Raw genomic sequence first — 144179 nt, forward strand, 5'->3', positions numbered from 1 at the left:
ATTGAATAAAGTTAGGTTTTTTTTCACCAGTAGCAGTCAGTTTGTATCTCGGCCTCAGACCCCTGCTGGAGAAGAATGCAGCTGTACAGAGCTTTCTGGAGTCCAGGATCCTGCCGATAGGTGTACCTCTTTTGGTACAAGATGGGGGCATAAATAAATATGTTCATAAATATGGTAGCCACTGCTTTTTGCAAATGTGTGCATTTGATGTTAATTTTCTATAATCACCCCAGCAATTATTTAATACCAATGAAGAATCTGAGACTGCTTATAAACAGTGCTAAATTGCTTTAGTTATGTCCAACTTTTGCAACCCTATTGACTGTATAGCCTGCCAGGCTCCTCTGTCCAAGAGTAAGTGAGAAAGTTATAATTCAACCATTGGAGTCTGCCAGGATCCAAACCAGGTATTCACCAAGAGGGTTCAACATTCCTCAGGTCAACCCAAGGCAGGTTTTAATTTTTTACCCTCATTTCAAGAGAATCTCCCCTTGGGGCTGAACTGTATAAAAGATGCTCTGCCTTCCCAGTTAACTGTTGCAGGGAGTCCTGGTCCAATCCTTAGTCTCTAGATCCAGGGAAGTTCTCTCTTGGACTCTGCAAATCTGATCTTCAGCACGTGGTGCTTTGGACTGAGCCTTGGACAGGCTGCTTCTCCTACATGATGTCCTCAGTGCTGTGAGTCAGCTCTGGGAATTCACTCAGCCTCTTCTAAACCCGTAGCCTGATCAACCCTCTACAGCTTTTCCACCTGGTCTGGTGATAATGGATCCCTTTGTACCTTTACCATGGTGAACATGGACCTAGATGGCCCTCATGGATCTTCTGATACTTAATGCCAGACACTGTTCTGAATTCTCGTATGTATAATGCTTAGTTTCCATTGGAACTCTTTAAGAAATATGGTGCACAGAGACACAAAGAGGTTAAGTAACATGCATGAGATTGCACCCTTAGTGAATGATGAAGAGAGATTAACCCAGAGCCCTCTTGACTTCTGTGATCTGCCCCACCTCAAAATATGTTACGTGCTATGGAAATGAATGAACAGAAGGACAGTGGTCAGGTTTGGGCTCTCTGAAGAGCTGACAGTTTCTATTTGAAGCCTAGCATGTGACAATTTAGGGAAGTGTGGACCAGCGAAGGAAGACAGTGAGTAGAATGTTTTGGACCTTTATTTTAGATCAAATGGGTCAACAGAGAGCAGAGTTTCCTTTTTCTGAAAGTATAAACTGCACTGAGAGTCCTAAAGAAGTTTCTCATTAAAGTCCTGAGTATAGGTCAATGGCCAACACCAAAGCATGACTCACTAAGGGTAAAATCTTACAGGGTGAGGGAGGTTGGTATGAGACAGTCCAAACAAAGGTTTTCAGACCAAGACTAGGGAAAAGCATAGTCCAGCAGGCACGGTGCTAGAAGTTTGAACATAATTAGGGTTTAAAGGTGAGCCAATGTGTAAATTTTTGTGGTCATTCTTGCCTCCTCATCTGCATTTCTTGACTTGCTTTTTCCTCCCTTGATGCTTATAGGAATCAATCCTTGGAATGATTTGTTTCCATGAGAAGTTTAGTTATTGATTGGTCATTCTTTTTCCTTGGTAGATGGTGAGCATTTTAGTGTGCTGCTTCAAGTTTGTCTTTGGCTCAGACATATTTTCTTCTAGTATATCATCAGTAGTGTTTCTTTCCTATGTCTTCAGATTGCACCTTCATGGACACCAGTTATCAGCACTTGGGATCTCCGTTGCCTGCCCTTAATTTCCATTATCTCACTCAGAGTATGTTCCTCTAGTGAAAACTCTCCTTAGAGCCCCCTTCATGTCCCTGTTCCTCAGACTATAGATGAAGGGGTTCAGCATGGGGGTGACTACTGTGTATATCACCGAGGCTATTGAACCCTTTCTGGAGGGATGGGCTGTTCCTGAAGTGAGGTAGACCCCAAGGCCTGCACCATAGAACAAGGAGACAACTGAGAGGTGAGACCCACAGGTGGAAAAGGCTTTATACTTCCCCCCAGAAGATGAAATGCCCATTATGGAGAAGATAATTCTAGAATAAGATAAAAGGATCCCAATCAGGGGAATAATACCCAGCAAGCCAGTTACAAAATACAGCACAATGTCATTGACAAGAGTGTCAGAGCAGGCAAGCTTGAGAATTTGAGTAAGTTCACAGAAGAAGTGGGGGATATTTGTCTCTTTGCAGAAAGTTACCCTCAAAACCATCAAACTTTGCAACAAAGAATATGTCAGGCAGATCAGCCAAGAAAGCAGAAGCAGGAGACCACAAAGGTGAGGGTTCATGATGACTGTGTAGTGCAGGGGGTGACAGATGGCCACGAACCGGTCATAGGCCATCACTGTCAGTAGCAAATTATCTAGCCCAGCAAAGATCATGAAAAAATACATCTGGGTAAGGCATCCTTCAAACGTGATGCCTTTGTTCTGCTTCTGGATATTCACCAACATCTTGGGGACTATGGTGGAGGTGAAACAGATGTCAGTGAAGGACAGGTTGGAGAGGAAGAAGTACATGGGGGTGTGGAGGTTGGACTCAGAGATGATGGCCAGGATGATGAGCAGGTTCCCTGTAACACAGACCAGGTACATGGACAGGAACAGTCCAGTGAGGAGGGGCTGAAGGTCCACATCATCTGAGAGCCCCAGAAGGATGAATTTTGAAATAACTGTCTGGTTCTCTGTTTCCATATAAGTTATGGAAATTGCCTTATGGAAAGAGGCAAGAATAGTGTTCAAACAATGACAAAACAGGAATGTGCCATATACTTGAAACTCATTCACTCAAGTCTTATGTCTTATCTATGAATTTTCTTTAGTTGACCAAGATCTCAATAATACCTTCCTTGTTTTGACCTCTACTCCTTGGAACACCTCTTTAAAAATTGAACGCTCCAGGACTTCCCTGGGGGTCCAGTGGTTTAGAATCTGCCTGCCAATCCAGGGGACATGGGTTTGACCCCTGGTCCAGGAGGGGTCAATCCACGTGCCATGGATCAACTAGGTCCTTGAGCCACAACTAATGAAGCCCATGCACACTAGAGGCCCTGCTCTGCAACAAGAGAAGTCACTGCAACGAGAAGCCTACACACTGCAACTAGAGAGGAACCTCAGCCTGCTGCAATTACAGAGAGCCTGCATGTGGCAGCAAAGACTCAGTGTAGCCAAGAATAAATTAATAAATTTTAAAAAATGAATGTTCTAGGAATTCACTGGTGGTCCAGTGGTTCAGAGTCTGCCTTCCAATGTGGGGGATGCAGGTTTGATCCCAGGTCGGGGAACTAAGGTCCCACATGGCATGGAGCATGGACTATAGAGCCCACATGCCACAACGCAACAGCCCGTGTGCCACAAGAGCCCAGGTGTTGCAACAAAAGATCCAGCGTGCCACAACCAAGACCAAACACAGCCAATAAATAAATACATACATATTTAAAAACATGAATGTTCTACACCATGCAGGGCTTTCTTTCATCTTCCCTGACTCACGACTGTTCCTTTGCTCCCGAATTTCTGTGAAAGTACCAGCCTCATGACCATCTCCTTCCTGCCTTGCAGTGGTGGTCTCTTCAAGTCCCAGGGAAAGGTGTAGAGGTGATCATTGGGAATTACAAAATTAAATGATATTTTCTTATCCTCATGTCATTTGCTTGAAACAGGATCTTTAAGCAGACCATTCTCTGTCTCAAGTTTGACTTGGAAAAGGATATCATGAAAAAGCTTTATAGATAATTCCTCCATTTATCATATAGTAGTTTATCTATTACTTTCCCAATTGATCCCTCTATTGTCATAATGATCAGTGTAGCATAATGCACCCTAATTCCAAAGGCAAAATCAGAGCCCCCACCATAATTGTTCCCAGCAGGTTTGTGTTCTTTACATTTCTTCAGGTTGAGAGGACTGTGCCTTTTCTGTTGTATTGCCATTTCATAACCTAAGCACTTAGTATAGTACTTGGTATATAATATGTGTGTGTGCTTAATAGCTGCATGTCTGACTCTTTTCAACCCTGTGTACTGAAGCCCACCATGCTCCTCTTCCATGGGATTCTCCAGGCAAGAATATTGGAGTGGTTTGCCTCCATGCCCTCCTCCAGGGGATCTTTCCAGCCCAGGGGTCAAACTCTGCGTCTCCTGCATTGCAGGTGGATTCTTTCCCCACTGAGCCATCTGGGATATAATAGGTGCTCTATAAATATTTGTTGAATGAATAACAGAAATTGTCAGCGTAGAGTAGAGGCAATTCCCTATCATAAAATCTTTTGACTAAGAACAAAGAGACTATTTATTATGAACTTTATTCAATTGAAAATAAAGAGAATGAGAGACTTCTGTCTTTTATTGCATTCCTTAAAATTAAAAAAAAAGAAAAAAGCCTTGGTTTCTCTTTGAATGTTGCACCCCTGCCACAGGAGGGAATGTCTAAACTGAGAACAGTTGTCCTCAATTTTATATGCATTTAAGCAATGGTTACTTACTTCCTTTGAGCTGAAATGTGTGTTTATAACTTACATGGTTTTAGTTCCCCTCTCTGAAGATCATTTCTTTTTGCCATGATAACTTTAGATGTTTGCAGACATTTAAATGATTCTCTGAGTCTCCTCGTCTTTCATTGATTTCACATTTATTTGAGTGCCTACTGTATGCCAGGCACTGGGTTAGAGCCAAGTATGAAAGGTAAGAGACATGGGCTCTGCTATTCTGTAGCACTGAGTGTTACAGAAATGTTACTGCCTTTGACTGCTCTGAGGTCATTATTCTGATTAAGACTCTGATGATCCAGCCACTCAGAGAAAGTGATTAGTAGGAGTATTAACAGGTCAAATGTAAGGAACTTAGTTGAAAACCCAAGAAAGTTTGTGAAAGAAGATGAATGAGGACAGGCAACTTTTAAAACAGTGAGATGACATAAATACAGAAATATCAATGGGACAGACTAGACAGTCAGGAAACAGTTATTAGCCAATGTGAGAATTTAGTTTGTAATATAGATAATATTGGGCTTCCCTGGTGGTGGTTAAAGAATCTGCCTGCCAATGCAGGAGATCTGGGTTCGATCCCTGGACCTGGAAGATCCTCTGGAGAAGGGCCTGGCTATTCTTGTCCCCAAAATTCCAGGGACAGAGGACCTTGGGAGGGGGGCCGGGGGCTGCGGTCCATGGGGTCACAAAGTTTGACATGACTGAGCAAGTGAGCATAAGCAACACTATATATATGAGAGTCACACTTTTATTTATTGGAAAATAATGCTTTGATATTAGATACTCAACTAACTCAACATTTTATAATTGTAGGAACATCCTGTACAATTTCATAGCTTTGGACCTTTGCCCCTCTCATTGGGAGTCCCCTCTCACCTGGAAAAGTCGTATCCCCGCTCCCATACTCTGTCCTGAAATCTTCATTGGCATTGCCAGGCAGCAACGGGCATACTCTCTTTGGACCTTCTCTGTACCTTGTTGAAACTGGACCGCACTGAAGCAAGCTATCACATTGCATCCATGTGTTCATTTCTGGGTTTTTACATCTTACCTGGAGAGCAACACATTATAGTTACCTCTTTATGTGCAGTACCCAGCTCAGTGTTAGGCATAGAGGAGAAGCTCTGTAGGTGTAAAAATGTCCTTTTGAATGAAAAAATGGTGAAAAATTATTCAGGTGGGTACAGAGTAGTCTTCCCTGGTGGTTCAGATGGCAAAGAATCCACCTGCTGTGCAAGAGACCCAGGTTCAATCCTGGTTTGGGAAGATCCCCTGGAGAAAGGAATGGCTGCCCACTCCAGTATTCTTGCCTGGGGAATTCCATGGAAAGAGGAGCCTGGCAGTCTATGGCTGACTCATGGGGTTGAAAAGAGTTGAACACAACCAAGGGACTAACACATACACACATAGAGTGGGTTATGAGGGGGTGGGCCAAAACTGAGGGACACTTAAAGGAGAGTTGATCTAGAAATAGAGGTAAGAGAACACAGAGTGTAGTGGGGCTTGGAGAGCTCTGTCCAGCACCAGGGACATTTCCTTGATTTTGGTAGGCTTTTCTTCCCCTGGTGGCTCAGTCGGGGGGAAAAAAAAAATCTGCCTGCAACGCAGGAGACCTGGGTTTGATCCCTAGGTGGTGAAGATCCCCTGGAGAAGGGAATGGCAACCCACTGCAGTATTCTTGCCTGGAGAATCGCATGGACAGAGGAGGCTGGCGGGCTACAGTCCATGGGGTCGCAAAGAGACACAGCTGAGCGACTAACACCTCTTCCCCATACATACCTACCTGTGTGCCAGGAAAATGTGCAAGGAAAATATTTGGCTCCTTCTTACCTCTTTACCACAGCTGTCTCTGAGCAACATAAGGCATCACAGTACAATTTCTAAAGGTCTGGGCTCTATGATCTTTGCCTCTCTCAGTGGAGGACAAACAAGGACAGAGATCAGAGACAAAGAGCTGAGTCTGGGACTCAGGGCTAGACTGAGACCTGGCGTGGCACAGGGCGTTTCCTCCTGCCGTGGGATAGGTGAGCCAGAGGAGAAGAGCACAGGAGGATTACATGGGGCTGAATCCCCTCACTTCCTACTGAATGATTGGCTGCTTTTGTGGTCTGTTTCTGGAGAGTTCCCCCCTCGAGGGTCCAGGCAGTAACCTGCTCTGCCACATCCACCCACTGGGAGCAGAACTGGAGCCACACGTGGGGTCTGCTATCCCCCCATCCCCAAGTCCTACAACCCCATACCTCAGCCCTCATTAGCCCCTTTTCTTCCTGAAGCAGTTTTTCTCCTCGGGTATGGCCTCTAGGGTACCCAGCTTCCCTTAGGGAGCATCTTACTCCACCTCCAGTTCAATTACAAGTCTAAAGATTAAGAAACATCTTGGGTGAAGTCTTCTTCAAGATCCTGGGGACACCTGCGGACCGCTCTTTGGGACAGATATGAAAGCAGTAGAGGGATTTCCCTGGTGGTCCAGTGGCAAGACTCCATGCTCCCAATGCGGGGTGCCTGAGTTCAATCTCTGGTCAGGGAGCTAGAGCCCACATGCTGCAAACTGAGTTCACACGACCAACTAAAAGATCTCATGTGCTGCAACTGAGAGTTTGCATGTTGCAGCTACAGATTCCACGTGCTTCAGCAAAGATCAAAGATCCCATGTGCTGCAACTAAGATTCAGTTCAGTTCAGTTCATTTCAGTTCAGTTCAGTCACTCAGCCGTGTCCTACTCTTTGCGACCCCATGAATCACAGCACGCCAGCCCATCACCAACTGCCGGAGTTCACCCAAACTCATGTCCATGGAGTTGGTGATGCCATCCAGTCATCTCATCCTCTGTTGTCCCCTTCTCCTCCTGCCCCCAATCCCTCCCAGCATCAGGGTCTTTTCCAATGAGTCAACTCTTCACATGAGGTGGCCAAAGTACCAGAGTTTCAGCTTTAGCATCAGTCCTTCCAAAGAACACCCTTTAGAATGGACTGGTTGGATCTCCTTGCAGTCCAAGGGACTCTCAAGGGTATTCTCCAACACCACAGTTCAAAAGCATCAATTCTTCGGTGCTCAGCTTTCTTCACAGTCCAACTCTCACATCCATACATGACCACTAGAAAAACCATAGCCTTAACTAGGCGGACCTTTGTTGGCAAAGTAGCGTCTCTGCTTTTGAATATGCTGTCTAGGTTGGTCATAATTTTCCAAGGAGTGCTGGGGTCCAGCCCCGGTGGATCCAGGGAATTCGAAGGTGGGGACGGCATCAGCGTCTTTGGAAATAACTTATTTAATTACAGATAGAGAGGGATTAGAAGATTAGCAGACAAAAAGAGGCTGAATTGCCGGGGTCCAGCCCCGGTGGATCCAGGGTGATTCGAAGGTGGGGACAGAGTCGGTGTCTTTGGAAAAATACATATTTAATCACAGATATAGAGAGATTAGAAATGGATAGTGTAGTAGGAAAATTAGTGGAGAAAAAGAGGCTGAATAACTTGGATTACGTGGAATAGCATCCATGCTCCAGATGGGAATTCAGCCAGAAAAACGGGAGCAAGAAAGAAGCGACATGGGGGAATCAGTCTTTCCAGAAACTGATCCGATTTCTTTATTTTGGGGTTTGCTTATATACCTTTTGTTACACATAGGGATGAATACAGAGTCACGCGGGAGTCAGCAGTCCTGACCTTTATCAAAATCAGGTGCTTCACATAAATGTATAAAAAAGGTACATCATCTTCTGGCCATGAGTGAGACCTGCTGACATTTTATGATCCTTTCTTTCTGATAACCAAAAAACTTATTTCTTCCAAGGGTGTTTTTTCTTAAACCAGGCACCACCCTCCAAATAAAGTTACATTCCTATAGGATGAGGGTGTAGTGAGTTACAATCAAGAAAGGAATTTATTTAACCCAAGGTTAACATGATTAGTCTTAAAGGTTAATACTTATTTCTCCTATATGCTTAAAGGTTAATACTTATTTCTCCTATATGTTAGTTATATTCATTATGAGGGTAGGGAACATGGAGATTTAGCAGCAAATGTCAGCCCAACAAATGAAAATCCTTTCACCAATGCTCCCCTTAAGATCTATTTAGTCTTAAGATACGATAAAGTTACATTTTTACATAGCAAGGACACAGTGATTTATAACAAAGTACAGTGATCTATTACAAAAGAGAAAATCCATTAACTCAAAAAGTCTAGTATTGCTAACATCAAAAACTACTGTATTTCCTTTTCTATATTCCAAATACATTGATTAATATATTCCCAGGTGCCTAAGGATATGGAGGCCTGGCGGCAATCATTGACTCAACAAGAAGAAAAAGCCCTATGCTAATTAAGACTCTCAAAATACTCCAAAACTCTCTGTGCTGTTTATGGTTGAGGGGTAGTAAACAATCATGTGGTAGTGGCAGGAGTATGGATAATCCTGTCACACAAGCTAGTCTGTCAGCAGAGAGGTTTGACCTGAGACATCCTTGTCCCACCCAGAGCAGGGAATTAGCAGCAATTATTGACACAACAAATGAAGAACCCTTCACCGATATAATTCCTAACCAACCCACTATACTAATAATTTCTAACTCCCCAAAAGAATTTGCCTTTAGTAAGTCTAAAACATCTCGTGCCTCTCAGGTTGGGAGGCTGTAAACAATCACATGTGGCCGGACGAACCTATACAGGTGGGCTAGATAACCTTCAGAGGAGTCTGTAAGCTGAAACACTCGTGTCACGCCCAAGAATTTTTATCGCCTTGGAGCTGCACGTTTACTCCTTCTCCGAGAGAAACAGTTATGGGGGAGAGCCCCCCTGCAAAGTCAGAGGTGTAGGTGAGAGCATAAAACAGACTCTGGTTTTGGGGTTAGATGCTTGGGAACAGGGGATCTCCTGAGGCTTGATCACGCCTTTGCGTATGCCAAGCCTCCTTCCTCATGACCTTTGCCATGGGCGGAGTTCCTCACGCTGGCCCCCAGCAAAGGAGTAAGCGTCTTTTAATTTCATGGCTGCAATAATCATTTTCAGTGATTTTGGAGCCCCCCAAAATAAAGTCTGACACTGTTTCTACTGTTTCTCCATCTATTTCCCATGAAGTGATGGGACCAGATGCCATGATCTTAGTTTTCTGAATGTTGAGCTTTATGCCAACTTTTTCACTCTCCTCTTTCACTTTCATCAAGAGGCGTTTTAGTTCCTTTTCACTTTCTGCCATAAGGGTGATGTCACCTGCATATCTGAGTTTATTGATATTTCTCCTGGCAATCTTGATTCCAGCTTGTGCTTCTTCCAGCCCAGCGTTTCTCATGATACACTCTGCATATAAGTTAAATAAGCAGGTGACAATATACAGCCTTGATGTACTCCTTTTCCTATTTGGAACCAGTCTGTTGTTCCATGTCCAGTTCTCACTGTTGCTTCCTGACCTGCATACAGATTTCTTAAGAGGCAGGTCAGGTGGTCTGGTATTCCCATCTCTTTCAGAATTTTCCACAGTTTATTGTGATCCACACAGTCAAAGGCTTTGGCATAGGCAATAAAGCAGAAATAGATGTTTTTCTGGAACTCTCTTGCTTTTTTCATGACCCAGCGGATGTTGGCAATTTGATCTCTGGTTCCTCTGCCTTTTTTTAAAGCCAGCTTGAACATCTGGAAGTTCACGGTTCATGTATTGCTGCAGCCTGGCTTGGAGAATTTTGAGCATTACTTTACTGGCATGTGAGATGAATGCAATTGTGCAGTAGATTGAGCATTCTTTGGCATTGCCTTTCTTTGGGATTGAAATGAAAACTGACCTTTTCCAGTCCTGTGGCCACTGCTGAGTTTTCCAAATTTGCTGGCATATTGAGTGCAGCACTTTTCACAGCATCATCTTTCAGGATTTGAAGTAGCTCAACTGGAATTCCATCACCTCCACTAGCTTTGTTCATAGTGATGCTTTCTAAGGCCCACTTGACTTCACATTCCAGGATGTCTGGCTCTAGGTGAGTGATCACATCATCATGATTATCCGGGTTGTGAAGATCTTTTTTGTACAGTTCTTCTGTGTATTCTTGCCACCTCTTCTTAATATCTTCTGCTTCTCTTAGGTCCAGACCATTTCTGTCCTTTATGGAGCCCATCTTTGCATGAAATGTTCCCTTGGTATCTCTAATTTTCTTGAAGAGATCTCTAGTCTTTCCCATTCTGTTATTTTCCTCTATTTCTTTGCATTGATCACCGGGGAAAGCTTTCTTATTTCTCTTCCTTATTCTTTGGAACTCTGCATTCAAATGGGAATATCTTTCCTTTTCTCCTTTGCTTCGCTTCTCTTCTTTTCACAGCTATTTGGGTGCAGCCAAAAAGTAAAAAAATAAAAGCAGTAGACAGGAGCACAAACTTTCAAGAGTCACCACAGTAACAGGACAATGACATAGGGCATTCCCAGGCCCAAACAGGCATGAGGCAACTTGATACTGTGTGTCTGGAGAGTTAAGTTGGAAGTCAGGGGTAACTGAGTGATGGGGATGTCAGGACCTTCACAGAACCCTGTGGTCTGCTTTGTAGTCAGCCTAGTTGATGCCCTCTGTTCATTCAACTTATAAAGTCTTTTAAAGCCCCTTCCTTTTTAAATTTTATATTGGAGTATAGCTTATTAACAATGTAGTGATACTTTCAAGTGGACAGTGAAGGGATTCAGCCATACATATACAGGTATCCATCCTCCTCCAAACTGCCCTCCCATCTAGGCTGCCACATAGCACTGAGAGGAGTTCCCTGGAGCACCTTCCAGTTTTGATGATGTGATAAACGAGTCAGAGTAAGTCTCATGGGATTTTCTTGTGCTTGTACAATCCATTGAGGTTATCCAAGGAGACAAAGGATAAATAAACAGGTAAATAGAAAATTATATATATAGACAATGATGTAATTATGTAAATAGATTATGATTTATATGATTTAAAATATTAATGAAGTAGGGGCTATGGGCTAGAGAGAGCCTGAGGCTTCTCAGAGGAGGTGACATTTGGAACTAAGATGGAAATATTCAGAAAAGACCTGGAGCCAGGCAAAAGGCAAGGGGGAAAAAGCATACTCGGCACTCTCGGGAGAGGAAAGCACATATGCAAAAGCCCCGAGACAGCAACTGGTTTGATATTTTTGTCACAGGCCAGTGTTTCAGAAGCCAACATGGAAAATATGTGAGATGGGTATGGCCAAATGTTAGGGCCCTGGTCATTCAGAGCTTTATAGACCCATTTGAGAAGTTAGGGTTTTAATCTTAGAGAGATGGGAAGACACTGCAATGCTTTGTAGCAAAAATGATGTGATATGATGTCCTTTTTTGATTTCTAAATTTTCTCTGGCTGCTGTGTAGAGACTGGGCTGTAGCTGGGCCGGACTGGAATTAGGGAGACCAATGAAGAGACGTGGAGACCATCTGGGGGAGTGATGGCAACAATTATCATTACTCTTTAGGATATTTTTATTCTGATCAGTCTATCTGTCTTATATATTTTCAGTTAGTTTAATTCTCACCTGATCATCCCAAAGGGAGCACAAAAAATTTTCCAAGATTATGAAATACCTTGTTGTTGTTTAATCACTCAGTCATGCCCAACTCTTTTGTGACTCCAGAGACTGTAGCATGCCAGGCTCTACTTTCCTCCACTATCTCTCAGAGTTTGCTCAAATTCATGTCCATTGAGTCAGTGACACTGTCCAACCATCTCATGCTCTACTGCCTTCTCCTTTTGCCTTTAATTTTTTGCATCAGGGTCTGTTCCAATGAGTCGGCTCTTCACGTCATCTGGCCAAAGTATTGGAGCTTCAACTTCAGTAACAGAGGAGGAAATGGCAACCCACTCCAGTGTTCTTGCCTAGAGAACTTATGAACAGTATGAAATGTCTAGGCCACAGGAAAATGCCAACCACTTAAAGAAAAAGATGGAAGTGCCAACTGGCCAGCCTGTCACCCCATAGTAAACTTTCTCTTCTTCTAGGTCTGATATCAGGTTTTCATGATGGGAAACGATGCACCTTTTAAATTATTTATTATTTTTGGCTGTACTGGGTTTTTTTTTTTTTGCTGTGTGCGGACTTTCTCTAGTTGCAGCGAGCAGGGGCTCCTCTCTAGTTGCAGTGTGCAGGCTTCTCATTTCAGTGGCTTCTCTTATTGTAAATCACAGACTCTGTGACACACAGGCTTCAGTAGCTGCAGCACGTGAGCTCAGTAGTTGTGGCTTTTGAGCTCAGTAGTGTGGTGCATGGCCTTACTTGCCCCTTGGCATGTGGAATCTTCCCAGATCAAGTGTTGAACCCGTGTCCCCTGCATTGGCAGATGGATTCTTAACCATTGGACCATGAGGGAAGTCCACAATGCATCTTTAAAGAGGTCCATTGGATTTGTGTGGGTCTGGAGGTCCATGGGGTGAATGGGAAGGACTGCTGGGAGCAGTATTTCCTCATTGTCAAGACAAACAGGACAGCTGGGACAGACAGATGCTAGGGTAACAATATGCAAGATTTCTGCTCCAAGGACTGCAGTTTGTGTTCTTTGTTTTGACAGGGGTCCCAGGAGTCTCCCTCAGAGTTTTGCTTTTCTCCCACACCTATTTGAGCTCCCATAGGTATCTCAGCTATGAGCAGCAAATGGGTGCCTCTCAAGTGTCCTCTAACTGTTCCAAAAAGATGGTGAAGGTGATAATTAGAATGAAGACAAGAAGGACAGCAACTGTGTTATGAACCTTTGTGGAGGGCATCCTGTGTCCCAAGTCAGAGCTTATATAGCTTGTTTCATTTCATCTGCATAATCACCCTCAAAATCTAGGTGCATGCTCTGTTATTGTTATTGTTAAAGTTTTTATTGGAGTATCGTTATTTACAATGTTGTGTTGATTTCTGCTGTGCAGCAAAATGATTCAACTATACATATACATATATCCACTCTTTTAGATTTCTTTCTCATTTAGGTCCACAGAGCACTGAGTAGAGTTCCCTGTGCTTTGCAGTAGGTTCTCTATTTTAAACAGAATATCAGTAGTATGTATCAATACCAATCTCCCAATTCATCCTACCCCTTCTCCCCTTGATATCCATAAGTTTGTTCTGTGATTATCTCTGCTCTGAAAATAACTTCACTTTTTTAAAGATTCCATGTATAAGTGATATTATGATCCTATTTTTCTGCTTTATTATTATTCTATAGAAGAGAGAAGGAGCTAAGAATTTTTATGTAATTTGTACCAGTCATGAAGTAGAAAGGTGTGAAGCCAAGTTTAAATCATGCCGTCTGACTCCCAGCACAGGGCAATACTGAATGGTATTCTCCCTGTGTCAACTAGACATTTCACTTCCTGGAAACTCCAGGAAGAGATTGCCTGCTCACTCTGCTTTACCTTTGGGGGTTCCTGGGAGACCACAGTGGGGAGCAGTGGATGGCGCCTGATGCATCAACTAAAGAGGAATTGCTGTGATCACAGGCAGAGAGCATAGGAAGAGTTGTTGTTCAGTTGACTAAAATTGAGTTTATCATGGATGCGAAAATGTTCTTGTTTATTTTGTGAGCAAGAATCCTAGTCATTTTATAGCTGACAAAAGTTATAAATGTATATCTGTTTTTTAAAAAAAAGTTTTAAAACTTCTGTAGGTGGTAAACCCATGTTCATAGCAGCATTATTCAGAGTAGCCAAAAGATGGAAGGAACACAACTGTCCATAAACATATGAATGGACAAAGAAAATGTGTAACATACATGCCATAGATATTCATTGGAAGGACTGATGCTGAAACGTCAATACTTCGGCCACCAGATGCAGAGCCAGTTCATTGGAAAAGACCTCGATGCTGGGAAAGATTGAAGGCAGGAGGAGAAAGGGGCGACAGAGAATGGGATAGTTGGATGGTATCATTGACTCAATGGAGTCAATGAGCAAATTCTGGGAGACAGTGAAGGACAGGGAAGCCTGGCATGCTGCAGTCCATGGGGTCACAAGGACTCGGACATGACTGAGTAACTGAACAACAACAACACACACACACATACACACACACAACTTTATTTTCTTGTTGAGATTCCATTTCACTTTCATAATATTGAAACGGTTGTATTGCAGTGTCTGTGTCTTGAATGTCATCTAGTTGGTACAACTGTTTGGTGTTTGTGTATATCCCATTGTGTGTGTGTGTGTGTGTGTGTGTGTGTGTGTATGTGTTTTGTTGGCTGTTAGAATATCAACTGTCTCACCTTTAAAATGGGAATAGATTCATTCCTATTGGGAAGATTACATGAGATAACAGAGAGCAGTTAGCATAGGCTTACCGTAAAATAAGCACTCAAACATCAATTATATTTTCATATGTATTCAATCATACTTTATCCAATTTAAAAAACACTGATGGTGGTACAAACATATACACAACACAAATCCACAATCAAACACATAGAAATAAAGTGAACAATCAGGAGTTTAAACATGCTATGCCAACATTGGAGATAACAAAGCTATAGTAAATTTCAAATCGAAGTTTTGAACTCACCAGTGTGGAAGTAAGAAGACCAAAGACATAATTTTTTGGATAGCAGATGGGGCAGAAATTACTAGGAAGTTGTTTGAATGTGGTTTAAAACCTAGAAGAGGGAATTCCCTGGTGGTCCAGTGGTTGGGACTCAGCACTTTCACTGCCATGGCTCAGGTTCAATCCCTGGTCAGGAAACTAAGATCCTGCAGGCCATGAGACACCACCAAAAATAAATAAATAAATAAAAACTAGGAGAGGAAAAAGAAAATCACAAATCTTACAGGATTGGGTGAAAAAAAAACAAGATGATTTGAGACATGCAAGAGTAATTCTTTCCTTTTTTGCTGGCTGTGCTGGGTCTTTTTTGCTGCATGTGAGCTTTTCTCTAGTTGCAGCAAGCGGAGGCTACTCTCTAGTTGCAGTGCTCAGGATTCTTTTGTTTTGGAGCACAGGCTCAAGGGCATCTGGGCTTGAAAGTAGTTATGATGCGTGGGCTTAGTTGCCCCATGGCATGTGTGATTTTAGTTCCTGGGCCAGGAATTAAACCCATGTCCCCTGCATTGCAAGGTGGATTCTTAACCACTGGTCCACCAGGGAAGTTCCAAGAGTAAGAACGTCATCACCGACTCAATGAACATGAGTTTGAGCAAACTCTGGGAGATAGTGGAGGACAGGGAAGTCTGGTGTGCTGCAGTTCATGAGGCTGCAGAGTCGGATGGGACTTAACGACTGAACAACAACAACCCGCAGAACCTGTTAGTCTTGAAGCCATCGGAATTATCACAGACAAGAGGTTGTTCTGTTGAGGAGCCTTCTGAGGGTTCCCTTCACATCCTTGTTCCTCAGGCTGTAGATGAAGGGGTTCAACATGGGGGTCACCACGCTGTACATCACAGAGGCCACTGAGACTTTCTGGGGGGAGTGAGTCACTGCAGAAGTGAAATGGACCCCCACCCCTGTCCCATAAAATAAAGAAACAACTGAGAGGTGAGACCCACAGGTGGAAAATGCTTTTTGCTTTCCCCCAGATGAGGACATCTTCCTTATGGATAAAGCAATTCGTGAGTAGGAGAAAAGAATCCCAATGAGGGGGAAAACACCCAGCACACCAGTCATAAAATATATCAAAGTCCAGTTCAGGAAGGTATCAGAGCAGGCCAATTCAAGAATGTGTGTCAGTTCACAGAAGAAATGTGGAATTTCAAGATCTCTACAGAAGGTCAGGTGCTTCATCAGACAAATGTGAAGGAGGGATGTCAGGACACCAATGAGCCAGGTAATAAAAACCAGCCAACCACAGAGGTGTGGGTTCATGATGACCGTGTAGTGCAGGGGGTGACAGATGGCCACAAACCGGTCATAGGCCATGGCAGTCAGGAGCAGAGTGTCCAGGATCGGAAAAAGCATGGAAAAATACACCTGAGTGAGGCAGTCCATGTAGGAGATGGCTTTGTTCTCTGTGTGGATGCTCAGTAGCATCTTGGGGACTATGCTGGTGCTGAAACAGATGTCAACCAAGGACAGGTTTGAGAGGAAGAAGTACATGGGGGTGTGGAGGTGGGAGTCGAAAATGATGGCCAAGACGATGAGCAGGTTGCCAAGCACAGTGACCAAGTACATGGACAGGAACAGCCCAAATATGAGAGGCTGCAGTTCTGGGTCCTCAGAGAACCCAAGGAGGATAAACTCTGAAACTCCTGTTCTGTTTCCTGCTTCCATGTAGCTGATATATCTATGAAGGAAGAGACAAGAGCAGCAGGAATTAGCAGCAAACTGGCATCCTCCACATATTAGAAATATTGACCATGCCTTTCACTCAAGTTTTAATGTTTATGAAGTGTGCCATTTTGTCTAAGCATTGGAGCTTTGTTCACTCAAAAGTAAAAACCTGTTTTTATCTTATATCTTATCCTAATTTCTTGTATTAAGTATCCGTTTTATGACAACAAAATGAAAATAGAATCCTATAAAATGGAATCTGGCATTCCTGACCGCTTATCTGAAGGATCTGTTTTATAACAACCCTGTCAGACGGTTATGGATCTTCACAATGGGGACAAATCAACAAGATGCAAATAATGTTGCTTCTGTGGGATTGAAATCCTGCACATTTGGGATCCTGCCAAAAGTGCAGGACTTCAGTCTAAAGACTAGGGGCTTCCCTGTGGCTCAGTGGTAAAGAATCCGCCTGCCAATACAGGAGACGTGGATTTGATTCCTGGTCTGGGAAGATCCCACATGCTGCAGAGCAACTAAGCTCCAGCACCACAACTACTGAGCCTGTGCTCTAGAGCCCAGGAGCTGCAACTACTGAAACCTGGGTATCCTAGAACCCATGCTCTGCAACAAGAGAAGCCACTGCAAGGAGAAGCCCGTGCACTGCAACTAGAGAGTAGCCCCAGCTCACCCTAACAGAAAAGCCTGCACATAGCAACAAAGCCCCAGCACAACCAGAAATAAAAAATACAAAGACTAGGGAACATCAGACAAACTCAAGTTGAAGGACATTTTACACCATGTCTGACCTGCCCCTTTCAAAAATGTAGATGCCAACAAATTCAAATAAATTCTAGCAATTGTTCTGGATTAAAGGAGATTAAAGAGACATGTCAGCTGAATGTAATCTTCGATGTTCTTTTGCTGCAGATGAAATTATTAGGACAACTGTCGACATAGACATGAGTTCTGTAAATTTAATAATAGTATATAAATGTTAATTTCATTATTTTGATAATTGGGCTATGGCTGTGTGAGGCAATGCCCTTGTTTCTAGTGAATTTTGAAGACTTAGAGATAAAGAGATCCCATATGTACAGTTCTATTTTCTCTTAAGTGCTTCTGAAAAATTTCACCAAGAGACACAGGCACACACACACCCTTACAAAAGGAAGAAGGAAAAGTGGATTAAAAAAAAGTAAAGATGGTCAAGTGTTAAAATTGGGGAGATCCAATAGAAGATATACATAAGAACTATTTGTTCTTTTAACTTTTCTCTAAATCTGAAATGAGGTTAAAATCAAAAGTTAAAAAGTATCCCCTTCACATTATGCCCAGTAGTACAGGGCAGAAAAACAAGAAGAAAACCCTTTGTGAGATGCTGTCAGAAGAGTTAGACTGTCAGAAGAGTTAGACTCCCTCGTAGCTCAGATGGTAAAGAATCTACCCGCAATGCAGGAGACTAGGGATCAGTCTCAGTGGGGAAGATCCCCTAGAGAAGAGAATGGAATGGCAACCCACTCCAGTATTCTTGCCTGGAGAATTCCATGGACAGAGGAACCTGTCAGGCTACAGTCCAAGGGGTTGCAAACAGTCAGACACAACTGAGCAACTAACACTTTCACTTTTCAAAGAGCACTGCAGCTGGAGTCACCACTCACAGATTTTGGAGCCCACAGTCACACTCTCCTAGAAACCTCAGCCTGAGGAACTTAATCTAAAATGGTCCCCGATGAACAGTACCCTAGGTCCCAAGCAGAAGCAAACACATCTGCTCTGGAAAGTGCTTTCATCCCAGGACCTTCTCCTCAATGTCAAGAAGGAAGATGGTTTTGCAGTCTCCAGAAGGGAGAAGGTCTGCAGTTTTTCTTTCTTTTAACACTCTTTCCAGGTTTTCCTGTACACGTTGCTCCTCTCAACCTCCCAGTCTTATTTAGCATCATGCCAGCCTTTCACTCTCAAAGCCCCAACATGTTTGCCTTTAGGAGTCTTAAAAATGCTAGAATTCTTCCCCCAGCCATGCCTGTGGAAGTCCTGCCCTCTCTGATGAGATCCTCCTCCCTGCTTTAGTCATCTTGTGGTGACTCCTGTCCTCATCTCTCAGATGAATCCTCCCTGCTCACCAACTGCAGTTCACTAGTCCATGCCTTTAAAACCCTTTCTATTTTTCTCCATTAAACAAATCATAGTTGTGTTTTTGCATTTACTTATGGAATTAATTGAGCTTTTCCTCTTACTGAATCATAAATCACACAAGTTCAGATAACACATTACTCACCTTTGTATCCTCAGTGCTGTGTTATCAAAGAATATGGAAAACTGAATGAATGTTGAAAACAAATATCATTATATGTAACAGAAATGAGAAATCTACAAGTTAACCTCACATTGACTGTAGATGCACCAAGGTAAAAAAGGAGTAGTATGAAGTTATCTGATAAAACCCACCACAATATTGTAAAGTAATTATCCTCCAATTAAAATAAATACATCAAAAATTAATCTGAAAAATCCAACATAGCCCATTATGAATTAATATTCATCTGATGAGTGCAGAAAATATTTAATATTAGTAAGTCAGATAACAACGTATTTATGTCAATAGATCAATGCATAAAATAATGATAAGTTTCAAACCAAGTTTCATTTAACAAAATTTAAGTCATTGATGGGGAGGGAACAGAGCAAAACGTCAGTCACCTAAGAACAGAAGAGTACTGCCCGCAGATGATAAAGTACAACTATGTTAATTGAGTGTGCAAGAAACTGAAAGTGTTAGTCACTCAGTCATGTCTAACTCTTTGAGACCCCATGGACCATAGCCCACCAAGCTCCTCTGTCCTTGGAATTCTCCAGGCAGGAATACTGGAGTGGGTTGCCGTCCCTTCTCCAGAGGATCTTCCTGACCCAGGGATCGAAACTGGGTCTCCTATATTGCAGGCAGATTCTTTACTGTTTGAGCCACCATGGAAGTCTGAGAGTCATTAAAACTTAAAAAAAACAAAACTAACCAATAAAATGCAGGAAGGGGAAATTGTGCCAACTGTTATAACTATTTAACATTGTTTCTATTAATTCAGAAGAAACACCATAAAAAAGTAAACGATATAATATTAGGGAATCAAAACAAAATTGGTCACTATCAGTTGCTGATATGATTGCCTACTTGAGACACCAAAGAAGGTCAATTTAAGTAAAATTTGAACTAATCCGTGTCATCAGCTTTCTTGGATTTGCAAATAATCATTACAAAAGATAAGAGAAAAAGAGTGACTGTTCATAATTGCAGTGACATATAGGCACACCTGGCACAGAAAGGGGGTTTGATGCATGTTTGTTAAACCAAAGAGTGTATGCTGCTGCTGCTATTTAGTCGCTCAGTCATGTCCGACTCTTTGAGACCCCTTGGGCAGTAACCTGTCAGACTCCTCTGCCCATGGGATTTCCCAGGCAAGAATACTGGAGTGGGTTACCATTCCCTTCTCCAGGGGATCTTCCCAACCCAGGGATTGAATGCAGGTCTCCTGTGTCTCCTACATTGGGATTCTTTACCACTGAGCTATGTGGGAAGCCCTAAAGAGTATACACAACCTAGTAGAAAGCAAGTGACCATGGGGGTGAGGTAGAGAAGCAGTTACTTGCTGAAGCAGAGATTCTTCAATGAGAGCCTGCATCAGAATCACCTGGAGGGCTTGTTAAAATAGACTGTTGGGTCCCTTCCCATGAGTTCCTGACGTTATGATTGAGCAGGGTCTGAGAATCTGCATTTCTGTCATATTCCTGGGGATATTCTGCTCCTCCAGGAGCCCCACTTTCAGAGCTACTGTGAGTGAAAGTCACAACTCCATGGTCTATACGGTCATGGAATTCTCCAGGCCAGAATTCTGGAGTGGGTAGCCTTTTCCTTCTCCAGGGGATCTTTGTAACCCCAGGATCGAACCCAAGGATCGAACCCAGGGATCGAACCCAGGTCTCCCGCATTTAGGTGGATTCTTTACCAGCTAAGCCACAAGGGCTTCCCTGGTGGCTCAGAGGGTAAAGCATCTGCCTGCAATGCAGGAGACCCGGGTTCAATCCCTGGGTCAGGAAGATTCCCTGGAGAAGGAATTGGCAACCCACTCCAGTACTCTTGCCTGGAAAATTCCATGGATGGAGGAGCCGGGTGGGCTACAGTCCATGGGGTTGCAGAGTCGGACGGGACTGAGCGACTTCACTTCACTTTAAGCCACAAGGGAAGCCCAAGAATACTGGAATAGGTAGACTATCCCTTCTCCAGCGGATCTTCCCGACCCAAGGATCAAACCAGGGTCTTCTGCATTGCAGGCAGATTCTTTACCAACTGAGCTATCAGGGGAGCCTGAGAGCTACTGTAGAAGAGAACAATAAGAAAGGTATTAGCGGGTGGATTGAAAACACTTATTACGTCTGAGAGAGTGGCAATTCTTGATTCTGAGAAAGTCACTAGTTTCTAGAGGGGCTGAGGCAGATGGAAAACAATTGTAATGGAATCGAAAAAGACATAAACAGCCAGGAAAATAAATTCTAAAAATTTAACAGGAAACCATCTTGGGTTATCTATTTTGTTACCTCCTTCTGGGAACCACCACTGTTTTGATTCTCCTTTTTATACAGAGCATTCACTCACACAGCATGATCCCCTTGGCTGGGATTGCTCAACAAAATGCTTGTGCAGCCTCTTCTTCTCTGTCTCTTGGATGCTGAAGACAGATTCTCCCAGGGAGATGGAACCTGTCACAAAGCCATGACTGTGGGAGTTACCCGTGTGGTCTCCTCCTGGTCAGGCATCACTGAACTAGGGTGAGGCTGCTAGGGAGGTATTTACAGTTTCTCCAGCCCCAGGGGGAAGAATTCTCACCACTCATCATTAAAGAAATTGTTCCTCTGGTGCTCTGCTCTTCAAGTTATTCAGCTCCCTCTGGGTGGAGAGGAAATGGCAGAACAGAATGGTGTGTGCTCCAGGAAGGCAGCTTTGGGGCTAGATGGATCTCTCTCCCATTACCACCCTCTTCCTTCCTGGAAAATCTTTCATAATTTTTGATTTGGCTTCGAAGTAAAGAAGTTCCCCCTCAGGAATGTGTCTCTGATATAAAGACTGATCTCCCTGTAGACACACCACTTAGGGTCACAAAGTAATACAGAAGAAAACAGACATATCTGTCTCAGTGAATTCCTCATGACACTGGATATTTGTTATGTAGACAAGAGTCAGGTTTCAAGACAGGGTCATCAACTGTGTTAAATGATGCTATGGAGGTCAAGGAACAAAGGCTGAATGATAGCCTGTAGATTTAGTGACATGGAAACAGTGGAAAGAGCAACTTTGGTAGAGTGCTGGGGAGGGGTCTATTTGCAGAGCTTGGGAGTGATGTGGCAATGAGGAATTTGACCCTATGAGTTTAAAACATTCTGCCAAGAATTTTGGTGGTAAAGGGAAAGAAAGAGACAATTGTTTCATATAGTGGGTTTTTTTTTTCCATTTAAGACTTGAGAAAGTATTTAGATGGCAAAAGAAATGCTTCACTTGACTGTAGCAAATTAAATTGGTACTGTGTCATTTAATGAAAATGATATCCGATATATTTCTAAGTGAATGAATCATTTATTTTATAAATTATTCTTAGTTTTAAGTAATCAGTTCAGTTCAGTTCAGTTCAGTCGCTCAGAGTCGTGTCCAACTCTTTGCAACCCCATGAATCGCAGCACACCAGGCACCAACTCTCGGAGTTCCCTAAGTAATCAGTCATCTTTAATTAGTTGATAATAAAACTAGAACAGTGAAATTAAAGATGTGGTGTTATCACAAGTTTCATGGGTTAAAGTAACCTCCCATCACCAAGAATAACATCATTGAATTATCAGTTTTCTACTATGTATTGGGTTTTAAGATCTTTATTCTGTAAGATTTTAATGGAAAAACCTGAATGAACATATTGGCCAACCCAATATATATCACTTGACAAAGATATGTAAACTCAATGGTATAAACCAAGAGCCACTGGAACTATAAATACAAGATGTCAATATTCAGAATGGGAGAAAATAATAGCAAATGGAGCAACTGACAAAGAACTAATCTCAAAAATATACAAGCAACTCCTGCAGCTCAATTTCAAAAAAATAAATGACCCAATCAAAAAATGGGCCAAATAACTAAATAGACATTTCTCCAAAGAAGACATACAGATGGCTAACAAACACATGAAAAGATGCTCAACATCACTCATTAACAGAGAATACAAATCAAAACCACATTGAGGTACCATTTCATGCCAGTCAGAATGGCTGAGATCCAAAAGTCTACAAGCAATAAATTCTGGAGAGGGTGTGGAGAAAAGGGAACCCTCTTACAGTGTTGGTGGGAATGCAAACTAGGACAGCCACTATGGAGACCAGTGTGGAGATTCCTTAAAAAACTGGAAATAGAATTGCCTTATGTCCCAGCAATCCCACTGCTGGGCATACACACCAAGGAAACCAGAATTGAAAGAGACATATATACACCAATATTCATCTCAGCACTGTTTATAATAGCCAGGACATGGAAGCAACCTACATGTCCATCAGCAGATGAATGGATAAGAAAGCTGTGGTACATATACACAATGGAGTATTACTCAGCCATTCAAAAGAATACATTTGAATCAGTTCTAATGAGGTCGATGAAACTGGAGCCTATCATACAGAGTGAAGTAAGCCAGAAATAAAAACACCAATACAGTATACTAAAGCATATATATGGAATTTAGAAAGACAGTAATGATAACCCTATATGCGAGACAGCAAAAGAGACACAGATATATAGAACAGTCTTTTGGACTCTGTGGGAGAGGAGAGGGAGAAGGTGGGATGATTTGGGAGAATGGCATTGAAATATGTGTAATATCATATATGAAACGAGTTGCCAGTCTGGGTTCGATGCATGTTACTGGATGCTTGGGGCTGGTGCACTGAGATGACCCTGAGGGGTGGTATGGGGAGGGAGAAGGGAGGGGGGTTCAGGATGGGGAACACGTGTATACCTGTGGCGGATTCGTGTTGATGTATGGCAAAACCAATACAATATTGTAAAGTAATTAACCTCAAATTAAAATAAATAAATTTATGTTAAAAAATATTATGTAGGGAATTTCTTCATTCCTTTCAATAAATAGCTTTTTTTTTTAATTTTAAAATCTTTAATTCTTGACAGCAACAATTCCATTATGGCAAAAATATCTTTGCCATCACTGTATTTTTTTGTTTTGTTTTAAAATTTATTTTGGTTTTGGTTCTGCTGGGTCTTTGTTGCTTTGGTGAGCAGGCCACTCTCTAGTTCCAGTGGTGCTCAGGCTTCTCACTGATGTGGCTTCTCTTGTTGCAGAACATGGACTCCAGGGCACGTGGAGTTCAGTGGTTGCAGCATACAGGCTTTGTTGCCCCAAGGCATGTGGGATATTCCTGGACTAGAGATTGAACTAGTACCCCCCGCATTAGCAGGCAAATTCGTTTTTTTTTTTAATTATTTTATTTTATTTTTTATTTTTTTAAGCAGGCAAATTCTTAACCACTGGACCACCAGGGAAGTCCCATACTTATTTTCTAAACTAGAGAAATAAATGTACTATAATTAAAATAATAATTTCAGTGTAATTACCAACTACAGTGTACATGATATCACTGTAACTTGTACTCTATATTTATATAAAGACATTATAATGTTACATTATTGCATTAAAAAATCATTCATGGAGTGTGTAGCCCTTCACTACTAGTGAGTGAAATAACCAGCCAGAAAACACCTGTCAGGTGGTGGTTCAGTTCAGTTCAGTCGCTCAGTCGTGTCCGACTCTTTGCGACGCCATGAATTGCAGAACGCCAGGCCTCCCTGTCCATCACCAACTCCCGGAGTTCCCTCAGACTCACGTCCATCGAGTCAGTGATGCCATCCAGCCATCTCATCCTCGGTCGTCCTCTTCTCCTCCTGCCCCCAATCCCTCCCAGCATCAGAGTCTTTTCCAATGAGTGAACTCTTCGCATGAGGTGGTCAAAGTACTGGAGTTTCAGCTTTAGCATCATTCCTCCCAAAGAAATCTCAGGGTTGGTCTCCTTCAGAATGGACTGGTTGGATCTCCTTGCTGTCAAAGGGACTCTCAAGAGTCTTCTCCAACACCACAGTTCAAAGATATCAATCTTTGGCACTCAGCTTTCTTCACAGTCCAACTCTCACATCCATACATGACCACAGGAAAAACCATAGTCTTGACTAGATGAACCTTAGTCAGCAAAGTAATCTCTCTGCTTTTGAATATACTATCTAGGTTGGTCATAACTTTTCTTCCAAGGAGTAAGCGTCTTTTAATTTCATGGCTGCAGTCACCATCTGCAGTGATATTGGAGCCCAAAAAAATGAAGTCTGACACTGTTTCCACTGTTTCTCCATCTATTTGCCATGAAGTGATGGGACCGGATGCCATGATCTTCGTTTTCTGAATGTTGAGCTTTAAGCCAACTTTTTCACTCTTCTCTTTCACTTTCATCAAGAGGCTTTTTTGTTCCTCTTCACTTTCTGCCATAAGGGTAGTGTCATCTGCATATCTGAGGTTATTGATATTTCTCCCAGCAATCTTGATTCCAGCTTGTGTTTCTTCCAGCCCAGCGTTTCTCATGATGTACTCTGCATAGAAGTTAAATAAGCAGGGTGACAATATACAGCCTTGACGTACCCCTTTTCCTATTTGGAACCAGTCTGTTGTTCCATGTCCAGTTCTAACTGTTGCTTCCTGACCTGCATACAGATTTCTCAAGAGGCAGGTCAGGCGGTCTGGTATTCCCATCTCTCTCAGAATTTTCCACGGTTGAATGTGATCCACACAGTCAAAGGGTTTGACATAGTCAAAGCAGAAATAGATGTTTTTCTGGAACTCTCTTGCTTTTTCCATGATCCAGCTGGTTCCTCTTCCTTTTCTAAAACCAGCTTGAACATCAGGGAATTCACGGTTCATGTATTGCTGAAGCCTGGCTTGGAGAATTTTGAGCATTACTTTACTAGCATGTGAGATGAGTGCAATTGTGCAGTAGTTTGAGCATTCTTTTGCATTGCCTTTCTTTGGTATTGGAATGAAAACTGACCTTTTCCAGTCCTGTGGCCACTGCTGAGTTTTCCAAATTTGCTGGCATATTGAGTGCAGCACTTTCACAGCATCATCTTCCAGGATTTGAAACAGCTCAACTGGAATTCCATCACCTCCACTAGCTTTGTTCGTAGTGATGCTTTCTAAGGCCCACTTGACTTCACATTCCAAGATGTCTGGCTCTAGATTAGTGATCACATCATCATGATTATTTGGGTCATGAAGATCTTTTTTGTACAATTCTTCCATGTATTCTTGCCACCTCTTCTTCATATCTTCTGCTTCTGTTAGGTCCAGACCATTTCTGTCCTTTATCGAGCCCATCTTTGCATGAAATGTTCCCTTGGTATCTCTAATTTTCTTGAAGAGATCTCTAGTCTTTCCCATTCTGTTGTTTCCCTCTATTTCTTTGCATTGATCGCTGAAGAAGTCTTTCTTATCTTTTCTTGCTATTCTTTGGAACTCTGCATTCAGATGCTTATATGTTTCCTTTTCTCCTTTGCTTTTCACCTCTCTTCTTTTCACAGCTATTTTGCTTTTTTGCGTTTCTTTTCCGTGGGGATGGTCTTGATCTCTGTCTCCTGTGCAATGTCATGAACCTCATTCCATAGTTCATCAGGCACTCTATCTATCAGATCTAGGCCCTTAAATCTATTTCTCACTTCCACTGTATAATCATAAGGGATTTGATTTAGGTCATACCTGAATGGTCTAGCGGTTTTCCCTACTTTCTTCAATTTAAGTCTGAATTTGGCAATAAGGAGTTCCTGATCTGAGCCACAGTCAGCTCCTGGTCTTGTTTTTGTTGACTGTATAGAGCTTCTCCATCTTTGGCTGCAAAGAATATAATCAGATTTCGTTGTTAACCATCTGGTGATGTCCATGTGCAGAGTCTTCTCTTGCGTTGTTGGAAGAGGATGTTTGCTATGAACAGTGCATTTTCTTGGCAAAACTCTGTTAGTCTTTGTCCTGCTTCATTCCGCATTCCAAGGCCAAATTTGCCTGTTACTCCAGGTGTTTCTTGACTTCCTACTTTTGCATTCCATTCCCCTATAAAGAAAAGGACATCATTTTTGGGTGTTATTTCTAAGGTGCTCCCAAGAAATGTGACACGTAATACTTTTAATCAGACGCGTTGCTAATTTTGAATAACCTAAAAGGGTTATTGTTTCCAAAGGCCAGGACTTCCTTTCTTATAGATAATGTTGTATCCCTAAGGACAAAATCACTTCAAATGAAACATTATGAACAATGGAATGTATTTTAACCTATGGCTGGAAATTTTCTCCTGGCTTATTTCTTCATGCTGCTGCTGCTGCTGCTAAGTCACTTTAGTCATGTCTGACTCTGCAACCCCACAGACCTCAGCCCACCAGGCTCCCCTGTGCCTGGGATTCTCCAGGCAAGAACACTGGAGTGGGTTGCCATTGCCTTCTCCAATGCATGAAAGTGAAAAGTGAAAGTGAAGACATTCAGTTGTGTCCGATTCTCAGAGACTCCATGGACTGCAGCCTACCAGGCGCCTCCGTCCATGGGATTTTCTAGGCGAGAGTACTGGAGTGGGTTGCCATTGCCTTCTCCTGGGGATCTTCCCAACCCAGGGATAGAACCCACATCTCCTACTTGGCAGGGGATTCTTTATCATTGAGTCACCTGGGAAGCCCATATATTCACTGTTATTTTTAGTAAAACTGCTCAAGTTTTAGTACTTGTGGAACTTTGGAATATCCACTGATGGGAGGTGCAAGCCAGGTTGCTGAGCATCAGATCCCCAGTCTGTATCATACCAGGTGTGTGACATTAGAGAATTCATCTGACCTCCCTGTACCTCAATTAAAATGGAGGATAAAGTGGTTGCCTAGAGCTGTGGTAAGGATTAAATGAGGTACTGTCAGGAAAGTGAATTAGAGTGCCTGATACTATTCAATAGCCTGATATATTCAATAGCCATCGTTGTTGTCAGACAAGAAGCAAGTTGTCCATTATTTAGAGACCAGAAGTGCTGAAATGCCAAGGGTACTGTGGTAGGGGGTTGGAACAGGGGAAAAAAGCATCTTAGAGCATCCCTGAGGGGAGACAGCCAAGAGGAAGCCTCAGGAGCTGTTTCCTGGCCACATAGAAGTGGCCCTGGAAGTGCAGTCTCCAAGCTTCCCTTTTCCTTCCATCTCTCCACTCACCCGAGGGTGGTGAGGGAGGCAGAAGCACTCAGTGAGAAAGTGCTTCTCCTTTTAGGATCTATGGTCACCACTCTGCTCAGACCTGCCAAATACTCTGTATTAAGGCAGAACCTGAGAAGCAGGACTTTGAGGCATTCAACATGCTGGTGGTGATCTGGGATTTACACTGAGGAGCGCAAGAAAGCAAAGTGCCAAACTAAGAAGGTATGATATTCAACTAGTTAATAATGCAGCATAGACACAGGCTTGCCCAAGTTCTGAAGGCTGCAGGTAATAATCATCTAGTTTCTGGATCATTGGGAATACATGGGGTACATCAGGCAGCTGCTATCTGCCAGAGATATGGAAGTGTTATGGTGCATAGGGACGCTGTGCTTTTCCACACCAGATGAATGTCACTCGGGTTTGTTTGTTTCTAATCCCTTATGGCAGGAAATGCCTAGTTAGAAAGAATAATCTAGAAATAAACTCACCAAAATGTTAACACTATTTACCAAATAGAAGTGAGAGGAAAAGATGAGGTGATCACTTGACTTTTTTTTTTTTTTATGTGACTTGCAGGATCTTAGTTTCCCAAGCAGGGACTGGACTAGAGGCATGGCAGTTAACGGGCTTCCCAGGTGGCACTAGTGTTAAAGAACCCACCTCCCAATGCAGAAGACATAACAGATGCATGTTCAATCCCTGGGTCGAGAAGATCCCCTGGAGAAAGAAATGGCAACCCACTCCAGTATTCTTGCCTGGAGAATCCCATAAATGAACAGAGGAGCCTGCTGGGCTACAGTCCATAGGGCTGCAAAGAGTTGGACACGACTGAAGTGAATTAGTGCACAAGCATGCATGGCAGTTAAAGCACCAAGTCCAAGTCACTGGATTGCCAGAGAATTCCCTTGACTTTTACTTTAAAGTTTCTGTATTATTTGAAAAAAAAAAAAAAAAGATTTTACCACATAGCACGTAAGTTCAGTTCAGTCGCTCAGTCATGTCCGACTCTTTGCGACCCCATGAATCACAGCATGCCAGGCCTCGCTGTCCGTCACCAACTCCCGGAGTTCACTCAGACTCACGTCCATCGAGTCAGTGATGCCATCCAGCCATCTCATCCTCGGTCATCCCCTTCTCCTCCTGCCCCCAATCCCTCCCAGCATCAGTGTCTTCTCCAATGAGTCAACTCTTCGCATGAGGTGGCCAAAGTACTGAAGTTTCAGCTTTAGCATCATTCCCTCCAAAGAAATCCCAGACCTGATCTCCTTCAGAATGGACTGGTTGGATCTCCTTGCAGTCCAAGGGACTCTCAAGAGTCTTCTCCGACACCACAGTTCAAAAGCATCAATTCTTCAGTGCTCAGCTTTCTTCACAGTCCAACTCTCACATCCATACATGACCACTAGAAAAACCATAGCCTTGACTAGACGGACCTTTGTTGGCAAAGTGATGTCTCTGCTTTTCAATATTTAGTATTATATTGGTCAGTGACAGCAAACTAATAAAAAGAGGTGAAGAGAAAACAATAAAAGCATTTCACTATTTGAAATCATTTTGGATTTGAACAGTTCACCACCTAGAGCACATAAAAATTTGAAAGTTTGTTGAAACACATTTTTCGAACAGAGGAGGGTTTGGCTGAATAGAAATATTCTAAGCTTGGACCATTTTTTAAAAGAGGAAAAAGCATGAAGCAGTTATAAATCTGTAAATGGCTTCACTATGGTGATATGAAGTAAATGATTAAATACATGAGAAAGTAATGACTGTTAAAAACTTGTCTTAATCCATGGAGAATAGAGTATTTTGAACTACCTTTATATCCTTTCTTCATATCTTTATTAGGCCCAATGGAATTCTTGAGGCCAGAATACTGAAGTGGGTAGCCTTTCTCTTCTTTAGGGGACATTCCCAACCCAGGGATCAAACCCAGATCTCCCCCATTGCAGGCAGATTCTTTACCAGCTGAGCCACAAGGGAAGCCCAAGAATACTGGAGTGGGTAACCTATCCCTTCTCCAGTGGATCTTCCTGACCCAGGAATTGAACCGGGGTCTCCTGCAATGCAGGCAGATTCCTTACCAATTGGGCTATGAGAGAAGCCCTAATTAGGCAAAACAGTGATTTGTCTTTTTTCCTATTCCTAGCCACTTATTTTTTTTCTTTTTATTTTAATTGGAGGCTAATTACTTTACAATATTGTGGTGGTTTCTGCCATACATTCACATGAATCAGCCATGGGTGTACATGTGTTCCCTGTCCTGAACCCCCCTCCCACCTCCCTCCCCATCCCATCCCTCTGGGTCATCCCAGGCACCAGCCCTGAGCACCCTGCCTCATGCATCGAACCTGGACTGGCGATCTATTTCACATATGTTAGTATACATGTTTCAATGCTATTCTGTCCAATCATCCCACCCTCACCTTCTCCCACAGAGGCCAACAGTCTGTTCTTTACATCTGTGTCTCTTTTGCTGTCTCGCATATAGGGTAGTGCCAAAGAATGCTCAAACTACCGCACAACTGCGTTCATCTCACATGCTAGTAAAGTAAGTAATGCTTAAAATTCTCCAAGCCATGCTTCAGCAATACATGAACTGTGAACTTCCTGATGTTCAAGCTGGTTTTAGAAAAGGCAGAGGAACCAGAGATCAAATTGCCAACATCCGCTGGATCATGGAAAAAGCAAGAGAGTTCCAGAAAAACATCTATTTCTGCTTTATTGACTATGCCAAAGCCTTTGACTGTGTGGATCACAAAAAACTGGAAAATTCTTCAAGAGATGGGAATACCAGACCACCTAACCTGCCTCTTGAGAAACCTGTATGCAGGTCAGGAAGCAACAGTTCGAACTGGACATGGAACAACAGACTGGTTTCACATAGGAAAAGGAGTATGTCAAGGCTGTATATTGTCACCCTGCTTATTTAACTTCTATGCAGAGTACATCATGAGAAACTCTGGGCTGGAAGAAACACAAGCTGAAATCAAGATTGCCGGGAGAAATATCAATCACCTCAGATATGCAGATGACACCACCCTTATGGCAGAAAGTGAAGAGGAACTAAAGAGCCTCTTGATGAAAGTGAAAGAAGAGAGTGAAAAAGTTGGCTTAAAGCTCAACATTCAGAAAACGAAGATCATGCATCCGGTCCCATCACTTCATGGGAAATAGACGGTGAAACAGTGGAAACAGTGACTGATTTCATTTTTCTGGGCTCCAAAATCACTGCAGATGGTAATTACAGCCATGAATTAAAAGACCCTTACTCCTTGGGAGAAAAGTTATGACCAACTTAGATAGCATATTAAAAAGCAGAGACATTACTTTGCCAACAAAAGTCCATCTAGTCAAGGCTATGGTTTTTCCTGTGGTCATATATGAATGTGAGAGTTGGACTGTGAAGAAAGCTGAGCACTGAAGAATTGATGCTTTTGAACTGTGGTGTTGGAGAAGACTCTTGAGAGTCCCTTGGACTGCAAGGAGATCCAACCAGTCCATTCTAAAGGACATCAGTCCTGGGTGTTCATTGGAAGGACTGATGTTGAAGCTGAAACTCCAATACTTTGGCCACCTGATGAGAAGAACTGACTCATTGGAAAAGACCCTGATGTCGGGAAAGATTGAGGGCAGGAGGAGAAGGGGATGACAGAGGATGAGATGGTTGGATGGCATCACCGACTCGATGGACATGGGTTTGGGTGAACTCCGGGAGTTGGTGATGGACAGGGAGGCCTGATGTGCTGTGGTTCATGGGGTCCCAAGGAGTTGAACATGACTGAGCGACTGAACTGATATAGGGTCATCGTTACCATCTTTCTAAATTCCATATATATACATTAGTATACTGTATTGGTGTTTTTCTTTCTGACTTACTTCGCTCTGTATAATAGGCTCCAGTTTCATCCACCTCATTAGAACTGATTCAAATGTATTCTTTTTAATAGCTGAGTAATACTCCATTGTGTATATGTACCACAGCTTTCTTATCAATTCCTCTGCTGATGGACATCTAGGTTGCTTCCATGTCCTGGCTATTGTAAACAGTGCTGCGATGAACATTGGGATACTTGTGTCTCTTTCAGTTCTGGTTTCCTTTTTTTTTAAATTAAGAATCAAACTTTAATATTTCAAGGACACCCCAATTGAGTTACTGGGGGGGGGGCGGTTACAGAAGCTTCCATTCAAGCCACCACAGTGAGAATCAAGAATATTAAAGTTGAAGCAATCATCTCTTTGGATACATAAAAACTATATATTAAAGCGTGTCACAAAGTGCAAAAAGGGAGGCATTCATCAGAGCAAAAACAAGCAGCAGACTGATTGTCCTTACAAGAGGGAAGGGAAACTGGAGTTCACAGTGCCAGGAAACAGAGCTGCTTCAGGCAAAAAAAAAAAAAAAAGATTTTCATTGATTCTTATTACAGCTAGCAAAGGCAAGCTCAAAGAAAATCAAGGTTCAGATTTCTCATGACTGTAGTTGGATTTGCAACAAAGAGAGCCTTTGGTCACTTCTCATATGTAGGTTGAAAAAGAAGCAGTGAGATTTTAGCCAGTGATTCTGACCCCAGGCTGACACCTCAGTGCCCAAGCTCTGAGCTCCTCAGGGAGGACGGCCTGGAATTGCTCCTGCACCAGCATTTCCACAAGCTGCTCATTTGTGTGAATATCAGGTCACAGCCACTGTCCAGCAAGCTCCTGGAGATGTCTCAGGACATCCCTGGGCCCAGCTGCATCTTCATAGTGGAACTCCCAGAACCTCTGCCTGGAGGCTGCAGGGTTGGGAGGACTCCTTCAGGGTGCGGTCTCCAGGTCATCTTCAGAGTCTTCATCAAGGCTCTCTGGTGGAACCTGGACCTAGGGCGGTGCAATCAGGATGTCTTCTGGCTCCTCAGCCATCCTCTCATTTGGTGGTGACCTTATTTCATCATTCTGGACTTCACCAGAGAAGTTTTCATCTCTTTGCATCTCTGGACACCCTTCAGTCTCCATCCTAGAACTCTGCAAAAGAATTTTTCAGACTCCTGCGCAGGTCCCCCTCGGAAGGCCAGGTGAATGGGGGAAGGAGAGGAGCGAGACGCCAAGCCCTGCCACCAGCTCCAGGATAAACGTCAATTCTGGTTTCCTTGGTGTGTATGCCCAGCAGTGGGATTGCTGGGTCATATGGCAGTTCCATTTCCAGCTTTTTGAGGAATCTCCACACTGGTCTCCATAGTGGCTGTACTAGTTTGCATTCCCACCAACAGTGTAAGAGGGTTCCTTTTTCTCTGCACACTCTCCAGCGTTTACTGTTTGTAGACTTTTTGACAGCACCCATTCTGACCAGCATGAAATGGTACCTCATTGTGGTTTTGATTTGCATTTCTCTGATAATGAGTGATGTTGAGCATCTTTTCATGTGTTTGTTAGCCATCTGTATGTCTTCTTTGGAGAATTGTCTGTTTAGTTCTTTGGCCCATTTTTTTATTGGGTAGCTTATTTTTCTGGAATTGAGCTGCAGGAGCTGCTTGTATATTTTTGAGATTAATTCTTATTTATCTTTATACCACAGGGTCTTGACAAAATCTCTTTTTTTTTCCTGATTTTTTTTCTTTTTTAAAAAACTTTTAATTTTATATTGAGCTATTGGGCTTCCCAGGTGGCGCTAGTGGTAAAGAACCCACCTGCCAATGCAGGAGACAAAAGAGATGCAGGTTTGATTCCTGGGTCAGGAAGATCCCCTGAAGTAGGAAATGGCATCCCATGCCAGGACCCTTCCCTGGGAAATCCTATGGACAGAGGATACTGCTGGGCTACATTCTAGAGGGCTGCAAAGAGTCAGACATGACTGAAGCAACTTAACACACATAGCCAATTAACAATGCTTATAAAATTTCAGATGAACAGTGAAGGGATTCAGTTTAGTTCAGTTAAGTCGCTTAGTTGTATCTGACTGTTTGTGACCCCATGGACTGTAGCACACCAGGCTTCCCTGTCCATCACCAACTCCCAGAGCTTGCTCAAACTCATGTCCATCGGGTCGGTGATGCCATCAAATCATGTCATCCTCTGTCGTCCCCTTCTCCTCCTACCTTCAATCTTTCCCAGCATCAGGGTCTTTTCCAATGAGTCAGTTCTTCACATCAAGTGGCCAAAGCATTGGAGCTTCAGCTATAGCATCAGTCCTTCCAATGAATATTCAGGACTGATTTCCTTTAGGATTGACTGGTTTGATCTCCTTGCAGTCCAAGGGATTCTCGAGAGTCTTCTCCAATACCACAGTTCAAAAGCATCAATTCTTCGGTGTTCATCTTTCTTTATAGTCCAACTCTCACATCGATACGCGACTACTGGAAAAACCATAGCTTTGACTAGATGGACCTTTGTTGGCAAAGTAATGTCTCTGCTTTTTAATATGCTGTCTAGGTTGGTCATAGCTTTTCTTCCAAGGAGCAAGTGTCTTAATTTCATGGCTGCCGTCACCATCTCCAGTGATTTTGGAGCCCCCCCAAAATAAACTCTATCACTGTTTCCCCATCTATTTGCCAGGAACTGATGATGGGACTGGATGCCACAATCTTAGTTTTTTGAATGTTGAGTTTTACACCAATTTTTTCCTTCTCCTCTTTTACTTTCATCAAGAGACTCTTTAGTTCTTCTTTGCTTTCTGCCATGAGGGTGGAGTCATTTGCCTATTATCAAATAGGCAAATCTCCCTGCAATCTCGATTCCAGCTTGTGCTTCATCCAGCTTGGCATTTTGCATGATATACTCTGCATAGAAGTTAAATAAGCAGGGTGACAATACACAGCCTTGATGTACTCCTTTTCCAATTTGGAACCAATCTGTTGTTCCATGTCCAGTTCTAACTGTTGCTTCTTGAACTGCATACAGATTTCTCAGGAGGCGGGTCAGGTTGTATGGTATTCCCATCTCTTTCAGAATTTTCACAGTTTATTGTGATCCACACAGTCAAAGGCTTTAGCATAGTCAATGAAGAAGCAGCAGTGGATTTTCTAGAATTCTCTTGCTTTTTCTATAATCCAACAGATGTTGACAACTTGATATCTAGTTCCTCTGCCTTTTCTAAATCCAGCTTGAACATCTGGAAGTTCATGTTGAAGCCTGGCTTGGAGAATTTTGAGCATTACTTTGGTAGCATGTGAGATGAGTACAGTTCTGTAGTAGTTTGAACATTCTTTGGCATTGCCTTTCTTTGGAAAGGACCTCAGCCATACATATACATGTATCCATTCTCCCCCAAACGCCCTCCCCTCTAGGCTGCAACATAACCTTGAGCAGAGTTCCATGTGCTCTACAATAGGTACTTGCTGGTTATCCATTTTAAATATAGCTGTGTGTACATGTCCATTCCAAATTCCCTAACTATTCTTCCCCCTCAGCCTTCCACCCCGGCAACCATAAGTTCATTCTCTAGGTCTGTGAATCTCTTCCTGTTGACAAAGATCTCATTTTATTTCTGTTCATGAGGTGGAGAAACCTGAGGGAGGTTCAAAGCTTCTGGACCACTGCGAGAAGTTGTGCCAAGAGCTTGTCCATTAACAATGTTAGTTGGGTTTGAAATGTTAGTTGGGTTTGAAATATATCAGCAGTATCTTCATTAATAGAAACCTCAAGTGGAAAAACAAAGGAGGTAATGTATCCTTTCTGATCTGTAATGATCAGATCAACTGTGTTTTTCTCTAGTCCTTTTGTTTTCCTCAAAGTAAGAGGGAGATCAGGGAAGAATATTGAATCTGGAAATGAGAGATGGGCTGCTAAATTAAAAACTATGTCGTTAGAAAGTGAAGTCAAGTGAAAGTGAAGTCCCTCAGTCGTGTCCGACTCTTTGCGACGCCATGGGCTGTAGTCTGCCAGGCTCCTCTGTCCATGGGATTTTCCAGGGGAGAGTACTGGAGTGGGTTGCTAGAGAAGTACATAAATCATAATAGTAATATCTTTTATTGGACACCTACCACGTGCCAGTCTTTTTACATTCATTATGGCATTGCATCATTATAACCCTCTTGACTAAGAGCTCAGATGGATCATATAGCCCTTCAGTCACAGCTAAGAAGAGATAGATGTGCTCAGTCGCTCAGTTGTGTCCGACTCCTTGAGAGCCCATGGACGTAGCCTACCAGGCTCCTCTGTCCATGGGATTCTCTAGGCAAGAATACTGGAGCGAGTTGCCTTTTCCTTCTCCAGGGGATCTTCCCGACCCAGGGATCAAACCTGGCTCTCCTGCATTGCAAGCAGATTCTTTACTGTATGAGCTACAGGGAAGTTCCAAAAACTCAAATCTATGTCTGTCTGCCTCATAAAACAGTCGTCTTAACTGCAGTGTCAGCCTTGTCTCCCTGGAGGAGTATTTTGAAAATAACTACCAATGAGGATGCTACATCAATAGGAAGAGGCTGCATTTCGTATAGAAAACATGTGAATGTTCTCTTCAATTCAAGTTTTATAAACACAGTTAAACCAACTTCCATAGAAAAGGGAAAATTATCAGAAAATCCATGCATATTTAAACAGAATGCAGGGCAAGAAGTTAACCAGAAGTGTTGAAAGGCTGGTCTCCAACCCAGAAAGCTTCAGAATCAATGTCATCATCTCTATCTCTTTCCTTTTTTCTCTCCTTCCCTTATTCTCTCATGCCAAGTGATCTGATGTCTCATTCTAAGTACTTGCCTTACTGCCTTCACCTCTGCAGGCTATATTTCCCAACTTTTAAAGTTTATCGAGCCATGATTTCTTTAGGTTTCCATAGCGTGTCAGGAACTCTTCTTTAAACTCATTTATCCCTGTCAACAGTCCGATGGAATAAATACCATTAATAATCCCCTTTTATGCCAGTGCACTGAGACAACCCAGAGGGATAGTATGGGAAGGGAGGTGGGAGGGGGGGTTCAGGGTGGGGGACATATGTACACCCATGGCTGGTTCATGTCAATGTATGGCAAAACCCACCACAGTATTGTCAAGTAATTAACCTCCAATTAATTACGTCACACTCCCATGTACTTCTTCCTCTCCTACCTGTCCTTTCTTGACATCTGTTTTCCCTACACCACTGTCCCAAGGATGCTAGTGAATATTCAGACACAGAGCAAAGACATCTCCTACACAGGCTGCTTCACTCAGGTATATTTCTTTACGGTTTTTGCTGGAATGGACAATTTCCTCCTGACCGTGATGGCCTATCACTGGTTTGTGACCATCTGCCACCCCCTGCACTACACGGTCAGCATGAACCCCCACTTCTATGGTCTCCTGGTTCTCATGTGTTTGTCATTTTATTCAGCTCCCTGTTTCATATACTACTGATGATGTGGCTGACTTTCTTTGAATTGAAATTCCACATTTCTTTTGTGAACTGACTCAGACTCTCAAGGCAGCCTGCTCAGACACCCTCTCAATAACATCTCTTTGAATGTGGCCACTGCCCTGCTGTGTATGTTTCCTCTGACTGGGATACTCTTTTCTTAATCTCAGATTGTCTGTCCATTAATAAAGATGGCCAAGGAAATGGCAACCCACTCCACTGTTCCTGCCTGGAGAATCCCAGGGATGGGGGAGCCTGGTGGGCTGCTGTCTATGGGGCCGCACAGAGTTGGACACGACTGAAGTGACTTAGCAGCAGCAGCAGCAGCCACTGAAGGCAAGTACAAAGCACTTTCCGTCTGCTGTTCTCACTGCTCTGTGGTCTCCTTGTGCTATGGGACAGGCCTGGGGGTTACCTTACTTCTGCTGTGACCCAGTCTTCCCAGAGAAGCTCCATTGCCTCAATGATGTACACTGTGATCACTCCCATGATGAACCCCTTCATCTATAGCCTGAGGAACAAGGATGTGAAGAGGGCCCTGGCAAGGTTCCTGAGTCTAGGCACCCCTTGTCTGTGATGAGTCACTCACCTCAGACCTAAGTGGACTTTGTGAACCCCAAAGACAGATGTTGTAGATTTAAATCTCCTGGCTCCTTTCCTCCCTTAAAAGACATGCTCATTTCTTCTATTCTTAAAGCACCTGTGACTTCACTTTTTTGGGATTGTCTTTTAAGGTGTGTGTGTGTTTTTTTTTTATGTAGACCATTTTTTAAAGTCTTTATTGAATTTGTTACAACATTGCTTCTGCTTTTATGTTTCGGGTTTTTGGCCACGAGGCATGTGGGATCTTAGCTCCCCGACCAGGTAACAAAGAAGCACCCCCTGCAAGGAAGGGGAAGTCTTACCACTGGGCTGCCGATAAGTCCCCACTTCTGTTTTTGTGTTTATTAGTTTCTCTACTGTTATATTAGTTTCTCTACTGTAAATTTTTTTAAACATTTTTCTTTATAGGCTGTCCATAAAATTTCATGGTTTTACATGCTTTCTTGTAGCCATTCTAACAATTTCTAACTTCAGATTTAGAGCACTTTATCAAGTGCTGACCTGATAGTCCCCAAATTAGCCTCTCAAACATTGATGTTCTTCACATTCATTTGGTGGTGGGCTTGTTATCTCCAAAAGAATTGGGATAGAAATCATACAATAGACATAACAAAGAGTTTCTCACATCAGGATTGTGCTTGTTTCCTCACGTGTGACTTTATATCTTCTTGAAAACACTTCTTTGAGATATTTTCTTATTCACCCCACTTTTCAAAAGAAGTGACTTCCCTGGTGGTTCAGACAGTAAAGAATCAGCCTGCATTGGCAGGAGACATGGGTTCGATCCCTGGGTCTGGATGATCCCTTAGAGAAGGAAATGGCAACCCACTCCAGTATTCTTGCCTGGAGAACCCCTTGGACAGAGGAGCCTGGCAGGCTACAGGCCATGGGGTCGCAAGAGTGAGACATGACTTAGGATGAAGCAACAAAAACAACAACAACAATTTTTTGATTACAGGAAATAAGCTGCATTCAGCCTCCAAGAGCTTCCCTGAATTCCAAGGGCAGGTTCAAACAGTTGTTAATTAGGAAAGGGAGGGGATGCAGAGACAAAAGAGGAACAATCAAGAAGCAATAGTGCAATTCTTAAATCATCCAACATGTACATTACCTTTGTAAAATAGGGGCTTCCCTGGTGGCTATGGCACCCCACTCCAGTACTCCTGCCTGGAAAATCCCATGGGTGGAGGAGCCTGGTAGGTTGCAGTCCATGGGGTCGTGAAGAGTCAGACATGACTGAGCAACTTCACTTTCACTTTCTGGTGGCTCATATGGTAGAGAATATGCCTGCAATGTGAGAGACCTGGGTTTGGTCCCTGGGTTGGGAAGATCCCCTGAAGGAGGGCAGGGCAACCTGCTCCAATATTCTTGCCTGGAGAATCTCCATGGACAGAGGATCCTAGTGGACTACAATGCATGGGGTAGTAAAGAGTTGGACACACCTGAGCAACTAAGCACAGCACCGCACATGTGAAATAGATGACCAGTGTGAGTTTGATGCATGAAGCAGGGCACTCAAAGCCAGCGGTCTGAGGAGGGAAGTGGGAGCAGGGTTTAGGATGGGTGGGAAATGCATGTATACTTATGGTCAACTCATGTTGATGTTTGGCAAAAACAATCACAATATTGCGAAGTGATTATCATCCAATTAAAATACATGAATAAATTTTAAAAAAACAACTGGAAAAAAAAAGACTCAATAGTATGGTGTTGGTGCAGGGATATAGGTGAAGATGGTAAACGACTTAGGCCAGTGGTATCTGGGGAGAGAGTGCACCAGGCAGAGGTTAAGGTTAACACAAAGACCCTGAGGTAGGAGACTGCATGGGGGTGGGGGTGGGGGTTAGCTGGAGCAGAGTGACTGAGGAGGAGCACAGTAGAACAGGAGGACAGGTATCAGGGCTGATCCTATGAGCCTTTCTCTGCCACTGAAAGACTCACACTTTCATTTTCTGTGAATGAGATGGGGAGTCATTGCAGGGATTTGAACAGACATGTAACATGATCTGACAAGATTTTAAATATCATTCTGGCTCTGGGTTGAGCATGGGTTGTAGGGTATAAGGTAGCCTGTTTGGACTTACCTGCAGGCAAGCCTGGTGAGATATAGGTACCTAGGACCAAGGGCAGGATAGCAGTTAAGCACTGGGAAGCAGTCAGTTGAATTGTATTTTGAAGGCAGAACTAAAAGGATCTGCTTCCAGGAAGGATACATGTGTGAGAGAAAGAGAAAAGACAAGAATGACTCCAGGATTGGGGCCTGAACAACTGAAAAAATATAATTGAATTCATTAAGATGGGTTTCCCAGGTGGTGCAGTGATAAAGAAGGGTTTGATCCCTGGGTCAGGAAGATCCCTTGGAGAAGGAAGTGGCAACCCACTCCAGTATTCTTGCCTGGTAAATCCCATCAACAGGGGTGCTGGGCTGATTATAGACCAGTCTGCAAAGAGTCAGACACGACTGAGCTGCTGAGCACAACAGCACACATCCTTTGAGACATAGAAGTTAAGAATGGAGCAAATTTGAGAAGAAAAGAGGACACCAGAGATTCAGAAATATCTCAAAAGTGAGATATTTCAAATGGATATATATTCTATGAGTCCACATATAAGAAGTATGGAGAGTAGTCAAATTCATAGAGACAAAAATAGAATGGTGGTTTCCAGGGGATAGAAGAAGGGAGGAAATATGATTAGTGTTAACCAGGACCAGAGTTTCAAGTTGGGAAAGGTGAAAAAGATCTGGAGATGGATGATGGCAATTATTGTTCAACACTGTGGATATACTTAATGCCAAGTGTATAGAACTGTACACATAAAAATGATTATGATGGAGAGATGGATCCAAAAAAATATTGCTGTGATGTATTTCAAACAGTATTCTGCCTTTGTTTCCCTCTGGGCTTCCCTGATAGCTCAGTTGGTAAAGAATCTGTGTGCAATGCAGGAGACCCTGGTTCAATTCCTGGGTCTGGAAGATCCACTGGAGAAGGGATAGGCTAACCACTCCAGTATTCTTGGGCTTCCCTTGTGGCTCAGCTGGTACAGAATCTGCCTACAATGTGGGAGATCTGGGTTTGATGGGAAAGGCTACCCACTCCAGTATTCTGGCCTGGAGAATTTCATGGATTGTACAGTCCAGGGGATCAAAGAGTCGGACATGACTGAGTGACTTTCACTTCACTTCACTTCTATGTTTCCCTCTAAGAGTTTTATAGTATTCAATCTTACATTTAGGTCTTTAATCTATTTTGAGTTTATTTTTGTATATGGTGTTAAAGAATGTTCTACTTTCATTCTTTTACATGTATGTTATGTAAATGTAATCACAATAAAAGCATTAAGTAGCACAAAATAATGGAGAAAGATCGAGGCTGATAATATTTTCAACATCATTATAAAATAATAGAACTTAGGATTTTTTTTGGATGAAAATTTTATTTTTATTTATTTTTTGACCACACCACACAGTTTGCAAGATCTTAGTTCCCCAACAAGGGGTCAGACCCATGCCCCCTGCAGTGAAAGTGTGGCCTTAACCACTGGACAATTAGGGAAGTTCCAAGATAAAAATTTTAATATTTTTCCTCAACAACATAGACAAGGGTTTCTCAACCTCAATAATACTGACATTTTTGGTCTATATTATTAATATTTGTCATAGAGTCTATCTTGTATATTGTCTGATGTTTATCAGGATCCCTGGCCTCTACTCGTGAGATACCAGCACTGAGTTGTGATGAGCAGAAACTGTTTATTCCAGTGTTCTCAACCAGACTGATTTTGCCAGTTGTTCCAGAGAGAGCAAAATCAGTCTGGTTGAGAACACTGGAATAAAATAAAATTCTGTGGGTACCAGAATTGATGGTGTATGCTTTCAAAGAGATGGGATCATAGAAAAAGCAACATTTTGGGGAAGATAAAATGTCAGGTTATCTCGGAAAGTTTGAGTTGACGGCCTTCAGAACACCCCGCTATTATCTGAGAGGTAAGTGGTATTGGTCTGGACATCATTAATCTGCACAAGTGACAGTATAAGTTAATTAATCATACAGACAGAAGAAGTTCCTGCTGAGAGATTCAGGAGTTATTAATAGAAATAGAAGCCCATGCTTGAATGAACCCTACCCATGATGCTTCAGTTCTCATTTATAGAGCCTCATCTGGATATATGATCTCATATGACCCATTATAATATCCAATCATCCACATTCCCATTTCTTTCAAGGGAAATAAAACACTCATAGACCCATACTCCCCTTTGGGTATCGCTCCAAACTTTTAAAGAATTTGGTCAGTATTTGTTACTTCCATTTTCACAACATTCACTCTCTTCTCAACCAATTCATCAGGAGTATTTCTACCTCCATCACAACTGCCTTCCCTAAGGTCTGCAGTGGCCTCGCATGCCAAAAAAGTTTTAAGGGATATTTCCTTTTGTCAAAATGCTTGATGTCTCAGTAGCAATATCACTAATGGCTGCATTCCCTTTCATAAAACCAGAACCTTTCTAAAGCATTTTGTTTCTGTTACAATGGAATTCCCAGATTCAAGTCCACTGGGTAACTTGCAGCATTAACACATCCCTGAGGGAGAAACGTCTAACTTTGAAATCAAATCCCATAAAGGGGAAGCAAGAATTAGGGCAGAATCTTAAGGAGCCCTGGGAGACTTCTTCATGAAGAAAGCTTTTTCATCTCCAGGGGAATAATCTTGACTGTAAATGTTTGAGCATAGCCAGATAAATTAAGAATAATTGGAACAAAAAATTTGCCTCTCTTTACTACGATCTTCTGGGAAACAGCAGTGGCAGAAAGTTTCTTTTCTATTATTCTCCTTCTACCCCAAGGGAGCTTAATTGTTTAAAGAGTAGAGTGAAAACAGCCAATTTATTTAATAAGACAGCCTGAGAATTCAGCTACCAAAGTTCTGGAAACTTTTGAAATAAGCTTTCTGTGTCCCCAAGGCAAAGTATCTTGGGCTTCCCAGACATATGGTGTGAATTCCCTTCTTGGATAATCTCCCTGTATTTTCTGGAAGAAAATGTGTGCTATAGGAAAACAACCAAGACAGCTAGGGGTTTCCATGATATCATCCGAAAGAGGCAGGGTACCAAAGTAAAGGTTGGGGGTGGGATAGAGGAGGGAGATGTAAGCAATGGAGGGAAAACTTATTAGACAGAGTACTAGGGACACAAAGAAGAGTAGTGTTTCTCATAGTTTTGTCTCCAGACCAGCAGCATCAACATCAGCTGGGAGCTTGTTAGACAAGCACATTTTTGACCTTCATCCTAGATTTGTTGGTGCTAAGTCAGAAACTCCAGGTTCAGCCCTAGCTACTTGTGTTTAACAAGCCACCCAAGTGGATCCTATGGGTGGCTAAAATTTGAAAACAACTGCTTTAGGGGATTTGTTGAAATGAGTGATGAAGGACCCTCACAAGGCTGCATCTTCAGAGATCTGAAAGATCTTCACCTCCAACATCTAATCTACAAATGATAATACATTTGTCATTTTAAAATGTTTATCTCCCTTTCCTGTTTTCATTTTATGCATTTGTTTGAATTATAGCAGTTAATTTTGCATGTTTGCTAATTGCCATTTCTTAAAGCTTCCACGTGCCATTGAATGTTACCTCTCAGTTAAACATCAAAATTTATTATTTTAAAGATATATCTTTATTTTTCTAGCATGAGATCCTGCACCTTCCCCTCCACATATTATGTACACATGGCCCTTTGCAGCAATGGCTATTAAAAATGAGCAAATAAATTTTTAAAAATATAAATTTATTTATTTTAATTGGAGGCCAATTACTTAGCAATATTGTATTGGTTTTTGTCATACATCAACATGAATCCACCACGGGTGTACACATGTTCCCCATCCTGAACCCCTCTTCCTCCCCGCACCATTCCTCTGGGCCATCCCAGTGCACCAGCCCCAAGCATCCTGTATCCTGCATCAAACCTGGACTGGCGATTCATTTCTTATATGATATTATACATGTTTCAATGCCATTCTCCCAAATCATCCCACCCTCTCCCTCTCCCACAGAGTCCAAAAGACTATACATTTATGTCTCTTTTGCTGTCTCGCATACAGCGTTACGGTTACCATCTTTCTAAATTCTATATATATGCGTTAGTATACTGTATTGGTGTTTTTCCTTCTGGCTTACTTCAATCTGTATGATAGGCTCCAGTTTCATCGACCTCATTAGAACTGATTCAAATGTATTCTTTTGAATGGCTGAGTAATACTCCATTGTGTATATGCACCACAGCTTTCTTATCCATTCATCTGCTGATGGACATCTAGGTTGCTTCCATGCTATTATGCTTCCTGGCTATTATAAACAGTGCTGTGATGAACATTGGGGCACACGTGTCTCTTTCAATTCTGGTTTCCTTGGTGTGTATGCCCAGCAGTGGGATTGCTGGGACATAAGGCAGTTCTATTTCCCGTTTCTTATGGAATCTCCACACTGTTCTCCATAGTGGCTGTCCTAGTTTGCATTCCCACCAACAGTGTAAGAGGGTTCCCTTTTCTCCACACCCCTCCAGAATTTATTTCTTGTAGACTTTTGGATTGCAGCCATGGTACCCCAGAAATAGTACCTCATTGTGGTTTTGATTTGCATTTCTCTGATAATGAGTGATGTTGAGCATCTTTTCATGTGTTTGTTAGCCATCTGTATGTCTTCTTCTATTTGGTTCTTTGGCCCATTTTTTGATTGGGTCGTTTATTTTTCTGGAATTGAGCTGCAGGAGTTGCTTGTATATTTTTGAGATTAGTTGTTTGTCAGTTGCTTCATTTACTATTATTTTCTCCCATTCTGAAGGCTGTCTTTTCACCTTGCTTATAGTTTCCTTTGTTGTGCAGAAGCTTTTAATTTTAATTAGGTCCCATTTGTTTATTTTTGCTTTTATTTCCAATATTCTGGGAGGTGGGTCATAGAGGATCCTACTGTGATTTATGTCAGAGAGTGTTTTGCCTATGTTCTCCTCTAGGAGTTTTATAGTTTCTGGTCTTACATTTAGATCTTTAATCCATTTTGAGTTTATTTTCGTGTGTGGTGTTAGAAAGTGATCTTTTCATTCTTTTACAAGTGGTTGACCAGTTTTCCCAGCACCACTTGTGAAAGAGATTCTTTTCTCCATTGTATATTCTTGCCTCCTTTGTCAAAGATAAGGTATCCATAGGTTTGTGGATTTATCTGTGGGCTTTCTATTTTGTTCCATTGATCTATATTTCTGTCTTTGTGCCAGTACCATACTGTCTTGATGACTGTGGCTTTGTAGTAGAGCCTGAAGTCAGGTAGGTTGATTCCTCCAGTTCCATTCTTCTTTCTCAAGATTGCTTTGGCTGTTCAAAGTTTTTTGTATTTCCATACAAATTGTGAAATTATTTGTTCTAGCTTTGTGAAAAATACCATTGGTAGCTTGATAGGGATTGCATTGACTCTATAGGTTGCTTTGGGTAGTATACTCATTTTCACTATATTGATGCTTCCAATACATGAACATGGTATATTTCGCCATCTATTAGTGTCCTTTTTGATTTCTTTCACCAATGTTTTATAGTTTTCTATATATAGGTCTTTAGTTTCTTTACGTAAATATATTCCTAAGTATTTTATTCTTTTTGTTCCAATGGAGAATGGAATTATTCCCTTAATTTGCCTTTCTATTTTCTCATTATTAGTGTATAGGAATGCAAGGGATTTCTGTGTGTTGATTTTATATCCTGCAACGTTAGGAAGGAAAGAAATCTTAAAAATTAGGGCAGAAATAAATGCAAAAGAAACAAAAGAGACCATAGCAAAAATCAACAAAGCCAAAAGCTGGTTCTTTGAAAGGATAAATAAAATTAACTAACCATTAGCCAGACTCATCAAGAAGCAAAGAGAGAAAAATCCAATCAATAAAGTTAGAAATGAAAATGGAGAGATCACAACAGACAACACAGAAATACAAAGGATCATAAGAGACTACTATCAGCAATTATATGCCAATAAAATGGACAACGTGGAAGAAATGGACAAATTCTTAGAAAAGTACAACTTTCCAAAACTGAATCAGGAAGAAATAGAAAATCTTAACAGACCCATGACAAGTACAGAAATTTGAACTATAATCAGAAATCTTCCAGCAAACAAAAGCCCAGGTCCAGACAGCTTCACAGCTGAACTTTACCAAAAATTTAGAGAAGAGCTAACACCTATCCTACTCAAACTCTTCCATAGAATTGCAGAGGAGACTAAATTTCCAAACTCATTCTATGAGGCCACCATCACCCTAATACCAAAACCTGACAAAGATGCCACAAAAAAAGAAAACTACAGGCCAATATCACTGATGAACATAGATGCAAAAATCCTTAACAAAATTCTAGCAGTCAGAATCCAACAACACATTAAAAAGATCATATGCCATGACCAAGTGAGCTTTATCCTAGGGATGCAAGTATTCTTCAATATCCACAAATCAATCAATGTAATACACCATATTAACAAATTGAAAAATAAAAGCCATATGATTGTCTCAATAGATGCAGAGAAAGCCTTTGACAAAATTGAACATCCATTTATGATAAAAACTCTCCAGAAAGCAGGAATAGAAGGAACATACCTCAACATAATAAAACTTATATATGACAAACCCACAGCGAACATTATCCTCAATGGTGAAAAACTGAAAGCATTTCCCCTAAAGTCAGGAACAAGACAAGGGTGCCCACTTTCACCACTACTATTCAACATAGTTTTGGAAGTTTTGGCCACAGCAATCAGAGCAGAAAAAGAAATAAAAGGAAGTCAAATCAGAAAAGAAGAAGTAAAACTCTCACTGTTTGCAGATAGCATGATCCTCTACATAGAAAACCCTAAAGATTCCACCAGAAAATTACTAGAGCTAATCAATGAATATAGTAAAGTTGCAGGATATAAAATAAATGCTTTTAAAAAGTAAATTATTAAACTCTTCTCCTGGAGATTTTGAGTAGGTAAGTCTGGGATAAGATGGGAAGCTATATACTAAGAAAAACTCTAGTCAATTGGATTTTTTTCACTGTCCACAGTTCTTTTCATTTTCTACCAGTCTCTTCTCTATAGATACACAGTTTTTACATACACACACACACACACACATACATATACCCACAATTAATATAATTTTGTGCCTATGTTTGTGTAAGTTTTCTTCCTTTCCATTAGTTTTATGATAGTTTGGTTAATACTCAAATCATTTGACTGTGTGATTGCAATAAATTGTGGAAAATTCTGAGAGAGATGGGAATACCAGACCACCTAACCTGCCTCTTGAGAAATCTGTATGCGGGTCAGGAAGCAACAGTTAGAACTGGATATGGAACAACAAATTGGTTCCAAATATGAAAAGGAGTATGTCAAGGCTGTATATTGTCACCTGCTTATTTAACTTATATGCAGAGTACATCATGAGAAACTCTGGGCTGGAAGAAACACAAGCTGGAATCAAGACTGCCGGGAGAAATATCAATAAGCTCAGATATGCAGATGACACCACTCTTATGGCAGAAAGTGAAGAAGAACTAAAGAGTCTCTTGATGAAGGTGAAAGAGGAGAGTGAAAAAGTTGGCTTAAAGCTCAACATTCAGAAAACTAAGATCATGGCATCTGGTCCCATCACTTCATGGCAAATAGATGGGGAAACAGTGGAAACAGTGACTGACTTTAGTTTTGTGGGCTGCAAAATCACTGCAGATGGTGATTGCAGTCATGAAATTAAAAGATGCTTACTCCTTGGAAGGAAAGTTCTGACCAACCTAAACAGCATATTAAAGCAGAGATGTGACTTTGCCAACAAACGTCCATCTAGTCAAGGCTATGGTTTTTCCAGTAGTCATGTATGGATGTGAGAGTTGGACTATAAAGAAAGCTGAGCACAGAAGAATTGATGCTTTTGAACTGTGGTGTTGGAGAAGACTCTTGAGAGTCCCTTGGACTGCAAGGAGATCCAACAAGTCAATCCTAAAGAAGATCAGTCCTGGGTGTTCTTTGGAAGGACTGATGCTGAAGCTGAAACTCCAGTACTTTGGCCACCTCATGTGAAGAGCTGACTCATTGGAAAAGACTCTGATGCTAGGAGGTATTTGGGGGCAGAAGGAGAAGGGGACAACAGAGGATGAGATGGTTGGATGGCATAACTGACTCACTGGACATGAGTTTGGGTGAACTCTGGGAGTTGGTGATGGTCAGGGAGGCCTGGCATGCTGTGGTTCATGGGGTCACAAAGAGTTGGACACGACTGTGAGACTGAATTGAACTGAACCCCAGGACAATGGTTCTCAAAAGATTGTCATGGGGACTGGAAAAATTTGTAAACTTAAAAATATCCAAACTATTAGAGCCAAGCTCCAAACTTGCTGTTTAGTTGCTAAGTTGTGTCCAACTCTCATGTAACTCCATGGAGTTTAGCCCACCAGGCTTCTCTGTCCATGGGATTTCCCAGGAAACAGTACTGGAGTGGATTGGCATTTCCTTCTCCAGTGGATCTTCCTGACCCAGGGACTGAACTTGAGTCTCCTGTGTTGGCAGGTGGATACGTTACCACTAACCACCCAAAAAACTCAAGATCAAATTTACTGAGGCAGAAATTTGGGGTAGGACTCAGCAGTGTGTGATGTAACACATTCTCAAGATAATTTTGATGCAGGCTTAAGTTTGACAACTACCCTTGTGAATCCTGAGGCCCTCTGGTACTCTGCAATCTTTCTAATGTGGAAACTACAAATCCAAAATGCTGACACTTGTATCAAAGAGGAGATTGAAGGGAGACCAGAGTGATCCTTTCCAGAGTAAACAGACCCAAAATAGAGGAATCACAGGTAGACTCTGTAAGTCTCACAGGGACAAGGAATTAAGCAGGTCAGAGATCTTTTCCTGTGTGCTCCTTGTACTTAAGGAGTCAAACTGAACAGGGAATGGAAGATCCATTGATCAATTTTTCTAACAAGCTTCAGAGGGTATTCAGTCTCTAGGGGCACAAAAGCTGTAACACATAAACTTATAGTCACCAAAGCCTCTATGTGCAAGACCAAAGACACACAATGCCTTCTCCAGGAGACCAAAACATGACCCCAAACCATGTGTCTGGCCCTATATCCTTGTTTTTTGGTGGGACAGACCTTCTTCTTCATCATCCACACTCCATGAGAGAACAGGATTCAGGGAAGTTGGCCCCTGTGGTGATCCCATATTGGCAAGCCTGCATATCCCAGTAAGTGTTGTGGGAAGTAGAAAAAACAGGTGATTGAGTGGAAAAGGCATTGATGTATTAAGCACAAGGCACAGAAAACCCTATGATGTCTATGGAGAAATAGCTCTAGAGGATAATTGCTTGGGAAGGTGAATGGCTACACTACTTGTGTGAAGTTGACACAACAGAGTAAGATTTCACCTCAGTTATATATATGGAGTTTATATATACAGTTTATGTATATTTATATACAGTTATATATACAGCCTGCCAGGTTCCTCTGTCCATGGGATTCTCTAGGCAAGAATACTAGAGTGGATTGCATGCCCTCCTCCAGGGAATCTTCCCAACCCAGAGATCGAACTGACATCTCTTACATCTTTTTGGCAGGCAGGGTTTTTTTACCACTAGCACTACCTGGGAAAGTACTATCCTCTATGGTGTTCATAAATACTTATAAGAAGAGAAAATTTGCACCAGGATGTTTGTGAATGATTCTGAAAGGATGAGGGTCACCCATGAGGTGATGCTGAGAAGATGGAGAGAGGGGGCATTTGCCCAGTGTCTGCCTCCTCCCTGACTCTTTCCTTTCCAATTCCTTAGGCCCTATAACCAGAGGTAAAGGGATGAATGTCTTTATCCTCTTACCTGCCATTGCTCAGATGGCTCATTGGTCAAGAATCCACCTGTAATGCAGGAAACACAGGAGATGAGGGATCGATCCCTGAGTTGGCAAGATCCCCTGGAGGAGGAAATGGCAAGCCACTTCAGTATCCTTGCTGGGAAAACATCCCATTTGCAGAGAAGCCTGGAAGGCTACAGTCCACGGGGTCACAAAGAGTCAAAAGACTAAGCTCGCACACACACACCATTGTTCTGTCCTGGAAGGAGGTCTTTGAGTGTTTGAGGGGAGAGCACAAAAAAGGAAGCATCTCCTCATTCAGAGATTAAAGGTATTTAGCAAACGTGAAGGCAATGGCAACCCACTCCAGTGTTCTTGCCTGGAGAATCCCAGGAACGGTGGAGCCTGGTGGGCTGCCGTCTATGGGGTCGCACAGAGTCGGACATGACTGAAGCAACTTAGCAGTAGCAGCAGCAAAAGTGAAAGGACTCAGAATATAAATATTGAAGAAATTCCAGAAAGGGAAATCAGAAGACGATGATTATCTTTACTTATCATCACAGAAAAATAGCTGTGTGATAATTCATCCTTTGTGAAATTTCTTGCAAATGTGGAATTTCCCTATTTAGTCTCTCAGATACCTTCAGTTTGTGCCTTTAGATAATTAGGACAGGAAGTCAGAGATACATTGGATGGTTTCAGATAAAGACTGTAGAAAAGCAATTGCTGATGCTTTCCTGGCTAAAGACCCCAGGTGATAGGAATGGACAAATAACAAGGTCCTACTGTATAGCACAGAGAACTATATTCAATATCCTGCAATAAACCATAATGGAAAAGAATATAGAAAACAATGTATATGTATAAATGAATCATTTCACTCTTCAGCAGAAATGACACAACATTTTAAATCAACTCTACTTCAATAAAAAATTAAAACTGAAAAGAAGAACGATCCCAAGTGAAAGAAAAAGTAAATATCATGGCCAGAGCAAATAGGCTAAATTGTTGGAACTAGGGGTGGTTCAACATTGGGAATGAGCATGTTGCCCATTTAATTTATTTTTGGCTATGTGGGTCTTTGTTGCTGTGCAGGCTTTTTTCTCTGATTGCAAAGAGCAGCGGGTATTCTCTAGTTGTGGTGCATGGGTTTCTCAATGTGGTGGCTTCTTCTGTTGCAGAACACGAGCTCTAGGTGCTCAGTCATTGCGATTTCCAGGTTCTACGGCATGGGCTCTGTAGTTGTGGTGCATGGGCTTAGTTGCTCCACTGCATGTGGAATCTTCCCAGACCAGGGATAGAACTCTTGTCTCCTGCACTGGCAGGCAGATTGATTACAACTGAGCCAGCAGGGAAGTCTGGGCTTGGTTATTTAATGTGCAGAAAGTTTATATTCCTTTTCTGTCTCTCTATCTCTCTTCTCTTAATATTAACATCTTATTTCTTTTATCTTCTTTCCACATAGTAACTTCCTTGAGGGCAAGAGTTGCTGAAGGATTGGGAGTCATAGACACCTAGAGATTTTGATGGGCAACAATGGAGAAATACTGGTTTGTACACTCATCTACTTATTAATTCACTCGTTGTAGTCATTTGGAGGGTTTCTGGGTGCCAAGAACTCTATGATGGATCTGCGATCCCCACCCAGGGATCGAACCCTCATCTCTTACATATGCTGGAGTGGCAGGCAGGTTCTTTATCACCAGTGCCACCTGGGAAGCCCACAACAGATCAATAGGAGACAAAATTACTTTCCTCTCTTTCAAGGCAGTTGATCCATTAACTTGCACAGCACACTCCAGGGAATAACTAGAATCTCAGGCACTCTCATATACTCTCTACCACTTTGCTGAATAAAGCAAGTTGGAATGCAAGAGAACAATCTACATTTATTAAAAGTCATGGAAATCTTTTTACAAACTATCATACTTCAAATATGAGTCATGGAAATTGGACTGCCTTTCAACTGATCAGAAGCCATTATAGACAATTGCAAACTGCCCATCTCCCCCAAAGTCAGATAGAATGAAGATACTCATGTGTAGTTGAACAAGTTGCATATGATATGGTCATTTTTATCTTTCCAAAGACACTATCTGCCTTGAGTTATTTTTAATTATCGACTGACAATGGACATATAACACTATATTATTTTCAGATGTACACCAAAATGATTCAATATTTGAAGACATTCAGTACTCAATATTTCAAAATGATTGCAACAAGCCAGTTGAGACCAAGTCACAAGATCACAAACTCAAAAAAAAGATTACAAAGTTTTTTCTTGTGATGAGAACTTTTAAATTCTACTTTCTTAGCAGCTTTCAAATATGCAAATAGTCCCCATGTTATACAGTAAAACCCCATGGCTTATTTATTTCATAACTGGAAGTTTGCACATTTGGACTCCCTTCACCCATTTGACCCATCCTTCATCCTCCTAAGGAAACTTAGGGGACTTGGATTTTAATACCTAAGGAGACTGACAGTGATGACAGCCAATGGTGGTCTTTCTCCTTTGTAATTAGAGGCATTACAATATAGCAAGTGTGCAGAAAGACTTGTAAAAGGCAAACAGAACACTGACAGTCATTGTATTGTTCAGTCGCTGTTGTGTCAGACTCTTTGTGATTCCATGGACTGCAGCATGCCAGTCTTCCCTGTCCTTCAGTATCAATCATTTTATGATCTTATATTATCCTTAATTGCTGGTTATAGGATCTATTACTTTGGGTAAAGGACCCTCAGGACCAAGGGTGGTGAGAATCAGAGGGCAGGTGGCCTCTAGATGAGTATTCTCATCTTCTTAGCTCCATTCTAAGCATCACTGTAATGTGGTTGCCACATACGACTCATCCTTTCAGGTTCATATGTAAATATCCTGGTGCAATTTCTTTCCTCCCAATATTTAATGAGCACCATACTCCAGTACTCTTGCCTGGCAAATCCCATGGACAGAGGAGCCTGGTAGGCTGCAGTCCATGGAGTCACTAGGAGTCGGACACGACTGAGTGACTTCACTTTCACTTTTCACTTTCATGCATTGGAGAAGGAAATGGCAACCCACTCCAGTGTTCTTGCCTGGAGAATCCCAGGGACGAGGGAGCCTGGTGGGCTGCCGACTCTGGGGTCGCACAGAGTCAGACACGACTGAAGCGACTTAGCAGCAGCAGCAGCATAGAGAACAAAATTTTGTTTGTGACCATTCTAGTATCTAATGGTACTGAAATGGTTTAAGACTTGGTGGACACATTTTCCTTGGACATTTAAACCAGTCCCTTAACTTCCCAGGTGAAAGGTGTTTCATCATATGACAAATGTCCAGGAAGCATATAGCCCTGTTTCTATGAGATAATTATTGTCTTGGTATTTGTTGTTGTTTGGACAATCAGTCATGTCCAGCTCTTTGTGACCCCATGGACTGTAGCATGCCAGCCTTCCTTGTCCTTCACCATCTCCTGGAATTTTCTCGAACTCATGTCCATTGAGTCAATAATGTTATCTAACCATCTCATCCTCTACCATTCCTTTCTCCTCCTGCCCTCAATGTCCTTGTCATACCAGACATTAAACATTTATAGGTGAAAACTTGCTCAGTCGTGTCTGACTCTGAAACACCATGGACTATACACTCCATGGAATTCTCCAGGCCAGAAAACTGGAGTGATAGGTTTTCCCTTCTCCAAGATATTTTCCAGACCCAGGGATCGAACCTAGGTCTCCCTCACTGCAGGTGAATTCTTTACCAGCTAAGCCACAAGGGAAGCCCAAGAATACTGGAGTGGGTAGCCTATCCCTTCTCCAGCGGATCTTTCTGACCCAGGAACTGAACCAGGGTCTCCTGCATTGCAGGCAGATTCTTTACCAACTGAACTATCAGGGAAGCCCCTAAACATTTGTAAATGTGTTTTATTATTTAGTGAAAATATTTTCTTCATTTTTCCATAAGAAATAAACCTTAATTCTACTCATCCCACAATACTCTGTCCAGATAGTTGAGATATTCTCTCAAATTTTCTCACCTCTGAGGCATGGTTAACTGACTCCTTTCTGGGTCCCAGACAAGGCAAATAAACTAGAACAAGTTACTGTATTTCTTTGGGCCTCATGTTCCACTTTTGCTTTAGAGCGTGAATGAACTATTTATCTAAAAGTTTCAAAGTTGCTCTTAACTTTTAATTATTATTATTATTTTTAGAAAATGTACTCATTTATTTTCCTCTACACTAGGTATTTGGAGCTGCACGGGGCTTTCTCTAGTTGCAGTGAGTGGGCTAGTTGTGGTGGCTTCTCTGTGGCATGAGCTCTAGGGCAGGAGAGATTCAGCAGTTGTGGCACGTGGGCTTAGCTGTGCTGCAGCATGTGGGATCTTCTTGGACCAGAGATCAAACCCACATTCTCTGCATTGGCAGGTGGATTCTTATCCACTGGACCACCAGGGAAGTCCTGCGCTAACTTTGTAGATTTGATGATCCTAAGCCAGAGATAGAGGTGTCCCTGGTGACTCAGTGGTAAAGAATCTGCCTGCAATCCAGCAGATGCGGTTTTGATCCCTGCATCAGGAAGATACTCTGGAGAAGGAAATGGCCACCCATTCCAGTATTCTTGCCTGGAAAATCCCATGGGCAGAGGAGCCTGGTGGGCTGCAGTCCATGCAGTTGCAAAGAATCAGATACACCTTAGTGACTGACCAACAACAAGCCAGAGTCAAGAGGATAGGTGAGTATCCCAAAGGTCAGTGGACAGTGGTTGAAATACTGTATAGACAAATAAAAATATAGGATTCTGAAGCTTTGTTGTGTTAATGTTTTATACCCAATCCTTCACTTTAAGAAATTAAAGAAGTAGAGAGACTCTATGGGCTCCCCTGGTGGCTCAGACAGTAAAGAATCTGCTTGCAATGCAGGAAACCTGGGTTCGATCCCTGGGTTAGGAAGATCTGCTGGACCCACTCCAGTATTCTTGCCCGGAGAATTCCATGGACAGAGGAGCCTGGCGGGCTACAGTCCATAGGATCAGAAAGAGTCAGACATGACAGCAAATAACACACACACACAGAGACTCTAGAGTTGGTCCAGTGGTTATTTCATGTTTTTATCCCCTCTTCTTCAATCCTCTAGTGGATGCATCAGCAATATGAAACCGGGAAATCAAACACATGTTTTAGAATTTTCACTCCTGGGATTTTTTCAAGACTCAGAGAACCAACACATCTTATTTGAGCTGTTTCTATCTATGTTTGTGGTCACTGTACTTGGGAACCTGATCATCATCCTGGCCATCAGCTCAGACTCCCACCTCCACACCCCCATGTACTTCTTCCTCTCCAACCTGGCCTTTGCCGATGTCTGTTTCACTTCCACCACAGTTCCAAAGATGCTGGTGAACATCCAGACACAGAGCAAATCTATTAACTATGCAGGCTGCATCGCCCAGATGTATTTTTTTATGGTTTTTGGAGGTATGGACACTTTTCTCCTGACTGTGATGGCCTATGACTGCTTTGTGGCCATCTGTCACCCCCTGCACTACACAGTCATCATGAACCCTTGCCTCTGTGGTCTTCTGGTTCTTGTGTCTTGGTTCATCAGCTTGTCATACTCCCTGATCCAGAGTCTGCTGATGTTATGGCTGTCCTTCTGTACCAACTGGGTCATTCCACATTTTTATTGTGAACTTGCTCAGGTCCTCACACTTGCCTGCTCAGACACGCTCATCAATTACATCCTGCTGTATGTGGTGATTGGCTTTCTTGGCATTGTTCCCTTCTCAGGGATCCTTTTCTCCTACACCCGCATTGTCTCCTCCATTCTGAGAATCCCATCAGCTCATGGGAAATGTAAGGCATTTTCTACTTGTGCATCTCACCTGTCCGTGGTTTCTTTGTTCTATGGGACAGGCCTTGGTGTTTATCTCAGTTCTGATTCATCTTCCTGGAGAGGCATGATCGCCTCGGTGATGTACACTCTGGTCACCCCCATGCTGAACCCCTTCATCTACAGCCTGAGGAACAGGGACATCAAGAGGGCTCTACAAAAAGTCCTTGGAAGAACACTTTGTGTTCAGTGATGGGAACACTGATCCAAGGGTTTTGAGCTGACAATAATAGCAGTAGTTGCCTAAAGAAATTCTGCTTCTTTCTTGTATGTGTGATTTAAATAAACATGTATTTTATTTAAGCAGAGCATATAAATTTTAATGCAAATATCTTGCATTCAGCTCATTAAACAATTTCAGAATTGTCTTAGAAACACATTTCATGAACTTAGACTATCGACTATTATTTAATAATCTTACATAAGTAGAGAAAGTGCTTTTTAATGACCACTGATTGAATTTGAGAATGTGTAGACCTATGCTTAATTACTCAACAGATTGCATTTACTCAGTATACTATATTGACATTCAAGTATTTGAAATCCTGCCCCTTTAAAAAAATTTTTTTATTGAAGTATAGTTAATTTACAATGTTGTGTTAATTTCAGATGCACAGCAAAGTGAATCAATTATACATATACCCATATCTATTCTTTTTTCAGATTCTTTTCCTGTATAGGTTACCACAGAATATTAAAAAAAATTTATTGGAGTATAGCTGATTCACAATGTTGTGTTAGTTTCTGCTATACAGTTAAGTGAATCAGTTATATGTATATCCATACTTTCTCAGATTCTTTTCCCACATAAGTGATTACAGAATATTGAGTAGGGTTCCTAGTGCTATTCAATAGGTCCTTATTAGTTGTCTGTTTTATACACAGTAGTGTATATATGTTCATTCCAGTCTCCAAGTTTATCACTACCCCCACCCCCCACACTTCCCTTTGGTAACCATGAGGTTGATTTTGAGGTCTGTGAGTCTTTCTGTTTTGTGAGTTTGTTTGTATCATTTTTATTGGATTCCACATGTGATACTATATATTTGTCTGACATACTTCACTTAGTTTGATAATCTCTAGGTCCATCTATGTTACTGCAAATGGCATTATTTTGTTCTTTTTCATAACTGAGTAATATTCCATTGTGTATATGTACACATCTTCAATCATCCCTCTGTTGATGGACATTTAGATTGCTTCCTTGTCCTGGTTTTGGTGACTAGTGTTACAATAAACACTGAAGAGCATGTAGCTTTTTGAATTATGGGTTTCTCTCTATATATGCCAAGGAGTGGGATTGTGGGATCGTATATTCTATACAAACTTCTATAGTTAGTTTTTAAAGGAATCTTCATACTGGCTGTACCAATTTACATTCCCGTCACCAGTATAGGAGGGTACCCTTTTCTCCACACTCTCCCCAACAAGAAATTTTGCCTTTTAGTCACATTGAGCTTTGTTTCTCATCCATCCTCCGCAAGGGACTTTGGTCAAAATTGCCTAGTGAGTACTTTGTCTTCACCTCTTACAGTAGTGTCTCTATTAACCTCAGTTCTACTCTCTGCATCCCTCCTTTTACTTATCCATCACTGTAAATGGATTGGATTTCCAGTCCTGCAGGTTGATATCAGCCATTTCAAGTACAGACTTAGTATAGTTGAATGAGAGTTATGAAATAGTGCCTGTTCTTAATACCATGGCTAGTTCTTATCAAATTCATTTATTCAACAGTACTTACTGAGAGGTTCCCAGTGTGCCAGGCTGATGCAAATATCTGGAACACAGAAGTGAAGGGAGGAAAAAAAGAAAAAAATCTTTGCCCTCATAGAGCTTAAATCCTGGATTTCAGCGTTTATTAGATCATGCTCTATGTCCAAACAGAAAATACACTGACAAATAAATTATTTATTTGATTTTCAGCATGGTTGAACTTTTCTGAATATACTTAGTATGCTTCCAAAATAAGGTTTGAACATGTATCACTAGGACAGGAAAACTGCAAGGCCAAGACTATTAGAACAGGTCAGGTGCTAATAAATTGTTGGGTTTAGCTGCCTCGCTCTAGATGAATTTACTGAGGTTGAAACACAAGATCCATATGGTGACAAAATCTGGATGAAAGGGGACATATGTTAGGGTATTGTGCCAGGACAGAGTGCTGGATTAGAATTCAGAAAAGTAGGAATTGAATTACAGAATTGCCACCCTGGAGATATATGATGTTGAGCAGCTTCAGGGGGTACAGAATATGTTCAAACTACCAGGTGTCTTGATGGATGTTTATTTTCCCATCTTCTTCACCATAAAGAAATTGAATGGGACTTTCCTTGGTAGTCCAGCGACTGAGAGTCTACCTGCCAGTGCAGGGCACTGAGGTTTGATCCCTGGCCCAGTAAGATTTCACATGCTATGAGGCAAGTAAGCCTGTGTACCACAACTACTGAGCCTGTGCTCTAGAGCCCATGAGCCACAGCTACTGAAGCCCATCCATGCTAGAGCCTGTGCTCCACAGCAGGAGAAGTCACCACAAGGAGAAGCCCTCACTTATCACTACCCTCGCAACTAGAGAGTAACCCATGCTTGCCACTACTAGAGAAAGTGCACATGCAATAAGGGAGACCCAGCACAACCAAAAGGAAATATAAATAAATAAATGTTAAAAACCCAAAATTGGATGATGTGTTGTCTTTCAATGGTGTGTTTGCCAAGGCACTGCAGGCAGGAAAGGCAAACATAAACACACAAACATTAAACTTGTTAAAGAAGAATAGCTGCTCACACCAGGACTGGAGTCCAGTGGAATCAACTGGCCATCAAGTTATGTTCTTGAAGAGTGTTACCATTTTGAAGAACAAGAATGGGCTTCCATAAGGGAGGCTCATCTCCTATTTAATCCATTTAATTTCTAAGCTTTGAGATTGAAAACAGTCTTGGGTCTGGCAACTGGAAAAAGAATCATGATTTTCAATTGTGGGAACTGACCTTTTTTAAAATTTATTTATTTTTAAGTAGAGGATAATTGCTTTACAATGTTGTGTTGGTTTCTGGCATACATCAACACGAAGCAGCCATAAGTATACATATGTTCCCTCCCTCTTGAGTCTCCCTCCCACCTCCTACCCCATCTCATCCCTCTAGGCTGTCACAGAGTACCTGGTTGAGCTCTCTGTGTTATACAGCAGCTTCCCACTGGCCATCTGTTTTACATATGGTAATGTGTCTGTTTCAATGCTGCTCTCAGTTCATCCCACCCTATCCTTTCCCTTCTGTGTCCATAAATCTGTTCTCTATGTCTGAGTCTGTATTCCTGCCCTGAAAATAGGTTCACCAGTACCATTTTCCTACATGCTATATATATATATATATATATATACACACACATATATATATATATATATCTGTTATTATACAAAACTTGTTTTTCTCTTTCTGACTTACTTCACTCTGTATAACAAGTTTTAGATTCATCTACCTCATGACAACTGACTGAAATTTGTTCATCTTTATGACCGAGTAATATTCCACTCTCTGTATGTACCACAACTTCTTTATCCATTCATCTGTCAATGGATATCTAGGTTGCTTCCATGTCCTAGCTATTATAAACAGTGCTGCAATGAACATTGGGGTACATGCATCTTTTTCAATTTTGTTTTTTTAATTGGGGTATCGATGCTTTACACTCTTGTGTTAGTTTCTGCTGAACAACGAAGTGGATCAGCTTTTGTATACATATGTCTCCTTCTGCCTTTTGCTGACTTGCTCTTGATTGTTTTGGTTAGCTAAATCTAACAATGCTCCTGATGTGTGCTTATCTGTGACTGTACCATTCCAGATTTCTTGCCTTGCCTCTCACTTAACACTGACATTTGAGTTTATAATTCAAGTTACTTGTAAGCATAATTTAAAACTCCTGCTCAGTGTGGAGGTTAGCTTCCCACACCACAATCAAAACCCCAAGAATTGCAAAGTTTTAACAACAGTGGAAATATTGGATATTCATTGACTAAGACTACCTTAAGTTTCCCCCTCATCTTAAATGAGTTTCTATCAATCTGTCCTCACTCTCTTTTCTTAGAGTACATACATTAGAAAACTTTTGAATTCTTTTTCTACTCTTTTTTTTTCTTTTTGGCCACGCCATGGGCATGTGGGAATCTTAGTCCCCTGACGAGGGACTGAACCCGTGCCCCTTGCAGTGGAAGCACAGAGCCTTAACCATTGAACCACCAGGGAAGTCCAGTCTGCTTCTTTTATTAGTAAATGCAGATAAATCTCCAAGTCTCTCATCCTTTTTATAATCAAAGAATGATTTTCACAAAGCCTTCCCTTTGAAATCTAATCATAAAGAAAATTAGTTCCCTATCTCCCTGCTTCTGTGGGAGTGTAAGAGCCTAAATTCAAAAGGCAGCAACCAAAACAATAGCATTGACATATATACACTATCATGTGTAAAATAGAAAGCTAGTGGGAAGCTGATATACAACACAGGGAGCCCAGCCTGGCACTGTGTGATGACCTAGAGGTGTAGGATGGGAGGTGGAGAGGGAGGGTCAAGAAGGAGGGGATATATGTACAATTATGGTGGACTCCATTTATTGTCCAGCAGAAACCAACACAACATTGTAAAGTAATTATCCTCCAGTTAAGAACAAAAGCGTGCATGTGTGCTAAGTCACTTCAGTCATGTCCGACTCTTTGCGACCCTATGTACTCTAGCCTGCCAGGCTCCTCTGTCCATGGGGATTCTCATGGGGAATCTCTAGGCAAGAAGGGTTGCCATTTCCTCCTCCAAGGGATCTTCCTGACCCAGGGATCAGACTCCTGTTTTCTTTATTGGCAGGTGGCTTCTTTACCACCAGCACCACCTGGGAAGTCCCCAAAAGAAACGCAGCAATTAGCAAACACAAATCGCCTATCCTATCAACTCATCTCCCTTCCCTAACATCTTCCAGTACTTTTCCATTACTCCCCCCAGCTTAAAAAATCTTCCCATTTTTTGTTTCAGTGAAGATGAGACAGAGAGAAATAAATGCATGATCCAGAGGCTGAAAAGAATGTGGTCTGGTTGATGAACTAGAAGAAAACCAATATGTCTAAACAACTGTGTTCTCAAGTTTATCAACCCAACATCTGGGGAGGGAAGCTGGAAATGGAGTTCAATCATATGGACAAAAATTCAACTAATCACATTTATGGAATGAGTCTCAATAAAAATTCTAGAGACTGAAGCTCAGGTGAGCCACCTAGTTAGCAATATATATATATATAAAGTATTTTTGTCATATATTGTAGCAAGGAGGAGGTAATGGATCTGGACTCCATGGAAAGAGGAAACCAAGAAGCTTCACCTATGGGACTTTCCAGATCTCGCCCTATGTTGTATCTTTCATCTGATTTTAATTTTTCTTCTTTACTATTAAAAAAGCTATAATCATAGAGTGTTAGTCACTCAGTTGTGTCCAACTCTTTGTGACCCCATGGACTGTAGCCCACCAGCCTCCTCTGTCCATGGAACTCTCCAGGCAAGAATACTGAAGTGGGTTGCCATTCCCTTATCCAGGGGATCTTCCTTATCTAGAGATTGAACCCAGGTCTCCTACATTGCAGACAGCTTCTTTACCATCTGAGCCAAGAACTTTCCTGAGTTCTGTGAGTTTCTGGTGTACTATTAAACCTGAGGGATTCTCCTTAATTTGAACATTCTAGAAAATTACTGAATGTGAGAAAGTCCTCGAATTTGTAGCTGGCTGACCTGAAGTGAGGGTCCCCCTGGGAACCTGGGAACTTGTGCTGGTGTCTGAAATGAGGACAGGCTTGTGAGGACTGTTTCCTCAGACATCATAGTTTGGCAAACTCTTTGTAGCCACTTTCTTTCCTAAATTGAAGAAAGTAAGGAAAACCACTAGAACATTCAGGTATGACCTAAGTCAAAACCCTTAGGATTATACAGTGGAAGTGAGAAATAGATTTAAGGGTCTAGATCTGATAGACAGAGTGCCTGATGAACTATGGATGGAGGTTCGTGACATTGTATAGGAGACAGGAATCAAGACCATCCCCATGGGAAAGAAATGCGAAAAAGCAAAATGGCTGTCTGGGGAGGCCTTACAAATAGCTATGAAAAGAAGAGAAATGAAAAGCAAAGGAGAAAAGGAAAGATATACAAATTGGAATGCAGAGTTCCAAAGAATAGCAAGGAGAGATAAGAAAGCCTTCTTCAGTGACCAAGGCAAAGAAATAGAGGAAAACAATAGAATGGGAAAGACTAGAGATCTCTTCAAGAAAATTAGAGATACCAAGGGAACATTTCATGCAAAGATGGGCTCGATAAAGGACAGAAATGGTATGGACCTAAAAGAAGCAGAAGATATTAAGAAGAGGGGGCAAGAATACACAGAAGAACTGTACAAAAAAGATCTTCATGACCCAGATAATCACGATGATGTGATCACTCACATAGAGCCAGACATCCTGGAATGGGAAGTCAAGTGGGCCTTAGAAGGCATCACTATGAACAAAGCTAGTGGAGGTGATGGAATTCCAGATGAGCTATTTCAAATCCTGAAAGATGATGCTGTGAAAGTGCTGCACTCAATATGCCAGCAAATTTGGAAAACTCAGCAGTGGCCACAGGACTGGAAAAGGTCACGTTTCATTCCAATCCCTAAGAAAGGCAATGCCAAAGAATGCTCAAACTACCGCACAATCGCACTTATCTCACACGCTAGTAAGGTAATGCTCAAAATTCTCCAAGCCAGGCTTCAGCAATATGTGAACCGTGAACTCCAGATGTTCAAGCTGGTTTTAAAAAAGGTAGAGGAACCAGAGATCAAATTGCCAGCATCTGCTGGATCATGGAAAAAGCAAAAGAGTTCCAGAAAAAGATTTCTGCTTTATTGCCTATGCCAAAGCCTTTGACAGTGTGGATCACAAGAAACTGTGGAAAATTCTGAAAGAGACGGGAGTACCAGACCACCTGACCAGCCTCTTGAGAAACCTATATGCAGGTCAGGAAGCAACAGTTAGAACTGGACATGGCACAACAGATCAATTCCAAATAGGGAAAGGAGTACATCAAGGCTGTATATTGTCACCCTGCTTATTTAACTTCTATGCAGAGTACATCATGAGAAATGCTGGGCTGGAAGAAGCACAAGTTGGAATCAAGATTGCTGGGAGAAATATCGATAACTTCAGATATGCAGATGACAGCACCCTTATGGCAGAAATTGAAGAGGAACTAAAAAGCCTCTTGATGAAAATGAAAGAGGAGAGTGAAAAAGTTGGCTTAAAGCTCAACATTCAGAAAACCAAGATCATGGCAACTTGTCCCATCACTTTATGGGAAATACATGGGGAAACAGTGTCAGACTTTATTTTTTGAGCTCCAAAATCACTGCAGATGGTGATTGCAGCCATGAAATTAAAAGATACTTACACCTTGGAAGGAAAGTTATGACCAACCTAGATAACATATTGAAAAGCAGAGACATTACTTTGCCAACAAAGGTCCATCTAGTCAAGACTATGGTTTTTCCAGTGGTCATGTATGGATGTGATAGTTGGACTATAAAGAAAGCTGAGCACTGAAGAATTGATGCTTTTGAACTGTGGTGTTGGAGAAGACTCTTGAGAGTCCCTTGGACTGCAAGGAGATCCAACCAGTCCATCATAAAGGAGATCAGTCCTGGGTGTTCATTGGAAGGCCTGATGTTGAAGCTGAAACTCCAATACTTTGGCCACCTCATGGGAAGAGTTGACTCATTGGAAAAGACCCTGATGTTGGGAAGGATTGGGGGCAGGAGGAGAAGGGGATAATAGAGGATGAGATGGCTGGATGGCATCACCGACCAGATGGACATGAGTTTGAGTGAACTCCAGAAGTTGGTGATGGACAGGGAGACTTGGCATGCTGCGATTCATGCGGTCACAAAGAGTTGGACACGACTGAGCGACTGAACTGAACTGAACTTGTAGCCAGAAAAGACAGTGGAAAGAAATCAAGTCAAGTTCAAACCCATCACAGGCCTTTGAAAACCCCCAGGGAGCTCTGGAGCTAATACAGTCCCTTAGAATTGCCTGGAACTGGGGCAAAAGAGATCAATGTTTACACACCCTCACCATATAGTTATTGAATTTGGGCTGCCCAGTGATGCTCTGTAGCTGAGGCTGATCCCTCTAGGAGTTGATTGCTGAGGGCTGAGTAACACTCAACATTGGAGTAATGTGTCTCATGCCTGACAGGATAACATAACAACATAAAATTTCCTGTCTTAGCCATTTTATCTTTTTTTTAAATTGAAGGATAATTACTTTACAGAATTTTGTTTTTTATGTTAAACCTCAACATGAATCAGCCACAGGTATACATATATCCCCTCCCTTTTGAAGCTCCTTCCCATCTCCCTCCATCCCACCCCTCTAGAGTGATACAAAGTATGAGTTTCCTGAGCCATACAGCAAATTCCCATTGGCTATCTATTTTACATATAGTAATGTAAGTTTCCATGTTATTCTTTCCGTACATTTCACCCTCTCCTCCCCTCTCCCCATCTCCATAAGTCTATTCTCTATGTCTGTTTCTCCATTGCTTCCTTGTAAATAAATTTTTCAGCACAATTTTTCTAGATTCTGTATATGTGCATTAGAATATGATACGTATCTTTCTCTTTCTGACTTACTTTACTCTGTATAATAGGTTCTAGGTTCATCCACTTCATCAGAACTGACTCAAATGCTTTCCTTTTTATGGCTGAGTAATATTCCATTGTGTATATGTACCACAACTTCTTTATCCATTCATCTGCTGATGAGCATCTAGGTTGCTTCCATGTTGTAGCTATTGTAAATAGTGTTCCAATGAACAATGGGATACATGGGCCTTTTTCAATTTTGGTTTCCTCAGGTTATATGCCTAGGAGTGGGATTGCTGGGTCATATGGTGGTTTTATCCCTAGTTTTTTAAGTAATCTCCATACCATCTTCCATAGTGGCTGTATCAATTAATATTCCCACCAACAGTGCAAGAGCGTTCCTTTTTTGCCACATCCTCTCCAGCATTTATTATTTGTAGACTTTTTGATGATGGCCATTCTGATTGGTATGAGGTGATATCTCATTGTGGTTTTAATTTGCATTTCTCTAATGAGCAATGTTGAGCATCTTTTCATGTGTTTGTTAGGCATCTGTATGTCTTTGGAGAAAGTCTGTTTAGATCTTTTTCCCACTTTTTGATTGGGTTGTTTGTTTTCCTGGTATTGAGTTGTATGAGCTGCTTGTATATTTTGGAAATTAATCCTCTGTCAGTTGTTGAATTTGCTATTATTTGCTTACCCTGTTAGACATCTTAAGTGTCCAGTTCAGGAGCATTTGTGGCTCAGTGGTAAAGAATCTGCATGAAAGGCAGGAGATGCAGGAGACATGGGTTTGATCCCTGGATCAGGAAGATCCCCTGAAGGAGCAAAAGGCAACTCACTCCAATATTCTTGCCTGGGAAATCCCAGGGAGAGAGGAACCAGGTGGACTATAGTCCATGGGGTTGCAAAGAGTCAGACATGATTGAACAACTGAGCACGCATGCACACACCACTATCCATCTCCAGAAATTTTTATCTTCCTGAAGTGAAACTCTATTTCCGCTAACCTAATTCCCCATTCTTCTTTCCAAAGCCTCTGGCAACTGCCATCCTACCCACTGTCTCTATAATTTTGACTACTTTAGGTGTCAAATCATTCAATTTTTGTCTCTTTGTGTCTTGCTATTTAATATGATTGGGAAGAAGGTAGATGGAATGGGGGAGAATTATCAGCAAAATTGGGAACTGACTTTGCTTTTGTAAGTACCCTCTCATCTACTCCTTGGGAAGCATACATCCCACTTTCCCCAGGAAAAACCCAGTCGATAAGTGTTTATTAAAACTTAATATTCATAGTGTCCTATTTCAATTTCAAAACACTCCAGTTTAGAAATCAAATATCTACTCTATTTACTCAAAAATCACTAAGGAGCAAAAATATATTAGATGTCTTGGTCATTAAGGTAGAGTTTAGATCCACCTAACACATAGGGAATAATCATAGGAAAGTTATAGAAATAATGCAAAACAAGAAAAAGAGAGAGCTGTATTTATTTTGTGATGATAGAAACAAGATTGCTTGTGACCAAGAGTCTTGAGTAATACATAAGGAAAGAGAGACGGGTATACTGATGTGATATGCAAAACCCAGAAGGGTTATGACTCACATGGGGCATCCAGCTAATCTCCCAATTCCATTAAAGCTATGCTATGAAGAGGAAAAGTTGTGTAAACATAAAGTAGAGAGCCAGATAGGTACATTTACAGTAAGTGACTTCAGATTCAGAATCACTTATTGCACATTTATGATTAGGCTATTCTGCTGATAATCCTCCAGGGGGCACTCTTGATGTCCTTGTTCCTTAGACTGTAGGTGAAAGGGTTCAGCATAGGGGTGACCACAGTGTACATCACTGAGGCCACTGCACCCTTCCTGGGAGATTGTGAGATAGCTGAGCTGAGGTACAACCCAAGGCCTGTTCCATAAAATAAGCAAACAACTGACAGGTGAGAACCACAGGTAGATAAGGCTTTGTATTTCCCACCTGATGAGGAGACTCTCAGAATTGAGGAAACAATTTGAGAATAAGAGTAAAGGATTCCCGAAAGTGGAATCCCACCGACAATGGTCCTGTTGAAATAAATTAATATGATATTGATGGAGTTTTCAGAACAGGGAAGACTGAGGAGTTTAGAAGGGTCACAGAAGAAATGAGGCATTTCCACTTCTGCACAGAGGTAAGCTGTGACATCATCAAGTAGTGAAGCTGGGAGTTCAAAAGTCTAATGGAAAATGACACCAGGACTGAACAGGTAGTGTAGAGAGTGATAAATGGCCACCAACCAGTCATAGGCCATCACTGTCAGAAGGAGACTCTCCAAACATGGAAAAAGAGAAAAGATGGTCACCTCAGCTAGGCAGCCTGCATAGGTGATGGATTTGCTGTGTGTCTGGAGGTTCACTAGCATCTTGGGGACAGTGGTGGTGTTGAAACTGATGTCAGCCAAGGACAGGTTAGAGAGGAAGAAGTAAATGGGTGTGTGGAGGTAGGGGTCAAAGGTGACAGCCAGAATAATGAGTAGCTTCCCAAGCACAGTGACCAAGTACATGGACAGGAAGAGCCCAAAGAGAAGGGGCTGAAGGTCTGGATAACCTGAGAGGCCCAGGAGGAGGAATTCTGAGACACCTGTTACATTCTGTGGTTCCATGTTGATGGGGTACCTTTAGGAAAAAAAGTGTGTTGAAAACAGAAAATGATTGTAGGGGCACCCAGATTAGTGTCCATACTTTGGATTGAAGCAATTTACAAATAAAGTATTTACACTTGATAATCATACCCTTTAGCACCTTCAGCAGTATTTCTCAGTTGTGAGTGAGTCTTCATTAGGGTCAAAATATTCACTGGTTTCTTTATTCATCTATTTTAGAGGCATGGGGCCAAAGAATATGAGAGAAGTAAAGACATTTTGAGGTAACAAATCCGTGAATACAGTAAAATATCTGTCCCCTACTTTTGAAGGAAAAATATTGAATGAAAGTTATTGTTTTCCCCTTTAAAAAATTATTCTAATTACAGGATACTAAAAAGCACTCCGGAGAAGGCGATGGCACCCCACTCCAGTACTCTTGCCTGGAAAATCCCATGGACGGAGGAGCCTGGTAGGCTGCAGTCCATGGGGTCGCTAAGAGTCAGACACAACTGAGTGACTTCACTTTCACTTTTCACTGTCATGCATTGGAGAAGGCAATGGCAACCCACTCCAGTGTTCTTGCCTGGCTAATCCCAGGGACAGGGGAGTCTGGTGGGCTGCCATCTATGGGGTCGCACAGAGTCAGACACGACTGAAGCGACTTAGCAGCTGTAGCAGCAGCAAAAAGCACTCACATGTACTGCTAGTACCAAATGTGGTATAAGAAATTCCCTTGCTTTGTAATGTAGTCCTGAAGAGATCAAACCACAGTCACTGTAGTATAAATTATAGTCAGATAAACTTTCTATATTCCAATTAGCTTTAAGGGTTTTTCTTTTTATGTGGATTTATGACATCCATCTTCCATGGAGATAAATGCTCACTCAAACGTGGCGGTCTGGTCAAAGTGTCCTCAATATAACTGAAATATAAATATTTGGCCTTGGGCTTCATATTTTGATAAATATATTTTTGCTAAAAGTGTATGTATTTCATTAAAAGTGTCACTGATCCTGAGGGTAGTATTAACATATGATGTATCAGTGATTAAATAATAATTCAGTTCAGTTCAGTTCAGCCACTCAGTCATGTCCAACTGTTTGTGACCCCATGGACTGCAGCACACCAGGCTTCTCTGTCCATCACCAACTCCCAGAGATTGCTTAAAGTCAAGTCCATTGAGTTGATAATGCCATCCAACCATCTCATCCTCTGTCATTCCCTTCTCCTCCTGCCTTCAATCTTTCCCAGCATCAGGGTATTTTCCAGTGAGTCAGTTTTTCATATCAAGTGGCCAAAGTACTGGAGCTTCAGCGTCAGCATCAGTTCTTCCAATGAATATTCAGGACAGATTTCCTTTAGGATGGACGGATTTGATCTCCTTGCAGTCCAAGGGACTCTCAAGAATCTTCTCCAACACCACAGTTCGAATGCATCAAATCTTTGGCACATTTAATTTGATAATTAAATTTTAATAAATAGTCTGAAGTTTTTTTCACTTTTGCAGTTTTTCTCTATCAGTGCTAGACACCCTCAAGAAAAAGCCTGAGGTTGGCTTTTGTTGTTTTTGTATGTAGTGGCTAGGTAACCCTTCTTAACTATGTCTCTACTCCTAAAAATTTATGAAGGGTTGATTTATCATCACACCTAACTCTTATGAACAGTTGGAGAGCATAGGATCAAAGCCAAGTCTCAAACTCCAAGTTGTCCTTCTTAAGATCAGCTTATGATCTTTTCGAGTCATTTTTCTGTATTGGGAAATTGCATTTTTTTTTCTACATTCAGCTCCATGAAGGCAACTCAGGCCTTCATTTCTCCTACAGGTCAAAACATGATGCCATTTAGGAATAATCAAAAGGGGAAAAAACCCCAAAGACTAATATCACAAATACCTGGGGAGTTTGTGCATCTGTAAAGTGGGTATATTAACTGTACTGAACTTACAGGGTTGCTGGAAGAAATCAAATTAAAACAAATATAAAATAGTTAGCCAGTGTTATTAGTGCTGGCTGATCAATATAATTACCTTTTGATCTTTCAAAATTTAGCTATGGACTAGCTACAACCTAGAACCAATCAGATCAGAATCTCTGCTCATAATTCCTTTGGGCAAATGAACGTATTGTCAGGGTAGAGAAACATTGTTAGGCAATTGATAAACATTGCAATAATGTTATCTATCATTAAAACCATATTACCCATTAGTGCTCATGCTCCGTCGCTCAGTCATGTCTGACCCTCTCCCACCCATGGAACATAGCCCACCAGGCTCCTCTGTCTACGGGATTTTCCAGGCAAGAATACTAAAGTGTATTGCCATTTCTTCCTCATATTACTCACTGCCCATATTAAAACATAAATACTTGATAATATTTTCTTTCGAACTCATATTTATTACTGATGAAAATAGAGTGGTTTTGCTGTACCTGAGTGATCTTATTCCCCTGCACTTCACCATCTCAGAGGCAAACACATCGTGAATTGGGTAGACACATTTTTCTTTCAGTATTTCCATAACATTAGTGTTAAACTATGTGTTCATAAGCAATTTTGTTGAAAACTTACCTAGGTCCTATCTAACATAGATAAATTCTCATTGACCACAGTACTGGGAGTTTGGGATTGACATGTACACACTACTATATTTAAAATAAAGTGCCTTTCATGAAAGAAATGATACATAACATTATCAGAGGGATCACTTTATTTTTTGAAATTTTTTTAAAATTATTTAAAGATCACTTTGTACCTATAGACTTTGATTTTATACTATATAAGGGTATTAGTGTTTAGGTTTACTCTTAATCTTGAACAAGTCCCATAATCCTGACATATGAACTTTACTTCTTTTTTTTTTTAATAGTTTTTTATTTTTTAAATTTTAAAATCTTTAATTCTTACATGCGTTCCCAAACATGAACCCCCCTCCCACCTCCCTCCCCAAAATTCTTGTAACCCTATGTACATTACACTAGTGAGAATTTCCAAAATATATATGCATACAAGAGTGTTGATTCAGTTTTAAAATTTGAAAAATGCAAGTTTTCTATTAACTACTTACAAAAGTTATGCTAATGGAAAAATCAGACCAAATCAACTACATGTTCTGATATACAAGGTGTAGAATTAGACAAATCCTTGAAGGTTGACTAAGAATAGTCCTGTCATGACAGAACCATATGAAAATTCACATCTTGTATAGGGAATGATATTTCTATAACTCAAATTTACAAAATGGGCTGGAAAATGCATTACTATCCATATAAAACCATACCATCCATAATATTCATACCACAAAGTCCCCTGCAAACAGTTTGGTCCATTCTGTTAATTTAGATATGAGCTTACCACATCCCAATTCAAGGAATTGATGGTTCTACTTCCATTTGATCATCTGGGACTAACATAGGTTTTAAAAGAAAATAATCTGGTGGGACAGAGCCCTGGGGTGGGAATCAGGAGGCCTTTGTCTGAGTTCCACGTGTTTCACCCACTTAATGTGCAGTGTGTGTAAATCTCCCTACTTCTCTGCACTTGTGTCCCTCACATTGAAGTAGGGCCAGCAACACGCATTTGTAGGATGTGTGTGGTGTGGAGGAAAGGGAAATTTCCTCTTCTACCCCTCTAGAGTTCTATGGCTGGAATAATAACAAAATTGACACAAGACAGATTAACAGGAGAAAAAAGAAACAAATTTGAGTTCCTGCACATGGAGGTCTCATAAAAATAGGACCTAAGTAGTGGCCAAAGCAGGCAGCTGTTTCCTTTTTAGACAAAGACACAATAAATTGGTGACGAATTGACAAGAGGAAGAAATGCAGGCTTTGGGTCCTTCGCTAGTAAAGAATCCGTGGTGGATTCATGTCAATGTATGGCAAAACCAATACAGTATTGTAATGTAAAATAAAGTTAAAAAAAAAAAAAGAATCTAAACAGATTTGGGCATGGGGCAGAGAATGAAAAAAAACAATCAAGTTTGTTTGTATAAGCTTCTATGCTCCAAATTCCCCATCTCTGAGAACAAAGTTGTCCTCCAACTTCCGGGGCAGGAATGCCCCTTTCATGTGATTTATTCCCTGCTCTTCCAGGATACATGGGAGGGTCACAGTTTCCATCTTGCATTAGCTGCTTCTCAAGCAACTTCAGTATAAAATAATCAATAAACCATTGCAGCACATTGTGGAGCAGTCCACCCAATAGTGTGTCCCCAATAGTGGCAGATCCCCAATAGTGGCACCTAAGAGGTCAATGCTGCTGCTGCTGCTGCTGCTGCTGCTAAGTCGCTTCAGTCGTGTCCGACTCTGTGCGACCCCATAGACGGCAGCCCACCAGGCTCCCCTGTCCTGGGATTCTCCAGGCAAGAACACTGGAGTGGGTTGCCATTTCCTTCTCCAATGCATGAAAGTGAAAAGTGAAAGTGAAGTCGCTCAGTCGTGTCCGACTCTTAGCAATCCCATGGACTGCAGCCTACCAGGCTCCTCCATCCATGGGATTTTCCACGCAAGAGTAATGGAGTGGGGTGCCATTGCCTTCAATACTTAATAAATATTCATCTATGTTTTTATTTTATCTACTTATTTTTAAAGTTTTTTTTAATGTGGACCATTTAAAAAGGCTTTGTTGAATGTGTTACAGTATTGTTTCTGTTTTTTTGGCTGTAAGGCATGTGGAATCTTAGCTCCCCAACCAGGGACTAAACCTGCACCCCCTGCACCGGAAGGTGAAGCCTTAACCCCTGGACCACCAGGAGAAGTTCCCAGACACAGCTTTTAATTCAGAAGTTGAATCATTATTGGACTAGTTAGCTTATTGATGAAATACAATCCTAGGAGAGTTTAATGATCTTACACTCTATTGTATGACAGAGAAATAGAAGCCTATCAAGTCCCAGACAATTCATTTACACAATGAGTAGAAATCCTAAAATGTGTCTCAGTTCACACAATTAAATTAACTTTCCTTTCTCTTTCACTGTTTCTCCTTTTAAAAAAATTTATGATTCACTACTTGTTAAAATAATAGTGTACTGTAGATATTAAATGGGAAATGATAGGTCCCTTAGAAAATCACACAGAGGCATATGAACCCTGCTTTATGCTTTGTCTAGGCCTACAAGACATCACTGGAAGGAATGATGGGGCAAGCAGACAGGCAGGGCCCAGCATGCATGCTAAGTCGCTTCAGTTGTGTCCCAGCTTTTTGAGACTCTATGGGCTGTAGCCCGTCAAGCTCCTCTGTGGGGTTCTCCAGGCAAGAAAACTGGACTGGATTGCTATGTCCTCCTCCAGGGGATCTTCCTGATCCAGGGATTGAACCCAAGTCTCCTGCAGCTCCTGCCCTGGCAGATGGATTCTTTGCCTCTGAACCACTTGGGAAGCCTAAACTTCAGGATAACAATATCTAAAATTTACTTTGCTGTTACTGCAATGCCTCCATGAAATATTTAGTACCCATTTTGTTTCATTCTTACTCATGTAGTTGTATCAAGTGGATATCAATTTAGATGACCAGTTTCAGGCTCAATGGTATTAAAAGCTCACTCAGTATCATTCAGGTACTAAGTAGAGCCGATAAGATTCAAAATTAATTTGTGGGTGTCTGAGGCTTATGCATTGTCCATTCTGTTTCCCTACACTTCAGAGGGTTTCAACAGAGGTTCAGAAGTCTCTTCCAACTTTTCTTTAAAATTAATTAATTAATTTTAATTGGAGACTAATTACTTTACAATATTGTATATGCCTTTATACTGTTTCTTATTTCCTGATCAGCACCCTGACTGTGCTCCCTTAGAGATCCACAGGGTAAATAATTACAAGAATGAAAGCACAAGTTGGTAATGAAGCAAAATTCAAGGTCAAAGACAAGAGAGAGAAATGCCTTGAATTGCATAAGGTGATGCTTTCTAGGACCCCCAGCTTCGACTCAGCCTTCCTTCCTATAGCTGATGTAGCAGGTGCCACACATGGTCTGCACTGAGTCTACTGTGAACACCCAAAAGGAACAGCACAGTGAGCAGGGGGTCTGTGCCTGGGAAGAAAAGGAAGAGAGTTTGCTTTTTGCCAATTTATAGTAGCTTGATAAAACTTTTAATATGTCTCAAATCCTTAACATTTGTGAAGAATTCTCATCAAATCCAACCCTCTAATGAACAATTGAGCAATTTAGGACCAAAGCCATTCTCAAACCCTAAGTTACCTGGGATTCTCCAGGCAAGAATATTGGAGTGGGTTGCCATTTCCTTCTCCAAGGAAGAAGGACAGTTTAGAGAGACCTATTTCCTGATCAGGTAGAAAAGATGCCCAAGGAAGATAGAAACAGTCTGGGAGGTATGGCAAAACCAATACAGTATTGTAAAGTAAAAAAATAAAATTAAAATTAAAAAAAAAGCTAAAATAAATAAATAATTAATTAATTAATTAAATGAGTTCTTGGGTCCCCACCACTAAAAACAACATCAACTTCATAAGCCTTTATATGCATTTTGGTAACCTCCTACTGGCTCTCCTATCTGTTCTCTGCTTTGGTGATGAGAAAACAACCCCATACACATACCCACCCCCCAACTCAATCCCTCCTGCATTCGTGTCTCCCACTGCACTTGGCACTCACTGGATTGTGCTTGTCTCCACTGGACCAGGACTGAGGGATTCAGATCACCTGCCCCTCCCTTACCTGGAGTTGGATGAGGGCTGAAGCTTTGTGGTGAGGACTGGCACCAAGACAGCCTCAATTGTGGGCTTCCTTGTGCAGACAAAAACTCTGGGAGGAGGAGACACACAGGTATGGAACCCACTGGACTGGAGCTGGCTAACTGAAGGGCTGGGAAGCACAGGTTGACTATCTAAAGTGATGCAGTCTAGAGACCTCAATACACGTAGAAAATAATTAATCATCTACAGTCTCTTAAACTCTGGGGATTTGCTAATTTCATGGAGGAGGAAAAGGAGAAAAGTGAATGTATTAGGAAGGATCTAGATTCATCATCTTCTCAGGGGAGTTTGACCTCTACTCCTCAGCTCTGACTGAAGCGACTTAGCAGCAGCAGCAGCCTCAGCTCTGACTTCCAAGTTTTTTTTTTCTTCTTACGTCAATCAGAGAAAACATGTGACTTTCATATCTGCAAGCCCATTGAGTCACTTATGTAATTTAGAGAGATTTAGATCCACTTAACACACAGAGAATCAACATAGGAAAATTATAGAAATAGTATATAACAAGAGAGAACTGTGTTTATTTTGTGAAGATAGGAGCAAGGATGCCCATGACCAAAAGTCCTGGGTCATATGCAGCAAACATGAGAAGGGTGTACTGATGCGCTATGCAAAATCCTAGAAGGGCTATGACTCATTTGGGGCATCCAGATAATCTCCTCTAAGAGGAAAAACTGTGTAAACAGAGCAGAGAGCCAGATAGGTACACGTAAGCTATGTGACCACAGAACAGAATCACTTACTGCACATGTTTGGTTTTGTTAAATTTTCTACTCCTATGAGCCAAAAAAAGATACCACAGTGTTGAGATTAGGCTATTCTGCTGATAATTCTCCACAGGGTAAACTTAATGTCCTTGTTCCTTAGGCTGTAGATGAAGGGGTTCAGCATAGGGGTGACCACAGTGTGCATCACCAAAGCCACTGCATCCTTTCTGGGGGAAGACAAGACAGCTGAGCTGAGATACACTCCAAGGCCTATTCCATAAAATAAGCAAACAACTTGACAGGTGAGGGCCACAGGTGGAGAAAGCTTTGGGCTTAGCAGCTGATGAAGTGACTCTCAGAATGGAGGATATAATTCGAATATAAGAGTAAAGTATCCCTGAGAGTGGAATCCCACCAACGATGGTACCAATGAAATAAATTAACATTTTATTGGTGGAGGTATCAGAACAGGCAAGGTTGAGGAGTTGAGGAGGGTCACAAAAGAAATGAGGAATTTCCACATTTGTACAGAAGGTAAGCTGTGACATCAGCAGGTAGTGCAGCAGGGAGGTCAAAAGACTGACGGCAAATGATGCCAGGACCAGCAAGATGCATAGGCGGGGGTTCATGATGGCCAGGTGGTGTAGGGGGTGACAGATGGCCACCAACTGGTCATAGGCCATCACTGTCAGAAGGAGACTCCCCAAACCTGCAAAAAGGGACAAGAAGGTCACCTGTGCTAGACAGCCTGCATAAGTGATGGACTTGCTGTGTGTTTGGAGGTTCACTAGCATCTTGGGGATAGTAGTGGTGCTGCTACTGATGTCAGCCAAGGACAAATTGGAGAGGAAGAAGAACACAGGAGTGTGGAGGTGGGAGTCAGAGCTGATGACTAGGATGATGAGCAGGTTCCCAAGCATGCCCACCAGGTACATGGACAGGAAGAGCCCAAAGAGAAGGGGCTGCAGGTCTGGATCATCTGAGAGGCCCAGGAGCAGGAATTCTAAGACATCTGTTAGATTCTGTGGTTCCATGTAGAGGGGACATCTTTGAAAAAGAAGAGAGTATTGAATAAGCAGAACAATTTCAGGGGCATACAGATAAGTGTCCATACTTTGGATTTAATCAATTCACAAATATTTAAAACTTTTTTATTATGATACAGTTCTGAAAATTCTTACAATCCTCTGTATACTACACTAGTGAGAATTTTAAAAGATATATGCATACAAGAGTATTGCTTCCATTAAAAAAACTGAAACATTAAATTTTTCTGTAACTATCTTTACAAGTTATGCTAATGGAAAAATCAGACAAAATCAACCACATGGTCTGATTTTCAAGGTGTAAAACTAGAAAGATCCTTGAAGGCTGACTAGGAACAGTCTTTTCATGATAGAGTCACATGAAATTTCACACCTTATATAGGGAATGATGGGGCTTCCCTGGTGGCTCAGGTGGTAAAGAATCCTCCTGCCAATGCAGGAGATGCAGGAGACTCAGATTTGATTACTGGGTTGGGAAGATCCTCTACAGGAGGAAATGGCAACCCTCTCTAGTATTCTTGCCTGAAAAATTCCATGGACAGAGGAGCCTTGTGGGCTATGGTCCATGGGGTCATGAAGAGTCAGACATGACTGAGCAACTGAGCACAAGGAATAATATTATTATAACTATTATCACTCAGATTTACAAAATGGGCTGGAAAATGCAATACTATCCATAGACAACCCCATCATCCATAATATTCATACAATAAAGATCCCTTGCAAGCAGTTTGGTCCATTCTGCAAATTTACCTATAAACTCACCACATCTCAAAAGAAGGAATTCATGGTTTTACTTCTACTTGATCATCTGGGACTAACATAGGTTTTAAAAGAAAATAATCTGGTGAGACAGAGCCCTGGGGTGGGAATTAGGAGGCCTTTGTCTGAGTTCCGCATGTTTCACCCACTTAATGCGCAGTGTGTGTAAACCTCCCTACTTCTCTGCACCTGTATCCCTCACACTGAAGTGGGGCCAATGACACCCATTTGTAGGGTGTGTGTGGTGTGGAGGAAAGGGAAATTTCCTCTTCTACCCCTCCAGAGTTCTGTGGCTGGAATGACAAAATTGACACAAGACAGATTAACAAGAGAAAAAGAAACAGATTTGAATTCCTGCACATGGAGGTCTCATTAAAATAGGACCTAAGAAGGGGCCAAAGCAGGAAGCTATTATCTTTTTTAGGCAAAGAAACAGTAAGTTGATGAGGAATTGACACGAGAAAGAAACGTAGGCTTTTGGTATTTCATGAGTGAAGAATATAAACAGATTTAGGCTTGAGGTGGTAAATAAAAGGAACAATAAGATTTGTTTACATTGGCTTTGCAAAGAGTCGGACACGACTGAGTGACTGAACTGAACTGAATTGAACACTGGCTTCTAATCTCCAAATTCTCTATCATTGATCATAAGGGGGTCTTTCCATTCCCGATGCAGGAGTGCCCATTTCAAGTATGGATGTGAGAGTTGGACCATAAAAAAGGCTGAGCACCAAAGATTTGATGCATTTGAACTGTGGTGCTAGAGAAGACTCTTGAGAGTCCCTTGGACATCAAGGAGATCAAACCAGTCAGTTCTAAAGGAAATCAACCCTGAATTTTCACTGGAAGGACTGATGCTGAGGCCAAAGCTCCATTACTTTGGCCACCTGATGCGAAAAACTGACTCACTGGGAAAGACCCCGATGCTGGGAAAGATTGAAGGCAGGGGGAGAAGGGGACAACAGAGGATGAGATGGTTGGATGGCATCACCGTCTCAATGGACATGAGTTTGAGTAAGCTCCGGGAGTTGGTGATGGACAGGGAAGCTTAGTGTTCTGCAGTCCATGGGTCACAAAGAGTCAGACATGACTGAGTTTCTGAACTGAACTGAAGAGGAAAAAAGTGTGTAAACAGGAGGCAGATCCAGAAAGACATATATATGCTATGGCACTGCAGATCAGAATTTCTTCTTGCACATGATTGACCTTGCTGCCTTTTCCAGTCTTATGAATAGAAAGAAGATAACATGAATGTTGACCTTAGGCTATTCTGCTGATAATCCTCCAGAGGGCACTCTTGACGTCCTTGTTCCTCAAGCTGTAGATGAAGGGGTTCAGCATAGGGGTGACCAGAGTGTACATCACTGAGGCCACTGTGCCCTTCCTGGGGGAAGACGAGGAGGCTGAGCTGAGATACACACCGAGGCCTGTTCCATAAAATAAGCAAACAACTACCAGGTGAGAGCCACAGGTGGAAAAGGCTTTATACCTCTCACCTAATGATGAGATTCTCAGAATGGAGGACATAATTTGAGTATATGAGTAAAGGATCCCTGACAGTGGAATTCCACCAAAGATTGTACCAATGAAGTAGATTAATATGTTATTGGTGGAGGTGTCAGAACAGGCAAGGTTGAGGAGTTGAGAAAGGTCACAAAAGAAATGAGGGATTTCCACTTCTGCACAGAAGGTCAGCTGTGACATTACCAAATAGTGCAACAGGGAGGTCAAAAGGCTGATGGAAAATGACACCAGGACCAACAAGCCACAGAGGAGGGGGTTCATGATGACCAGGTAGTGTAGGGGATGACAAATGGCCACCAACCGGTCATAGGCCATCACTGTCAGAAGTAGGCTCTCCAAACATACAAAAAGAGAAGAGAAGGTCACCTGAGCTAGGCACCCTACATAGGTGATGGATTTGCTGTGTGTCTGGAGATTCGCTAGCATCTTAGGGATGGTGGTGCTGCTGAAAGTGACATCAGTCAATGATAGGTTAGAAAGGAAGAAGTACATGGGGGAGCGGAGGTGGGGATCAGAGCTGACAGCCAGGATGAGGAGCAGGTTCCCAAGGATGGTGACCAGGTACATGGACAGGAAGAGTCCAAAGAGGAGGAGCTGAAGTTCTGGATCATCTGAGAGGCCCAGGAGGAGGAATTCTGAGACACCTGTTAGATTCTGTGGTTCCATGTTGATGAAACACCTTTTGAAAAAGAACAGAATATTGAATAAACAAGTCAATTGTAGAGGGGCCCAGATAAATGTCTATGCTTTGGATTTAAGCGGGTCACAAATAAAATGTTAGGCTTGAAGACCATACATCCCAAAGTCTTCAGCAATACTTCTTAGCTGTGAACACATATTTTGTTATTGTTGTTTAGTTGCTAAATCGTGTTCAAGTCTTTGCAACCCCATGGGCTGTAGCATGCCAGGCCCCCCTGTCCTCCACTATTTCCTGGAATTCGCTCAAATTCATGTCCTTTGAGTCAATGATTCTATCTAACCATCTCATCCTCTGTTGCCTGCTTCTCCTGCTGCCCTCAATCTTTCCCAGTGTCAGGGTCTTTTCCAATAAGTTAGCTCTATGCATTAGGAAGCCAAAATACTGGAGCTTCAGCTTTAGCATCAGTCCTTCCAATGAATATTCAGGGTTGATTTCCTTTAGGATAGACTGGTTTGATCACTTTGCAGTCCAAGGGACTCTCAAGAGTCTCCTCCAGCACAAAAATTCAAAAGCATCCAGTCTTTGAAGGATCACAGCTGTGTTGTGGTGAAGGGGCTTGCAGAAGTCAATGAAACTATAAGCCATGCCGTGTAGGGCCACCCAAGATGGATGGGTCATAATGAAGAGTTCTGAGAAAATGTGGTCCATTGGAGAAGGAAATGCAACCCATTCCAGTATGCTTGCTATGAGAACTCCAGGGATAGTACGATAAAGCCGGAACACATCTTTACTGATGCTCAAAGTACTGACCAGTGTTTTTATACACCTACTTTAAAGGTACGAGGCCAAAGAATTTGAGAGAAGTAATGACAATTTGAGATCAGAACTTAATGAACACAGCAATATATTTGTCCCCTGCTTTTGAAGGAAGTGTATGAAATTGAACGTATTCTTTTTTCTCTTTTTTTTAAAAAAATCTGATTAAAGAACACTAAGAAACACTCAAATGTACTGTATCTAATCCAAATGCACTACAAGAAGTTTCCTTGATGTGCATCTTAGTCCTAAAGATCTAGAATCATGTTAATTGGATCCTAAATTAAAATGAAATGCTCAGAGATAGCATTTCTATGCAAGTTATCTTTAATGATTTTTCCATATTTACTTGGTTTTATGTCATCCATCTTCCATGGAGATAAGGCTGGGTTGTCTGGTCAAAGTTCCTTCACATATAACTCAGATACAAATATTTGGCTTTGGTGGGCTTCATATTTTGATAAACATGTTTTTGTTGAAAACATAAAATCATACAGCATCACTGGTCCTTATTACTATATGATATGCCAATGATTAAAGAAAAGTTCACTTTTAATAAATGCTTTTTTCATTTTTAAAGTGCTATACACGCTCACAGAAAGATCTGAAGTTGAGTTTTTCTTTTACTGTTTTTGTTTGCAGCGGCTAATTAAAGCTTCTTAAATATGTCTCTAAATCATTTTAGTCGAGTCTGAGTCTTTGTGACACTATGAATTGTAGTCTGTCAAATTCCTCTGTCCATGAGATTTTCGAGACAAGAGTACTGGCATGGGTTGCCATTTCCTTCACCAGGGGATCTTCCTGACCCAGGGATCAAACCTGCACATCTTGTGTCTCCTGCATTGGCAGGCATGTTCTTTACCACTAGCACCACCTGGGAAACTCTAATATATCTCTTCCTATACATTTGTAAAGGGTTGATTTCTCATCAAATCCAACTCTCTTACATACAGTTGAAAAATTTAAGACCAAAGCCTGTTCTCAAATGCTACATTGGTCTTCTTATACCAGCTTTTCAAGTCGTTCTTCCTTATTGAGCAATGACATTTCTCCTATATTCATCGTCCTGAAGGCAACTCAGGTCTTCATTTCTCCTGACAGGTCAAAACATGATGTAATTTGGAAAAAATCAAAAGGGGAAAAGCTAAAGACTAATATCAGAAAAGCAGGGTAAAAAGTATACTTTCCATCTTGGGCAGGAAAGCTGGTAACCCCTGATAAAGAGTGGTAAAATATTTAACCTTGTTTTTTGGGATTAAGACTATGTACCTCTTGAAATTTACCAATAAAAGACTTCATAAGAAAAGAAAAACAATACATGAGTAGTTTGTACATCTGTAAAGTGGGTATATTAATTGAACTGGACTCAGGGTTTCTCTGATAGCTCAGTTGGTAAAGAATCCACCTGCAATGCAGGAGACCCTGGTTCAATTCCTGGGTCAGGAAAACCCACTGGAGGAAGGATAGGCTAACCACTCCAGTATTCTTGGGCTTCCCTTGTGGCTCAGCTGGTAAAGAATCTGTCTGCAATGCAGGAGACCTGGGTTCGATCCCTGGGTTGGGAAGATCTCCTGGATAAGGGAAAGGATACCCACTCCAGTATTCTGGACTAGAGAATTCCATGGACTGTATAGTCCATGGGGTTGCAAAGAGTAGGACACAACTGAATGACTTTCACTTACACTTTCTTCCAAGGTTGCTGTAAAAATTAAATTAAAATAAAGGTCTTTGGCAGTGGTTATCGGTGCTAGCTGATTGATCTTTTTGATCCTTTTGATCTTTTCAAATTTAACTATGAATAGACCACAGCCTAAAACCAATTAGATCAGAATCTCTACCTGTAGTCCTTTGGGCATACTTATCAGGAGGCACTAATGGGAAAGAATCTGCCTGCCAATGCAGGAGACACAAAAGACGAGGGTTCAATCCTTGGGTCAAGAAGATCTCATGGAGTAGAATCACTTCAGTATTCTTGCCTGAAGAAGTCCATGGACAGAAGAACCTGGTGGGTGATAGCCCATGAGACCACACAGTCAGACATGACTGAGCAACTGAACAGACGCACACATCCAGCCTGGGTAGAGAATCATTACCAGTATATTAACTGTTGCATTAATGTTATATATTATTACTACCATTATTACCATACTATAAATATAAATATTTAATAATGCTCACTTTAGAATTCATATTTGTTACTGATAAAACCTGAGGATTTCTTGCTATTTCTGCATGATCTTATTCCCTTGAACTTCAATTGCTCAAAGGTAAACATTGTCATGAATTTGGTACATGCATTTTCATTTCAATGTTTCCTTAATATTGGTGTTGATTTTTGTATTTACAAGAAATTTCCTTGAAAACTCACTTAAATACTATTACACTAAAGATACTCTTGCCTTTTCCGTCAGGCGGCAGCCATCAGGGTGAGCCGACATGGGCGCCTACAAGTACATCCAGGAGCTGTGGAGGAAGAAGCAGTCGGACGTGATTTGCTTCCTGCTGCGGGTGCGCTGCTGGCAGTACCGCCAGCTCTCGGTGCTGCACCGCGCCCCGCGCCCCACCAGGCCCGACAAGGCGCGCAGGCTGGGCTACAAGGCCAAACAAGGCTATGTCATATACCGGATCCGTGTGCGCCGCGGGGGCCGCAAACGCCCAGTTCCTAAAGGTGCCACCTACGGCAAGCCTGTGCACCATGGTGTCAACCAGCTCAAGTTCGCTCGAAGCCTGCAGTCGGTTGCGGAGGAGCGCGCTGGCCACCACTGTGGGGCCCTGAGGGTCCTGAATTCCTACTGGGTTGGTGAAGATTCTACGTACAAATTCTTCGAGGTTATCCTCATCGATCCATTCCATAAAGCCATCAGAAGAAACCCTGACACCCAGTGGATCACCAGACCAGTTCACAAGCACCGGGAGATGCGGGGGCTGACGTCCGCGGGCAGAAAGAGCCGCGGCCTGGGCAAGGGCCACAAGTTCCACCACACTATCGGTGGCTCTCGCCGAGCAGCGTGGAGAAGGCGCAATACTCTCCAGCTCCACCGCTACCGATAATATACGTGATGTCTGTAAAGTTCTTACCTAATAAACAATTTAGGACGTTCTTGTCTGCTTAAAAGTGTTTTTTAATTTGTTTGTAAAACTAGTTGTCTGCAGATTGCTTCATTGAATGCATTGTCAAATTATGAAAGTTAAAGTGCAATAATGTTTGAGACTTATTGAAGTTACTTACACATATAAAGTGTATATGAAGTGATGGTGTATCTTGTTTTTAATAAGGGAAATGCCTTTGTTTTTGCTTTATTAGGGAGTTGTGTCTGTGTTTAAAATACTGTTTGGTACAATAGTTGTAAAATTGTGTAAAAGAGGAGTGCAGAAACTTAACCCTGTAGATTTGTTGATGCATGTGGTGAGACCTGCGGCTTTATTGGGGTGATGCAATGCTCTGCAGTTTTACGGAGTTTGGCAGGGACAACGTTTTCAGCTGGGTTTTCATTGGCAATGTGAAGGGTGTCCTGATCCTTTCTCGTGATCATACGCAGAAAACTAATGAAATTTTTGACTAGGGCCCACTTTTAGGCTTAATCTAATACTACATTTGTGTAACTGCTGCTTCGGAAAAGCAAGTAATCCCACCATTTTTAAGAGAATTGAATAGACCTGTTGCAAGAGGGTTCTGACGAATCAAATCCTGGTTTACCTAAATTAAATTGCCTTGGCCTCCCATGGTACCACTGAAGTTCATATAAAGCTCCTGGTTCAGGCTTTGGGATCTGTAGAATACGGAACTTTGTGCAAAATGGTCGTATTTACACCGGTGTCAATTAAAACTGATGGAAATTGAACATTAAAAAAAATTAAAGATACTCTTAACTGAATTCTGATATACAAAATATTGTCTTTTAAGCCTCTTGAAAAAGAAAGATATATCCATTTGAATTCAGAGTTCCAAAAATAGTAAGGAGAGATAAGAAAGGCTTCCACAATGATCAATGCAAAGAAATAGAGGAAAACAATAGAATGGGAAAGACTAGAGATCTATTCAGGAAAATTAGAGATACCAAGGGAACATTTCATGCAAAGATGGGCTCGATAAAGGACAGAAATGGTATGGACCTAACAGAAGCAGAAGATATTAAGAAGAGGTGGCAAGAATACACAGAAGAACTATACAAAGAAGATCTTCATTTCCCAGATCACCACAATGGTGTGATCACTCACCTAGGGCCAGACATCCCGGAATGTGAAGTCAAATGGGCCTTAGGAAGCATCACTATGAACAAAGCTAGTGGGAATAATGGAATTCCAGTTGAGCTATTTCAACTCCTGGAAGATGATGCTGTGAAAGTGCTGCACTCAATATGACAGCAAATTTGGAAAAACTCAGCTGTGGCCACAGGACTGGAAAAGGTCAGTTTTCATTCCAATCCCAAAGAAAGGCAATGCTGAAGAATGCTCAAACTACCACACAATTGCACTCATCTCACACGTTAGCAAAGTAATGCTCAAAATTCTCCAAGCGAGGCTTCAACAGTACATGAACCATGAACTTCCAGATGTTCAAGCTGGATTTAGAAAAGGCAGAGGAACCAGAGATCAAATTGCCAACATCCATTGGGTCATCGAAAAAGCAAGAGAGTTCCAGAAAAACATCTATTTTAGCTTTATTGACTACACCAAAGCCTTTGATTATGTGGATCACAACAAACTGGAAAATTCTGAAAGAGATGGGAATACCAGACCACCTGACCTGTCTCCTGAGAAATCTGTATGCAGGTCAAGAAGCAACAGTTAAAACTGGACATGGAACAACAGACTGGTTCCAAATAGAGAAAGGAGTAAACCAAGGTTGTATATTGTCACCCTGCTTATTTAACTTCTATGCAGAGTTTATCATGTGAAATGCCAAGCTGGATGAAGCACAAGCTGGAATCAAGAATGCCAGGAGAAATACCAATAACCTCAAATATGCAGATGACACCACCTTTATGGCAGAAAGTGAAGAGGAACTAAAGATCCTCTTGATGAAAGTGAAAGAGGAGAGTGAAAAAAAAAGTTGGCTTAAAACTCCACCTTCAGAAAATGAAGATCATGGCATCCAGTCCCATCACTTCATGGCAAATAGAGGAGGAAACCATGGAAACAGTGAGAGACTTTATTTTGGGGGCTCCAAAATCACTGCAGATGGTGCCTGCAGCCATGAAATTAAAAGATGCTTGCTCTGGAAGAAAAGCTAGACAGCATATTAGCACGCAGAGGCATACTTTGCCAACAAAAGTCCATCTAGTTCAAGCTATGGTTTTTCCAGTAGTCATGTATGGATGTGAGAGTTGGACTTTAAAGAAAGCTGAGCACCAAAGAATTGATGCTTTTGAACTGTGGTGTTGGAGAAGACTCTTGAGAGTCCCTTGGACTGCCAGGAGATCCAACCAGTCCATCCTAAAGAAGATCAGTCCTGAATATTCACTGGAGGCACTGATGCTGAAGCTGAAGCTCCAGTACTTTAGCCACCTGATGTGAAGAAATATCCTATTGGAAAAGATCCTGATGCTGGGAAAGACTGAAGGCAGGAGGAGAAGGGGATGACAGAAGATGATACGGTTGGATGGCATCACTGATGCGATGGATATGAGTTTAAGTAGGCTTGGGGGTTGGTGATGGACCAGGAAACCTGGCATGCTGCAGTTCATGGGGTCACAAAGAGTCAGACACGAATGAGCGACTGAACTGACCTGAAGTACATACATTTGTTACAATACATAAAACGAGCATAGTATATCCTGGGGGATAAGCTGAGTTTTCAGTTAGGGAAATTCTCGTACCATCCTTCATAATACACAAATGAGAATTTCCAAATATACACACAGTATTGTTTCAATTGTAAAAATTGAAACCTGTCCAATTTTACTATTAATTACCTGTAATTGTTTTCCTGGTGGAAAAATCAGACAAGATCAAGTACATGTTCTGATTTTCAAAATTAAGTCAAAAAGATTCCTGAAATCTGACTAGCAATAGTTTTTCATGATAGAGACACATGAAAATTCCCATTTTGTATATGACTGTTATTTTCATGTGTCAAATTTCCAAAATGGGCTGGAAAATGCATTACCATTCATAGAAAATCTTATGGCCCATAAATATGTATTCAAAAAGTCCCTGCAAGCCATTTGATGCATTCTGCTAATTCATAGATGGACCCACCGAATCACACTAGAAGGAATCCATCATTCTATTTGCTTCCATTTGGTCATCTGGGACTAAAGCAGGTTTGGAAATAAAGTAATCAGTCATTGCACCCTGGTGGGACAGAGCCCTAGGATGGGAATCAGCAGACCTTTGTCTGAGTCCCACATTTTTCATCCACTAAACATGGAGTGTGTGGAAATCTCCCCACCTCTGGGCACTGGTACTCCTTACACTGAAGTCGGACATATAACATCCACTTGTAGGAGATATGGGTTATCAAGGAAGGAGAAATTTCCCCTTCTACCCTCTTGGGTTCTTGTGCATGGAATAATAATAGCATCAACACATGCAGATTAATAGGAGAAAAAGAAACACATTTGAATTCCTGCACATGGAGGTTTCATAGAAATGGGACCTATGAAGCGTCCACAGCAGGCAACTTTTATACTTTTTGGAAGAAGAAACAATAAATTGGTGAGGAATTGGCAGGACAAAGAATCTTAGTATTTGGGTGCTTAATTAGCGAAGAATCTAAATAGTCTGGGCTTGGGGTAGTAAATTAAAGAGATATAGAGTATTGTTTATACAGGTTTATAGGCTCCAAATTCTCCTTCTCTGATGATAAGCAGGTCCTTCCATCTCCAAATGCAGGGAGTGGACCTTTCATAAGAGAGATTCATTTCCTGCTTTCATAGAGACAGAGAAGGACAGAGTTTCCTTCTTATATCAGCTCCTCCAAAAACAACTTCAGTTCATACCAATCAATACATCATTTTGGCATGTTTTGGGGTGACCCATCCTGATCCCCTGGAGGAGGAGATGGCAACCCACTCCAATATTCTTGCTTGGAGAATCCCATAGACAGAGGAGCCTCGTGGGCTACACAGTCCATGCAGTTGGAAAGAGTCTGACACGACAGAAGCGACTTAGCACACAGCACATCCTGACCCCCAATAGTGGCCTCTAACAGAGGTCAGTAGTTAATAAATATTCAATCCTGATTCTTAAATCAGAATTTGAGACATCCCTGGAGTAGTTAGGTATTGATGAAGTACAATCCTAATAAAGCTTTAATGTTCTTAGATTCTATCCTATGGCAGAGGCACAGAAACCTATCATGGTTCAGGGAAGTCATTCATAAAATGAGTGGAGAGATCCTAAACTATGTCTCAGACCACACAATCAGATTAATTTCCCTTTTCTCTCTCTCTCTCTCTCTCTGGCGCTCTCTTTTTTTTCTGAAAAGGGCTGTTTATTTTTTTTCTCATTTTTCTTTCTTTTTAATTTTTAACTGGAGGATAATTGTTTCACAACATTGTGCTGGCCTCTGCCACATATCAGTGTGAATCAGCCATAAGTATACACGTGTCCTCTCCCTCTTGAACATCCGCCCCACCTCCCACCCCATCCCACCCTTCTAGGTTATCACAGAGCATCTGATTTAAGCTCTCTTCATCATACAGAAAATTTCCACTGGCTATCTATTTTACATATGGTAATTTCTTTTAGGACCCAGTGTTGTTTTTTTAAAAAATAATCTCATGTTTTAAGTTCTATTAAATGGAAAATAATAATTCTTGTAGAAAGTGACACAGAGGGTTACAAACACTGATTCATCTATTGTCTAGTCCTATAAGACTTCACTGGAAGGAATGTCAAAACAAGCAGGAAAGTGCCCAGTGTGTGGAAGTCATGTTGCCCACACTCTTTTTGAGAACCAAAGAAAGTCTATTCAATATTTTAACAGATTTTTGTTCTTGTATCTTGTTCTGTGCCAAGCAAGGAGAGGCTCTGAGAATTCAAGAAATGAAGGAAGCTCAGATGTGTCCCACCAGGCACTCTAACTCTACCTGCAGAAAAACAAAAATAAAATGTTCAGACTTCCCTGGAGATCCGGTGGTTAAGAATCTGCCTACCAATGCAGGGACACAGGTTCAATCCCCGGTCCAGGAAGCTCCCACATGCCTTGGGGTAATTAAGCCCATAAGCCACAACTTCTGAAGCCCATGCACCCTAGAGCACCTGCTCTGCAATAAGAGAAGTCATCACAATGAGAAGCCCATGTACTGCAGAGAGTAGCCCCTACTTGCTGCAAGGAGAGAAAACACATGCAGCCATGAAGACCCAGTGTAGCCATAAAAAAATAAATAAATAGATTGTAAAAAAAAAAAAGTTCTCTCAGGATTTAGGGAAAAAAACTTCTGATCACGGCATATGTCACTTAACCTTGATGCTGCTGTTGCTGATGATGATAAAGATACCTAGTTTACTCTGGTATTGCTGTAATGCATCCATCACACATTTAGTCACATGCTTAATACTCATTCTATTTCATTCTTATGCACCACAGTTCTATTGACTGATATCAATTTAGATGACAACATTCAGGCTCAAAGATATTAAGATCTTTCTCAGTGTCACTTAAATACATACAGCAGATACAACTCAAAATTGACTGTGAGTCTCTGAGGCCTGTGCACTGAACTTCTCTGCTGTTTGCCTACACTTCAGAGAGTTTAAGTAGGGGACCAGAGGTGTCTTCCAAATGTTCTAAGGTATACCTTTAAACTATTTTTTGTTTCTTGCCTAAGAATAAAGTTCAACAACCTCACTCTGTACTCCCTTAGAGATTAAGAGGATATAAATTACAAGAATGAAGGAGTAAGTAGATACACAAAAAAAAATCCAAGAGCTGGCTCAAGAGAGAGAACTGTCTTGAATCATTATACACGGAATCTTTGTGGGATTCCCATCATCAACTCAACCTTCTTCCCTACAGTTAATGCATCAGGTGCCACCACTGCTTTCCACTGTGTCTACCATGAATCCCCAAAGGGAAAAGCCCAGTGAGCAGGACATCTCTGCCTAGGATGAAAGGATTGCTTTTTGCTATCTTTGTAGTGGGTTGATAAAACTTCTTCAAGATGTCGTGAAACCTAAACATTTGTGAAGGATTGATTTCTCATCAAATCCACCCCTCTTATGAATACTTGAGAAATTTAGGACCGAGACCACATCTGAAACCCAAAATTGGCCTTTTATGACAATTTCAGAACTTTCAAGCCAATTCTCCCTTTTAGAGGATGGCATTTCTCCTAAATTCAGCTCTCTGAATACAGGTTGAGTTAGCAGAAAAGAATACTGTCTAGATGCCCTATGAATGGAATTTCATTGTCTACCTTCAAATCTGAATTTAATCCTTTTCTACACCAGAGCCTAGTAAAAATTGCATTAAAGTCCTGTGTTCCTATCCTTAACTGTAAAATGATGCTAAAGCATATTTGGGAGGTGATAATGCAGATAATGCTTATTTAACTTATATGCAGAGTACATCATGAGAAACGCTCGGCTGGAAGAAGCACACGCTGGAATCAAAATTGCCAGGAAAAATATCAATAACTTCAGATATGCAGATGACACCACCCTTATGGCAGAAAGTGAAGAGGAGCTAAAAAGCCTCTTGATGAAAGTGAAAGAGGAGAGTGAAAAAGTAGGCTTAAAGCTCAACATTCAGAAAATGAAGATCATGGCATCTGGTCCCATCATTTCATGGCAAATAGATGGGGAAACAGTGGAAACAGTGTTAGATTTTATTTTGGGGGGCTCCAAAATCACTGCAGATGGTGACTGCAGTCATGAAATTAAAAGACGCTTACTCCTTGGAAGAAAAGTTATGACCAACCTAGATAGTATATTCAAAAGCAGAGACATTTCTTTACCAACAGAGGTCCGTCTAGTCAAGGCTATGGTTTTTCCTGTGGTCATTTATGGATGCGAGAGTTGGACTGTGAAGAAAGTTGAGCACCGAAGAACTGATGCTTTTGAACTGTGGTGTTGGAGAAGACTCTTGAGAGTCCCTTGGACTGCAAGGAGATCCAACCAGTCCATTCTAAAGGAAATCAGTCCTGGGTGTTCTTTGGAAGGAATGATGCTAAAGCTGAAACTCCAGTACTTTGACCACCTCATGCAAAGAGTTGACTCATTGGGAAAGACTCTGGTGCTGGGAGGGATTGGGGGCAGGCGGAGAAGGGGACGACAGAGGATGAGATGGCTGGATGGCATCACTGACTCTGGACGTGAGTCTGAGTGAACTCCGGGAGTTGGTGATGGACAGGGAGGCCTGGCATGCTGCGGTTCATGGGGTCGCAAAGAGTCAGATACAACTGAGCGACTGTACTGAACTGAACTGAACTGAATTGAATGCAGATAAAAGGAAACAAGCTATATGAAATCTTAACTCAGCTCCTAGCATGTGGAATCCCTAGAAAAAAGTTTATAATTTTGAGATTACTGTTCATTTTCATGACCATCCCCTTCATGATCATCTGGAGTACTTAGGGTATAGGTTAGAGGTTCCTATTTCTTGTTCAGGTAGAAAAGATGCCCAAGGAAGAAAAAAGGGAGGAAAATAAGCACTTAAATAAGAGTTCTAAGATCCCCGCCAGTAACAACAACATCAATTTCCAAAGCCTCAGAACGGAATCTATGCATTTTGGTGCCCCCGCCCCCCCGGCTAGTCCAACTGTCCCTCTGCTTTGATGATGAGAAAACAAGGCTCCCCCAATGCCTCCTGCATTCAGTGTCTCCCACTGCACTTGGCACTCACTGGGTTGTGCTGAGTCTTTGCTGGGGCAGGACTGAGGGATGCAGATTGGCTGCCCGTTTTCCACCGTTTGTTGGAAGAGGGCTGAGGCTTTGTCCTCAGGACTGGCAGCAAGGCAGACTCAAGTGTGGGCCTCCTGGTGTAGACAACAACTCTGGGGCAATGGGGCACACAGCTATGGAACCCATTGGACTGGAGCTGGCTAACTGAAGGTCTGGGAAACACAGGCTGATTATTTATTGTGGTGCAGCTTTGAGACCTTAATGTACATAGCAGATAATTAGCCAACTTGGTCCACGGTTTCACAGTCTCTGAGGATTTGCTAATTTAATGGAGGAGGAAGAGGAGAAAGTGACTGTTTTAAGAAGGATCTAGACCTGTCCTCTTCTCAGGAAGCTGATCTCATCTCCTCACTCTGACTTCTAGGTTGTTTATCGCCTCATAAAATTCAGAAGAGAAGGGAATATGTGACTTTTATATCTACACATTTATTGAGTAAACTAGAGAGGTTTAGGTCTTCCATAACAGGATTATGACAGTATTTCTTATTCTTTAGTTAAAATTTCTGTCTCTGAAAACTTCCTACTTTTTGTGTATTCTTGCTTTGAAGTTTAAATTTTATGCCTTGGAGATGTATGGTTTTTGCTATTTTGAATGACAGTTCAAATTCAAGTTCTAATTTAGGTGGAATTTAAAATTTCTAGTTGTAATTAATTTTAAAATTTTGCTCTAATTTTACTGCTCAGTTGAAGTACGTTTTCACATTGCACAAGTCTTCATTTGACATATTTATCTGGTTACTTGCTACTTTGCTTAAACTCTTCAAGAGGCCTTAGAGATATCTACATTCAAAATGTGTTAGGGATACAGTCCTTACAAGGCTTGCCTGGAGAAGTATCTGATTTTCCTCACTTACAAGTCTGTTGATAGGATTCAGTTCTTTGAGGTCCAGAGAATTCTCTTAGCTTCTTACCAAATGGACCTCTGACAATATGGCAACTGGGTTCCATCTCACCAGAGCAAGGTGGTGAGATGGCCAGAGAGTGTTGGCAAGATAAAAGCTGAGTCTTTCTACACATTAAGGTTTAAAGGGACAGCCCAATAGTTTTCCAGATTCTTTTCATTGGAAGCAAGTCACTGTTTCTAGTTCACTCAAAGAGACAGGTATCTACAAGAGCGTGAACTCAGGTGGCTGGTTTCACTGGGAGCATCTTTGAAGCTACCCACCACACAGACCTTACCCTCTATCAGAACAGTTAACTTGGAGAAAAATAAGACTATAGAGATATTCCTTTGTTTTCCAGCCTCATCTCCAATCTACTAAAACTTGATCTTTTCTAGAAAATTTTCCTGTAGAAGAACTGGAATGTGGAAGGATTTGCACTGTTTGGGGGTATTTTTGCAGATCCCACCATGCTGCTTCTGGCCATATAGTCAGAAATTCCTCTAGTTGCTCTAGAGGAGTAACTGTGCTCACCATAGAGCACTTCCATCACTGTTTGAATAAGCCACAGTCATTCAGCACCCCAGTTCTACAGTTCCCAGGTGGCTCAGTGGTAAAGAATTTGCCTGCCAATGTAGGAGACACAAGTTTGACCCCTGGGTTGGGAAGATCCTCTGGAAGAGGAAATGGCAACCACTCCAATATTCTTGCCTGGAAATCCCATGGGCAGAGGAGCCTGGTGGGCTACAATCCAGGGAATTACAAATAGCCGGACACGACTTAGTGACTGAGCATACATACATGGCCTGAAGTGAGGCTAGCCCTGGAACTCCTGAGCTTGTGCTGGTATCTGAAGTGAGGACAGGCTTGTGAGGACTGTTTCCTTAGGCTTCGTGGTTTAGCAAACTCTTTGCAGTGAGGAAAGGCAATAGGAGAAAAATGAGCCAAGTTGAAGCCCCTCAAAGGCCTCTGAAAACCTCCAGAGAGCTCTGGAGTTAGGATGATCCCTTGGAACATCCTGCAGTTGGAGCAAAGAAGATAAATGTCCACCTCCACGTCATATAGTAATTGGATGTGGGCTGCCTAGAGGTAGATCCCTCTAGAAATAGATTGCTGAGTGCTAACACCCAACATTGGAGCAGTATGTTTCTTATCCCTGATAGGAGGTTTTTTTTTTTGTGGTAAAATAATATAAAATTTAGTCTTAATCATTTTTAAAAAATTTTATTCAAGTATAGATGTTTTACTTAGTTGTGTTTAATTTCTGCTGTATAGCAAAGTGACTCAGTTGTATATATTATTTTCGTATTCTTTTCTACTGTGGTTTATCGCAGGATATTGAATATATTTCCCTGTGCTATACAGCAGGACCTTGTCGTGTATCCATCTCTATATAATAGTTTGCATCTATTAATCACAAACTCCTAATCTTCTCTCTCACCTCTTCTCCCCCTTGGCAAACACAAGTCTATTCTCTATGTTGGTGAGTCTGTTTCTGTCTCCTAGGTATGTTCATTGGAGAAGGAAATGGCAACCCACTCCAGTATTCTTGTCTGGAGAATCCCAGGGATGGGGGGAGCCTGGTGGGCTGCCATCTATGGGGTTGCACAGAGTCGGACTCGACTGTAGCGATGCAGCAGCAGCAGCAGCAGCAGCAGCAGCAGATATGTTCATATCTGTTGTAGTTCAGATTCCACATACAGGTAGTATCATTTTTGTCTTTCTCTTTCAGACTTACTTTGCTTAGAATGACAGTCTCTAGATCCATCCATGTTGCTGCAAATGGAATTTCTTTCTTTCTTCTTAATGGCTCTAATATTCTATCATGTATGTACACCACATCTTCATTGATTCATCTGTCAGGAGACCATCTTAACCATTTCTAGGTGTACAGTTCAGTGGCATTAAGTGCCTTCATATTGTTTTGCAACCATCACCATCAACCATCTCCAGGAATTTTTCATCTTCCCCCAACTGAAACTGTTTGTATTAAACACTAACTACCCACTCCTACTCCCAAAACTTCTCTATGTATGACTCTGCCCTCCAATAGTATGAATTGGACTTCATTTGGTATCTAATACACATGGAATCATTTAATATTTGTCCCTTTCTGTCTGGCTATTTAATATGATTGGGGAGAAGGTTGATGGACTAGGAAGAGGAGTTATCAGAAACATTGGGGGTCAACTTTGCTCTGGTAAGTACTCTCCATTCTATTCCTGAAGGAGAATTTGTCACAGTTTTCCTAGAAAAGTTCCATTTGAAAAATCAATATTAATAGTGTACTACTTGAATTTCAAAATTTGAGCAGGATCTTACTCATCCTACATGTTAAAAAGTCTGGCCACTATCATTAAGAAACAAAAATGTACTAAATGTCTGGTTCTTTAGGTAGTGTTTAGATACTCATTAAATAATGGGAAAAATCATAAGCAAAGTATAGAAATAATCAATAACAAGAAAGAGGGAGCTATGATTATTTTGCAATGATAGAAACAAGACTGTCTGTGATCAATACATTGTCTTCATGTATCCTGGATAATACATAGGAATGTGAGAATGTTATAGTCATATGCTATACAAAATCCAAGAAGAATTATGACTTAAGTGGGAAATACAAAATATTTCCCAATTCTGTTAAAGCTATTCCAAGAGGATGAAAAGTTGTTGCTGAACCATGAAAGATGCTGGGATTCTGGCCTTTGGAGGAGAAGAATTCAATCTGGGGCCAGAGACAAGGCTTGATCGCTCAGACCTTTTGTGTAGTAGAGTTTTATTAAAGTATAAAAGAGATAGAGAAAGTTTCTTACGTAGACATCAGAAGGGGGCAGAAAGAGTACCCTCCTTGCTAGTGTTAGCAATGGAGTTATATATCTTTTAATTAGTTATTTCAATGAATCAAAAGAACATCTGGAGGTTGTAAAGATCTTATTAGGCCCACTCCCATAATTTACATTTTAAGATAACAGGATTGGCCAGAAGATTTTCAGGACTCCCTGGTGGCTCAGATGATAAAGCATCTGTCTACAATGTGAGAGACCTGGGTTCTATCCCTGGGTTGGGAAGATTCCCTGGAGAAGGAAATGGCAACCCACTCTAATACTTCTTGCCTTGAAAATCCCATGGACAAAGGAGCTTGGTGCAGGCTACTATCCATGGGGTTGCAAAGAGTTGGGCATGACTGAGCAACTTCACTTTCACTTTTTCAGGAAGGAGAAACTGTCCTCAGGCAGGCTACATTGTTGTTGTATAATCCCTAGTACAGAGTTTAAACTGTGTTGTGTAATTGACTAAGACTGAGGAATGTAGAGGGAAAAAAAAAATGTTTGTCCTTTCTTTCTCCTTGAGAATTCCAGACTGCTCTCTCCTTGAGGACCCCCAGACTTCTTATTAACCTGCCTAGGAATTGACTCTCAAGGACGAATTGTGTAAAGAGAAAGCCAAGAGCTAGATAGATACATATATGTGACATGACTGCAGCATCTGGTTTCCTGTATCACATATTTGATTTTTCTGCCTTTTCCAGTCTCATGAACCAAAAAAGATCCCCCCCCCCAAAAAAAAGACACTAGTACTGAGATTAGACTATTCTGCTGATAATCCTCCAGAGCACACACTTAATGTCCTTGTTTCTCGGGATATAGATTAAAAGGTTCAGCACAGGAGTGACCAGTGTACATCACCAAGGCCACTGCACCCTTCCTGGGGGAAGATGAGGCAGTTGAGCTGAGGTTTACACCCATGCCTGTTACATAAAATAAACAAACAACTGCCAGGTGAGAACCACAGGTGGAGAAGGCTTTGTACTTCCCACCTGATGAGGACATTCTCATAATGGAGGATATATTTCAAGTATAAGAGTAAAGGACCCCTGAGAGTGGAATCCCACCAATGATGGTACTAATGAAATAGATTAATATGATATTGATGGAGGTGTCAGAACAGGAAAGGTTGAGGAGTTGAGAAAGGTCACAGAAGAAGTGAAGTATTTCACCATCTGCACAGAAGGTAAGCTGTGACATCAAGTAGTGCATCAGGGAGGTCAAAAGGCTGATGGAAAATGACACCAGAACCAATAAGCCACAGAGGTGGGGGTTCATGACGACCAGGTAGTATAGAGGGTGACAAATGGCCCCAACCTGTCATAGGAAATCACCATCTGAAGGAGACGCTCCAAACATGCAAAAAGAGAGAAAAAGTTCCCCTGAGCTAGACACCCTGCATAGGGGATGGATGTGCTGTGTGTCTGGAGATTCACTAACATCTTGGGGACAGCAGTGGTGCTGAAACTGATGTCAGCCAAGGAGAAATTGGAAAGGAAGGAATACATGAGTTGTGAAGGTGGGGGTCAGAGATGACAGCCAGAATGATGAGCAGGTTCCCAAACACGGTGACCAGGTACATGGACAGGAAGAGTTCAAAGAGGAGGGGCTGCAGGTCTGGATCATCTGAGAGGCCCAGGAGGAGGAATTCTGAGAGACCTGTTAGATTCTGAGGTTCCATGTTGATGGGGTATCTTTAGAAAAAAGTAGAGGGTGTTGAATAAACAATTGTAGAGGCACCCAGATAAGTGTCCAAACTTTGTATTTAATAATCCACAAATAGTTTTCACTCTTGAAGACCACACACTCTAGCACCTTCAGCAATATTTCTCAATTGCGAGGACATCTTTTTTGATGCCCAGAGTATTCACCAGTTTCTTTTTCTTCTTTTTTTTTTCAATCCAGAGCTTTTGTTTATCAAAAGACACTATAGGAAATGAAAGGAAAGTCACAGGGGGACAGAACCCCTTGTTAACACATTGGTTACTAGTTTTCTATTGCTGCCTCAACTCATTACCAACAACCTAGGGACTTCAAAAACAAGGGAAATGTGTTATCACATAGTTCTGCAGGCTAGAAGTCTGGCATAGGTATGACTGGGCTAGAAGCAGGTTATCAGCACTGCTGGTTCCTTCTCAGGTTTCCAAGGAGGAGTTTGTTTCCAGCTTCCGGATGCTCCTTCTTCAAAGCAGCAAGGGCACACCCCTCCAGCCCTACTTCTGTGGTCCATCTCCCTCTGGTTGTGGCCAGGAAAGCCTCTCTGCTCTGAAGGACTCATGTGATTCAATGGACCCAAATGGACATCACAGGGTCATCTCTCCATCTCAAGATTTTTAGTTTAAGCACATCTGCCAAGTTCCTGTCTCCATGTACTGTGACATACACATCAGTCCTGGGGATTAGTGCAGGAAATCTTTAACAAGGGAAACATTCTGCCTACCACAACCTACTAAAAAAGTCACGGTCTCATACCCAGGATTTTTTTTTCAAATTTTAAACCTTTTATTTTGTATTGGGGTATACCCAATTAACAATGTTGTAGTAGTGTCAGGTGAACAGCAAAGGGACTCAGCCATACATATACATGTATCTACTCTCCCCTCCCATCCAGGCTGCCACATAACATTGAGTAGAGATCCATGCACTATACAATAGGTCCTTGTTGATTCTCCATTTTGAATATGGCTGTGTGTACATGACTGTCTGAAATTCCCTAACTATCCCTTCTGTACACCTCCCACCCCGACCATAGGCAACCATAGTTTGTTTTCTAAGTCTGTGTCTCTTTCTCTTTTGTAAGTAAGCTCATTTGTATCATTTCTTTTTAGATCCCACATATAAGGGATGTCATATGATATTTTTCCTTCTCTGACTTATTTCACTCAGTATGACACTCTCTAGCTCCATCCATGTTGCTGCAAACATACCAGAATATTTAAAGAACTCCTAGTTGTTGTTATTTAGTTGGTAAGTCCTGTTCAACTCTTTTGCGATTCCTGCCAGGCTCCTCTGTCCATGAGATTTCCCAGGCAAGAATACTGGAGTGGTTTGCCAGTTTCTTCTTCTAGGGGTCTTACTGACCCAGGGATTGAACCCACATCTCCTGCATTGGCAGGCAGATTCTTTTACCACTGAGCCCCCAGGGAAGTCATCATTAGTTTCTTTAGCACTGATTTTAAAGGCATGGGGCCAAAGAATGTTAGTGAGGTTAGGACATTTTGAGATAACAAATCTATGAACCCAATAATATATCTGCTCCCTAGTTTTAATGGGAAAATAAAAATGAAAAAGTATTCTTCTGATTTAAAAATTATACTTGACACTAAAAAGCACTCAAATATACTGTATCTTATCTAAATGCAGTACAAAAAAGTTCATTGACTTGCAATGTTGTCCTAAAGAGATAAAACCTTACTCACTAGATTCTAAATTAAAATCAAATGTTCACAGTCAGATAGTATTCCTGTTTGCTAGTTAACTTTAAGGGTTTTTCATTGTTTTTTGGTTTTACAGAATACATCTTTTGTGGAGATAGAAACTCACTCAAATATGTGGGTAGTTTGGTCAGTCTCTTCAGATGTAACTGATGAACACTTGGTCTTGGTGAACTTCACATTTTGTTTTTTTTTTTAATATAAATTTATTTATTTTAATTGTAGGCTAATTACTTTACAGTATTGTAATGGTTTTGCCATACATTGACATGCATCTGCCACGTGTGTACATGTGTTCCCCATCCTGAACCCCCCCCCGCAACCTCCCTCCCCATCCCATCCTTCTAGGTCATCCCAGTGCACCAGCCTTGAGCGTCGAACCTGGACTGGCGATTTGTTTCGCATATGATAATATATATGTTTCAGTGCCATTCTCCCAAATCATCCCACCCTCACCCTCTCCCACAGGGTCCAAAAGTCTGTTCTATACATCTGTGTCTCTTTTGCTGTCTCACATACAGGGTTATTGTTACCATCTTTCTAAATTCCATATATATATGCTATTATACTGTATTGGTGTTTTTCTTTCTGGCTTACTTCACTCTGTATAATAGGTTTCAATTTCATCCACCTCATTAGAACTGATTCAAATGTATTCTTTTTAATGGCTGAGTAATACTCCATTGTGTATATGTACCACAGCTTTCTTATCCATTCATCTGCTGATGGACATCTAGGTTGCTTCCATGTCCTGGCTATTGTAAACAGTGCTGTGATGAACATTGGGGTTCACGTGTCTCTTTCAATTCTGGTTTCCTTTGTGTGTATGCCCAGAAGTGGGATTGCTGGGTCTTATGACTGTTCTATTTCCAGTTTTTTAAGGAATCTCCACACTGTTCTCCATAGTGGTTGTACTAGTTTGCATTCCCACCAACAGTGTAAGAGGGTTCCCTTCACTCCACCCTCTCTCCAGCATTTGTTGCTTGTAGACTTTTGGATAGCAGCCATTCTGACTGGCTTCCCTAGTGGCTCAGAGTTTAAAGCGTCTGCCTGCAATGCAGGGGACCTGGGTTCGATCCCTGGGTTGGGAAGATCCCCTGGAGAAGGAAATGGCAACCCACTCCGTATTCTTGCCTGGAGAATCCCATGGAGGAAGGAATCTCGTAGGCTACAGTCCATGGAGTCACAAAGAGTTGGACACGACTGAGCTACTTCACTTTCATTCTGACTGGCATGAAATGGTACCTCTTTGTGGATTTTTATTTATTTATTTTTTGATTTGCATTTATCTCATACTGAGTGATGTTGAGCATCTTTTCATCTTTTCATGTGTTTGTTAGCCATCTGTATGTCTTCTTTGGAGAAATGTCTGTTTAGGTCTTTGGCCCATTTTTAATTTGGTCATTTATTTTTCTGGAATTGAGCTGCAGGAGTTGCTTGTATATTTTTGAGATTAGTTCTTTGTCAGTTGCTTCATTTGCTATTATTTTCTCCTATTCTGAAGGCTGTCTTTCCACCTTGCTTATAGTTTCCTTTGTTGTGCAGAAGCTTTTAATTTTAATTAGGTCCCATTTGTTTATTTTTGCTTTTATTTCCAGTATTCTGGGAGGTGGGTCATAGAGGATCCTGCTGTGATTTATGTTGGAGAATGTTTTGCCTATGTTCTCCTCTAGGAGTTTTATAGTTTCTGGTCTTATGTTAAGAACTTCACATTTTGATGAATTTGTTTTTGTTGAAAGAACAAAGCCATTTAGCACTGCTGATCTTGAAGATAGTATTAATATACAATGCACCAATGATTAACAATTAAATTTTAATATATATCTGAATTTGTTTTTCATATTTGCAAATTTTAAAAAACTGGAGTATAGTTGCTTTACAATGTTGTGTTAGTTTCTGCAGTACAACAAAGCGAATCATGTATGTGTATACACATATCCCCTCCCTTGTGGACCTCACTCCCGCTTCCCCATCCCACCCACCTAGGTCACCACATAGCACCCAGCTGATCTCTCTGCACTATACAACCGTTTCCCATTAGCTATCTGTTTCATACAGTACACAAATGTCAATTCTAGTCTCCCAATTTATCCCACCCTTCTCCTGCTCCATGACCACAAGTCCATTCTCCATGTATGTGTCTCTATTCCTGCCCTGCAAATAGATTCATCTGTACTATTTTTCTACATTCTTTTTCTAGATATTTGTTTTTCTCTTTCTGACTCATTTCACTCTGTATGACTGTCCATCCATGTCTCTACAAATGACCCAATGTCATTCCTTTTCATGGCTGAGTAATATTCCATTGCATATATGTACCACATCTTTATACATTCATCTCTTGGTGGATGTTTAGGTTGCTTCAATGTCCTGGTTATTGTGAATAGTGCTGCAATGAACATTGGGTGCATGTGTCTTTTTGATTTATGGTTTTCTCAGTGTATGCCCAGTACTGTGACTGCTGAATCATATGGTAGCTCTATTTTTAATTTTTTAAGGAATCTCCATACTATTCTCCATAGTAGCTGTATCAATCTACATTCCTACCACTCCCTAACACCATACACAAAAATAAACTCAAAATAGATTAAAGACCTAAATATAAGACTGGGCAGTTTAAAATTCTTAGAGGAAAACATCAGAAGAACACTCCTTGACAAAAAGCACAGCAAGATCTTTTTTAACCTACCTCCTACTGCTGCTGCTGCTAAGTCGCTTCAGTCATGTCCAACTCTATGCGACACCATAGACTGGGCCCACCAGTCTCCCCTGTCCTTGGGATTCTCCAGGCAAGAACACTGGAGTGGGTTGCCATTTCCTTCTCCAATACATGAAAGTGAAAACTGAAAGTGAAGTCGCTAAGTCATGTCTGACTCTTAGCGACCCTATGGACTGCAGCACACCAGGGTCCTCTGACCATGGGATTTTCCAGGCAAGAGTGCTGGAGTGGGGTGCCATTGCCTTCTCTGGACCTACCTCCTAGGATAATGAAAATAAAAGCAAACATACAAATGGGACCTAATTAAAATTAAAAGATTTTGCCCAGCAAAGACAACCATAAATGAGATGAAAAGACAAACCTCAGAATGGGAGAAAGTATTTGCAAAGCAATACTTTGGACAAGCAATGGACAAGGTATTAATTTCCAAAATATAGAGCTTATGAAACTCAATATCAGAAAAAATTAGCAACTCAATCAAAAAATGGATGGAAGACCTATGCAGACATTTCTCCAAAGTGTGTTAGTTGCTCAGTCATGTCCAACTCTTTGTGACCCCATGGACTGTAGCCTGCCAAGCTCCTCTGTCCCTGAAAATCTCCAGGCAAGAATACTGAAGTGGGTTGCCATTCCCATCTCCAGGGGATCTTCCTGACCCAGAGATTGAACCTGGGTCTACTGCATTGCAGGGAGATTCTTTACCATGAGCCATCAGGGAAGGCCTCCTCCAAAGACACAGAGAATGTTTTCTTAATCGATGTCATACACTCTCAGAGAAAGGTCAGAGGGTGAGTCTGTGTTTTGCTGTGTTTGTTTGTAGCAGCTAGGTAAAACTTCTTAAAGATGCCTCTAATCCTAAGTATTTGTGAAGGGTTGATTTCTCATCAGATCCTACCTTTTATGAACAGTCAAAAAAATCAAGACCTAATCAGGTCCTAAACACTACTTTAGCCTCCTTATGCCAGATTAAGAAGTTTTCATGCCAATTCTTCCTTATAGTGAGTTTCTGTTTCTCCTAAATTCAGCTCCCTGAATATCGGTTGGATTGGCAAGACAGAATACTGTCAAGATGCCTTGTAAATGGAGTTTCACTGTCTGCATTTGAATCTGACTTTATCCCCTTCTATACCACAGGGCTTGATCGAAATTACATTAAAAATAAAATTTCCACCCTCAGGTGTAAAATGATAATAATGAATGTTGCTCTCGTTTTGTGGGGGATAGTAATTCAGATAAAGGGCTTCCCTATTGGTTCAAAGAGTAAAGAATCTGCCTGCAACGTGGGACATTAGGGTTTGGTTTCTAGGTTGGGAAGATTCCCTGGAGAATGGATTGGCAACCCATGCCAGTATTCTTGCCTGGGGAATTTCACTGACAGAGGAGCCTTGGCAGACTACAGTTCATAGGCTTGAAAAGAGTTGAACATGACATAGAGAATAAAACTTTCACATTCACATTTTCAATGCAAATAAAATGGCAAACTACATTTAAAAAAATCACTTCAGCCTCTGGTGTGTGAGTTCTTACATAAGTCTTCGTATTACTGTGGTTATTGTCATGGTTTCATCACTGTCCCTTCCAGAGCATCTGGATAACTTAGGGGGACACTTTAGAGGGACCTGTTTCCTAATCAGGTAGAAATGATGCTCAAGGAAGATAGAACCAGTGTGGAAGGAAAGCAAAAACTTAAGTGTTCTGGGATCCCCACCACTAACAATAACATAAACCTCATGCTTAGAGCTGAATCTGTGCATGTTAGTGGCCTCCCGCCGACTATTCCAACTGTCCCACTGCTTTGATGGTGAGCAAACAAGGCTCCTCCAAAGCCTCCTGCACTCAGTGTCTCCCACTGCACTTGGCACTCTCTGGGCTGGGCTGTGTCTCTGCTGGACCAGGACTGAGGGATGTAGATTGGCTGCCCCTCCCCTACCTGCTGTTGGATGAGGGCTGAGGCTTTGTCCTCAGGACAGGCAACAAGACAGACTCAGGTGTGAGCCTCTGGTGCAGACAACAATTCTGGGGGGATGAGACACACAGGTATTGATCCCACTGGACTGGAGCTGGCTAATTGAAGGGCTGGGAAGCACAGGCTGCTTATTTACAATGATGCAGCCTGGAGAACTTCATGCACATAGCAAATTAGCCAAACTGGTCCACGGTCTCTCAATCCCTGAGGGTTTGTTAATTTAATGGAGGAGGAAAAAGAGAAAAGTGAATGTGTTAGAAAGGATCCCGTAGAGCCTAGAGGAGGCTGACTTCTGCTTCTCACCTCTGCCTTCCAGTTTATTTTCTCATCATAAAATTCAGACACATTTTTTTTTCAATTAGGGGAAGCAATACATGATTTTATGTCTGTAAATCCACTGAATTAGTCATGAAATCCAGAGAGATTTAGGTCTTCCCTTCCAAGATTCTGATAGTATTTCTATTTTCATGGTTAAGATTTCTGTCTCTGGCATTGTCATTTTTTTTCTATAGTCCTTGTCTGGAGTTTTGGATTTTCTGCCTTGGAGATTTATGGTTTTTGGAATTTTGAATGACAGTCCGAATTCTAGTTCTAATATGCTTGGAATTTTAAATCCTAAATTCTATTAATTTAAGGGCTTCCCTGGTAACTCAGACAGTAAAGAATCCACCTGCAATGCAGAAGACGTGGGTTTGATCCCCGATTCGGGAAGATCCCCTGGAGAAGGAAATGGAAACCCACTCCAGTATTCTTGCCTGGAAAATTCCAAGGACAGAATTAATTTAAAATTCTAACTCTTAAGTTTTCTCTTCATTTGATGTATGTTGTTACATTACACAACTGTTTATTTTAACATATTTGTCTCGTAACTTGCTAGCTTGCTCAAACACTTCAAGGGGCATCAGAGAATCTACATACAAAATGGGGGCCAGTGTTGTAGTCTTATCAAGGTTTGACTAGAAGAATATTTGATTCCAAGCTCACTTCCATGTCTGTTCATAGTACTGAGTGCTTTGGAGACTAGAGGATTCTCTTAGTTTCTTACCTCTTATGAGGCAACTGACTTCCATCAGAGCAAGGAGGTCAGTAGACTGGAGAGGACTGGCAAGATGAAAGCTGAGCTATTTCACACATTAATGGTGGAAGCGACAGGCCAATAGTTTTCCAAATTCAGTTTACTGGAACAAGTCACTGTGTTCAGTCCAAGGAGACACGTATGTACAAGGACATGAACAGAGGTGGTGGGGATCTTTGAAAGCATCTTTGAAGCTACCCACTTAACCAGCCTCATTCTCCCTCTGTACAGTTGACTCTAAAAAGAATAAAACTATGGAGATATTTCCCTGTGTTCCAGCCTTGTCTCCAAAACATCATCTTTTCAAGAAAAATTCCCCAGAGAAGAACTAGAACATGAAAAACTTGCCCTGTTGTGGGTACTTCTGCAGATCCCACCTTGCTGTTCCTAGCCTTACAGTCAGAACTCTCTCTTGTTTCTCTTGCACCCATAGAGTCCTTCCATCACTGTTAGAATAAGCCACATCCTTTCCAGTGCTGGAGTTCTACAAACATCTCAGTGTTCATCCCTTAGTCGTGTCTGACTCTTTATGACCATTGGGCTATAGCCCACCAGGCTCCTCTGTCCATGGGATTCTCCAGGCAAGAATACTGAAGTGGGTTGTCGTGCTCTCCTCCAGGGGATCTTCCCAACCCAAGAATCGAACCTGGGTCTCTGGCATCTCTTGCATTGCTTATTTCTACTCAATAAAGAGGTCACATCTCTCTCTAAATATATTTTTCTTTAAAACCTTTGTGTTTGGACTCTTGGTGTTCATTAAGACAGTGTCTTTTTAGTTTTAAAGCAGGATATGCGAGATGTGGTCTGTTGTGACCTTCTACATCTTATCCTTGCAGTACTCCTGGCTCATAGTCTGTGTATGAGGAACTCAGAGATTAAGTCTTCATTAAATAATAGACATAAAACTAGATACACAGTTTTCTCAATTAAGCTGCACATATTTTTCTAGTTTTCTGCCTATCAGATAATAAGAATATTCAGTTACATTGGACATGTGACTTCCCAAGGGGCGCAGTGGTAAAGAACCTGCCTGCCCTGCAGGAGATACAAGAAATGTGGGTTCTATCCCTGGGTTGTGAAGGTCCTCTGGGATAGGAAATGGCAACCAGCTCTAGTATTCTCGCCTGGAAAATTCCATGGACAGAGGAGCCTTGTGGACTACAGTCCATGGGGTTGCTAAGTGTTGGATACAATTGAGCACTGAGCACATTCAGCACAAATTGGACATGGAACCCTGGGAACCACTGCACTTCTGGTGGTATCTGATATGAGGGCAGTCTTGTGAGGATGGTTCTCTCGATTCTGCGTTGTGGCCAGTTCTCTTCAGTATGAAAGGGCAATGGAAAAAGTAAAGCCAAGTTGAAGCCCCTCAGAGGTCTATAAAAACCACCAAGGTGCTCTAAAGATGATCCCTTAGAGTTGGCTGCAGTTGGGCGAAAAGGAATCAAATACTTACATACTCACATCATACAGTCTTCAGATGTGGGCTGTCTTGGGCTCTCTGTAGCTGAGGGAGATCCCTCTAGAAGTTGATTCTTTTTAAAAAAGTTTATTTTAATTGGAGCATAATCACTTTATAATATTGTGATGGTTTTGCCATACAGCTACATGAATCTTGAGGGCTGAGTAACACCCAACATTTGGGGAAAGTGTCTCTCATTTCTGACTGATTTTGTGTGTGTGGTAAAACAACATAAGATAAATTTTACCCTGTTAACTATTTTCAAGTGTACAGTTAAGTGGCATTAAGTATATTCATATTGTTTTGCGACCATCACCACCATTCGTCTCCAGAACTATTTTGTCTTCCCCAACTGAAACTCTGTGCCCATTAAACACTAACTCCCAAAGCCTCTGGCAACCATCATTCTCTTCTCTGTCTATAGGAATTTAACTAGTTTAGGTACTTCATATCGGTGGGAATCACTCAACTTCTGTTCTTTATGTCTGATTATGTAATATGATTGGGCTTCCCTGATGACTCAAAGGGTAAAGCGTCTGCCTGAAATGAGGGAGACCTGAGTTCAATCCCTGGGTTTGGCAGATCCACTGGAGAAGGAAATGGCAACCCACTCTTGCCTGGAAGATTCGACAGACGGAGGAGCCTTGTAGGCTTGTCCATGGGATTGTGAAGAGTCGCACACAACTGAGCAACTTCACTTATGTAATATAATTGGGGAGAAGTTAGATGGAATGGGAAGGAGAATTATCAGAAAAATTGGGAATTGACTTTATTTTGGTGGGTACTCTATATCTACCCCTCAGGAAGCACACATCCCAGTTTTCCTAGTAAAGTCCCAGTTAACAACTTCTTATTCAAACTTAGTATTCATGGTGTCCCATTTTAATATCAGAATACTTTGGTTTGGAAATGAAATACCCATCCTATTTGCCAAAATTCATTAAGGAGCAAAAATATATTAGATGTCTTGGTCATTAAGGTAGGGTTTAAATACACATAACAAATAGGGAATAATAAGAAGAAAACATAGAATCAATTGTTGTTTAGTCACTAACATGTTTTGGGACCTCTGGGACTGTAGCCTGCCAGGCTCCTCTGTCCATGAGATTTCCCAGGCAAGAATACTGGGGTGAGTTGTCATTTCCTTCTCCATGGAATATTCCCAACCCAGGGATTGAACTCTCATCTCCTGTACTGCAGGAGGATTCTTTACTGTTAGGCCAGAAGGAAAGCCCATAGATTCAGTGTATGACAAGAAATAGATCTGTATTTATTTGGAGGTGATAGAAATAAGACTGCCTGTGACCAAGGGCTTTGGGTAATACGTAAGGAAATTGAGACGTGTACAATGAGGTGGTGTGCAAAATCTTGGAAGGGTTATGACCCCCAAATAATGTCCCGATTTCAGTAGAGCTAATTTAAGAGGGAAAAAAGGTGTAGCCGGAAAGCCAGATTGCTACGTATATGCTATGGAACTGCAGATTCATCACAGTTACTTGTTGCACATATTTGATTTTACTATCTTTTATAGTCTTAACAAACAACAACAGAAAAATTACACAAGTATTGAAATTAGGCTTTTCTGATAATAATTCTCCACAGGGCACTCTTGATGTCCTTGTTCCTTAGGCTGTAGATGAAGGGGTTCAGCATAGGGGTGACCACAGTGTACATCACCGAGGCCACTGCACTCTTCCTACGGGAAGATGAGACAGTGGAGCTGAGATATACCCCAAGGCCAGTTCCATAAAATAAGCAAACAACTGACAGATGAGAACCACAGGTAGAGAAGGCTTTGTACTTCCCATCTGATGAGGAGACTCTCAGAATGGAAGATATAATTCGAGTATAAGAGTAAATGATCCCTGAGAGTGGAACTCCACCCAAGATGGCACCAATGAAATAGATTAATATGTTATTGATGAAGGTGTCAGAACAGGAAAGGTTGAGGAGCTGAGAAAGTTCACAAAAGAAATGAGGAATTCCCACTTCTGCACAGAAGGTAAGCTGTGACACCACCAAGTAGTGCAGCAGGGAGGTCAAAAGGCTGATGGAAAATGACACCAGGACCAACAAGCCACAGAAGCGGGGGTTCATGATGACCAGGTAGTGTAGGGGGTGACAAATGGCCATCACTGTCAGAAGTAAACTCTCCAAACATGCAAAAAGAGAAAAAAAGGTGAGTTGAGTTAGGCAGCCTGCATAGGTGATTGATTTCCTATGTTTCTGGAGGCTCCCTAGCATCTTGGGGATGGTGGTGGTGCTGAAACTGACATCAGTCAATGATAGGTTAGAAAGGAAGATATACATGGGGATGCGGAGGTGGGAATCAGAGGTGACAGCCAGGATGATGAGCAGGTTCCCTAGGATGGTGACCAGGTAAATGGACAGGAAGAGCCCAAAGAGAAGGGGCTGCAGGTCTGGATCATCTGAGAGGCCCAGGAGGAGGAATTCTGAGACACCTGTTAGATTCTGCGGTTTCATGTTGATGGGACACCTTTCAAAAAAAAGTAGAGAGTGTTGAATACACAAAACAATGTTAGAAGCACCTAGATAAGTGTCCAAACTGAATTTAATCAATTCATAAATAAAGTATTAAGGGGAAAACATAGGAAGAACATTCCTTGACATACATAACAGTAAGATCTTTTTTGACTCACCACCTAGGGTAATGAAAATAAAATGATAACATAACAACAACAAAAATGGGACCCAATTAAAATTTAAAAATTTTGCACAGAAAAGATTACCATAAATGAGATGAAAAGACAAACCTCAACATAGGAAAAAATATTTTCAAATGAAGCTATAGACAAAGAATTAATCCCAAAATATAGAAAAAGCCTGTGAAACTCAGTATCAGAAAAAAAAAATCAATAAAAATGGGTGGAAGGCCTACATAACATGTTTCCAGAGACACACAGAATTTTTTTCCATCAGTATCAAATACTTTCAGAAAAATATTGGAGGTTGAGTTTATATTTTGCTGTATTTGTTTGTTGTGGCCAGGTAAAACTTCAATATCCCTCTCCTCCTGAATATACACACGAAAGCTTGATTTTTTCATCAAATCCCACCTATTATGAACAGTCAAAAAATTTAAGACCTAATCAGGTCTCAAACACCAAGTTGGCCTCCTTATGCCAGCTTAAGAGAGCTTTTCGTGCCAATTCTTCCTAATAGGGAGTTTATGTTTCTCCTAAATTCAGCCCCCTAATTGTTGGCTGGATTGGCAGGAAACAATACTGTCAAGGTGACTTGTAAATGGAGTGTCACTTTTGCTCTGTAAATGGAGTGTCACAAGTGACAATACTGTCAAGGTGCCTTGTAAAATAGAGTGTCACTGTCTGCATTCGAATCTGACTTTATCCTCCTCTCTACCACAGAGCCTGATCAAAATTACACTAAAATTAAAATTCCTATCCTCAGGTTAAAAATGATAATAATGTATGTTGCTCTCTTTTGGGGAATGGGAATGCAGATAAAGGGCTTCCCTGTTGGATCAAAGAATAAAGAATCTGTCTGCAATAGAGGAGACCTGGGTTCAGTCCCTGGGTTTGGAAGATCCTCTGGAAAACAGAATGGGTACCCACTCCAGTATTCTTGCGGTTTCCCTGGTGGTTCAGACGGTAAAGAATCTGCTGGTAATGCAGGCGATCCAGGTTTGATCCCTGGATTGGGAAGATCCCCTGGAGAAGGGAATGGCAACCCACTCCAGTTTGCCTGGAGAATTCCATTGACAGAGGAGCCTGGCAGACTACAGTCCATGGGGTCGCAAAGAGTTGGACATGAATTAGTGACTAAAACATGCACACTTTCAATGCAAATACAATAACAAACTACATTAAAAACTTACTCCAGCCTCTGGCGTATGAATTCCTACATAAGTCTTTGTAATACCGTGGTTATTGTCACCATTTCATCATTGCCTTCAAGAGCATCTGGAGAACTTAGGGGACACTTTAGAAGGACCCATTTCCTAATCAAGTAGAAAAGATGCCCAAGGAAGACAACCAATGTGGAAGGAAGACAAAAACTTGAATAAGCACTCTAGGATCCCCACCACTAACAATAACATAAACCTCATAGGCTTTGAGCTGATCTTTGCATTTTGATGGCCTCCCACTGACTATCATAACTCCCACTGCCTTGATGATGAGCATACAAGTCTCCCTCATCCCTCCTGCACTCAGTGTCTCCCACTGCACTTGGCACTCTCTGGGCTGGGCTGTGGCTCCGCTGGACCAGGACTGAGCACTGCTGATTGGCTGCCTGTCCCCTACCTGCTATTGGACGAAGGCTGAGGCTTTGTCCTAAGAACAGGCGGTAAGACAGACTCAGGTGTGGGCCTCCTGGTGCAGACAACAACCCTGGGAGGATGAGACACATAGGTATTGATCCCATTGGACTGGAGCTGGCTAACTGAAGGGCTGGGATGCACAGGCTGATTATTTACAGTGACGCAGCCTGGAGAACTTCATGCACAGAGCAGATAATTAGCCAAACTGGTCCAGGGTCTCTCAATCCCTGAGGGTTTGCTAATTTATTGGAGGAGGAAAAGGAAAAAAGTGAATGTATTAGGAAGGATCCAGTAGAGCCTGGAAGAGGCTGACTTGTACTCCTCACCTCTGCCTTCCAGTTTATTTTGTCATCATCAAATTCAGACACTTTTTTTTTTCAATTAGGGGAAGCAATACATGATTGTATGTCTGTAAATTCACTGAATTAATCATGAAATCTAGAGAGATTTTGGTCTTCTCTCCCAAGAATGTGATAGTATTTCTATGTTCATGGTTAAGTTTTCTGCCTCTGGCATTGTCATATTTTTCTTTCTATAGTCCTGGTCTCGAGTTTTGGGCTTTCTGTCTTGGAGATTTATGTTTTTTGTTATTATATTTTTTGAATTTGGAGCCAAGATGCCCAAGGTGAGAGTCACTCTGGGAACCACTGCACTTGTGTTGGTGTCTGAAATGAGGACAGTCTTGTGGGAACTGTTCCCTAGACTCTGTGGTTTGGCAAACTCTCCATAGCATGAAAGGGCAGTGGAAAAGTCAAGCCAAGATGGAGACCCTCAAAGTTCTATGAAAACCACCAGGGTGCTCTAAAGATGATCCCTTAGAGTTGGCTGCAGTTGGGGGAAAGGAGCCCAATGCTTACAACCCCACATTATGCAGTCATCAGGTGTGGGCTCTCTGAAGCTGAGGCAGATACCTCTAGGAGTTGATTCCTGAAGGCTAACACCCAAATGTGGAGCAATTCATCTCTTATTTCTGACAAGAGTTTTTTTTTTTGTTGTGGTAAGAAAAAAAAAAACCATAACATTTACCTCCCAAACTATTTTTAAGTGTACAATTCAGCAGCATTAAGTACATTCACATTGTTTAGCAACCATCACCACCATCCATCTCCAGAACTATTTCATCTTCCCCTAATGGACACTCTGTGCCCATTAAACACTAACTCCCCTTTTCCTGATCCCAAAGCCTCTTGCAACCATCATTCTCTTTAAATTTGACTACTTAAGCTGTGGAATCAGTCATTTTTTTGTCCCTTCTGTCTCACTAAGTAATATGATTGGGGAGAAGTTAGATGGAATGGGAAGGAGATTTATCAGAAAATTTTGAAATCAATTTTTCTCTGGTAGGTAGTCTCCTCTCTACTCCTTGGGAAGCATATACCCCAGTTTTCCTAGGAAAGTCCCAATTGATAACTGCTTATGTAAACTCAGTATTCATAGTGCCCTATTTCAATTTCAAATTTCTCTGATTTAGAAATGAAATACCCATCCTATTTTCACAAAAAGATAATTAATGAGCAATAATATATTGGATGTATTGATTGTTATGGTAGAGTATGGATACATATGACAAATAGGGAATAATAAAAGGAAAAGTATAGAATCAATATGTAACAATAAATAGAGCTGCGTTTCCTTCCTTGGAAGGAAAGCTATGACAAACATAGTCTATTAAAAAGCAGAGACATCACTTTGCTGACAAAGGTCAATATCGTCAAAACTATGGTTTTTCTAGTCATGTACAAATGTGAGAGTTGGACCATGAAGGCTGAGCACCAGAGAATTGATGCTTTTGAATTGTGGTGCTGGAGAAGACTCTTGAGAATCCCTTGGACTGTTAGGAGATTAAACCAGTCAATTCTAAAGGAAATCAACCCTGAATATTCATTGGAAAAACTGATGCTGAAGCTGAAGCTTCAATACTTTGGCCACCTGATGCAAAGAGCTGACTCATTGGAAAATACTCTGATGATGGGAAAGATTGAGGGCAGGAAAAGTGGGTGGCAGAGGATGATATGGTTAGATAGCATCACCAAATCAATGTACATGAATTTGAGCAAACTCCAAGAGATAGTGGAGTACAGAGGAGCCTGATATGCTATAGTTCATGAAGCCGCTCAAGAGTCGGCTCTTTCATTAGAGCTATTTTAATAGGAAAAATACATAAACATATATGGTGTGAGACTGAATATTCAGAATCACTTGTTGCACATATTTGTTGTTACTGCCTTTACCAGTCTTAGGAACATACACACACACACACACACACACACACACACATATAGGTACATATGACACAGGTATTGAAATTAGGTTCTTCTGATGATAATCCTCCAGAGGGCACTCTTTATGTCCTTGTTCCTTAGGCTGTAGATGAAGGGGTTCAGCATAGGGGTGACCACAGTGTACATTACTGAGGCCACTGCACTCTTCCTATGGGAAGATGAGACAGCTGAGCTGAGGTACACCCCAAGGCCAGTTCCATAAAACAAACAAACAACTGACAGGTGAGAACCACAGGTGGAGAAGGCTTTGTACTTCCCACCTGAAGATGAAACTCTTAGAATGGAGGAAATAATTCGAGTATAGGAGTAAAGGATCCCCGAGAGTGGAACTCCACCCAAGATGGCACCAATGAGATAGATTAATATGTTATTGATGAAGGTGTCAGAACAGGAAAGGGTGAAGAGTTGAGGAGGATCACAAAAGAAATGAGGAACTTCCACTGTGGCACAGAAGGTAAGCTGTGACACCATCAAGTAGTGCAGCAGGGAGGTCAAAAGGCTGATGGAAAATGACACCAGGACCAACAAGCCACAGAAGCGGGGGTTCATGATGACCAGGTAGTGTAGAGGGTGACAAATGGCCACCAACCGGTCATAGGCCATCACTGTCAGAAGGAGACTCTCCAAAAATGCAAAAAGAGAAAAAAAGATGAGTTGAGTTAGGCAGCCTGCATAGGTGATGGATTTGCTGTGTGTTTGGAGGTTCACTAGCATCTTGGGGATGGTGGTGGTGCTGAAATTAACATCAGTCAAGGACAAATTGGAGAGGAAGAAGTACATAGGGGTGTGGAGGTGAAAATCGGAGCTGACAGCCAGGATGATGAGCAGGTTCCCAAGCACGGTGACCAGGTACATGGACAGGAAGAGCCCAAAGAGAAGGGGCTGCAGGTCTGGATCATCTGAGAGGCCCAAGAGAAGGAATTTGGAGACACCCGTTAAATTCTTTTTTTCCATGTAGATGGGGCACCTTATGAAAAGAAGAGTATTGAGTAAACAAAACAAATATAGAGGCACCCAGAGAAGTGTCCATACTTTGGATTTAAGTGGATTCATGTTGATGTATGGCAAAACCAATACAATATTGTAAAGTAATTTGCCTCCAATTAAAATAAATAAATTTAAATTAAAAAATAAAATATATATACACTTGATGACCACATAGCCTAGCAACTTTAGCAACATTTCTCAGTTGTGAGCTCATCTTTAATAAGGCCCCAAATATCATTTGCTTCTTTATTTACCTATTTTAGAGGCATGAGGCCAAAGAAAAAAGTAAGGACTTTTTGACATAATAAATCCATGAACATGATGTAATATGTGTCCCCTTAATTTTGAAGGAAAAACCTATAGTAAAAGTTTTTTCTCTCTTAGAAAAGTCATTCTAATTAAAGGACACTGAAAAACACTCAAATATACTGTATCTTATCCAAATGCTGTACAAGAAACTCTCTTGATTTGTAATGTAGTCCTAAACAGCTAAAACCACTCTCTGGGGTATAAATTTTAGGGAGAATGGCATTGAAACATGTATAATATCATATATGAAATGAATCACCAGTCCAGGTTCGATGCATGATACTGGATGCTTGGGGCTGGTGCACTGGGATGACCCAGAGGGATGGTACAGGGAGGGAGGAGGGAGGGGGGTTCAGGATGGGGAACACGTGTATTCCTGTGGCGGATTCATGCTAATGTGTGGCAAAACCAATACAATATTGTAAAGTAATTAACCTCCAATTAAAATAAATAAATTTATATTAAAAATAAAAAAATTAAAAATTCCTAACCAGCATTTCTATTTTTTAAATTAACTTCTAGAGATTTTTCATATTTATTTGGTTTTATGACATCCATCTTCCATGGAAATATGTGTTCACTCAAATGTGTGTGTTGTGGTCAAAGTCTCTTCACATATAACTCAAATATAAGTATTTGCTCTTAGTGGACTTCATATTTCTATAAATGCATTTTTAATATCTCTTTTTTTCCTTTATTTATTTTTAATTGAAGGATAATTATAATATTGTGTTGGTTTATGCCATACATCAACATGGTGGAGCCATAGGTATACATAATGTCCCCTCCCTCTTGAGGCTCCCTTCCAGCTCCTACCCCTCTAGGTTGTCACAGAGCCCCAGTTTGAGTTCCCTGAGTCATACAGCAAATTCCTACTGGCTATACATTTTTAAAAATATTTATTTATTTAATTTTAAAAATTTATTTATTTTTATTTTTATTTTTAAATTTGTTTTTTATTTTTTAAATTTTAAAATCTTTAATTCTTACATGCATTCCCAAACATGAACCCCCCTCCCACCTCCCTCCCCATAACATCTTTCTGGGTCATCCCCATGCACCAGCCCCAAGCATGCTGCATCCTGTGTCAGACATAGACTGGCGATTCGATTCAAATGATAGTATACATGTTAGAATGTCATTCTCCCAAATCATCCCACCCTCTCCCTCTCCCTCTGAGTCCAAAAGTCCGTTATACACATCTGTGTTTCTTTCCCTGTCTTGCATACAGGGTCGTCATTGCCATCTTCCTAAATTCCATATATATGTGTTAGTATACTGTATTGGTGTTTTTCTTTCTGGCTTACTTCACTCTGTATAATCGGCTCCAGTTTCATCCATCTCATCAGAACTGATTCAAATGAATTCTTTTTAACTGCTGAGTAATACTCCATTGTGTATATGTACCACAGCTTTCTTATCCATTCATCTGCTGATGGACATCTAGGTTGTTTCCATGTCCTGGCTATTATAAACAGTGCTGCGATGAACATTGGGGTACATGTGTCTCTTTCTATTCTGGTTTCCTCGGTGTGTATGCCCAGCAGTGGGATTGCTGGGTCATAAGGTAGTTCTATTTGCAATTTTTTAAGGAATCTCCACACTGTTCTCCATAGTGGCTGTACTAGTTTGCATTCCCACCAACAGTGTAGGAGGGTTCCCTTTTCTCCACACCCTCTCCAGCATTTATTGCTTGCAGATTTTTGGATCGCAGCCATTCTGACTGGTGTGAAGTGGTACCTCATTGTGGTTTTGATTTGCATTTCTCTAATAATGAGTGATGTAGAGCATCTTTTCATGTGTTTGTTAGCCATCCGTATGTCTTCTTTGGAGAAATGTCTATTTAGTTCTTTGGCCCATTTTTTGATTGGGTCGTTTATTTTTCTAGAGTTGAGCTGCATAAGTTGCTTGTATATTTTTGAGATTAGTTGTTTGTCAGTTGCTTCATTTGCTATTATTTTCTCCCATTCAGAAGGCTGTCTTTTCACCTTGCTTATATTTTCCTTTGTTGTGCAGAAGCTTTTAATTTTAATTAGATCCCATTTGTTTATTTTTGCTTTTATTTCCAGAATTCTGGGAGGTGGATCATACAGGATCCTGCTGTGATTTATGTCTGAGAGTGTTTTGCCTATGTTCTCCTCTAGGAGTTTTATAGTTTCTGGTCTTACATTTAGATCTTTAATCCATTTTGAGTTTATTTTTGTGTGCGGCGTTAGAAAGTGATCTAGTTTCATTCTTTTACAAGTGGTTGACCAGTTTTCCCAGCACCACTTGTTAAAGAGATTGTCTTTACTCCATTGTATATTCTTGCCTCCTTTGTCAAAGATAAGGTGTCCATATGTGTGTGGATTTATCTCTGGGCTTTCTATTTTGTTCCATTGATCTATATGTCTGTCTTTGTGCCAGTACCATACTGTCTTGATGACTGTGGCTTTGTAGTAGAGCCTGAAGTCAGGCAAGTTGATTCCTCCAGTTCCATTCTTCTTTCTCAAGATTGCTTTGGCTATTCGAGGTTTTTTGTATTTCCATACAAATCTTGAAATTATTTGTTCTAGTTCTGTGAAAAATGTGGCTGGTAGCTTGATAGGGATTGCATTGAATTTGTAAATTGCTTTGGGTAGTATACTCATTTTCACTATATTGATTCTTCCGATATTGCTTTACAAAATTTTGAAGCATAAAATCATACACTATCACTGTTCCTGAAGATAGCATTCATATTTTATGCACCAATGATTAATTAATAAACTCTAATTAAGACCCTGAACTTGCTTTTCTTATTACAGAATATTTTTCTATCAGTACTATAATAGTCTCAGAGAAAGTTCTGAAATTGAGATTGCTGTTTGCTGTTTTTTTGTTTGTAGTAGCTAGGTAACACTTCTTAACTATGATATATCTTTAATCCTAAAGGTTTGTGAAGGGTTGATTTCTCATCAGATCCAACCTCTTATGAACCATCAAAAATTTTAAGACCAAATAAGTTCTCAACATTAAGTGGGCTTCTCATCCCAGTTTAAGAGCTTTTCAAGCCAATTCTTTTTTTCTTTTCTCACTTAATTAATTTATTTTTTATTGAAGGATAATTGCTTTACAGAATTTTGCTGTTTTCTGTCAAACCTCAACATGAATCAGCCTTAGGTATAAATTCTTTCTTACAGAGAGTTTGTGTTTCTTTTAAATTCAGCTCCCTGAATGTAGTTTGGGTTGGCAGGAGAGAAATCTGTTTAAGGGTCTTGTAAGTGGAGTTTTGGGCTTCATTGGTAGCTCAGTGGTAAGGAATCCGCCTGCAATGAGATTCAATCCCTGGGTTGGGAAGATCCTCTGGAGGAGAAAATGGCAACCCACTCCAGTATTCTTAGCAGGAAAAACCCCATGAACAGAGCAACCTGATGGGCTACAGTCCTTGGGATCTCAAAGAGTTCAATATGACTTAGCGACTGAATAATAACAAACAAAATGGAATTTCACTGTCTGTATTCAAATTGGACTTTACCGCCTCTCTACCACAGGGCAAGATTGAAATTACATTAAATATCTATCCTAAGATGTGCTCCTATCCTCAAGTGTAAAATGATAATAAAGCTTGTTGCTCTCTTTTGGGGGGTAATAATGTAGGTAAAAGAAAACAAGTTACATAAAAACATTAGTTCAGAGCCTGGCACATGAATTCCTACATAAGGCTTTGTGATATTGTGGTTATTATCACAATTTTCATCACTATCACCTTTGTGATCATTTGAAGCACTTGAAGGACACTTTGCTGGGCTGTGCTAAGTTGCTTCAGTCATGTCCAGCTCTTTGCCACCTCGTGAACTGCAGCCCACCAGGCTCCTCTGTCCATGGAATTCTGCTTGTAAGAATACTGGAGTGGATTGCCATGCCCTCCTCCAGGGGATCTTCCTGACCGAGGGATCGAACTTGGGTCTCCTGAGGCTCCTGATTTGCAGGCAGATTCCTTACCACTGAGCCACTGGGGAAGCCCAGAGGGTACTTCAGAGAAAACTATTACCTGCTCAAGTTTTAAAAAAAGGTGCCTATGGAAGATAGAATAATTATGGGAGGAAAATAGACAATTAAATAAAAGTTCTAGCATCCCCACCAGTAACAACAACATCAACTTCATAGTCTTCTGAGCTTATCTATCCATTTTGGTGTCCTTCTACTGGCTATCCTATCTGTCCTTTGCTTTGATGATGAGAAAACAAGGCTCCCCCAATCCTTCCTGCATTCGGTGTCTCTCACTGCACTTGGCACTCATTGGGCTGTGCTGTGTCTCTGCTGGGGCAGGACTAAGAGATGCAGATGTCTTCCATCTCCCCTACCTGATGTTGGATAAGGGCTGAGAGTTCTTCCTCAGAACATGCAGGAAGACAGCCTCAGGTATGTGCTTCCTGGTGCAGACAACATCTATAGGCGAATGAGACACACAGATATAGAACCCATTGGACTGGAGCTGACTAACTGAAGGGCTGGGAAGCACAGGTCAATTATTTACAGTGATGCAGCCTGGAGACCTCCATGCATCTAGAAGATAATTAGCCAAATTGGCCCATGGCCTCAGTCTCTGAGGATCTGCTAACTTCATGGAAGAAGAAAAGGAGAAAAGTGAATGTATACAGAAGGACCTAGACCCTTCCTACTCCCAAGAAGAGGTTGACCTCTACTTTTTACCTTTGAGTTCCAAGTTGTTTATTTCACCATAAAATTCACGCACTTATTTCTTCAATGAGAGAAAGCAATATGTGATTTTATATCTGTAAATCTTTGATTAGTCATATGATTTAGAGAGATTTATGCCTCCCATGGGCTTCCCAAGCAGTGCTAGTGGTAAAGAACCAGCCTGCCAATGCAAGAAATGCAAGAGACGTGGGTTCAATCCTAGGTTGGGAAGATCCCCTGGAGGAGGGCAGAGCAACACACTCCAGTATTCTTGCCTAGAGAATGCCATCGACAGAGGAGCCTGGCAGGCTACAGTCCATGGGGGTCACAAAGAGTTGGACACTATTCCAGCAACTTCACCCGCACATATGCATGTCTTCCATACCAAAATTCTGATAGTATTTCTATTTCCTTAATTAAGATTTATATCTCTGAGAGCTTGCTACTGTTGGTTTTTTTTTTTAATAGTCCTGTTTGGGGTTTTGGAATTTATGCCTTGGAAATTTATGGTTCTTGCTATTCTGAGTGACAGTTCCAATTCTAGTTCTAATTCTGTTGGAATTTAAAATATTTCAATTCAGTTAGTTTAAAATTTAGCTCTACTTTTTCTGCTCAATTGATGTATGCTGTTATATTGCACACTGTTTACTGTGATGCATTCTGTTATTTTGCTTAAATACTTCTAGGCATCTTAGAGAGTCTACATTCAAAATGTGGGCCTGGGCTATATAGTCTTGTCAAATCTTGCCTGGAAGAGTATCTGAATGCCAGCTCACATACATAGCTATTGGTAAGACTGAGTCCTTTGTGGGCCAGAGGACTCCCTTAGTTTCTTATCAAATGGGCTTCTGACAACAGGACAACTGACTTCTATCAGTGCAAGGTGGTGAGATGTCAAGAGAGGGCTGGCAAGATCAAATCTGAATCCTGGTGATGGAGGGTGAGGCGGGATGGATTGGGAATTTTGAATCAGCAGATGCAAACTAGTGTATATATTAAATAGAATGAATAAACAAGGCCCTACTGTGTAGCACAGGGAACTATATTCAATACCCCTTAAAAAACAATAATGGAAAAGAAAAAGCAAAGCTCAGCCTTTCTGGATGTTTGTGTTGGCAGATTGAGTTTTTCTCATTTTAAGAAATTAGAAACTAACAAATTATTGCTTTTTTTCCTTCAGCTTCCCCCCAAAACCCTATGCATTTTGCTCCTTCTCCAATTGCTGTGTTTGTGGTGGATTCATGTTGATGTATGGCAAAACCAATACAATATTGTAAAGTAAAAATAAATAAATTTATATTAAAAAATTAACCTCCAATTAAAATAAATAAATTTATATAAAAAAAGAAAAGAAAAAAAGTGCTACTTTTTCACATTATGAGAAAAATATTTTTATCTTCAAGTAATTGGGGGGAAAGATAGTCTCATTAACAAAGTCATGTGGTTTATCTCACATATATTATGACCACAGTCATAACAGCTGGGAGTTGCAGGTAACATATTCTAATCTTGACCTCAGGTTCTGAGTGTGAATCCTGCTGGATGCTTTCAGCTCAATAACTCAACGTCTTTGTGGTCAGAAATGAGATCTTGAAGATCAGAAAAACTATTTGGGACTTTATTCAATTGGAAGTTTTCAAAAGGTAAGTGATGGAATCTGACCGACTCTTCAAGTCACATAATCCTTTCCTGCTCTGAGGTCAATTCTAAAGTCTGGAAGCCTGAGTTCAAATCCCTTCACTACCTCTTACAAAAGCACCATGAATCCATGTATGTAGAACTTAAACTTACCTTATACTTAAGTGAAATTATGGTAAAGTGGGGTATGAGAAAAGCACCCAACTTATAGGTGTATGGAAAGAATGAAATTAGCTAACATAAGTAGATGCTGAGATGGCTGCCTAACAATAGCCAAAACTTTGTTATTAGTGGTGGTGGTAGAATATAATAATGATTATTTCAGTATTATGAAAGTAAAAGTGAATTGAAAGTCACTCAGTCATGTCTGATTCTTTGTGACCCCATGGATAGTCCATGGAATTCTCCAGGCCAGAATACTGGAGTCGGTAGACTTTCCCTTCTCCAGGGGATCTTCCCAACCCAGGGATCGAATCCAGGGATTGAACCCAGGTCTCCTGCACTGCAGGCGAATTCTTTACCAGCTGAGCCACAAGGGAAACCCAAGAATGCTGATTGGGTAGCCTATCCCTTCACCAGTGTATCTTCCCAACCCAGGAATTGAACCAGAGTCTCCTGCATTGCAGACAGATTCTTTACCAGCTGAGCTACCAGGGAAGCCCATTTCAGTATTATGATTTCTAATAATTTTACTGTTAACCAGAAAATTTAGAACACAGATTTTGTGATAAGAACTCAAATGGCAGGACACAGAAATGAAAATAAAAGTTAGAAGAACAGATCTTTAAGGATCCATTAACAATGAAGAGGCTTAATTCACTCATGGATTTGAACTCCCAGCAGAGCTATGATGATCTGGGTCACCATCTGCTCAGGAAGTGTACTGGGTATGTACAAACCAGTGGATCAAGTTAATTATCCATGCTCCATAGTGGTCAATGCTTTAGAAGAGTGGTCCTCGTGTGTGACCATCACAGTAGCAACATCAACATTTGGGAATATTTTTATCAGGCACATTTTTTTAAAATTATTTGTTTATTTTTGGCTGTGCTGGGTCTTTGCTGATGTGTGTCGGCTTTTCTCTGATTGCAGTGAACAGGGGCTACTCTCTAGTTGCGGTGCTCAGGCTTCTCATTGCAGTGGCTTCTGTGGCTGCAGAGCACAGGCTCTATGGCGTACAGGCTTCAGTAGTCGCAGCACTTGTGTTCAATTGTTGTGGCTTCCAAGCTGTATACCACAGGCTCAGTAGTTGTAGTGTGTGGGCTTAGTTGTTCCGCAGCATGTGGAATCTTCCTGGATCAGGGGTCAAACCTGTGTCTCCTGCACTGGCAGGTGTATTCTTTACCACTGGGCCACCAGGGAAGCCCTAGAAGGGCACATTTTTGAGTGCCATATCCAACCTTCTGAATTCAATGCTCTGATATAATTGAATCACTTGGCTGTACAGAGCAGCCTAGTGGGCTGCCATCTATGGGGTCACACAGAGTCAAACACAACTGAAGCAACTCAGCAGTAGCAGCTGTATGCCTACAACTGACACAACTTTGTAAATCGACTATACTCTAAAAAAACTTCTAAAATATAAAATTTAAATTTAAAAGTACATTCATTTATTTTATTTTATTTTTTAATTTATATTATTATTATTTTATTTTTATTTTAACTTTATTTTGCTTTACAATACTGTATTGGTTTTGCCATACATTGGCATGAATCAGCCATGGGTGTACATGAGTTCCCAATCCTGAGACCCCCTCCCAACTCCCACCCCCCACCCCATATCATCTCTCTGGATCATCCCTGTGCACCAGCCCCAAGCATCCTGTAATTGGAGGTTAATTACTTTACAATATTGTATTGGTTTTGCCATACATCGACATGAATCTGCCACAGGTATAAAATTATATTTAAAAAAATTAAGAACCAGAAAACAAAACAAACAAAAAAAGTAAATTCATATAGAAAGATTTCAGTTCAGTCACTCAGTCGTGTCCAACTATTTGCAACTCCATGAACTGCAGCACGCCAGGCCTCGCTGTCCATCACCATCTCCCAGAGTTCACTCAGTCTCACATCCATCGAGTCCATGATGCCATCCAGCCATCTCATCCTCAGTCATCCCCTTCTCCTCCTGCTCTCAATCCCTCCCAGCATCACAGTCTTTTCCAATGAGTCAACTCTTTGCATGAGGTGGCCAAAGTACTGGAGTTTCAGCTTAAGCATCATTCCTTCCAAGAAATCCCAGGGCTGATCTCTGTCAGAATGGACTGGTTGGATCTCGTTGCAGTCCAAGGGACTCTCAAGAGTCTTCTCCAACACCACATTTCAAAAGCATCAATTCTTCGGTGCTCAGGCTTTTTCACAGTCCAACTCTCACATCCATACATGACCACAGGAAAAACCATAGCCTTGACTAGATGGACCTTAGTCAGCAAACTAATGTCTCTGCCTTTGAATATACTATCTAGGTTGGTCATAACTTTTCTTCCAAGGAGTAAGCATCTTTTAATTTCATGGCTGCAATCACCATCTGCAGTGATTTTGGAGCTCAAGGAAATAAAGTCTGACACTGTTTCCACTGTTTCCCCAACTATTTGCCATGAAGTGATGGGACCGGATGCCATGATCTTCGTTTTCTGAATGTTGAGCTTTAAGCCAACTTTTTCACTCTCCTCTTTCACTCTCATCAAGAGGCTTTTTAGCTCCTCTTCACTTTCTGCCATAAGGGTGGTGTCATCTGCATATCTGAGGTTATTCATCATTCTTCAGCAATCTTGATTCCAGCTTGTGTTTCTTCCAGCCCAGCATTTCTCATGATATACTCTGCATAGAAGTTAAATAAGCAGGGTGATAATATACAGCCTTGATGTACTCCTTTTCCTATTTGGAACCAGTCTGTTGTTCCACGTCCAGTTCTAACTGTTGCTTCCTGACCTGCATACAGATTTCTCAAGAGGCAGGTCAGGTGGTCTGGTATTCCCGTCTCTCTCAGAATTTTCCAGTTTACTGTGATCCACACAGTCAAAGTCTTTGGCATAGTCAAGAAAGCAGAAATAGATGTTTTCCTGGAACTCTCTTGCTTTTTCAATGATCCAGCAGATGTTGGCAATTTGATCTCTGGTTCCTCTGCCTTTTCTAAAACCAGCTTGAACATCAGGAAGTCCATGGTTCATGTGTTGCTGAAGCCTGGCTTGGAGAATTTTGAGCATTACTTTACTAGCATGTGAGATGAGTGCACTTGTGCAGTAGTTTGAGCATGCTTTGGCATTGCCTTTCTTTGGAATTGGAATGAAAACTGACCTTTTCCAGTCCTGTGGCCACTGCTGAGTTTTCCAAATTTGCTGGCATATTGAGTGCAGCACTTTCACAGCATCAGCTTTCAGGATTTGAAACAGCTCAACTGAATTTCATCACCTCCACTAGCTTTGTTCATAGTGATGCTTTCTAAGGCCCACTTGACTTCACATTCCAAGAAGTCTGGCTCTAGGTGAGTGATCACATCATCATGATTATCTGGGTCATGAAGATCTTTTTCGTACAGTTCTGTGTATTCTTGCCACCTCTTCTTCATATCTTCTGCTTCTGTTAGGTCCATACCATTTCTGTCCTTTATTGGGCCCATCTTTGCATGAAATATTCCCTTGGTATCTCTAATTGTCTTGAAGAGATCTCTAGTCTTTCCCATTCTGTTGTTTCCCTCTATTTCTTTGCATTGATCGTTGAAGAAGGCTTTCTTATCTTTTCTTGCTATTCTTTGGAATTCTACATTCAGATGCTGATATCTTTCCTTTTCTCCTTTGCTTTTCGCCTCTCTTCTTTTCACAGCTATTTGTAAGGCCTCCCCAGACAGCCATTTTGCTTTTTTGCATTTCTTTTCCATGGGGATGGTCTTGATCTCTGTCTCCTGTACAATGTCATGATCCTCATTCCATAGTTCATCAGGCACTCTATCTATCAGATCTAGGCCCTTAAATCTATTTCTCATTTCCACTGTATAATCCTAAGGGATTTGATTTAGGTCATACCTGAATGGTCTAGCAGTTTTCCCTACTTTCTTCAATTTGAGTCTGAATTTGGTAATAAGGAGTTCATGATCTGAGCCACAGTCAGCTCCCGGTCTTGTTTTCGTTGATAGAGCTTCTCCATCTTTGGCTACAAAGAATATAATCAATCTGATTTCGGTGTTGACTATCTGGTGATGTCCATGTGTAGAGTCTTCTCTTGTGTTGTTGGAAGAGGGTGTTTGCTATGACCAGTGCATTTTCTTGGCAAAACTCTATTAGTCTTTGCCCTGCTTCATTCCGCATTCCAAGGCCAAATTTGCCTGTTACTCCAGGTGTTTCTTGACTTCCTACTTTTGCATTCCAGTCCCCTGTAATGAAAAGGACATCTTTTTTGAGTGTTAGTTCTAAAAGGTCTTGTAGGTCTTCATAGAACCATTCAACTTCAGCTTCTTCAGCGTTACTGCTTGGGGCATAGTCTTGGATAACTCTGATATTGAATGGTTTGCCTTGGAGACGAACAGAGATCATTCTGTCGTTTTTGAGATTGCATCCAAGTACTGCATTTCAGACTGTTTTGTTGACCATGATGGCTACTCCATTTCTTCTGAGGGATTCGTGCCCGCAGTAGTAGATATAATGGTCATCTGAGTTTAATTCATCCATTCCAGTCCATTTTAGTTCACTGATTCCTAGAATATCGACATTCACCCTTGCCATCCCTTGTTTGACCACTTCCAATTTGCCTTGATTCATGGACCTGACATTTCAGGTTCCTATGCAATATTGCTCTTTACAGCATTGGATCTTGCTTCTATCACCAGTCACATCCACAGCTGGGTATTGTTTTTGCTTTGGCTTCATCTCTTCATTCTTTCTGGCGTTATTTCTCCACTGACCTCCAGTAGCATATTGGGCACCTAATGACCTGGGGTGTTCCTCTTTTGGTATTCTATCATTTTGCCTTTTCATACTGTTCATGGGGTTCTCAAGGCAAGAATACTGAAGTGGTTTGCCATTCCCTTCTCCTGTGGACCACATTCTGTCAGACCTCTCCACCATGACCCGCCCATCTTGGGTTGCCCTGCAGGCATGGCTTTGTTTCATTGAGTTAGACAAGGTTGTAGGCCTAGTGTGATTAGATTGACTAGTTTTCTGTGAGTATGGTTTCAGTGTGTCTGCCCTCTGATGCCCTCTTGTAACACCTACCATCCTACTTGGGTTTCTCTTACCTTGAGCATGGGGTATCTCTTCACGGCTGCTCCAGCAGAGCACAGCCGCTGCTCCTTACCTTGGATGAGGAGTATCTCCTCACTGCCACCGTTCCTGACCTTCAAAGTGGGATAGCTCCTCTAGGCCCTCCTGTGCCTGCGCAGCCACCGCTCCGCGGGTTGCTCCTCCTGGCTGCCGGCCCTGGCGTCGGGCTCGGGGTGGCTCCTCAGGGTCACCGACCCTGGCCTGGGTGCAAGGTGGCTTCTCCCGGCCGCCACTGACCTTGGACGCGGGGTGTCTCCTCCTGGCCGCCGGCCCTGACCTCGGATGCGGGGTAATTCCTCCCGGCTGCCACTGACCTCGGACTCAGGGTAGCTCCTCTTGGCTGCCACCCCTGACCTCAGATGCAGGGTAGCTCCTCTCCGCCGTTCTTGCGCGCAGCCTGGCACTCTAGGCTGCTGCCCCTGACTTTGGACATGGGGTAGCTGCTCTCGGCCGCGCTTAGTGAAAAAAGAAAGAGTTAGAATGAATATAAATTAATTAACAAAGGAAAATACTGAAGTTTTTAAAGTAAAATGTTTTTAAGTGAATTTTGAATGGAGCACCATTCACAACTTAAGTAATGGATGAAATCTCATGTGAGCTAATAGACAAAACTGCACATTAGTGCCTTTCGGTGACTTGTTTTTGATCACAATACAATTGAAAATGAAGAACTACTATTCAATTAAAGGAAAATACATTGAATCTATTATGTGAAAATTGGAAAGATTGGTTATTAAAGTCTAAAAGGAGATTATGAAATCTGTATATATTGATCACAGTCACAATGCATCATTGAGAATAGATCAGATTTTGCTGGGTAAAATACAGACAACAAAACTTAAGAAAACATCAGTGTATCTAAAGATGAAATATCTCTAATTGTTTGAATGTTACAACATCTTGTTGTTGTTGTTCAGTCACCCAGTCATGTCTGACTCTTTTTGACCCCATGGACTGCAGCACACCAGGCCGCCCTGTCCCTCACCATCTCCTAAAGTTTGCCAAAGTTCACGTCCATTTCATCAGTGATGCCATCTAGCTATCTCATCCTCTGATGACCTCTTCTCCTTCTGCCCTCAATCTTTCCCAGCATCAGGGACTTTTCTAATGACTCAGCTGTTCGCATCAGAGGACCGAAATACTGGAGCTTCATCTCCAACATCAGTTCTTCTAATGAGTATTCAGAGTTGATTTTTCTTAAGACTGACTAGTTTGATCTCCTTGCTGTCCAAGAGACTTTCAGGAGTCTTCTCCAGCACCACAGTTTGAAGGCGTCAATTCTTTGGCCTTATGCTTTCTTTACCATCCAGCTCTTACAACTGCATGTGGTCATTGGGAAGATAGTAGCCTTGATTATACAGACCTTTGTCAGCAGAGTAATGTCTCTACTTTTCAACACACTGTCTAGATTTGTCATAGCTTTCCTGCCAAAATGCAATCGTCTTCTGATTTCATGGCTGCAGCCACCATCTGCAGTGATTTTAGAGCCCAGGAAGATGAAATGTCACTACTTCCACCTTTTCCTCTTTTCTTTGCCATGAAGTAATGCAGCTGGATGCCATGATCTTAGATTTTTAATATTTAGCTTTAAACCAGCTCTTTCATCCTCCTCCTTCACCTTCATCAAGAGACTCTTTAGTTCCTCTTCACTTTCTGCCATTAGAGTGGTATCATCTGCATATCTTTTTTTTAATGTTTTAAAACTTTATTTCAACATAACTATACTTACAGAAATATGCATAACCTATATGCATCTGCATATCTTGATTCCAGCTTGTAACTCATCCAACCTGGCATTTCTCATGATGTGCTCAGTGTATAGGTTAAACAAACAGGGTGACAGGAGTTAGCCCTGTCTTACTCCTTTCTCAATCTTGAACCAATCAGTTGTTCCATACAGGGTTCTAACTGTTGCTTCTTGACCTGCATACAGGTTTCTTAGGAGACAGATAAGATGGTCTGGTATTCCCATCTCTTTAAGAGCTCTTCACAGTTTGTTATGATACGCACAGTCAAAGGCTATAGTAAAGCAGAGTAGATGTTTTTCTGAAATTCCCTTGCTTTCTCTATGATCCGCCAAATGTTGGCAATTTGATCTCTGATATCTTAACTATCTTTATAAATATATTATTTGGCCAATATGTAAAATAGGTTTCTACACTTAAAATTGGAATCAGGCTTTCTGATTTTATAAATTAAATAGAGATGCCTTTGTATGTAACATTAATAAAGAATAGATCGGGAGTTTGGGATTGACAGATAGACATTGCTATATTTAAAATATAGTGCCTTTCCATGAAAAAATAAATAAACAAAATTCTTTGCCCCCCACACACACAAACAATAGGAAGGAAGCCTAGAATTAATTAGAAAAAGAATGTTTATATGTGAAATGCAGGTGTATATGAATGGGTGGATAGAATACATGGTATACAGTTGGTCTAAGAAGATCCATCATGAAATTCTCTCTTGCACTGCTGTGGTCTTTAAGGATTTGCACAATCCAGGGATCAGAATGGCACCAAAAATATTTGTTTAATGAGGAACTTTGGTTATTGATCCCCAGGGGTATAGCTATGGTTAGCCGTCAGCCTGTGATATGAAACAGCCCTTGCCTTCCTAGGAAAGGCACACCTGAGCCAGCTTTTGGAGGTGATCCTTCTTGACCAGGAGTCCATGGTCTCACATGCTCTGTCTTCCCTTCCTGAGGACAGATCTGTCTCCAATATCCAAGCATCATGTCATGTCAAGCATCATTACACACTGATGCCAGTTAGGTAAAGTCCCTTAGTTAATGATTTGGGGATTTTTTTTTTTTTTTTGGTAACAGGAAAAGGTGTTTACTAAAAATTTATCTAAAGGACATTATGAGCAGAGTTCAAGCATGTAATGATCAGAATAAATTGCCCTATGAGATTCCAGACAACCTGTCTTTTTGTTGACAAGTTTGTACCAATGTTCACCCAGTTCTCAATTTGCTGGTCTTCTTTTTCCTGTAAAAATGGAAGAACTCCTTATCTACTCTTTCTTCTCCTAAGCAGAAATATGCCCTTTCTCAAACCTGATGCCTCATAAAACTTTCTGACATTTGCATGAATACCGTGGTGGTCGTGGGGAAGAGATTTGGTCAGTTTTTCCTTTATTTCCCTTTCTGGTTCTTCAAATACCACTGCACAGAAGTTCATTTGCATTATTGCTGAACTTGGGCTGCAAAGACACAAGGGGTAAGTAGAGACACATGGAGCCTTAGCTGACTGTCCTCCTAGCAAACTTGTATCTATAAAATTTCTAAGAATTTAATACATGAACAGCAAAGATAGTATAATACCTTTAAAAAATATATAACAATCCTTAAACTCTTTTGAAACTTTAAAATGGTGACATTCTGTTCCCAACTTCAGGTCTTAAAAATAATGTAAGAAAATTATAGACATACAAAAGGCATCTGTTTTGTATCCCCTCTAGATCTTATTCCCTCCTCCTGAGAGTCAAAATCATCTTGAATGTGATAGTTTTCCCCCTTGCATTGTTTTATATTGTGCATGTGTTCACAAACATATGTAAGAAAAATGCATTAACCATAACACCTATGAGTTAGGAAACAGAGAAATAAAGTATGATGTAATAATATAGCGTTGAAATCTGCCTGCAATGTGGGAGACTTGGTTTTGATCCCTGGTTGGGAAGATCCCCTGGAGGAGGGCATGGCAACCCACTCCAGTATTCTTGCTTGGAGAACCCCATGGATAGAGGAGCCTGGTGGGCTACAGTCCATGGGGTTACAAAGAGTCAGACACAACTGATTGACTAAGCACAACAGTATAGTGGGGTTTCCCAGGTGGCTCATTGGTAAAAGAATCTGCCTGCCAATGTAGGAGACACAGACGTGGGTTCGATCCTTGGGCCAAGAAGATCCCCTGGAGGAGGAAATGGCAACCCACTCCAATATTCTTGCCTGAAAAATTCCACGGACACAGGAGCCTGATGGGCTACAGTCCATAGGGTTTCAAAGAGTTGGCCACGATTGCATGACTGAGCACACACACAACAGTTTACTGGAATACTCTCTGGTAATTAAAATGAATGAAGAGGGATTAAAAATATCAACAATAAAGAGAAGAAAAATTACACAAGAATGCCAATTGTAAATGACATATACTATGTGGTCCTAACTATATAAAACTTCAAAATGCAGTACAATGCAATTGTCCACAAAACAATAACCCTTGCTTATAGTAAAAATTGTTAAAGAATAATGTATATGTAATTCATTTAGTGGTTCTCTTGAGGAAGAAAAAGCATCAAGATTTGCCAAGCATGATGTGGGGACTCCATATACATCTGTGTTATTTATTGCAATGAAACACCTAGAATGAGGACTGTGATGTGTGGGAATCTGATACTTTTCAAAGATGGGAATGCTGCTTGTACTTATTTCTGTATTTCTTTGCTTGAATAATCCTCCAGGTTTATATTTGTTGTGGATTATTACTTATAAGTGTTTGATATATATTTTAAATTTTCTAGTGTTGTAGACTTTGTCATTCAAAAAATTTATCTTACCATTTTCATAACTGGTACTGATATGTGTATCTGATTTATCATTTATTTCATTTTAATTTCTATCTATTCCATCATGTGTCCATGGCCAATGAACGTAGATATCATCAATGTTTCCTTCATATCTTTTCTATGTGATAATGATTTCTAACTGGAGTTTAAGCTCATAACACATTTCTGAAAGTTTCAGTTGCCATGGAAGCATATTCATTCCCCCTTTCTATTGTATTTTTTCAATCTGATCACTGCTTCCTTCTGAGGAGTGTAATGAGCCAGGTGCCTTTGTTCATGAAGAAAATTTTAAAATAGGATAGGTGAGTACAAGGGTCTCATATGCTGAGTACTATGCTGATGGCTCTTTATTCATTTCTCATCATTTCAATATTCCATAATGTTTTATAATAGCTCCCATTAAACAGATGAGTACATTGAAGTTTCTTACACAGTTGAACAATTTTTGAATTCTCAGAGAAAGTGCTGGTCCTGGATTAAGTTCATAGTATTTGAGTCTAAATAATGTATCAGCTAATAAGGACTGGCACAGCCACATCTGTCTCCCCCAGCTGCGGAGGACTATTGTTTTATTGTTTTATAGTCCTGTAGGATGCCTGAATATATATGTTGTTGTTCAGTCACTCAGTTGTATCCAACTCTTTGTGACCCCATGGACTGCAGCACTCCAGGCTTCCCTGTCTTTCACCATCTCCTGGAATTTGCTCATGTCTATTGAGTCAGTGATGCTATCTGACCATCTCATCCTCTTCCACCCTCCTCTCCTTTTGTCATCAATCTTTCCCAGCAGCAGGGTCTTTTCCAGCCAGTTGACTCCATCAGATGACCAAAGTATTGGAGCTTCAGCTTCAGCATCAGAGCTTCCAATGAATATTCAGGGCTGATTGTCTTTAGGACTCACTTCTTTGATCTCCCTGCTGTCCAGGGGACTCTCAAGAGTCTTCTCCAGCACCACAGTTTGAAGGCATCAGTTCTTTGGTGCTCAGCTATACAATTTTTATTTTGCCTGCACTGGGTCTTTGCTGCAGTGCTGGACTCTTTGTTGCTAGTTGTGGCATGTGGGCTTCTCCCTGTGGTGCACAAGCTTTGCTTGTTGCAACAGGAGGCTCTAGAGGAGGTGGGCTCAGGAGTTATGGTGCACAGGCTTAGTTGCCACATGGCATGATGTATCTTAGTTCCAAGACCAGGGATGGAACCCACCTCCCCTACATTAGGAGGTAGATCACTAGGGAAGTCTCAATGCCTGAATATTTTTGCAGTGTCACATATCTGTCTTATCTTGTAGTTTCCTGTCTTCTAAGGACCAAAAATTGTTGTTCAGCAGGCATGCTCAGTCTCTTCAGTTGTGTCTGACTCTTTGTGACCCTATGCACTGTAGCCCACCAGGCTCCTCTGTCCATGGGATTTCTCAGGCAAGAATATTGGAGTGGGTTGCCATTTCCTCTTCCAAGAGATCTTCCCAATCCAGAGATCAAACCTGTGTCTCCTATAGCTCCTGCTTTGGCAGGAAGATTCTTAACCACTGAGCCAACTGGGAAGCCCAAATTTTTGCTATTTTAATCTATTTTTTGAAGCTTATGAATATAATTCTCTCTCATCTAGGTGTTTTTTTTCTTTATGATATCTCACCTATCATCTTAGGGGAAGAAATACCCCTAGGATGAAACAGAATGTAATATTTGTCCAGCTTCTATTAGAATTAATTGTTAATGCAGATGAGTTGCATATCATGAAGGAATCTACATGACATTTTCTTTTTTAAAGTGAAAATTGATACAGTAAAACATCAAACTCAAACATAATCAACATCTTTTCTAAAAGTATTCCATTTTGTTACTATTGTAAATGAATCTTAGTTTTGACCTTTATAAACTACCAAAAATAAAGAGCTGGTTTTATGAAAAGGTCAAGTAAAATATTGTTATGGGTGAGGATATATGTCTCTTCTAGTCTTTGCTCAGTGCAGAGCATATACCTTTATAGATGCCGTGACCTGCTACACAATACTTCATGGGTAGAGACGAACATATGTTGTAGGCAGGAGAAAAGATCTGGCATGTTTTCAAGATGAAAATATTAAACTGTTAAAGGGAAATTATAAAATCTGAGTGTTGGTTTGGGAATGCTAATTCTGTACTATCCAGAGTCAACTCAGTGGTGAGAGGATCTGAGCTCAAACTTAATATTTTCTATCCATTGTGTATTTCATGACCTTGATATAACCTCACCTTACCTAAGTGTTCGCATGGATGAATAAAGATATATTATAACTTAGATATGATAAATGTAACTTAGATCTGATAACTCGTCTATAATCTGATAAGCCCCTCAAGTCATTTTGAGGTATGTCAAGTTTGGGGCACCACACTCCACAAGACAGATCAAATATATGCATTCCCATCTTTCTGCTTGTTTGAGGTAAGAAATAATTCTGAAGGAAATGTCACATTTTATTCTTTTTTTTAATTTACTTTATTTTACAATACTGTATTGATTTTGCCATACATCAACATGAATCTGCCACGGGTGTACATGAGTTCCCAATCCTGAACCCTCCTCCCACCTCCCTCCCCATACCATCTCTCTGGGTCATCCCAGTGCACCAGCCCCAAGAATCCTGTGTCCTGCATTGAACCTAGACTGGCAATTTGTTTCTTATATGATATTATACATGTTTCAATGCCATTCTCCCAAATCGTCCCACCCTCTCCCTCTCCCACAGAGTCCAAAAGACTGTTCGATATACCTGTGTCTCTTTTGCTGTCTTGCATACAGGGTTATCATACCATCTTTCTAAATTCCATATATATGTATTAGTATGCTGTATTGGTGTTTTACTTTCTGGCTTGCTTTATTCTGTATAATTGGCTCCAGTTTCATCCATCTCATCAGAACTGATTCAAATGTATTCTTTTTAATGGCTGAGTAATACTCCATTGTGTATATGTACCACAGCTTTCTTATCCATTCATCTGCTGATGGACATCTAGGTTGCTTCCATGTCCTGGCTATTGTAAACAGTGCTATGATGAACATTGGGGTATACGTGTCTCTTTCAATTCTGGTTTCCTCGGTGTGTATGCCCAGCAGTGGAATTGCTGGGTCATAATGCAGTTCTATTTCCAGTCTTTTAAGGAATCTCCATACTGTTCTCCATAGTGGTTGTACTAGTTTGCATTCCCACCAACAGTGTAAGAGGGTTCCCTTTTCTCCACACCATCTCCAGAATTTATTGCTTGTAGACTTTTGGATCTCAGCCATTCTGACTGGTGTGAAGTGGTAGTTCATTGTGGTCTTGATTTGCATTTCTCTGATAATGAGTGATGTTGAGTATCTTTTCATGTGTTTGTTAGCCATCTGTATGTCTTCTTTGGAGAAATATCTATTTAGTTCTTTGGCCCATTTTTTGATTGGGTCATTTATTTTTCTGGAATTGAGCTTTATTCTTTATTTCAGTCTCAGCACTTGGCACAAGGTGTGAAAATGTGTTGGTGATCAGTAAAAATAAATGCAAACAAACTGTGAAATGTGATGATGGAGGGGAAAATTAGCAAAGGGAAATACTTCAATGCTTTCTTGGGTTTACAATATACATAGAATTTTATTTCTTTATATTCAATACTTAAGCACTGTTTTTTTCAAACTTTACCATATATCAAATTCATCTGGTGGGTTTGTTGAAACTTGAATTTCTGGCCCTTGTCCCTACAGTTTATCAGCAGTAAATCTACAGTGGTACCAAGAATTTGCAGTTCTAATCAGTTCCCAAGGGCTGCTGCTGCTCACCTGGGGATCCTTCATTTTATTTTATTTTCACTCCATTTTTCCTTCAGATTCATCAACAATATGGAAACCAGAAATCAAACAGATGTTTCCAATTTTTATCTCCTGGGATTGACAGATGAGCCAGAACTACAGCTCCACATTTTCTTCCTGTTCCTGTCCATGTACCTGATCACTCTCCTGGGAAACCTGCTCATCATCCTCGCTGTCAGCTGTGATCCCCACATCCACACCCCCATGTACTTCTTCCTCTCCAACCTGTCCTTTACTGACATCTGCATGAGCACAACCACGATTCCCAAAATGCTGGTCAACATCCAAGCACAAAATCAGAGCATCACATATTCAGGCTGCCTCACCCAGATGTGCTTCGTCATGGTTTTTGCCTTTCTGGAAAATTTTCTCCTTACTGTCATGGCTTATGACCGTTATGTGGCCATTTGTCACCCCTTAAGATACTCAATTATCATGAACCCGCAAACCTGCGCCCTGCTGATTATATTCTCACTGTTGCTAAGCATTCTGAATGCTCTGCTCCTCAGTCTGACAGCATTGCGGCTGTCCTTTTGTAAGAACCTGGAAATCCCTCACTTTTTCTGTGAACTTGCTCAGGTTGTCAAGCTAACATGTTCTGATACTCACATCAATGACCTTTTGTTATATTTGGTGGGTAGCATATTTGGTGTCCTTCCTCTCTCTGGCATCATTTTCTCTTATACTCAAATTGTCTCCTCTGTTTTGAGAATGCCATCAGCGGGTGCAAAGCTGAAAGCTTTTTCCACCTGTGGGTCTCACTTGTCAGTTGTTTCCTTATTCTATGGGACAGGTTTTGGGGTTTATATAAGTTCTATACTGACTGGCTCATCCAGGAAGACTGCAGTGGCTTCAGTTATGTACATCGTGGTTTCTCAGATGATGAACCCTTTTATCTACAGCCTGAGAAACAGGGACATGAAGGGAGCCTTGAGAAAACTCATCAGTGGGACACCTTCTTTTCTGTGGTTGTGCCATCTACCTTGGACTTGTGTTTATAGAATGAAGCAAAATAATAGTTAATAGATATATTTAGAATATTCCATTCGTATGTGGCAGAATATACATTTTTTTCAAGTGTGCATGGACATTCTGTAGCATAGATCATATGTGGATCATTGATATACAACAAAAGAGGTGAGAATATGTAATGGGTAATTGACTATATGTATACAAATGAGTTGTATATAAATAATATATAAAAGAAACCTCCTGCAATAAAGGAAACCCAAGTTCAATCCCTAGGTCAGGAAGATCCCCTGGAGAAGGAAATGGCAACCCATTCCAGTATCCTTGCCTGGGAAATCCCATGAACAGAGGAGCATGGTGAGCTACAGTCCATGGGGTCACAAAGAGTCAGACACAACTGAGTGACTAACAATTTCACACTTCCATGTATATATATTACACACACACACGTATGCAATATTACTCAGCCATAGACAGGAATGAAATATTGCCATTTGCTACAGCATAAATGGACTTGGGGGTTACTATGATAGTGAAATTAGTCACAGAGAGAAAGACAAATAAAGTATGCTATCACTTACATGTGGAATCTAAAAAATAAAATACATGAGTGGATGTAACAAAATTAAACAGACTCACAGATATTGAGAACCACCCAGTTGTTACTAGTGGGAAGAAGAAGGTGGGAGAGGCAAGAAATTGGCATGGGATTAAAGGTACAAACTACTATGTATAAAATAAATTAGCTACAAGGATATGTTTTACTGTAAATGTAGCCAATATTTGATAATTCACTTCATTGTACAGAAGAAACCAACACAACACATACTCCCATAAAATATATAATAACTTTAAATGCAGATTAATTTATAAAAATTTTGGATGACTACACTGTACATCTGAAACTAATCTAAAATGTAAATCATCTACACCTCAGAAAAGATAAATAAACACTAGGGGTGCAATGTACAACATGATGACACTAGTTAACATTGATGTATGATATATAGGAAAGTAGTTAATCTTGAATGTAACAAAATGTATTTCCTTTCTTTTTTCTGTCTTTTTATTGTATCTCTTGATTATGGCTGTTAGCTGAACCTGTGATAATCATTTCACAGTATATCAAATTACCTACTGTATACCTCAAACTTATGCAATGATGTGTGTTAATTATTTCTCAATAAACTAAGGAAAAGGAAATGTACAATGAAATTATTGTGGCAAAACTGGAGAAGGTGGATATGAACTCTGAAGAGGAATTAACTACCATGTTGATTGAAACAAAGCTGTACAAACAGAAGTGGAAAGAAGTAGATGGTGTGCAGCTACCTTGCCTCAGAGGGTCAGATATTGGGCATCATGAACTCATCCATTCTAGAGTTCTGGAAGGTCCAGGGATCAGCATGACACTAAAATAGCTTGTCTGATGAGGAGCTTTAGTTATTGATCCCCAGGGAAGCAGAGATTGCAAGAGTCTGCCTGTGACCACCTCACTCAACAGTCCTTGCTCAGTAAGGAAGCAGGACACCTTTCTTGACCTGGAGCCTGTTGCCTCAATCAGTTTGTCTGGTCCTTCTGAGGAGAGATCTTCTGCCTTCAAGATCCATGGGAGATATTAATATCAAGCACCATACTTCAGTGATGTCAACCAGGTAACACAAAGTCTCTTTGAGACCGTTACAATATAATTTTTTACAGTAGAAGCAGTGAGGAGAGACATAAGATTAAAACCAAGACCCTCATGACCTGACTCTCTTTTTGACATGTTCACATATATGTTTGTAAGCATTCTCACCCAGCACTTTTCCCACTGGGATCCTACACTCGCTATAATGTCAGGACCCATTTTTCTCCTGAGTAGAAATCCTCCCCTTCACAAACATGGGTGCTATAAAATTTTCAGATGTTTACTTGAATTCTTGTGCTGCTGGTGAAGGGGTCTGTACAACGTATTAGTTTGCTGTGCTATGTGCTTTGTCACTTAGTCATGTCCGACTCTTTGTGACCCCATGGACTGCAGCCCACCAGGCTCCTCTGTCTATGGGAATTCTCCAGGCAAGAACACTGGAGTGGGTTGCCATGCCCTTCTCCAGGGGGTCTTCCCAACCCAGGGACTGAACCCAGGTCTCCCACAGTGCAGGCATTCTTTACCATCTGAGCCCCCAGGAAGCTAGTGCTGCCATAACAGAGTAGCACAGACTGGGTGGCTTAATAACAAATTTATTGTCACAGTTCTGGAGATTGGAAGCTAGATCAAGGTGTCAGCAAGACTGGTTTCTTCTGAGGCCATTTTTCTTGGCTTGTAGCTGGCCATATTCTCCATATTTCTTTATGTGGTCTTGCCTCTGTATGCATGTATCCAAATCTCTTCTTGTTGGATTAAGGTTCACCTTAATGATTCCATTTTAACCAAATTACCTCTTCAAAGATCTTATCTCAAGTACAGTCATATACTAAAGATTAGGATGTCAGTATATGAATGAAATTAAATTAAAAGACACTTGCTTCTTGGAGGGAAAGCTATGACAAACCTAGACAGCATAATAAAAAGCAAAGACATCACTTTGCTGACAGAATTCCATACAGTCAAACCTATGGTCTTTCCAGTAGTCTTGAACAGATGTGAAATTTGGATTATACAGAAGGCTGAGCATGGAAAGATTGAAGCTTTTGATTTGTGCTGGAGAAGATTCTTGAGAGTCCCTTGGACTGCAAGGAGATCAAAACAGGGAGTCCTAAAGGAAATCAACCATGAATACTCCTTGGAAGGACGGAGGCTGAAGCTCCAACACTTTGGCCACCTGATACAGTCAACTCATTAGAAAATACCCTGATGCTAGGAAAGTTCAGTTCAGCCACTCATGTCCTACTCTTTATGACACTGTGTACTGAAGCACGTCAGGCTTCCCTGTCCATCACCAACTCCTTGAGCTTGCTCAAACTCATGTCCATCGAGTCGATGATGTCATCCAACCATCTCATCCTCTGTCATCTCCTTCTTGTCCTGCCTTCGACCTTTCCCAGCATCAGGGTCTTTTCTAACGAGTCGTCGATTTTTGCATCAGGTGGCCAAAGTATTGGAGCTTCCATTTTCAGCATCAGTCCTTCCAATGAATATTAAGGTTTTATTTCCTTTAGAACTGACTGGCTTGACCTCCCTGTAGTCCAAGGGACTCTCAAGAGTCTTCTCCAACACCACAGTCCAAAAGTGTCAATTCTTCCGTGCTCAGCTTTCTTTATGGTACAACTCTCACATCCATACATGACTACTGGAAAAAGCATAGCTTAGACTATACAGACCTCTGTTGGTAGAGTAATGTCTCTGCTTTTTAATATGCTGTCTAGGTTGGTCATAGCTTTTCTTCCAAGGAGCAAACATCTTTTAACTTCATGGCTGCAGTCACCATCTGCAGTGATTTTGGAGCCCAAAAACATAAAGTCTGTCACTGTTTCTGAGGAGATCTTACAATAGCTGAGAAATGAAGAGAAGCTAAAGGCAAAGGAGAAAAGGAAAGATATACCCATTTGAATGCAGAGTTCCAAAGAATAGCAAGGAGAGATAAGAAAGCCTTCCTCAATGATCAGTGCAAAGAAATAGAAGAAAACAATAGAATGGGAGATCTCTTCAAGAAAATTAGAGATACCAAGGGAACATTTCATGCAAAGATGGGCACAATAAAGGAAGAAACGGTGTGGGCCTAACAGAAGCAGAAGCTATTAAGAAGAGGTGGCAAGAATACACAGAAGAACTGTACAAAAAAGATCTTCATGACCCAGAAACCACAATGATGTGATCACTCATCTAGAGCCAGACATCCTGGAATGCAAAGTCGTAGGAAGCATCACTACAAACAAAGCTAGTGGAGGTGATGGAATTCCAGTTGAGCTATGTCAAATCCTAAAAGATGATGCTGTGAAAGTGCTGCACTCAATAAGCCAGCAAATCTGGAAAACTCAGCAGTGGCCACAGGACCAGAAAAGTTCAGTTTTCATCCCAATCCCAAAGAAAGGCAATGCCAAAGAATGTTCAAACTACCTCACAATTGCACTCATCTCACATGCTAGTAAAGTAATGCTCAAAATTCTCCAAGTGAGTCTTCAACAGTACGTGAACCATGAAATTCCAGATGTTTAAGTTGTATTTAGAAAAGGCAGTGGAACAAGAGAACAAATTGTCAACATCTGTTGGATCATCAAAAAATCAAGAGAGCTCCAGAAAAAGCATATACTTCTGCTTTATTCACTATGCCAAAGCCTTTGACTGTGTGGATCACCACAAACTGTGGAAAATTCTGAAAGAGATGGGAAAACCAGACCTCCTTACCTGCCTTCTGAGAAATTTGTATGCAGGTCAAGAAACAACAGTTAAAACTGGACATGGAACAACAGACTGGCTACAAATAGAGAAAGGAGTATGTCAAGGCTGTATACTGTCACCCTGCTTATTTAACTTATAGGCAGAGTACATCATACAAAATGCCAGGCTGGATGAAGCACAAGCTGGAATGAAGGTTGCCTAGAGAAATAGCAATAACCTCAGACACGCAGATGGTAGAAAGTGAAGAAGAACTAAAGAGCGTCTTGATGAAAGTGAAAGAGGAGAGTGAAAAAGCTGGCTTAAAACTCAACATTCAAAAAAGTAAGATCATGGCATCCAGTCCCATCATTTCATGGCAAATAGATGGGGAAACAATGGAAATAGTGAGAGATGTTATTTGGGGGGGCTCCCAAATCACTGCAGATGGTGACTGCAGCCATGAAATTAACAGATGCTTGCTCTTTAGAAGAAAAGCTGTGACCAAGATAGATAGCATATTAAAAAGCAGAGACATTACTTTGCCAACAAATGTCCATCTAGTCAAAGCTATGGTTTTTCCAGTAGTCATGTATGGATGTGAGTTGGATTATAAAGAAAGCGGAGCACCAAAGAATTGATGCTTTTGAACTTTGGTGTTGGAGAAGACTCTTGAGAGTCCCTTGGACTGCAAGGAGATCCAACTACTCAATCCTAAAGGAATTCAGTCCTGAATATTCGTTGGAAGGACTGATGCTGAAGTTGAATCTCCAATGCTTTGGCCACTTGACGTGAAGAACTGACTCATTGGAAAAGACCCTGATGCTGGGAAAGATTGAAGGTAGGACAAGAAGGGGATGACAGAGGGTGGGATGGTTGGATGGCATCACTGACTCAATGGACTTGAGTTTGAGAAGTCTCCAGGAGTTGGTGATGGATAGGGAAGCCTGGTGTGCTGTAGTACATCTGGTTGCAAACAGTTGGACACGATTGAGTGACTGAACTGAACTGGTTCCATTATTTCCCCATCTATTTGCCATGAAGTGATGGGACTGGATGCCATGATCTTCCTTTTTTGAATGCTGAGTTTTAAGCCAGGTTTTCAAGAGGCTCTTTAGTTCCGTTTCTCTTTCTGCCATAAGGGTGGTGTCATTTGCATATCTGAGGTTACTGATATTTCTCTCAGCAGACTTGATTCCAGCTTGTGTTTCATCCAGCCCAGCGTTTCTCATGATATACTCTGCATGAAAATTAAATAAGCAGGGTGACAATATATAGTCTTGACGTACTCCTTTTCCAATTTGGAACCAGTACGTTGTTCCATGTTCGGTTCTAACTGTTGCTTCTTGACTTGCATACAGATTTCTCAAGAGGAAAGATTCCCATTACACAATGAGGACACTAGGTTACTCATTTAGTTGGACAAGTTTCTGCTTTCATAAAACAAGTAGTGGAGTCTGGATTAATTTCAGAGTTATGAGTCTAAGTACTCTTCCAAGCAATAAAGGCTGTCAAGACCACACATGTCCGCCTCCCTAACCCCTGGGGCCCCCGGCCCCGGAGACTGAGAGCCCTTCCCTAATGGCTCAGATAGTAAAGAATCTGCATGCAGTGTAGGAGAACCTGGGTTCTCAAGATCCCCTGAAGAAAGAATATGGCTATCCACTCAGTACCCTTGCCTGGAGAACTTCATGGACTGAGAAGCCTAGAGAACTCCATGGACTGAGAAGCCTAGAGGGCTACAGTCCATGGGGTCACAAAGAGTCAGATGACTAAGCCACTAACACTAACTAACTAGGAGAGGGAGAATCTCTGCTTACAGGTACACTCCTTCTAGGATGTTTGACATTTAGTGTTATCTTGTAATATTCTTGTTATCTTCTAAATACTAGCAAATTGTTGCTATTTTCATCTGGATGTTTTAGGAGCCTATGCATTCAGTTTTTTCCTTCCACTCATATTCAGCTTTTTTTTTTCAAATATGGATTTTTTTAATTTTTATTTTTACCTTATTTTACTTTACAATACTGTATTGGTTTTGCCATACATTAACATGAATCCACCACAGGTGTACATGAGTTCCCAAACATGAACCCCCCTCCCACCTCCCACCCCATATCATCTCTCTGGATCATCCCCATGCACCAGTTCCAAGCATCTTGTATCCTGCATCGAACATAGACTGGCGATTCATTTCTTACATGATAGTATAAATGTTTCAATGCCATTCTCCCAAATCATCCCTCCCTCTCCCTCTCCCTCAGTGTCCTCTCCCTCAGTGTCTGCTCTACACATCTGTGTCTCTTTTGCTGTCTTGCATACAGGGTTATCATTACCATCTTTCTAAATTCCATATATATGTGTCAGGATACTGAATTGGTGTTTTTCTTTCTGGCTTACTTCACTCTGTATAATAGGCTCCAGTTTCATCCATCTCATTAGAACTGATTCAAATGTATTCTTTTTAACAGCTGAGTAATACTCCATTGTGTATATGTACCACAGCTTTCTTATCCATTCATCTGCTGATGGACATCTAGGTTGTTTCCATGTCCTGGCTATTATAAACAGTGCTGCAATGAACATTAGTGTACATATGTCTCTTTCAATTCTGGTTTCCTCAGTGTGTATGCCCAGCAGTGAGATTGCTAGGTCATAAGGCAGTTCTATTTCCAGTTTTTTAAGGAATCTCCACACTGTTCTCCATAGTGGCTGTATTAGTTTGCATTCCCACCAACAGTATAAGAGGGTTCCCTTTTCTCCACACCCTCTCCAGCATTTACTGCTTTCAGACTTTTGGATAGCAGCCATTCTGACTGGTGTGAAATGGTACCTCATTGTGGTCTTGATTTGCATTTCTCTAATAATGAGTGATGTTGAGCATCTTTTCATGTGTTTGTTAACCATCCGTATGTCTACTTTGGAGAAATGTCTATTTGGTTCTTTGGCCCATTTTTTGATTGGGTCGTTTATTTTTCTGGAATTGAACTGCAGGAGTTGCTTGTATATTTTTGAGATTAGTTGTTTGTCAGTTGCTTCATTTGCTATTATTTTCTCCCATTCTGAAGGCTGTCTTTCACCTTGCTTATAGTTTCCTTTGCTGTGCAGAAGCTTTTAATTTTTTTTTAGTTTTTTTTATTTTAATATCTTTAATTCTTTAATTAGGTCCCATTTGTTTATTTTTGCTTTTATTTCCAATATTCTAGGAGGTGGGTCATAGAGGATCCTGCTGTGATTTATGTCTGAGAGTGTTTTGGCTATGTTCTCCTCTAGGAGTTTTATAGTTTCTGGTCTTACATTTAGATCTTTAATCCATTTTGAGTTTATTTTTGTGTGTGGTGTTAGAAAGTGTTCTAGCCTTATTCTTTTACAAGTGGTGGATCAGTTTTCCCAGCACCACTTGTGAAAGAGATTCTTTTCTCCATTGTATATTCTTGCCTCCTTTGTCAAAGATAAGGTATCCATAGGTTTGTGGATTTATCTCTGGGCTTTCTATTTTGTTCCATTGATCTATATGTCTGTCTTTGTGCCAGTACCATACTGTCTTGATGACTGTGGCTTTGTAGTAGAGCCTGAAGTCAGGCAGGTTGATTCCTCCAGTTCCATTCTTCTTTCTCAAGATTTCTTTGGCTGTTCAAAGTTTTTTGTATTTCCATACAAATTGTGAAATTATTTGTTCTAGCTCTGTGAAAAATACCATTGGTAGCTTGATAGGGGTTGCATTGAATCTATAGGTTGCTTTGGGTAGTATACTCATTTTCACTATATTGATGCTTCCGATCCATGAACATGGTATATTTCTCCATCTATTAGTGTCCTCTTTGATTTCTTTCATCAGTGTTTTATAGTTTTCTATATATAGGTCTTTAGTTTCTTTAGGTAGATATATTCCTAAGTATTTTATTCTTTTCGTTGCAATGGTGAATGGAATTGTTTCCTTAATTTCTTTTTCTACTTTCTCATTATTAGTGTATAGGAATGCAAGGGATTTCTGTGTGTTGATTTTATATCCTGCAACTTTACTATATTCATTGATTAACTCTAGTAATTTTCTGGTGGAGTCTTTAGGGTTTTCTATGTAGAGAATCATGTCATCTGCAGTGAGAGTTTTACTTCTTCTTTTCCAATTTGGATTCCTTTTATTTCTTTTTCTGCTCTGATTGCTGTGGCCAAAACTTCCAGAACTATGTTTAATAGTAGCGGTGAAAGTGGGCACCCTTGTCTTGTTCCTGACTTTAGGGGAAATGCTTTCAATTTTTCACCATTGAGGATAATGTTTGCTGTGGGTTTGTCATATACAGCTTTTATTGTGTTAAGGTATGTTCCTTCTATTCCTGCTTTCTGGAGAGTTTTTATCATAAATGGATGTTGAATTTTGTCAAAGGCCTTCTCTGCATCTATTGAGATAATCATATGGCTTTTATTTTTCAATTTGTTAATGTGGTGAATTACATTGATTGATTTGCGGATATTGAAGAATCCTTGCATCCCTGGGATAAAGCCCACTTGGTCATTGTGTATGATCTTTTTAATGTGTTGTTGGATTCTGATTGCTAGAATTTTGTTGAGGATTTTTGTATCTATGTTCATCAGTGATATTGGCCTGTAGTTTTCTTTTTTTGTAGCATCTTTGTCAGGTTTTGGTATTAGGGTGATGGTGGCCTCATAGAATGAGTTTGGAAGTTTACCTTCCTCTGCAATTTTCTGGAAGAGTTTGAGTAGGATCAGTGATAGCTAAAAGCAGTGCTAAGAGGAAAGTTCATAGCAATACAGGCATACCTCAAGAAACAAGAACAAAGTCTAATAAATAACCTAACTCTACACCTAAAGCAATAGAAAAGGAAGAATTGGAGAACTCCAGAGTTAGTAGAAGGAAAGAAATCTTAAAAATTAGGGCAGAAATAAATGCAAAAGAAACAAAAGAGACCATAGCAAAAATCAACAAAGTCAAAAGCTGGTTGTTTGCAAGGATAAATAAAATTGACAAACCATTAGCCAGACTCATCAAGAAACAAAGGGAGAAAAATCAAATCAATAAAATTAGAAATGAAAATGGAGAGATCACAACAGACAACACAGAAATACAAAGGATCATAAGAGACTACTATCAGCAATTATATGCCAATAAAATGGACAACGTGGAAGAAATGGACAAATTCTTAGAAAAGTACAACTTTCCAAAACTGAACCAGGAAGAAATAGAACATCTTAACAGACTCATCACAAGCATGGAAATAGAAGCTATAATCAGAAGTCTTCCAGCAAACAAAAGCCCAGGTCCAGATGGCTTCACAGTTGAATTCTATTCAGCTTTTTTTTTTTTAAAAATAATATGCCAGTTACCAGCTTAAGGAATGAACTTCCAGGAAGTTCATAATTTTATTCATAATTATGAATAAATAAACAGAATTCATAATTTTATTCTTATATTTCTTTTTGTTTGAAGTTGTGTAATAATTCAGAAGAAATGCAGCAATGTCTTCTTCATTTTAGGGGGTGCAGTGATAAAGAATCTGCCTTTCAATACAGGAGATGCAGCAAATGTGCATTTAATCCCTGGGTTGGGAAGATCCCCTGGAGAAGGGAATGGCTACCCACTCAGTATTCTTGCCTGGAGAATTCCATGGAGAGAGGAGCCTGGCAGGATACAGCTCATGAGGTCTCGAGGGATCAGACATGATTGAGCACACACATTTCTTTATTTTATTCTCAGCACTTGCCACAGTGTGTGAGGTTACCAGTGCTTAACAAAATATTTTGGCTAATAAAGTAAGTGGAGGGAGAAATAGGCAGAGAAGAAGATTCCATTATTTTCTCGGGTTCATTATATAGATGAGTGTTTTTCTAAAGCAGTGGCTTTCAAAATTCATTGTTTGACAGAATCATCTAGAGACCTTATTAAAAATGTTGATTGTTAGTCCTTATTCCTAATGTTTGTCATCAGGGAGTCAAGAACAGGGCCCAAGAATGGTTATTTTGAAAAAGTTCCAAAGTAATTTTGATGCTGCAGCTAGTCCATAGATTATAAATTTTATTGTTTCTCCACCTGATATTTTCCATCCGATTTCTTCATAACAAGGAATCAGGAAATCAAACAGATGTGTCAGATTTCCTTCTCCTGAGAATGATAGAAGACCCTGAACTCCAGCTTATCCTCTTCACTCTGTTCCTGTCTATATACATGGCCACTGTTCTTGGAAACCTGCTTGTCATCCTGGCTGTCAGCTCTGACTCCTACCTCTGCACACCCATGTATTACTTTCTTTCAAATCTTTCCTTTGCTGACATCTGTTTAAGCATAACCACCATCCCAAAGATACTTGTCAATAAGTAAGCACAGAATGAGAGCACCACTTCGGCAAGCTGCCTCACCCAAATGGCTTTTTTCCTGTTTTTGACCTGTTGGGAGAATTTTCTCCTTGCTATTATGGCCCATGACTGCTATGTGGTCATTTGTCAACTCCTAAGGTACATGTTTGGGCTTCCCACATGGCTCTGTAGTAAAGAATCTGCCTGCCAGTACAGGGGACATAAGAGACTCAAGTTCAACCCTTGAGTCAAGAAGACCCCCTGGAGGAGGGCATGACAACCCACTCCAGTATTCTTGCCTGGAGAATCTCATGGACAGAGAAGCCTGGCAGGCTATAGTCCACGGTGTTGCATTTAGTCAAACATGACTAAAGTGACTTAGCACACATGCATGCAGAAAGGACATGGGTATCTCGAGCCCTCCTTTCTGTGTTCTGCTGATTCCATTCCTTCTGT

At 41.1% G+C, this 144179-nt stretch overlaps 7 protein-coding genes and 7 pseudogenes across 8 annotated transcripts; 5 read left to right on the forward strand and 9 right to left on the reverse strand.

Moving 5' to 3' along the window:
* Positions 1 to 1768: 1768 nt before the first annotated feature.
* Positions 1769 to 2707, reverse strand: LOC138440656 (olfactory receptor 7D4-like). The gene has a single exon (XM_069590306.1). The coding sequence runs from the start codon at positions 2705 to 2707 to the stop codon at positions 1769 to 1771; it is 939 nt and encodes a 312-aa protein (XP_069446407.1).
* A 13053-nt stretch (positions 2708 to 15760) lies between these two features.
* On the reverse strand, positions 15761 to 23789 carry LOC138440896 (olfactory receptor 7D2). The gene is made up of 2 exons (XM_069590973.1): positions 23768 to 23789; positions 15761 to 16725 (listed from the first exon to the last, which is right to left on the reverse strand). The coding sequence occupies exon 2, from the start codon at positions 16697 to 16699 to the stop codon at positions 15761 to 15763; it is 939 nt and encodes a 312-aa protein (XP_069447074.1). The 5' UTR covers positions 16700 to 16725; positions 23768 to 23789.
* An 8556-nt stretch (positions 23790 to 32345) lies between these two features.
* Positions 32346 to 33059, reverse strand: LOC138441721 (SCAN domain-containing protein 1-like; annotated as a pseudogene).
* Positions 33060 to 34365: 1306 nt separating this feature from the next.
* LOC138440657 (olfactory receptor 7D4-like) lies at positions 34366 to 37724 on the forward strand (annotated as a pseudogene).
* On the forward strand, positions 37464 to 82226 carry LOC138440895 (large ribosomal subunit protein eL15-like). Of its 2 annotated transcripts, none has more exons than XM_069590971.1 (2): positions 37464 to 37629; positions 81523 to 82226. In XM_069590971.1, exon 2 carries the CDS (start codon positions 81548 to 81550, stop codon positions 82160 to 82162), a length of 615 nt encoding a protein of 204 aa, XP_069447072.1. In that variant the 5' UTR covers positions 37464 to 37629; positions 81523 to 81547; the 3' UTR covers positions 82163 to 82226. The 2 variants fall into 2 exon arrangements, with proteins under 2 accessions (XP_069447072.1, XP_069447073.1); XM_069590972.1 differs by lacking the exon at positions 37464 to 37629 and adding an exon at positions 60650 to 60873.
* Positions 54891 to 55826, forward strand: LOC138440898 (olfactory receptor 7D4-like). The gene has a single exon (XM_069590974.1). The coding sequence runs from the start codon at positions 54894 to 54896 to the stop codon at positions 55824 to 55826; it is 933 nt and encodes a 310-aa protein (XP_069447075.1). The 5' UTR covers positions 54891 to 54893.
* LOC138440894 (olfactory receptor 7E24-like) lies at positions 66025 to 66924 on the reverse strand (annotated as a pseudogene).
* Positions 74427 to 75369, reverse strand: LOC138440897 (olfactory receptor 7E178-like; annotated as a pseudogene).
* Positions 77392 to 78348, reverse strand: LOC138441722 (olfactory receptor 7E178-like). Its single transcript, XM_069592809.1, has one exon. It carries the CDS (start codon positions 78319 to 78321, stop codon positions 77392 to 77394), a length of 930 nt encoding a protein of 309 aa, XP_069448910.1. The 5' UTR covers positions 78322 to 78348.
* Positions 82227 to 94426: 12200 nt separating the features above from the next.
* On the reverse strand, positions 94427 to 95349 carry LOC138441723 (olfactory receptor 7E24-like; annotated as a pseudogene).
* A 10547-nt stretch (positions 95350 to 105896) lies between these two features.
* On the reverse strand, positions 105897 to 106832 carry LOC138441724 (olfactory receptor 7E178-like). Its single transcript, XM_069592811.1, has one exon. It carries the CDS (start codon positions 106806 to 106808, stop codon positions 105897 to 105899), a length of 912 nt encoding a protein of 303 aa, XP_069448912.1. The 5' UTR covers positions 106809 to 106832.
* Positions 106833 to 110930: 4098 nt separating this feature from the next.
* On the reverse strand, positions 110931 to 111869 carry LOC138441725 (olfactory receptor 7E178-like). The gene has a single exon (XM_069592812.1). The coding sequence runs from the start codon at positions 111858 to 111860 to the stop codon at positions 110931 to 110933; it is 930 nt and encodes a 309-aa protein (XP_069448913.1). The 5' UTR covers positions 111861 to 111869.
* Positions 111870 to 132178: 20309 nt separating this feature from the next.
* Positions 132179 to 133154, forward strand: LOC138441726 (olfactory receptor 7G2-like; annotated as a pseudogene).
* Positions 133155 to 143466: 10312 nt separating this feature from the next.
* The window catches only part of LOC138440582 (olfactory receptor 7G2-like), a 1120-nt pseudogene continuing 407 nt past the window's right edge, over positions 143467 to 144179 (forward strand).

Source organism: Ovis canadensis, chromosome 5, assembly GCF_042477335.2.
Source record: "Ovis canadensis isolate MfBH-ARS-UI-01 breed Bighorn chromosome 5, ARS-UI_OviCan_v2, whole genome shotgun sequence".
Classification (NCBI taxonomy): domain Eukaryota; kingdom Metazoa; phylum Chordata; class Mammalia; order Artiodactyla; family Bovidae; genus Ovis; species Ovis canadensis.

What these genes read in the sequence shown, in the direction of transcription:
- LOC138440656 (XM_069590306.1), bottom strand. Translation starts at nt 2,707, where the DNA reads ATGGAAACAGAGAACCAGACAGTTATTTCAAAATTCATCCTTCTGGGG.
- LOC138440896 (XM_069590973.1), bottom strand. Translation starts at nt 16,699, where the DNA reads ATGGAAGCAGGAAACAGAACAGGAGTTTCAGAGTTTATCCTCCTTGGG.
- LOC138440898 (XM_069590974.1), top strand. Translation starts at nt 54,894, where the DNA reads ATGAAACCGGGAAATCAAACACATGTTTTAGAATTTTCACTCCTGGGA.
- LOC138441722 (XM_069592809.1), bottom strand. Translation starts at nt 78,321, where the DNA reads ATGGAACCACAGAATCTAACAGGTGTCTCAGAATTCCTCCTCCTGGGC.
- LOC138440895 (XM_069590971.1), top strand. Translation starts at nt 81,548, where the DNA reads ATGGGCGCCTACAAGTACATCCAGGAGCTGTGGAGGAAGAAGCAGTCG.
- LOC138441724 (XM_069592811.1), bottom strand. Translation starts at nt 106,808, where the DNA reads ATGAAACCGCAGAATCTAACAGGTGTCTCAGAATTCCTCCTCCTGGGC.
- LOC138441725 (XM_069592812.1), bottom strand. Translation starts at nt 111,860, where the DNA reads ATGGAAAAAAAGAATTTAACGGGTGTCTCCAAATTCCTTCTCTTGGGC.